Here is a 108,864-nt window from a genome sequence, read left to right on the forward strand (position 1 = left end):
TGACTTGCATTGCTTGGACCCTGCCACCATCATTTCCCCACCCCAGGGAAGTATGGGGCTTGCATGAGCAGCCTGCTACATCACTTGCAGGGTAACAGTTACCTCGGCCTGGGGCTTAGGGGGACCAGATATAAAGTGTGAAAAATTGGGACAGGGGTGGGGGGGTAATAGGTGCCTATATACAAAAAATTCCCAAATATTGGGACTGTCCCTACCAAAGCGGGACATCTGGTCACCCGACTGGGGCTTCAGGGAGGTTTGGCCCAGTCTGTACGGCCTTGTTGGCACAGGGGATTGTCTTGATCAAAGCAGAGGTAATATTAAGAGAGAGTGGGCAATGCTGTGGACCACCATTTAGAAACCGCTGGCCTCAATTGATCCAGCGATCTACTGGTGTTTTCCTCGCTCACAGCCATCGGTATAGCTGCATCAGCGCAACCCCTAGAGTTGGCAGGAAAAGCTGCTGTTTGCACCAATGAAACTTAACCACTGCTTGGCATCAAGGTAAAAGGTCATGAGTGCAAATAATGTTTTGCATGTTGACACTAGCAGTGTGCACAGGTGCAGCTATACTGGTGGCTATAATTGGCAGAAATTCCCATCTGGCTAGCAGAAGTTCCCAAACTGTGGTCCACCATGTCACCAACTCTCATGATTTTGTCATGAGTCTTGCTGTAATTACTGATTTTCTTAAAGGCCCAGCTCCAGGAAGCATGGCAATACATGAGAATCTCAGCTTTCATTTGAAAGAAAAAAAAAAATTTAGCCTTCATGGTTGCAGAGAAAGCTTGAAAATGTGACCTGACTGCATCCTAAAAGCTAAAACAAACAGAAGGCAATGAAATAATAAATATAATAATAATTCATGGAGATATCCCATCTCCTAGAACTGGAAGGGACCTTGAAAGCTCATTGAATCCAGCCCCCCTGCCTTCACTAGCAGGACCAAGTACTGATTTTTTTTGCTCCAGATCCCTAAGTGGCCCCCTCAAGGATTGAATTCACAATGCTAGGTTTAGGAGACCAGTGCTCAAACCACTGAGCTATCCCTCCCCCACTGAAAACTAACCCCGAAATATATTGTGTGAGTCATGATTTTTTTCAGCGAGACCAGGTGGGTGAGGTAATACCTTTTATTGGACTTACTTCTGTTGGTGAGAGAGACAAAGCTTTCAAGCTACATAGAGCTCTTCTTCAGGTAGTTCAAAAGCTTGTTGCTCTCACCAACAGAAGTTGGTCTAATAAAAGATATTTACTCACCCACCTTGTCTCTCTAATATCCTGGGACCAACATGGCTACCACACCACTCCCTACGTGATTTATTAGTAAACATTTAGGGTTGGCAATACTGGGTCCCACAGGCAACTAGTGGTCTGAAGAACATATGTTGGTGGTCCAAAGAAATCTGCCTCTCCTCCTTGTTCCAACTAAATAAAACAAAAACTTATGGGAAGAAATTAAGAGCAAAACTAGAGCATGTGTCTGGCATTTGTCTTGCTCATACTAAAGAAAAATACTTTACTACATTTTTCCATGTATGTAATTGCTATAGTTACCACGAGAGAGAGAGAAAGTGTGAGTGTGTGTGTGTACACACACACACACACACACAGGGCAGGGGGCCACCTCACAGCGCGCACACACACACACACACACACACACAGGGCACTGGGGGGCCCCTCACCTCACAGCACACCCTGTGGGATTGGTCCTGCTTTGAGCAGGGGGTTGGACTAGATGACCTCCTGAGGGCCCTTTCAACCCTGATATTCTATGATTCATCAAAGGGAAGGAGGGAGGGATAGCTCAGTGGTTTGAGCATTGGCCTGCTAAACCCAGGGTTATGAGCTTAATCTTTGAAGGGGCCACTTAGGGATCTCAAGCAAAATCAGTAGTTGGTCCTGCTAGTGAAGGCAGGGGGCTAGACTGGACTCAATGACCTTTTGGGGTCACTTCCAGCTCTAAGAGATAGGTATATCTCCATATATTAAAGGGGCTTGCTCCATATGGCAGGGGCATCCTCAAGACAATGTCTCCATTAAGAGGTGGTCCATACTACAGAAAACTTTGGGAACCCTTAACTTATTTCATTGATAGGTTCATTGTCAAACAAACAAAGGGCATATTTCCAGATAGGTCATTCAAAGGCCCCTCACATCTTCTGGGAATTATACACAAAAATCAAAAGGAGCCATTATTCAAAACAGAAACTGATATTTAACATTTATATATCATGTATATGGTGGACTTGGGTCCAGGGCTGCTGCTTGACCACAGCAGTGCCCTGGTTCACCTCGTTCTATCCAGAACTGTTCTGGAGTAAATACCTCATACAAGCACTGGCTCCATCACCCCTAGCAGCAGGGGCTTGGGTCCTGGGACAAACCTCTGGAGGTAGAAGAGGGAAGGGAAGAAGAGGAAATGGTTTTGTGGTTAATGGTGTGGCCATGTAAAAGGGGTGGGGGCAGGGCTACGGGGCAGGAGTTAAATACTATAGGTATGTGAGAGAGAGAGAGAGAAAGAACAAGGGGCTATTCAGTGAAAGGAGGCAGATTCCAAGGTGATAAAAGGAAATCCTTTTTCCGCACCGCATGTAATTGATCTGTGAAACTCAGTGCCACAGGATGTCGCTGCGGTCAAGAATTTAGCAAGATTCAAAGAGAGACTGGCTCTTTGGATAGATAACAAGAATATCCAGTCAATGCTAAACAAGTATTGAAATGGATAGGAAATCTCATGGTTGAGGTCTTAAACAAGAGGTGGGCAAACTACGGCCCGCAGGCCACATCCAGCCTGTGGGACCGTCCTGTCCAGCCCCCGAGCTGGAGGAAGGTAGAGACTGGGGCTAGAGCAGGACCATGCACAGGTTGGAGCAAGGTACAGGAAGCAGCCCTAGCACAGCTGTAAGTCTGGAATATATTGAGCAGCCTGTGTGCTACTGCTGCTGAAAAGTTTAAATGACGGTCTGCTGGCTCTTCTGTCCAGTCAGGGAGCACAGGCACCCAGTGAGAGTTTATTGGGCCCAGCCAGGGTCACTGGGTTGCCAGGTGACCACACCTGGAGCCAACTGAATTCCTGACACACCCTCCCTGAATCACACCCTTCTTTGCCAACCAGAGCTAGGATAAGGTGAGGTTGGATTCAGCTAAATTGCATGGTTCCCTCACTCACCTGTGCAGCAGACAGATTCACATGTTGGGAGAGAGAATTGTGAAACTGCCTTTTGGGGGATGCTGAGTGAGTTCCTATCTTGTGGGGGTGGGAGACCAACAGAAGCCAGGGACAGTGGGAGGGCGGCTTCTGGCTGTGGATTGATGGGGCGGGGAAGGGTAGTCCCTTGGGGAGCCTGGATTATAGATGGACTCTTAAATCTTTATCTGGCACTCAGGACCAGATTCTCTTCAATAGTCATCTGAGGATGGATGAGATGGCTGAAGAGAGTGGCCACATTTGACTATTATTTTTATTTATTATTTGTATTATCATAGCGCCAAGGAGCCCTAATCATAGACCAGGATACACTGTAACAGGTGCTGTACAAACGGAATAAAAACAGGATACAGGCTTTAAGGAGCTGAGAATCTAAGTATAAAACAAGAGACAACAGATGGATACAAATAGACGGGGGAGTACAAAGAAACAATGAGAAAATATTGGTTAGCATGACAGACAGTGGTTGTCACAGCCCACCAACAGCCTAATTGTTGTCAAGATTTTTGAAAGCCTCATAGCAAAGGAGCATTTTGAGAAGGGATTTGAAGCTGGTAGCTTTGTGAATGTTCTTGGGAAGCACCACCCATGTATGCTAGGGAGCAAGAGAGAAAACACAAATCTTGTTTAAAAATGTAACAACTGAGTGACGGAGGCTGGTGTCACGGGCCGATCGGAGGTGAGCATGGACAGCTTGATAGCAAATGGGAGATGATAGATAGGATGGGGATTGTCCATGAAAGACCTGGAAAGTGAAGACAAGCAGTTGATGTTTTATGCCATAGAGAAGTGGGAGCCAGTGGAGGGATTCAAAGAGGGGCAAGAGAGTCCAAGCGACGGGTTAGAAAAATGAGCTTTGCAACAGCATTCTGAATGGATGTGAGAGAGGCAAGACTGCCTTTGTCAAGGCCAGAGAGAAGGATGTTGCAGTGATAAGACACAAGATGATGAGAGCTTGTATGAGATTTTTAGCCGTGCGGCTGGATAAGAAATGCTGTATCTTAGAGATGTTATGCAGGAAGAATCAGAAAGATTTAGATATAGCCAGGGGTGTGCACAAGGCGGGCAAGCAGGGTCATCCCCCCTCCCCAATAATCAGCAGAGCCACAGAACTCCAGCCCCAGGCCCATGGCGGGGAGAGCGAGCTCCTTCGGCCCTCTGGGAAACTGACAGCTCCTCCAGCACCAGGACTGCAAGGGCGGGGAGCCGATGGATCATCATGATAGAGAGGGTAGTGGAATTTGTGTTTGCAGATGAGATTAGCCAGAGATACAGCCTAGCGGGACAAGAGGACCAAGGACAGAGGCCAGTGGAACTCCCACAGAAAAGCTGGCGGACAGGAATATGGAGGCCCAGGGTGGACAGTTGGCTGTGAAGGTTTGGGTCCCTCGATCCCTGTGGTAGTGGGCAGAAGAGAAGAAGGCAGGAAAGGATTAGGGGTCAAGTTTGTCCCTGAACCACCACTAATGCAGGTGGAGGGACTGAGAGCAGGCTATTTGTGCTTTCCCTATTCATCTGCTGCTGCAGGGCTAATTCCCGACCAGGCTTCTGCAGCAGTGGGGAATCAGTAGAAACTGAATCACTCCAGCCACATCTTCTTCCACCACTGATCCACCCCCCTCCTCCCCATGCCCCGCTCAGCCCCCTGCGCTCAGGGTGTTTTTTGCAGGTCTGACATTGGTGCCCAGCCCCAAAGGGCGGGGGGGAGGACTTGCAGCTGCTTTGAGGTTCTCAAATGTCCAATTTGTGGGACCGCCTCACGTCGCGCTCATAATCCTCCACAAGCTGCCATCTCACCCGCCAAAAATGGTGCCTCATCAAAACCGTGTGCTTGTAGTGAGCTACTACAGTGGTTCCTTTGAGCTAGAGAACATGAGAAACACAAACACTTCTGCAGTGACTGGCAAACATAAGAGCATCTTTGCACCACACAGAATCCCTCAGGAGTCAGTATCAGACACGAGTTCCCCTATACAATCCAGTAAAATTCCAACGTGGCGTGGGATCACCTGTCCAACAATTAATGAGCGGTCATGTTTGATTTTGCCTTCCATGGATCAGCAGTTAAAGCCCAAAGTTGTCATTCCAGCCAACGTTTAAGCCTAAACAGGTCCATTCAGGGACAGCGTTAGACTCGCTGGAGCCCCGGGCAGAAAGCCAAAGCCCGAGCTCTGCCACACGGGGCTGAAGTGGAAGCCTGAGGGATTCAGTCCTGGATGGCAGGGCTCAGGCTTCGGCTTCAGCCTCAGGTGGTAGGGCTTGGGCTTTCTGCCCTGGGCCCCAGTGAGTCTAACGCTGGTCCTGCGGAAGCCCAAGCCCCACCACCAGGAGCTGAAGCTGGAGCAATTTAGTTTTGCTGGGCCCCCTGTGGCATGTGGCCCTGGGTCCATTATTGTTACCTCCTAAACACGAGGCCTATATCCCGGTGAGATCCATACCTGTATTGTATTAGCACTGTGAATAAGCGAGATCGAAGTCTGGTGGAAATCGCAGTTGGAGCTAGAAGCCAAGTCTCCCATGTCCTTGAATGAATTCTCTGCTGTTAAGCTAAAGGAGCAGCTGCAGGAGGACAAACAAGAGGAGCGTCTGTTACCTTTCACCCAGGCTTCCCTGCATAGCCTTCCTCTAGGCCCCCACAAAACTTGAGTTCCTACTCAGAGGCTGACAGACAAGCCTCTCCCCTGGTCACAAGTTAATGGGTGTGAGTCTTTTCTCTCTGACACCAGTGCAACTCCAGTGGAGTTCTTCCTGATTTGCACTGATGAGAGCAATCATACTCAGGTGCAACATTTTCTGAACCATTTAAACTCCCTGATATACTTGCTCATGCACCTAATTACTGAACATGGTTACTGATGGGATTAAATCTGGGGTCACTGTCTTCCAAAGCATTTGCTCTGGCATTGACATAAAAGTGTTTGCAGTAGTAAGAGCCTTTCTTTAATCCAATTCTCAAACTCTTCATCCTCAGAGCCAGTGGCAGCCACCAAGCACACATGTACCCATAAGCTGTCAGCATGGTCTCCCTGCCATGCCTATGACAGACGCTGTACATTCTGCAGAGATTAGACTGGGCATTGAGGTGACAATAGATATTTCTGCCTATAAGTGTTCAGTTCCACATTATTACTTCTTTGTTTTTCAAATACATCCTTGGCCTCTCAATATAATACTTAGGTGCCCTGGACATAATATTCAATCCCTCAGAGTTCAAAGCGATTGGGAATACACTGTACTAGAACATGTACGATCTGCACTGGGTTCTGAAGAAGTCCCAGCTTCTTGGGCTTGCAGTCTATTCGGCTCTATGTAGGTTCTTATACTGTCCCCATCACTGTAATATCCAAGGCCAAGGCTGGAAGTGCTGCAGAACCAGGGCCCTCAGATCCTAAGAAAGAGAGAGCACTTCACATCTGTCTATAGTGATACCATCTGATGTAGTGAAAAAGGGCAACAGTCAGTGGTGCTATGATGACTGCGCCATTCTAATTGCCATTCCCAGCTGCCCATGGTTAACAATTATTCCCAGCTGTCATTCTACTCAAGTCTAACTGCTCCATTTAAACTGTTACTCCTAACTGCTCCAGTCTAATTTATTCTCCACTGTGATTTCCAACTGCCCAAGTCTAGCTATATATATAAAAATAAAATAGAGAGAGACCTATCTCATGGAACTGACCCTGAAAGGTCATGGAGTCCAGCCCCCTGCCTTCACTAGCAGGACCATGTACTGATTTTGCCCTAAATCACCCTCTCAAGGATTGAACTCACAACCCTGCTCAAACCACTGAGCTATCCCTCCCCCACAACTCCTTTTCCAACTACCATTCCCAATGGTCAGATCCTAATTTCCATTCACAACTGTTATTCCCAAAGGTCTAGTCCAAAGGGCCATGTTGCCTCCTGTGCCCTTGAGGTTGGGCTTTGATTACTTGCACATTTTGTCTAGTTAGTCTAGCTTTGTTTCCCATACTGCTGTATGGGAACAGATCAAAGAGCCTCATTTCTTCACTTGTGCCTTAGGGGAAATATTTAGCTGAACTGTCTAGAGTCTAGAGTGGTTCTTTCTGGCTTGAGCTGTCCCTATCTCTGCAATAATTGTGATGGGATCCCCAGGGTACAACCTGGAATTGGTGTACCCTGTGCCCCCTTAACTCTCCAGCCTGGGCTGTCTCTCACAATGCTTTGCCAGTGACAAGCAGCAAACCTCTCCAGGCACTATCATCACTCAGTAAAATAGTTTTTGGAGCCCCACACCCAGCTAAATTGCATGAACGCTTCCTGAGCGTCTCATGAATCGCACAGAGAAAGGCACCAGCAAATCTTCCAAGCCCCTAGCGCTGTACCCCAGAACTGTACCATCTTGTCTTGGTCAGAAGCCTGAACGGTGTAAGTTCAATACCCAGTCTGCCCCTCCCTTGATGAGGTGAGGACACACACTAGCTTTTGTAACCTGAGCTGAGATTTCCCAAGCACTTCAATCAAAACACACTGTTTTAGGTAAAATATAAAACAGATTTATTAACTACAGAAAGATAGATTTTAAGTGATTATAAGTGGTAGGCATAAAAGATCAGAGATAGTTACCAAAATAAAAATAAAAAGTAAACACGCAATCTAAATCCTGAACCTTATTAGACTAGACAGTATTTGAATGAAGCAGTTTTCTCACCCCGTTGTATGCTGTAGATAGGTTACAGTTCTAATACACAAGCTTTCACTTTAAGCCTGGGACCAGTCTCCTCAGTTCAAGTTTTTGTCTTCCCAGCATTCTTGTTGCTAGGTGGGGAAGGAGAAAGGCAAAAGCATGATGCCACTGTCCCCTATTTTATATCCTCAGTCCAGGTTCCTGGAACGCACTAGTCCAGACATGTGCTGGTGGACTTTGCTGAGTCACAGAGTTGAGCAATACCCCATTGTGTGATGCTTGCCCAGCCCTCTTATAGCATTGTAAATCTCTTGATTACAACTCCCCTGCTGATTAATGGTCATTTAACACCCTCCTGGGAGTGGGTCACCTCCTTTGTTGTCACTGGAGAACTAGAAGTGGAGACTCTCAAACTTACAACATAGTTCAGTAACAACCATACAGCAAAACCTCATAACTTCATACACACAAATGACTGTACACACTTTGACAGAACAATGGGTTTCAGAAGGTCATAACTTTTCATATGATATCTTACATGGCATGCTTTGTATGAAATATATCATAATTATATGAGAGGGGTGAATATGGGTGCTGCTTTGAGGTACAGAGTGCCACAATAATCAACACACCTTTCATTGCAGCCAGCCTCAAACAAAAGCTGACTGAACTAGCCTGTTTCTGGGATTGATTGATGGAAAAGTTGAGTTCATAGCTATTCATGAATTACCTGTGCCTACTGCCATTCTGGAATGTAGTAACAGAGTTACTTGTGTGAGGCAGAATATAAAGAGAGCTCTGGTATATTTAGAGGGCTGGCTAAAAATTTTCCATCAAAACTGCTTTTAGACAGAAAATTGGGGTTTTGACACAACAAGATCTTTCACAAAAAGTGTCTGCTTTCCACAGAAAATGTAGACTCTTCTCCAAGAAACCAAATACCCCAGTTTGTTTCGGGTTTTGGCCAAAAACTGAAAAGTTTCAATTCTGAATGGCTGCCACATGGGTGTTGTAGTTTGAGCGCCTGATGACCCCATTCTCCTTGTGGGCTGGGTTCCCTAGACAAACTACATCTCCCATGATGCACTGTGATGGCACAGCAAGAAGGGAAAGCAGGATGCATCACGGCAGATGTAGTCCAGCTAGGGAGCCTGGCCCATAGAGGAAAATGGGGACATGAGGCACCCAAACTACAACTCCCATTAGGTACTGTGATGACATTTTTCAAATTGAAATTTTCTATTTTCAACAGAAAATTTGTTAGTTTTAAATTTTTCACTGAAAAGTCAAAATTTTCTTTTGAAATTGTTAATGAAAACTTTGTATATGCATGTGTGTTAGTCAACATTTTCTATGAAAATTTTTTTTAGTCCAACCAGCACTAACATTTAGCTATTAAATGTATGCCCTTTCCCACCTTTATATATCTGAGGCTTCTATGTGCTGCAGAGACGGGCAGCCATATGGTGTCCAGTTACTGTGCAGATTGTTAGAAGAAATACACACACTCCAACACAAACACTGAGTGCCCTCTCATGGAGACCATACTTTAATTGTTTCTTGTTCTCAGTCTGACTTTGAGTCGCTCTGACAACGTTTCTGTTTGCTTTTTGTGTACTGAAAGTGTAACAAGAGCGCAGAAAATGGGAAAGACACTAAGGAGTGGAAAGAGAAAAATCTCTCACCAGGAAAGAAGAATCCTGGGTATATAAATAATTAATCTAAAATGAACAATCCAAGAACCTGTCACTATGTGCAGGCGGCAAGGCCAGGGTATGGGTGGCCAGATCTAGGAGTTAACATCGGGCACAGGCCAATGATCCAGGGGCCAGGAGCCAATTGCCAGGAACCAGGCCAGCTTGGAACGCCAGGAGATCAGAGTCCAGTGACAAACCATAGGCCCAGAACCAAGAGACAGGTGTCAGGAGGCAGGGAGAGTCAGGTCACCAGGAGGTCAGGATTAGATGGCAGAAACAAATAAACACCAGGGAAGTACTCTTTAGCAGAGTAGAACCCACTTGTGCCAACAACTTCCTGCTTCCTCTTCTGGCTTAAATAGGGGCAGCAGCCCAATCAGAAGTTTTGAAGCTCTCCCAATCACAGAGTAGGTGTGGTGCTGGTGTCCTTCATGGGGACCAGTCCCAGCTACTGTCCATGATTTTCTGGGTGGAGGATTGGAGTGTGCTGGCTGCAAGGATCCCATGCTAACCCAGCTTCAAGACCTGTCGGGCCTGACAATAAGAGTTGAAATTCTGCTGGCAACATTGTGTAGATCTAGTGCCACGCTTGTGAAAGATGCCAAACTGAGAATCAGATCTTCTGCTTAGCAACAGAACAGGTCCAGACCGAGCCGCTTTGAAAATGCAAAGTGCTACATCAGTGCTAAAGCATCTCTTTACTGCTCCATCAGTTAATAGAGTGATAGAAATTAGAAGTGGGAAAAATTGGTAAGGGGTCACAGCTTGTCTGTCCTTTGACCAGGGAATGATTGGCCTCTGCCTGCACCATATTCTTCAGAGCTTTGGCCAGTCCATTTTTTAAATAACTCAAATGATGAGGCATCTATTACTTCCTCTAGGAGACTAGAACCCTGCCTAATAGATGTCACCCCCAGAAAATTTTTCCAGTTATTTAGCTCACATTTTCATGTGTTCGGTTTCATCACATTACTCTGCTCTCCCCCAAACATTTGTCACCTTGATATTTATACCCTTCAAATATTTGTAGAATTGTCAACATCCTGTTCCCTGAAACTCCAAATGACAGTTTCCTCTCTCTCCATTATGTCCTCTCTTGCTTTTTTGGATGTTTGGTTGGGCTCCTGGTAACTATGCTGCATTTGCTCAAACTTTACACACTCAACCCTCCACCCCTCATCCCCCCAAGTGCCTCACCCATGTCAGGCAGAGGGTAGGGAACTCTGCTTAGTTCTGTAGATTCTCTGAGAGTCTCCTACAGGCCCCGGAGAAACTGTGTGAGACTCATATTGATGATTGGTCCAGAGATAATTGCTGCTCATCTGCCAAAGGTTGGCAAATTTTGAGGCTTTGCAGGTTGGTTTCCTATTGGAGGAGAAATCTGTGACATGTAGTCTGAGTGTTTTATTAATGCAACTTATTTTATTTACACTGTATACACCAGTCCTGGAGCAGAGGTGGTCACAAACAGCATACAGGCAAATCTTTCTTTCAGGAATCTCAGCCCACATACCCAAGCCTGGTGCACAGGGAACAATTCTGCTCCAAGAACTGACTCTAGTTAGAGAGATTAAAGCACAGAGTAAACTCTTTTGCAGTTTGCAACATGTTCCCCAGAAGAACCCTTTTCACAAAACTATCCACATTTCTTCAAAGATTGAACACTGCTCGCATGCTAAGAAAAAGGACTTTTAAGACGATGTTTAACAGCATCATCTGAGGACTTCCACCATAACTGTAGATTTTGTCATTAATAGGAGAGTTACTGTATTTGGGAGACAGATTTGTCTCGTGGTTAGTACCAGGGACTGAGACTCAGGAGACATGGGTCCTACTCTCAACTTATCTTTGGGCCTTAATTTCCTCTTTCATGAAACTAAGCTAATGATACCAAACCACCTTGCAAAGCGCTTTGCAATCTTTCTCAAACACAAGGAGGTCCTATAGAAATGCAAAAGCACTATGTTGTTATGACAAGTATTCAACTCTTATTCATGTTAATGGAAGTCACGTGCACCTATTGATACCAAAATGGGACCTTAAAGTCTGTGAGTTTGAGACAAATTGGTAGATAAAGCAGAAGAAAAAACTAGAACAACAATAACAAAAAATGGCTTTAATTTCTTCTTCCTTATTTTGATTTCTCCCTTTTCCTGCTTCTCTTAATTTGAATGGAATTATGTTATACATTTTCTTTCCTTTCAACTGTAGCTTTCTCTTTTAAAATTCATGAGGTACATTGGGGCGGGGGGGAGTGTGTGTGTGTGTGTAGGGGTTTCACAAAAGAGTGCTATGAAAAAGCCCTGCTCTTACTCATATTATTGTGATGATTAATAAATAAACACATTAGAATGCTCTTTTATCTGTGATTCCCAGTACCCTGCAATTTGGATGCTTATGTCCTGTTGTCTCTCCTGAAAGCCCTCAGACAATGGCTTGCATTTCCAAAAGTGTGTGTAACCCACTGTTCAGTGCATGTTCCATCCCAATGCCTGACCCACAGAAGAATATGTCTGCTATAGCTGACAACAAAGGGATTTAGGGTCAGATTTTCAAAGGTAATTAGGCCTCTAACTCCAACTGAAATCAATGGGAGTTAAGCATCTAAAAATGAGGCCTTCAGCTCAAGATGCAGAGGGTCATGCTCTTATCTATAGAAGTTCCTGCTTCAATCCCCAGTGCTGGCTAAAACATGATGATGGACACTGCATCTGCAAAGCAGGTATACCTGGGATATAACTGTTTATGAGCAGGAACACAGCTGAGACTGTGGACTGGCTCAGTTCTGATGGTGGTTTTGGTACTATGGGCCCCGGGCCCCTAGGAATAGGACTGAAACACACCAAACTAATTTCTCACGGGTCACTGAGCGACCATGGGATACTTACAACTTTTGGTAACTGGGGCTGCCTTCAAACCAGTGACCTAGAATGAAAGTCTCTGGAATCCCATCCCCAATCACAGAGCCTCCCACTCCCCTCTTTCTCTCTGGGGACAGGAGGTAGCTTGACAGCAGGTGTAGGGCAATGGGGGAAGAGAGGCAGGAGGGGTGTGATGGGGTGTGCCAATACCACACTGGGCCAGAATTGGTTAATGAGCGCCTGTGGTCTCAGTCAGCCCCAACCTGCTACATCTGTGCAAGGTGCCAAGGCTCCTTGCAGGTAGAGGGGCCTGTAACAAGGAATACAAGGCTGTGGGGAAGGAAAGCTGGAGGAAGTGAGTCTGCTCGGGGTTCTCTGTGCTGGCCAAGGGGCCTCCAGGGAGTAGGAAAACTCCTACTGGGTCAGAGACTGCCCTGCCTGAAGAGTGGAGAAAATGCCCCCTGCAGCAGAACCAGCTGGGGTAGAGAAAACGCTGAGAAGCTTTGCAGTGAGCCTGGGGGGAAGAGGCTTGCCGAGAGGGGCTGATACCCTGGCAGCCGGGGGAAGAGCCTGTGGAAAAGGCCTAAGAGAAGGCAAAATAGGAAAGGGACCAGGGAGGCACCAACGGATCTGTGTAGCCAGCCTTGGGTGCTTAGGCCCCTGGCCTGGAACCCAGAGGAAAGGGAAGGCCTGTTTTCACCCACCACCCACTGATCTCCCTAACGGAAAAAAGCAGCAGTAGCCTTTTGCAAAAAGAAAGAGGCGAGCAGAAGGAGCAAAGCAGACTGCATTGAAAGAGTTGCCTCGATGCCTTGGCCCCATGTGCTGCATATATACCAATACCACGGTCATCAGTGTGGATAGAGCCTCGTCTAGGACCTTTGATTTCGGAAACAACTGCCTCTGCCACCTGAGCTAAAGAACAATCCCCAGTGGCTGTTCCGCGGTGCGCCAGCCTCCAGAGGCCGTGTAACCAGACACTGCCTGTAAAGGCATCCAGCTAGGGTTCGCTATTCCAGAAGCTCAAATCCTTAGCAATGCTTTGAAAGCTGAATAGAAAGAGCTCCCCTCCAGCCATTAGGACGGAAATATCATTAGCAAGCCCAGTTCTATTGATTCCCTTGTCATTTTTAAGTAGGAGCACGGTGGACTCTAGACAAAACTGAGGCAATAGAGTTGGGCCCCCTTGCACCAGGGTTGAATTTGGCCCTTACAGGGCAGTTCCCAAAATAAATGTGAGCCGATCCATAGGAAAGAAACCACAGGGAAGGCTCAGCACTAAGCCCCACCCATCCAAGGGAGAACTAGCTTTATGGATCTAGTGTCAAGATTGCAAGAATTCTCTCAACCGCTATCCTTCTGCTGGCTTCCTCTTTATCAGATCCTAACTCAGTTACTTCCATTCACGTTCAACGCCCTTCATGGCCTATCCTCATCCTACCTCGTGACAGACTACAGAGCCAGTCAGCACCCTGCTCGCACCTTAGTGTCTACAGGGGCTGGTCCAGTGCAAACTGTGAAAGGACACATGGTCATACTCACTTCTCCCCCTCCCGGGTGACCAGATGTCCTGATTTTATAGGGACAGTCCCAATTTTTGGGTCTTTTTCTTATATAGGCTCCTATTACCCCCCACCCCCGTCCTGATTTTTCACACTTGCTGTCTGGTCACCCTACCCCCCTCCCAGCCTGAGATCTGTTTTTTCTTGCTCTCAATCTGAATTAAAGGTCTTTCTGACAAAGTATCCGTTTGCTCTTTTTGTGTATGGAAAAACACACCAAGAGCAAGGGTGCAGAATGGGAGAGGCACTGACCCCAGGAACGGAAAGATTTAATCCGTAACTTGAGACTCCTATGGATTGGTAAGGTGATTCTTATACCTTACGAAGAAGAGGCCAAGGACTTGCCAAGGATCTCAAAATGCTGCAAAGAATGAAAAACTCTGAAAATGCTTCTCTTGAAATACATCTAGATCCTCTCTTGGCATCTGTTTTTAACTTTTTTTTTTAATTTATCCTGGGTGCAACTCTAGTAAAAGATGCTAAAATGAGAGCCCTGGGAACTCAAGTCCTCCACATAGCAATGGAGCATATACAGTCTGGGCAGCTTTGGAAAGAACAGCTAGCTTTTATATAGTGCTTTCCATCAGTAGATCTCTGAGCACCTCACAAAATCCCAGGGAAGTGCTATCATCTCTGGGTTACAGATGGGGAACTTTGGCACAAAGAGGCTGGAGCCCAGATCCTCAGAGGTATTTGGGTGCCTAATTCCTGTTGATTTCAATAGGAGCTAAGTGCCTCAATATATCTGTGAGGATCCAGGCTTAAGTGACTTGTCCAAGGTCCCAGAGGAAGTCTGTGGCAGAGCAGAGCTACATCAGGCCTGAGCTGTATATTTACTGTCTTATCAGTAATTAGTGATAAAAATTAGTGATGGGAAAGATTAGTAATGTCCCAGTCTCTTCTGAGTGCAGGATTGTCCCCTCAAGAGCCTGCTCCAGGCCAGTTTTGAATGGCTCAATGTGGGGACTTGTAATACTTCCCTCGGGAGATTGGGACACAATCTCATCCTCAGGAAACTTGTCCTGATATTTAGCCTATGTTGTTGGTGCTTAACTTCATCCCATTGCTCCTCTTTATACTCTCTCTGCCCACCCTACCCATGTGCTGTCACACCTGGGTGTTTACACTTGTCAGTATCATATTTCCTTAGTGTTAGTTTGTGGCTCCTTGTACCTCCTTTTTTCTCCTCTCACTCTTTCTACTTTCTCTCCTGTTCTGGTTCCTTGGAGGTGATGGGTAAGATCCTGGTGTCTATGGTACATTTATCTCAGCACTTTGATTTGTCCTTGTATGTAACATAATTCCATTCAAATGAAGACAAGCAGAGACAATTTTTTTTTCTTTCAAATCTAGTTTGCTCTTTTAAAATTCATGCAGGACTCGGGGCGGCTCAGCGGCTGATGAAAGAGGGCTATGAAAATGCCCTGCTGTTAGTTTTATTATTCTGATGATTAATAAATAATAAACACATTAGAATAGTCTTTTATCTGAGACTGCCAGGACCATGCATTTGCAATGTTTATAAGCAGGTGGCCCTCCTGGAAATTCTCTCCCTGGGATGCGTATTTCCAAATGATTTGCTAAGCAGCTAAGCCTAGGAGTTATCATTTATTAACAGGAATTGGTGTCATAGCTCCTGTTCATCATATTGCGAATGTTTCTGTTTAATCCAGACGCATCTCTTACTGGGAAGGAAATGAGCGCATCCTATATTACCTGGACTCAGGACACCTGGGCTGGGTTCTATTACAATCTCTGACACTGGCCTGCTGTTTGGCCTTGCGTGAGTTGCTTCACCTCACTTTCCCCACCTGTGAAAGGGGGATTATGATACTTGCCTCCTCTGTAAAGTGCTTTGTGATATATATAGATATAAAGTGCTAAACAAGAGCACGGCCTCATTATTACTTATTAGGGCAGGGAAGATAATGGGATAATAGAACTTTTCACCTCCTAGGTACGGTCTTGAACGCTGCCCAAGTGATCAAAACTTGCAACTGGCCACTGGCTGTTCAGAAATTGGGTCATCTCGGTCCCGTTGCTACCAGTGCAGTACTTTCATCATCAAACTCACCATCAGCACTGACCCCACTGGAAATCTCAGTAGTGGCAGAGAGGCCAAAATAGGCCGTCTTGCCCTCTAGAACACTGGAATGCACGTGCTGCCCTAGCTGCTCAGTGCCTGTTTGATTTGGATCTTTTTCTTATATAGGCTCCTATTACCCCCCAACCCCTGTCCTGATTTTTCACATTTGCTGTCTGGTCACCCTACAAGAAAGTGAGGTGAGATTCTGAAGTGGTTTTCTCCTGGCCTCTGCGTGTCCCTTATCTTGTGGCCTTCAGACAAGGCTTCTCCCCTTCAGAGCAAGCAGCTGTTCCTTTATCAGGGTTTCACATTAGACTTATTCACCCTAACTTATCCTATCTCAAGGACTGGCTGGCCGAGTTAGTTCAGCCTGACGTTATCTTCTTACATCACTTGTCAAGTGCGGCTCCTTCCTCCGCCAGGCTCCATGCCCATGACAGACTTCTTGCATAGCAACACAATTGGAAACACTGCACCCACCCAGGCTGTCCTCCGCTATACCATGTCTACTCCTAGCGCCACCCCTGCCTGCATCTCGGCTCATTACGCTGGTGTATATCACTAACCAAGTCACTCTGGATTTACACCAGTGTAACTGAGCAGAATTTGGCCCCTCCTAGCTCTAGTCCTTCACTCTGCTCATTCCCCTTTCTGCTTAATATTCCATTTTTCTCCTCCAATTCTTTCCCTTTTATCATGCTGCCCCATCCCCTTGGAACAGCCTCCCTGTCCCTGAGCATCAAGCACCCTTCTCCCCCTCTTCCAGGTCTCTTTAAATCCATTGCTGATCAGACACCATTCTGTCTTTTCCAACCCTTGCCCCTCACCCTTTCAGTGTATTGCACCCATTCAATTCACAGCATAAGCTCCTTGGGGCTGGGAGCTAGTCTCAACAAATGGGCCCATTCCAGTCTTGGTGAAAATCCATTGGCTTCAGTGGAACTATGCCAAGGATGAACTTGACCCATTGGTATTTCCTTTGGGTTTTCAAGTTGGGGGTCATGACCGTGCCAGAAGGTCCCAGTTACTCTCCTGGCTAGAAAGTCTGAAAACTTTTTTCTGTTGTAAGATGTGGTCGCTGTATGGCAAAGATTGAGGACTGCTGTTGTGAAGCCCGTGGAATGACACCAGCCATGAACCTCTGTAGCGACAAACACCCACTGTTCCAAAAATTAAATCAAAATGAACCATCAAGAGACATGAACTAGCTTCCCCAGTGAGCTCACATTGTCCTATTACTCATGCTCCCTCTTCCCTGTCCCCTTTCCTCTGTTGTTGCTGTTATCCTCTTTACCTAGATTGCAAGGTCTTCTGGCCAGGAAGGCGGTCTCTATTGGTTCTCTAATGCAATGGTTCTCAACCAGAGGTACATCGACTCATCTAGATATTTGCCTAGTTTTACAACAGGCTACACAAAAAGCACTAGCAAAGTCAGTGCAAACTAAAATTTCATCCTGTGACGGGGTGTGGAGAAGAAAGGGTTAACCCCACACTCCGAGAGCCGCCATATTGACTCTAGCCATTAGGCTGTGCTGCCCTGTGTCTGAGGGCCGCCATATTGACTCTGCGGTCACCCTGAGGGTTACCAGGGGGATTAACCCCAGTGATATCACCACCCTGCCCTGCCCCAAATGGGGACGGAGTGTGCATAGACTGTGACACATACAATGACTTGTTTATACTGCTCTGTATACTGTACACTGACATGTAAGTACAATGGTTATATTCCAATTGATTTATTTTATAAATGATATGGTAGAAATGAGAAAGTCAGCAATCTTTCAGTAACAGTGTTCTGTGCCACTTTGTATTTTTATGTCTGATTTTGTAAGCAAGGAATTATTAAGTGAGCTGAAACTTGGGGGTGTGCAAGACAAATCAGACTCCTGAAAGGGGTACAGTAGTCTGGACAGGTTGAGAGCCATTGCTCTAATGTGCCATGCCCCTCCGTGATGTTACAGAAACCCGGGAGAAATATAATAAACTGTGGAACTCTCTGCTGCATATTGAGGCAACTGGCTGAGTAGGGGTGAAAGGAGGATTCGATGCATGCTTATTATTAATCTTCATTCAGGGCATAAACTAATCAATGGCTGGGATAAGGGTGACATTTCCCTCCTTGATTTAGTAAAGCACAGTCAGTGGCCTGATGGGGGTTTGTTCATCCAGCGAAGGATGTAAAGGGGTGCACACCGTTGTGCCTAGGCCCCCCTCAGGTGTGAATTACTGCTGATCTGGGCTCTGAAGATGCCACATGGATTGGTTCACAGGTCCCTAGCATGCTATAGTAGGGAACTCTTCTATGAGCATTCTCAAAGATTTCTGGACTTTGGCGGCACGGGCAGGTCAGACATATTCTGAGCCAACAGTCCCCTCTAGGACATTTCATTCCAGTTCCTTCTAACCTTGTTGAGCTAGGAACCTGCAGCCCTGGTCTGGCCTCTGCCACCCGTACAGATTTCAGCTTCACTTTGGATGTTGTTGTCGTATCTTTTGACCAGGGCTTAATTAGTAATGAAAGAGGTGCCGGGGCTCAAGCAATTTGTTGACTTTCATCACTGATGCGGCAAGCCCAGAGGTGCTGGAGCTATGAACTGCCAGGCCCAGAGGTGCTGGAGCTATGAACTGCCAAGCCCAGAGGTGCCAGGGCTCAGCCCTGGCACAAATTAAACCCTGCTTTTGATTGATTTGCCCTCTTCCCCTTTCGCTCCCAGGATCACCAAAAATGGCACCAATTTTTGGTAACAATATTCTTGTGGCATATTCTTCTCTGGCCAAGTCACTGGAAATCTGAACTGAATACAGAAGTCAGGCTCCGTGTTCATGTAAAGAACTAGCATGTAATAACGAGCGTTTATTGAAACAGTCGTCCAGCCAAACAGAGCTAACTAGAGCTCTCCAAGTGCCCTCTTTCTGCGTGCTCTGGGTGGCCTCTGCTTTATTTGTTCCGAAGTCCTAGCTTGGCCCTTAGAGGGGAACTTCCCAAGAGGTTGTCGGTGGCTGCAGTCAGAGAGGAAGAAGAAGTGAAATGTAGATACTGCTTCCAGCAAGGGAAGCAGCCCTCTCTGGGCAGTCCTTGCTGCGCTGCTCAGCACAAACAAACAACTAAATAAATAATAATGGCTCTTAACTCCTTACAAACAGGGGTGGATTTAGCCTCACAACAGCTGCTGGGACGTAGGTTGGTATTTTGGTCCCCATTTTACCCGAGAGGAAGATGGAAGTGCAGAGAGGTAAAGCTGTCACTTTCAAATCTGGATGCCTGAAGTCAGGCTCCTAAAACCATAACCTGGTGCCTCAGTGGTCTGAGGAGGAGAGGTGTTGAGCACTCGCAGTTTCCAGGGGGAGTTGCTAAGAACTGCCAGTGCTCAGTACCCCTGAAAATTAGATCTCTAATTTAGAGTTTCAGGCCAGAAGGGATCATCTTGGCTGATTGCCTGTATACCACAAGCCACCAACACCACCCAGCACCTGCCCACTACTTTGGGTCACCAGATGTCCTGTTTTTTTAGGGACAATCCTGATATTTGGGGCTTTTTCCTATATAGGAAAACCCCCCCACCCCTTGTCCCGATTTTTCACACTTGCTATCTGGTCACCCTACCACTACTAGAGTTTCAGATGCCTAAAGTTCAGCTGGCAAATTCTCTGTGACTTGCACACGGCCTCAGAGGAGGTCAAGGTCAGGCCTAGAACTCAGGCTGAAAATCCTCAGCTCTAGTCCCAAATTCAGCGCCCTGGACCACAGCGCCTCACTGAGCTGTGTGATTGGACCAAAGAGCCTACAGGCTCCCGCTGTGGGCTGTGTTTGTAGAGGGGCAGCGGTGCTGAGGGTGATATTAGTGGTACTGGGCGCTGTGTAGAGATGGCAGGCATCTGCCGGACGAAGGGCAGCTCAGCCCCTGATTGCACCAGGGCCTTCTGACTCATTCCCAGTATAGACTCGGGCCTGCTCCCGCTCCTGTCAAGTCCCTGGGAGGTTAGAGGCGGTATGATAACGTCAGCATTATCTTGTGGGGTGGGGGAAAGAGGGTTATTTCAATCTGAAGTCAAGATACTAATTTGTATCCCTCCTTTTCCTGGAGGGAGGCGCCCGTGGTATAAGCAACAAGACTGAGATTCTTGGACCATGAGTGTGAATCCCAGCAAGATTGACTCAACCCCCTCATCCCGCTAAGTTGAAGAAGCTGCTGTGCATTTCCCATGGGTGGATTCTACAGGGGAGATCTTCAGAGCTGAGCTTCTGTCCGTTCTGCAAAAGATAGATGCATCTTCATGCAAGCTCCTGTTCTGCCTTCCTGCATGACCTTGGGTAAGGCACTGACCCTCCCTTCCTCAGTTTCTCCATCTGCCAAACAGGAATAAATCACTCTCCTCCCTCAAAGGGGATTGGTGAGGATTCATTGTGAACGTTGGCAATGCATTTGGAAGATGAAAAGTGCTATATGTGCTAAGTATAAGATAACTGTATTATTTATCATTGTAAGGGTCTGTGGATGTCCCTCTCCATCAGTTTTGGTGGGGGGCCCAGGCCCCCTCACTGCCGCATGGCTATCCAACAAAGCTTAAGGGGGAATTAGCGCTTTCAGGGCTCTGACCTCCTTGGGCGAGGCAGAGCGACAAGCAGTTGATGAGGCTCAGGCCCTCAAGCATGGTAGAGCAACAAACAGTTTGAGGAGTTCAGGCCCTCGGGACAGGGCAGAGCAACAGGCAGTTTTCTCCTGGCCCAAGCAGACAGCAGACAAATGCAGGTCTCTCAGCCTAATGTGGGGAGGCTGCCACTCCAGGGGTGGGGTAGCTGCAGGGGATGGGGGGCCCGGGCCCACCCTACTCCACCAGGTCCCAGCCCAGGCCCTGATAGTGGCGGAGAGTTCCGCCACGGGGTCAGCAGGGATCACACTGAAACACACTGACCAGTATTCTGGCCACACAACTGGACTATTGTCTGATGTCCCTGGGTTACTTCCTACGACCCAGTTGCAGTCTGCCTCTGTCTTGTGGGTGTCTTCCATCTTCCCAGGGCACATGGCCAGCAGCAGTTCCAGTAGCTCCGCTGTGGTCCTGTCAGTTGTCCAACCCAGCAGTCCTTCTGGGTCCTCGCCACTGCAGGGCTCAACCTCAGATGTGGGGGCTCAGCAGCAGGTAGGACACCTTTGTCTCCTTCACCAACTCCCCCCCAACTGAGCTGCAGGACCTGCCTTTTAAGCTTCCTGTCCTGTCCCTCTGCTTCTTAAGGGGTGGGTGTGGCTGGCCTGGCTCCACCCATCAGGGTGGATGGTGCTTCCTCCCGCCCCAATCAGTTTTGGTGGGGGGCCATGCCCCCTTGCTACAATCATCCTCTCATGGCACTTTTAGTAGAAGCAGGGGGTTACCCTTAGTGCTTTTGCCCAAATTTCTCCCTCTATCCCTTGACTTTCATCTCTTGTTTGCTGCCACCCTCCTCCCCTTCCCCCCAGAAGTGGCTGCATTGCAGAGATGCTGCCTATATAGGCTTAGCAAAGGGCTCTGGGATCCTTTGGGAATGAAAGGGGCGTCAGGTTTCTATAGTGATGTAAATATTCTAGCACATTTATGCTGCTGGAGTTGGTTTTCAGGCTGCAGGTGGCAGAAAGTCAAGATTCCCTCTTCCTCACGGCTGCCAAGAGCGCAGTTAATATTTGGAAGAAGGAGGCACTGGGGCCGGGATGGCTTGTTGCACAACAAACATACACAGCACAGTTTCTCTACTGTTTCCATTATGTTTCAGCAAACAGCGGCAAAGCAGAGAGCAAAGAGCCAGCAATAAAGGCCTTCACTGTAGCAAGCAAATACGGTTCAGGTTTTGCCTGCAGAGAAGGGAGTGAGTCAGAGAGCAAGTGTACCCAGATTGCTGGCCAATTTGGCAGCAGCCGATTTAATGCATGAATAAATAAACACAGCATTTGCATTTTCTTGATTCTTCCCAAGAAAATCTAAATAGGAGTTGCACGTACCAATAAAAAGCCTGTTTTGGGGGGAAACAGAATGAGATTCTGATCTGCAGAGAATGTGGAGTTTTATTTGAGTGGAATCCTCACCCAAAGAGGTCAGAGGATCCTTTTAAAGGGATACCATGCACTTAGAAACCAAACAATTTCAGGAAATGGGTCAAAAGTAGATTCAGGTCCTACCCCTCCCTTTGAGTCCCCGATTGTGTTTTGGGCAGCTTTATGGTATTTTTTAAAATGTTTTGCTCTTCCCTGTTGGTGGGTAAGATAAGAGACCTGCCCCCACCAACAACAAGAAAAACAAACGGCCCATGCAGGAGAAAAGGTGAAAAGTCCTGTCACAAAGTAAACAACTCCAAAAAATAAAGGAAAAACCTCGCTAGCAAAATTCCCCGGAGGCATCTGTTAGCTCCCCTAGCCCCCCTTAATTCAGGTCAGATTGTTCTCTGAATGTAATTTTCAAGGTTGCTGACCCCAGACCTTCAAAATCCCACCTCAACCCTCCTGTCACACAAATCATGAGACTGGCTTAAAATTCACGAGACTTTAAAAAAAAAAAAAGATTTGGGGATTCTCTGTATTTGCCTTCAGATTTTTAAGGCTGTAGGGGTCATGTTTTCAAGCTTTACTCTGCAACCCTGAGGGCTAGAGACTTACTTCAAATTAAAAAAAAAAAAAAAAGCAGAGAGTTTCATAATCACTGAACACCAGGAAGTGTGGCTTGAAGGAAAACAAGAAATACGGTGAGACTTGTGATAAGAGCGTGAGATTTGGTGAGCCAGCATTGCTGTGGGTCAGCAGAGAAGAGAAAGGCTTCCTGTTGCTGGCTGTGTGAAACGGAGAGGGAAGACAAGACACCATAGGCCTGACTCCATGTGTGTGCGGGTGCTCTGAGGCTGGAGCATCCACAGGGAAAAATTAGTCGGTGCTCAGCGCCCACCAGTGCCCCCCCCCCATCAGCTCCTCCCTGCGCCTCCCACCTGCTGCAGTGAGCTGTTCAGCGGTGTGCAGGAGGCGCTGTGGGGGAGAGGAGGTGGGAAGGGAGGGGCTGGGGCTTTGGGGGAAGGGGTGGAGTGGGGGCATGGCCTGGGGTCGAGCACCCCCCCAGGAAATGACAAAGGCAGCGCCTGTTCAAGACACAATGGGCCAGGTTATCCGTTCTAGCCAAATGATGCACTGAGTCAGGAGGGCACGTGTTTAACTTGACATGAGTCATTTCATTGACTTCAGTAGAAATACTCCCATCTGTCTCAGGTACTTATCGAGCCCCGATTTCCTTAGCACCTCAATCTATAATATGCTTGTCTTCACAACACCCCTGGGAGTTAGAGCAGGACTATTATCCCCATTATACAGATGGGGAATTGAGGCACAGAAAGGCTAAATGACTTGCCTAAGGTCACACAGAAAGTCTGTGGCAGAGCAGGGATTTGAACCCAGGTCTCCTGAGTCCCAGTCTAGCACTGTCCTCTCTCTGTTACTTAAGTACCTTGCTGATGTGCAACCGAAGGCACTTAAGTGTTTTTGGTGACAGATTAGCTGGAACTGATTTTAAAAAATTAGTTTTTTATATATTTTTCCCCTCCATGGTGTCACTATAAGGCAAAGTTATAGTTGTCTGGGTGCCTCAGTTGTGCATTTACATGATGTAACACGTTTGGGGAATAATTACGGCATTCTCGTAATGTCTTCTTTCCCTTAAAATACTGCTAAATACTTTCCATTCCCAGAGTTGTGTGTCTGGGAATTATTAATCCTGTTGTCCAAGTGTATACTCTATACCTGTACAAAATGATTATTAACCATTCCAAGACAAAAAACTATCATCCTGAAGAATCCTAAAGCACTTTACAAACCTTAGAGGAATGGTTTATTCCAGAGTTAAATGCATCTTCTAGGCTGGGACCAACAGCAACACTACATGCCAGTTTAGGACAGGAAGTGAGAAACCATGCCATAGCCTACTGAAACTGCAGGGAGGAATTAGGTAGGCAGAATGTAAATACCCGAGCTAGAATTTGGCCAGGACACCTGTTGGGAAAAGTGCCATGGGCCCTTTAATGCCCATGAGTGGTCAGGACCTTGGTTTTATGTCTCATCCCAAACGGAGGAGTAATATTAGCACCTTACTCATGTTTCCACATGAGTTGCCAGGTCTTGGCACTTGCCTTTCGTGCCTTCTATTCCTGGTCCTGCATGCCATAGGACGGTTGTGATGTCGGGTCCGGTTTGACGGAGAAGACGTTTCTATTGTTGCACATACCGGGTGGAAATAGGGCAGTGATCAATAAGACTTTGGGGTGCAGTGCAAGCAACCCACATGTGCCTGTGTCGTAACCTGCCCCCTGGACTGGCTATGCATGTATTGAAGGAATCCCTTTTTCTAATCAATGGATGATGCTTGATTTTGGCTCTGAAATTGGGAGGGGGAAAGTGTTGGCATCTTCATGCCATGGGACTGTACTATGTAGCCAGTCTGATTGTTTTAAAGGGATGGCGTAAGGCAACACTAGATCCACCTCTCACCATCCATGAGCAACAGAAATATTTCCACGACCGCCGTGTTTGCAATCCAAGCGCAGAAAGTGAAACTGACACGGCTGGGCACAAGGGGCTATGTGCAAGCGTGTGTGCGTTTTCACAGGTGGAACTTGGCAAGGGGTGGGACGGTGCTTTGCATGTGATGGTTGATGGTGACGTACTGTCGGGGACAACAGAGCAGCCATTTCCATCTTGGGCTTCTTCCATCTTAATCGTAAGAGCTAGTGACTTGGCATATTAATGGACCACATTGGCAGCTGCTGATGGCTGGGATGCCAGCCGCTACTCCATCCTGCCTTTCGCAGCCTAGGGTGAGAATTATAACCACAGCTTTGAAGTGCAGAAGAGGAAAAGCTGAGGTATGCGGAGGTTTTTATAAACCCAAAACTACAGAAGAGACAAGATGTCACTGAGTTCACCCTCCACCCTTGAAAAGTGGCTCTGGTGTTTTCTGCTGAAATCATTGGTGCTCTGGCTGACATCCCCCCTCTGAACAAAACAGGTTCACAGGTCCAAGGCTGCAGGCAAGTGATTACCAAATGCAGGCTTCACGTGCTGCATTGCTGCTATCCAACTCCTTGTTTGTAAAGGGCTTTGGGATGCCTGGGGTCAGATTCTGATCTCAGTTACACCGGAGTAACTCCACTGAAGCCTGAGGATTTTACCCCATTACTCTGAACTTACCCCACTGCTAGTAAGATGAGACTCCGGTCTGGATATGAAAGGCGATATAGGGAATCGCATCCTATTCTATTTAGTTCACCTTTATTTACCTGGTTTGTATATCTGCTGGTTGGGAGCCAGGCCTTCACCACTGTAGAGAGCAGAGCAGGTGAATTCCTAATGTCACCCAACAGAGCCAGGGCCTTATGGACAATTTTCCAAAAGTCCAAGGGCTGCCCCTAATTTCCATAAAATGGAGCAGCAGACACTCTCCCAGTTAGAGGTGACCTGCCAAGGGAAAAGAAGGGGGCTTGTCCACCTGTAAAAGACACACAACTGCTAGGCCTTTTTTCTACATCATAATCATAAAAGATTGGGGGGATGGAGGGGGAGACAAACCTCTTCTCTTCCCCTTTGCAGTCCTCTTTAATAGGAGGCTACAGATCCCAGCATGCTGCGTGGCTGAGAACCTGAATGAAAGGGAAAAAATGGCCATGGTGCAGCTTGGTGACAGCAGGAATTCCTAGTCAAACAGCATCGGCCAACCACGTGAGAAACGGAAAGAAAGCAAAAAAGATCAAAGGGGGGAAATCCAGCTTGAGGTTGCAAAAAAGTCTCCTTCCCTTTATCAAACCTCCCAATTCCTTCGTCAAGTGAAATAGAACAAAAGCTTGTCGGCGCTTGGCAGCATTTAAGCGGGTGATGAAATAAGGGATGCTTTTAAAAACAGCACAAACAAGTGAGCAAAGGATAGAAGAAAATCAAAACTCAGGAAAAATGAGACATATTGGAGGGGGTGGGAGGGTTAGTGGTTAGAATGGAGCTGGGAGTCAGGACGCGTGCTCTGCCACGGGCTAGACTTGTCACTGCTCTGTGCCTCAGTTTCCCCACCTGTGAAGGGGGGATATTGACTTATGAAGGAGATTTGTGAAGTCAGTTAAATAAGTTGTAAATTGCTATGAGATCCTCAACTGAAAGGCACAGCAGAGCTGCAAAGAGGCACCATGGCCTAGTGGATAAGGCCTGCTCCTTGGACTCAGGAGATCTGGTGTGCCACTGACCTGCAGTGAGACCCTGGGTGGATCACTTCCCATCTCTGTTTCCACATCATGTTGGACTTTAAGCTCTATGGGGCAGAGGCTGTCTCTCACTCTACATTTACACAGTGCCTTGTGCAATAAAACTAATCTGGGTTGAGGTCTGTAAATGCTACACTAAAATGGAGACAATGGCACCGACCTCCTTTGTAAAGTGCTTTGAGATCTGCTGATGAAGAGCACTATAGAAGCACTTTATTATTATTATTAATACGAATAATTTATTAATGCAGGGCAGCATGTAATCAATGAGCAATTAAATGTGCTAGGCGGGTATTGGCACTCCTTTTTACTTGACAGATTGCAGGAAGCTCATCATTTTTGTTACGTTGCCTTTACTTTCATGCCCCTGATTTTTTACCCTTTGGAAGGTCATCTGGCTAAGCACATTATACCAGTGCTATCCAGGCAGCTCCAGGTTGCAGTCTTGCCCGTAGGCAGGCCTAGAGCAGTCCATAACCTAGAGCAGTCCATAACCTAGAGCAGTCTAAATTACATTGGGCCATTTTGGTCCTCTAACCAGTCCAGACTGTCAAGGGGGCAAAGGTAGCTTCTTCTGCCCTGTGGTCTGTAACTATGTGTGCAGCACCTCCTGGAGACAGGGTGCACAATGTCGTTCCACCTTGAAAAGCTAGCTCTGACAATATGAATTAGTATAAACCAAGCACTAGGGCTGAAAGGAGCAGGCAGCTACAGCCTGAGGCCGGGGGAAGATTCAGAATTCTCCCACTTTGAACAGCAAATGAGTCGACTGTGGGTTAGATTCTGATGCCCTTACTCATGCTGTGGAGGGCTTTACTCAACAAATTGTCCTATTAAAGTCTCACTGCTACTCAGTGAGGATAAGGGTATCAGAATCTGGCCTTGCATTAAAGATGTGTGATTGCAAAGAATCGCCTTGTTAACCCTCCTTAAAACCCCTGTGCATAGCCAGGTGATAGTGGTGGACAGGACTTGGTTACGTTAAGAGAGGGGAGCAGCAAAAAATGTTTTCACAGACCCTTCTGAAAGGGTTAGGACAGCTCTGTTTAAACCCGTGTCAATGAGAAGAGACTTGGGCCATTACATCTTTATACCTGTGTCTATGGTATAGGGAAATGTTGTCCAATGAATCTTGTTTTACGTGACCAGTTTCAAGCTGTCTGGAGGGGCTCAGGAATGTGAGTACAAACGTCAGGGCAGAACTGCCAAGAAGCGCGGCACTCCGCCCCAAACTGGTTGTGAGTTCTGAACTAAGATTTCACCAACCAAGTATCAAGACTCTGGGCTAGATGAATCTTTGGTCTGATCCAGCATGGTCGTTCTTATGTTTTCTTGTCATTTTGTGGGGCAGCAGCCTCGGCATGTGAGGTTCTGACCCCCATCTACCACAGTTTTCCCATGAGCAAAAGTCTACATCCTCTCACCCAGTCCCATAGCCTTATAAAAGCAAAGCAATGGGTTTTTTTTATGCTACCTCACTTTCCCTCTACTCTCTCACCAGTCCTTCAGACTATATTCTTTCATCTTGAGGCATCTCAGTTCTTCATAAAGCGTCTATGTAATTTTCCCTGCATTGCCACAGCAGATGCTCAACTGTTTCATGGCCTTCAAATGTGTCGTACAACCCGTCTTTGTACTTGTTTAGTAAATATAAATTCCCATTTGGGTCAGAGTGACCTGTTAGCACTCTAAATACAGTTACTTCACGTCTATCATAGCTATAAAGTGTGCCATTACCCTCAAGTTTAGGACAAATTTCATACAACCTTCATCTTTTTTTCTCTTTGGTCCACAGTTTTTGCCATTCCTTCTTAAGTTCTCTCTTTACCAAACTTTTGAAGTCCTCTTTACTCAGCGGGATCTTTATATCAGCCTAATTTTTTTACGCTTTATCTGCCATTTCATTGCCCGGTATCCTGACGTGCCAGCATCCACTCTATTACTATGTGTATATCTAATTGTACTAGCTCCATAGCTGAGAACAATATTTCATTGATGAAGTCATTCCTGCTTTTCGAGGCTCTCTTTCTAATTGATAAAGAGTCAGGATACCAGTCACGGTTGGTCATACATCCCTTATCCAGGTCAGTGCCAAAAGTGGGCTCGTCAGTTTGGCCATCACAATGACCACAAAATTGGATAGTCTAATAGATCTCTTAATTCTAAATTCAGGGATACAAAGGCCATTCCCCTCCCACTCTGCCTGTGATGTCATCTCTAGAGCGGTCAGTAGAGATTTGGCAATGCTGACTCCATTTCCCATGTATAAGCTCATAAATCTTGGTTTTCATATTTGATGGTCTTGCTCTTTGTTTTATTGTATAATTCCAAATCCACAACTGGAGAGACAACTGTCCAGATATAGTTTGATTTCCCATGACTAAAGATTTTAAATTTCTTTCAGACCCTCCTTTTCACCCATAAGAACAGTCATACTGGGTCAGACCAATGATCCATCTAACCAGTATCCTGTCTTCCGCAAGTGGCATACCAGGTGCTCCAGAGGGAATGAACAGACCAGCAATCATCAAGTGATCCATCCCCCTGTCACCCATTTCCAGCTTCTGGCAAACAGAGGCCAGAGACACTTCAGAGCATTGTTTTGCATCACTGCCCATCTTGGCCAATAGCCATTGATGGACCTATCCTCCATTAATATATCTAGTTCTTTTTTAACCTAGTTATACTTTTGGCCTTTACAACATCTCATGGCAATGAGTTCCATGCTGACTGTGCGCTGTGTGAAGAAGTACTTCCTTATGTTTCTTTTAAACCTGCTGCCTATTAATTTAATCGGGTGACCCCTGGTTCTTGTGTTATGTGAAAGAGTAAATAACGCTTCCTTACTCATTTATCCACACCAGTCATGATTTTATAGACCTCTATTATATCCCCTCTTAGCTGACTTTTTTCCAAGCTGAAAAGTCCCAGTCTTTTTAATTTGTCCTCATATGAAGGCTGTCCCATACCCTTAATCATTTATGTTGCCCTTCTCTTGATCTTTTCCAATTCTAATATATATCTTTTTTGAGATAGGGTGACCCAAACTGCACACAGTATTCAAGGTGTGGATGTACCATGGATTTATATACTTGGCTTGTTATATTTTCTGTCTTATTATCTATCCCTTTCCTAATGGTTCTTAACATCATTAGCTTTTTGGACTGCTGCTGCACACTGAATGGATGTTTTCAGAGAATTATCCACAATGGCTCCAAGATCTATTTCCTGAGTGATAACAGTTAAGTTAGACCCCATCATTTTGTATGTATAGTTGGGATTATGTTTTCCAATGTGCATTACTTTGCATTTATTAATACTGTATTTCATCTGCCATTTTGTCACCCAGTCTTATCAGATCCCTTTGAAATTCTTTGCAGTTAGCTTTGGACTTAATTATCTTGAGTAGTTTTATATTATCTGCAGGCTTTGCTACCTCACTGTTTACCCCTTTTTCCACATCATTTATGAATATGTTGAACCACACTAGCCCGTGCAGAGCTCAGCTATTTATCTCTCTCCACTGTGAAAACTGACCATTTATTCCTTCCCCTTGTTTCCCATCTTTTAGCCAGTTACTGATCCATGAAAGGACCTTTCCTCTTATTCCATGGCTGCTTATTTTGCTTAAGAGGGACCTTGTCAAATGCTTTCTGAAAGTCCAAGTGCACTATATCACCCTTATCCACATGCTTGTTGACCCCCTCAAAGCATTCTAATAGATTGGTAACGCATGATTTCCCTTTACAAAAGCCATGTTGACACTTGCCCAATAAATGGTGTTCATTTTTGTTTCTGATAATTCTGTTCTTTACAATAGTTTCAACCAATTTGCCTGGTACTGAAGTCAGGCTTGCTGGCCTATAATTGCCAGGATCACCTCTGGAGCCTTGTTTGAAAATTGGTGTCACATTAGCTATTCTCCAGTCATGTGATACAATGGCAAATTTAAATGGTAGGTTACATACCACAGTTAGTAGTTCTGCAATTTCATATTAGAATTCCTTCAGAACTCCTGGGTGAATCCCAGCTGGTCCTGGTGACTTATTGCTGTTTAATTTATCAATTAGTTCTAAAACCTCTTCTATGGACACCTCAATCGGGGACTGTTGATCTTAATATTGTTGTACCAATAGCTCTTTTCCCGCACTGGCATGCTCCTCTGTCTCCCCATTCCGCTGTGAATATCTTTTGGTAGTTTCTGCATAGGATATTTTGTAGGTAGTTTTAATTTTCTCTCTCTCTAGCTCATTCCGCTGTCACACACACTTGATATGCGGCACTGTGCTTATCTCCATGATTGCTGCATTTTAGTTTTGTTCCTTCCACACAGGGCTCAAACAAGCATTCCCCTCCACCTTTACCCAGGGGTGAAAGTAACTTAAAGGACTTACCGGTATGCCGGAGTCCTGAGCAGGGGTGTGGCCTCAACTGGAAGAGGCGGGGCCTTTCAAGATTTAAAGACCCTGGGGCTCCGGCTAGGGCTGGGAGCCCCAGGGCCTTTAAATCACCGCGGAGCTACCAGCTGCAGAGGTGGCTGGGAGCCCCGGGGCTCAGGGGCAAATTAAAGGGCCCAGGACTCCGGCCGCCGCAGAGCTCCAGGCCCTTTAAACCCCCGTGGGAGCCCGGCTGCCGGGGATTTAAGGGGCCTGGGGCTCCCCACAGCAGCAGGAGCATCAGGCCCTTTAAATCACCGCTGCGGAAGCTGGTCTAGTCCGGCACGGCATACTGGCTCTTGCCGGTACACCATACCGGACCAGCTTACTTTCACCTCTGCCTTTACCACATCTCCTTTTCCCCTTACAGACAGCCGCCACCTGCCTAAGCCTGAGACCTTTATAACATCTCCCAGGGGCCAGGATATATAGTTTAACCTAGAGGAGTTGATCTCTATTAGCCTTATCAGGTTGCATTGCACCTTTAAATGTTACTGAGAAGGCTGTGGATGGTTTTTGTATTCTTCTTGGCTTCTGCTAATTAATCACTCAAATAGCACTTGGTCCTCACTATACCACTTTTCATTTCATCTGCAGCCTGGGGAACCCCATACATTTTCCCTCTGGCTTCCATCATAAATGTAGGTAGTTGGAAAATTACTTTAATTTTCCCTAAGACTGTATGTTTAAGAAGTTTCTCAGTCTCTCCCTTATGTGCACATTCTACTAATAAATCTCCACCCTGCATTCTTTTAGCTCTTAATGGAGCGGATACTTCACCTAATTTACCCTGCTGTTTTCAGCTAACAATTAGATATATATAAGATGTCAGTCCCTTTTCTTCCTCTTTTTTCTACCCCTATCTGTCTGCTTTCTCTTCTTCAGGTACAGATCTTTCTATTCTTCCTCCCCCTCACCGCAATCTTCCTACTCTGAAGCCATTCCTCATCCCTTGCTTCTTCTCCTTCACTTTCCAACATAACTACCAGCCTTTCCCCTCTCAGTCTGTATTTCCAGCTCTGTTCAGCCACCCCAGAGTTCCAAGCCCCAGATCTCAACTAAAGTAGCCAGGGACCACGCCAGTCCCAGTCCCTCAAGCTCTCTTCTACCCTCAGCTTCCTGGCTTTCAGCAACCTTTCAGAAGTAATGTGCTGAGTCTTCATTTATTCACTCTGATTTAAGGTTTTGCGTGCCAGTAATACATTTTAACATTTTTAGAAGGTCTCTTTCTATAAGTCTATAATATATAACTGAACTATTGTTGTATGTAAAGTAAATAAGGTTTTTAAAATGTTTAAGAAGCTTTATTTAAAATTAAATTAAAATGCAGAGCCCCCCGGACCGGTGGCCAGGACCCGGGCAGTGAGAGTGCCACTGAAAATCAGCTTGCGTGCCACCTTCGGCACACGTGCCATAGGTTGCCTACCCCTGCTTTATACTAACCAGCCCACTCCTACCCTGCTGGGCTTCGTGATTAGTTAAATCTCGTTCTCCCTCCAGGTGCAGCCAGGTACCATAATTGGCCTCTTAGGCCCACATGAACACCTTCAGGGCCTGTGTGGGGTCAGTGGCAGATTAGCCACGAGGCCGATGGGGCCCATGCACAGGGGCCCCAACCAATTGGGGGGCCCTGGAAAAATGGGCACCCCTGTGCCCTGACTAACTCACCCGGCACTCCTGCTGGGGAGTGGGGTCAGGGTGCAGGGGCTTGCCCCGCTCCGCCTGGTGCTCCCTGACCCCATTTCCCCAGCAGGAGCGCCAGGGAGGACTTCAGGGGTGGGGAGGGGCCCCCACTTGCTCTGGCCCAAGGCCCCACAGAACCATAATCCGCCTCTGTGTGGGGTTCATACCCTATCGTGAACATAAATAATAAGTATTATTATAATATACATGAATATCATCATTCATCGCCCACTTCTGCCATCCTGCCAAACATTCCATATTGTCAGTGCTATGGCGCCATCTAAAGAATGGTGAAAGACAAAGGATATATAAGAGCAAAGTCCAGCCTTTCAAATCCTTTACCTCTTCTCCGGGAAGCAGGGAGGCTATGTCTACACAGTGTAGCTTACAATGGTGTGTTTTTTCACACCCCTGAGTGACAAAAGTGCCAGTGTAGACACAGCATAATTCTTGGCTCTTTGAATCCAGCTCTTCCTTTTCCACTAGTGCCTCTTTGATGAGGCTGAAAGAGGAGAACAAGGATAACTCCAAGACCTTGTCCTCACTAGAACATGACATCAAGTTAGAACGTGGACTCAAGGAGCTGTGTTAACTAACACGATGCTGACCACAACTTTGCAATCAGTATAGACAGGGGTATATGGTGTCCAGCACTGTGTCAGGGGGTCATGGTTAATGCTCGCACCACATGCGAGGTAGGCATTCTTATCTCCATTTTATAGATGGGTAAACTGAGGCACAGAGCAGTGACACAGCCCAAGGCTAGAATAGGGTGAAACACAGCAGCTTTTAAACAGCGCACCGCAATACTACACAAACGATCTGGCTAGGAAGCAATGAACACTTGGCATGAGATTTAAAACTACCAGGATCTCTTTTTAAGGTTAGAGAAAATAGAGTCGGAAACTGACTTACGTAAGACTAGCATCAAGGAGTGGTAAAAAAAAAATGCAGGTCAAAATATGCTGACTCAGAGCTGGAATATTAGCTTCCTTGTAAAGGTCAGTACACGTACAGAGTATAAACACTGGCACGGATCAAACAGATGCTTCCCAATCATTGAAGCATGTTTCCCTGTGTTAAGTTGTTAATTACTGCAGACCTGCTCCTGCCTTACTCAAACAGTTGCCATTGACCTGAAGACCCTGCTGAGCTAGACTGTAGACCAAGGTGATGTCAGTAGCCTCCCACTGCCATACACTGAGCTGATGTCCCCAAAAGACTCAGAAGGCTCTGTGACCAGGGGTTCCCTATCCTTAAAAGACAGCACTATGTGGCTGCAGTAGGGAATGTGAGTGAACGGGGATCTTTAGGGAAAATCATTGATAAACTTCCAACTCTAGTGCTCAGTTTACATCAGGTTATATTGCTTTGCATTTTCAACGCTCTTTACAAAGACAAGGACTAAAGACTGAGATTCTCCATGACATCCCCTCATGTGGACCGATGAGGCCTGGAGGCTGACTCTGATTCTGACAATGAGCCAAACCCCTGACCTGCTAATTTTTCTAACATAGTTCTGCTAATACAATTTCATCTTGTGCAGTCATTGCTTCCCAGGAGCCAGTTCCCCCATCCTGTAATGGATACATGTACATTTAGCTGTATTAAAACACACACAGTTTGCTTTGTGCCCAGCTTACCAAGTGAACCAGGTCGCTCTGTATCTGTGACTTGGCCTCGTCATTATTTACCCCTCCCCCAATTTTTGTGTCATCTTCAAACTTTCTCAGTGATGATTTTATATTTTCTTCCAGATCATTGATAAAAATGATCTTTCGGGGGGAGGGATAGCTCAGTGGTTTGAGCACTGGCCTGCTAAACCCAGGGTTGTGAGCTCAATCCTTGAGGGGGCCACTTAGGGATCTGGGGCAAAATCAGTACTTGGTCCTGCTAGTAAAGGCAGGGGGCTGGACTCAATGACCTTTCAGGGTCCCTTCCAGTTCTAGGAGATGGGATATCTCCATTAATTTATTTATTATGATAAACAGGGTAGGCCCAAGATCCACCCTGAAAACCTGTTTCAGTCTGTCTGCAGACTCATTTTGTACTCGTTTCGTATTTAGGAGGTTCCCTCTGCAGGAATGAGAACTAGAAACGTACTTTAAAAAAAATCTGAATGTGTCACGCAGGCCACATAGATATATCATACAGGCTAAGTCGGGCCTATGGGCCATACGTTGGACAAGCCTGACTTAGCACAATCTCATTTGGGGCCTGTAGGGTATTACTGTAATACAAATAAATAATAATTTTGTATGCAGAAAACTAGGTTCTCATCTCATGGTGCCTTATCATAGGTTGTGAATAGACCTGAATATTTTTCTGATTGGAGACACTTCCTCTAATATTTCCACAAATTGATTTTAGCAAAATCTAAGTGCAATATAGAAGGACTCATGCTTCAAAATGTGGATCTGGTTTGAAGACCTGGATTATAAACTCCCTGGAGTTTAGGTGGTGTTTGGCTCTAAGGACCTGGTTTGGTTCACTATACAGAGAGGAGGCCATCTGAAAAAAAAATCATATCTAATTAGCCTGCATGGAATGTTTGTCACCTCAAAATACCTGGCCAATGCTTATGTTATTAACAACCTAATTCTACAGTCAACCTGTGGAATTTGTTGCCATGGGATGTTGTGAAGGCCCAGTGTATAACTGGGTTAAAAAAAGAACTAGATGAGTTCATGGAGGACAGGTCCATCAACGGCTCTTAGCCAAAATAGCCTGGGATGCAAGCCCATGCTCCATGTGTCCCTAAACCTCCAACTGCCAGAACCTGGGACTGGATGACAGAAATTGTCCTGTTCTATTCATTTCCCCTGACGCTGAAGCATCTGGCACTAGCCCCTGTCAGAAGCCAGGATGCAGGGCTAGACAGACCATTGGCCTGATGCAATATGGCTGTTCTTATGGTATTATTTATTATTAGTGCCTAGAGCCTAGGTTGAGGCCCCATTGTGTTAGGGATTGTACAAACGCCTACTAATAATAATGCCTTGCTCTCACCTAATGCTTTTCATCAGTAGGTCTCAAAGCACTTTACAAAGGAGGTCAGTCTCATTATTTTACAGATGGGGAAACTGAGGCACAGAAAGCTGAAGTGACTTGCCCAAGGTCACCCAGCAGGCAAGTGGCAGAGCCAGGAATAGAACCCAGGTTCCCTGTCCAGTGTTCTGTACACACGGCAGTCCTGCCCCCCAAAAGGTTATAATCTAAATAACCAATGGGTGGGACAGAAAACAGCGATGTGACTTGGCCAAGCTTATGCAGCAGTTAATAGTAGAGATGGGCCTAGAACCAAGTTTTCTGACTCCCAGTCCTGGCTTCTATTCATCAGCACTCTAGAAGATGGCACCCAGGGCAAACATGCTGCTTGCCTGCCCCTGGAACTGGTCCCTCATATCTGGTAGTGCTGTTAGTGTCACAGCTCCAGTTTACAGATCCAAGCCATGGAGAAGTTAAATGAGATATCCAAGGTCACCCAAAAAGCCAGCTGAAGTGCTGTTACTAGAACCCAGAGTGTCTGACTCTTCGTTCTGTCCTCTATTCGCTGGAGCACAGGGCTTGGTTGGGCTCTTACGTCCGGGGGTGGTTAGATCTGGACTTTTATTTCAGTCTTTTCTCCAACCCAGAATGAATTCATTTTAACAGTGTATTTCCCCCCACTAAAAACCTATTGCGGGCAAACTGGATCCGATTGCACTGTGTGCTCCAGCCCTACTGGGACTTTGCCAACTCAAGTCAGGCGGCTGCTGCTGCGATCTTTCCTTTGTGCTCTCCGCAGGTTAGATATGGGATGTCTACCCACATTCAGCATGTAATGCCAGACTTTAATTCTGCTGAGTGGACTCTGCTCCTGAGTTCCAGCTACGCAGTATCAAATATGCAGTGATGGGCACGGTGTAACAACTGTATTTTTGTAAATCAAGCTTTGTATGCATTAGAAACAATTCTTTCCCCCCTAATTTTAAACTTTTTGTGTGTTTCTATCATAATTCGAGATGGCCCAGGCTCAATCCCCTCAACTCAGAAATCTTACCTGACTCCCAATCCTGTAGTATCTGAACACTTCACAATCGATAACTCATCTAGCTTCACAACACTCCTCTGAGAAAAGGCAGTGTATCCCCATGTCGCAGATGGGGAACTAAGTCGCAGAGGGTAACATACAGGGTATGTCTACACTGCAATAAAAAAAATGTGGCACCAGGTCTCGAGGCTGGGCCAATTGACTCGGGCTTGCAAATCTCAGGCTGCTGCGATAATAATTACAGCATAGTTGTTTGGGCTCCAGCTGGAGCCTGGACTGTGAGATCCACTCACCTCGCAGGGTTTCAGATCCCGGGCTCTGGACGAAGCCCGAATGTCTACCCTGCCACAGCCAGGAGTCTTTTATTGCAGTGTAGACATACCCAGAAAGGCTAAGGCTACATCTACACTACGGGGGGAGGGTGTTGATTTAAGATACGCAAATTCAGCTACGCGAATAGCGTAGCTGAATTCGACGTATCGCAGCCGACTTACCCCACTGTAGGGACGGCGGCAAAATTGACCTCTGCGGCTTCCCGTCAATGGCGCTTACTCCCACCTCCGCTGGTGGAGTAAGAGCGTCGATTCGGGGATCGATTGTCGCGTCCCGACGGGATGCGATAAATCGATCCCCGAGAGGTCGATTTCTACCCGCCGATTCAGGCGGGTAGTGTAGACCCAGCCTAAGTAACTTACCCTGGATCACACAGGAAGTTTCTGGTAGAGCAAAGAATTAAAGCCAGGTTGCCTAGGCTAGCACCCTAACAACTGAGCCATCCTTCCTCTCTGTGCTTGGAATTCTGGGAGGCATTTTGGATCTGAGTTGCCAAAATCAAACCCACTGCTATGGGGTCACATATAGCTTCTAGTCCAGTTTAGATGCAAAACCAGAAAAGTCCTGTTTCCTGGATCCAGTTTAGATATTGCCCAGAATGGTGAAAATCTTGCAAATTGCAGCTGATCTTGCAAGATTCCTATACAGTATATGGCCAAGATCTCATAAGACTTTCTGGTGAGAATTTGGCACCATCCACTATGAACCCAACCTGATGCCTTTGTTTAGCACCAAACCTGAACCTTACCTAACCTCTGGATACAAATGCCTCCCATATCACATAACAGATTATACTGGATTGAAAATCTGAGTCCAATACATTTGTTAGCCCATGTAGTAAACATTATTTTCTCTTGAAAATCTGATGAAAATGATTGAGGCCTATTATGTGTCTCATAAATCTTGTTTGCGGGATCTCATGTGGATTAAATTAGGGGACCCTGTGGGAAATTCCAGGTGGCAAGTGGCTCTCTGGATATGTCCACACAGCAAAAAAAACCCACAGCAGCAATTCTCAGAGCCCAGGTCAACTTACTTTGGCTCATGTTATGGGGCTAAAAGTGGCAGTGTAGCTGTTCCTACTTGGGCTCTGAAAACTTGGCAAGGCAGGTGGGTCTCAGAACCCGAGCAGAACATCTACATTGCTATTTTCAGTCCTGTAGTGTGAGCTCCATGAGCCCAAATCAGTTGACCAGGGCTCTGACACTTGCTGCCACGAGTGTTCTTTTGCAGTATAGACACACTCTTTCTGGTCCCAAATAACAACTAAATTTTAGCATGAAGGAAACAGGTTTGTGGGGCTATACGCAGGATCGCGCAACTCCAAGCATTAACAAATCATGTTGGGCTCCCAAAAATCACAATATGGATTTAAAAATCATGAGGTTCTTTTTCTTTGCCTTCTGAGCCTTTATTAGGGTGACTTGGTTCACATTTTCAGGCTTTTTTTGTGCAACTGTGAAGGCTAGGAACCTGCTTGCTTGCTTTTCTTAAATGAAAGCTGAGTCCCATGTAATCACTTGCCTCCAGGAGCAAGGGCTTCAAGGGCTGCAAATGTCATGAAGTGAATGATAAAATCATTCATCATGAGAGTTGACAACACTGCTAGCGGTGTCCGGGACTATAGTTCTTCGAGCAGGAGGTGAGGGATTCTAGCAGAGCCACTGCCATTTCCAGCTCTGCAGTTTCCAGCCCAGTGGGATGGGCGGCAACTCTCTGGCCCTACAGCACATATGTGGGCACTTGCAGGAGGTGAGGCGGAGGTATAGGGTGGCTGCTCACGCATTCCCAGAACACCGACACTCCGGTACTTCTGGGAAGGGTGAGACCTCACTCCCTGGGCACATGCCGGGTCATGCTGCAGGGGGGGCACCATTTTGAAGAACAGACCATCCTGTCCCCACCATCTTGACCGCACCCTCTTGGCGTAACCTTGCCCAGTCATGCCAATGGGGGCCAGGTGCTCTTCACTAGGGCTTCCCCACCCTACCCAGGCCCTGCTTTGTCTCAGGGCGGCCCGGCTCATAGGTGGACCAGGGGCCTGGCTTGGGGTGGCAGAAGGGGCTACAGGGATCTGGGGTGAGCCCTTGGAGGGCAGCCACAGGGGGCTCAAAGGGGACACAGAGCAGCCCACGAGCATCCCCCCCACCCCTAAACGGGGCTCAGCTGGGCCTGGCCACAGCCCCTCCCCAGCCAGGCCACCCTTCTGCCGTAAAGCGCCATAAAGTCCAGCGCCGCTGGCTGCTGAACTTCCCCCCAAGTCGCAAAATTGCCGTCAATCGGGGAAGGCTGTCTTCTCTCAGGCAAACGTGCTGATGGCTGTCGCCACCCGTGGGCGGGGCTAAGAGGAAAACAAAGCGCCGGGTGGCCAAATTAGCCAATCAGAGGAGATGAGTCATCCCTAGAGCCAATCGGCAGCGGCTAAGGGGGCGGGAATGGGCGTCAGCAGGAGTGGTTGAGTTCCACGTGGGCCTAGGCGGGCTGTCCACGTGAGGGCGGGCGCCGGAGATGAAGATGAAGCCGAGAGCGGCTGCGGGCGGCGGGGACCGGGTAAGGGGGGAGGGGACCGGGGTTCCACGTTTTACCCTGCCCGGGGAGGACGGGTCCAGCCCCCCATCTTCCCAGCCCGCCTTGGGGGCCCGTCGTTACCCCCCCCCTTGTGGGGAGACGTTTCCGGCTGGGTCTGTGGGGAGGTAGAGCGGGGTCTCGTCCCAGCCCGGGCGAGACACGGCCCTGGTGGTGGGGGCGGCAGATTAACGACCCCAGAGCGCCCGTCAGTGGGGGGTCCCAGAGCGCCCGTCAGTGGGCCGGGGGGTGGGGGGTCCCAGAGCGCCCGTCAGTGGGGTGGGGGGTCCCAGAGCGCCCGTCAGTGGGCCGGGGGGTGGGGGGTCGGCTGCCACTTCCTGCAACCTGGACCTTAAACGAGAAATGTTCGTTCTTTTAGCCACGCGATTGGGTGTGAGAGGCCCTGGCCGGCCAGGCGTGGGTTAGGGGTAACTGGGAGAGAATGAATCCCGGCACGGGGCAGAGAAATCCCCCAGCCCCCTGAACAGAGTAACCCCCTTCTCTCCCCGCACCCCGCTATTGGACGGCTGTGCTTAGTAACCCGTAAGGAAGTTGCGGGTTGGCGCTCAGGTGGGCTCAGGGTGTTTAACTAGAACTCCGGGAGTTTACCCAGCACTGTCGCAGTAGCTGTGCCAGGGCAAAGGAAACGAATCCTTGCCCAGAGGAGCTTGCCCTGAAAAGTCCCAGATCAAGCCCTGTGGTGAGGCTGCAATACCGCCTTGGTATGAACTGATACTGTGTGTATATTAGTTGTTAGACAAAGGAAGCTAGTCAAGTATCAGAGGGGTAGCCGTGTTAGTCTGAATCTGTAAAAAGCAACAAAGGGTCCTGTGGCACCTTTAAGACTAACAGAAGTATTGCAAGTCATCTGAAGAAGTGAGGTTCTTACCCACGAAAGCTTATGCTCCCAATACTTTTGTTAGTCTTAAAGGTGCCACAGGACCCTCTGTTGCTTTTTAAAGGAAGCTAGTGAATCATTGGCCTGGCAGGCAAAATTCTTCCCAGCACTGGATTTCTTGACTCTCCATTTAACACTCTGTGTTAAACATCCTGGTAAGTGAGTGCAATGGGTAGTAACTTACATTGCCTCTCTAGATGTGGGCCTACATATTACAAAGAGCTGGGGCTGGAAGGGATCTTGGGAGGTCATCTAGTCCATGCAAAATTACCGCTCATTCTGAAAGATCCCAAAGTACTTTTACAGAGGAAGGATGAGACAACCCGTTAGAGTGCTAGCCCCAGACCTGGAATTCCCTGCGCTGCTCCAGGCTTCCTGTGTGATCTTGGGCGGGTGATTTAGTCTCTCTGTGCCACAGTTCCCCATCTGTACTGTGGGGGTGACAACTCTATTCTACCTCGTCAGGGGTTGTGTGGATAAAGACACTAAAAATGTGTGAGGTTCTCAAGCACTGTGGTATCCAAACACAGGCACACAACACGCACAGCTGGTCAATGCAGAAAGAAAACCAGCTAAAACCTCTCCTTGCTGTTTTTGTCTAATGTGAGTAACCGGGATCGTAGTTGCTATATGTACAATAGAGCCTCAGCGTTTCAAACACCAGAGTTGTGAACTGACCGGTCAACCATACACCTGATTTGGAGCTGGAAGTGCGCCATCAGGCAACAGCAGAGAAACTCTCCCCTTTTCTCCCCCCCCCAAAAAGAAAATACAGTACAGTGTTAAATGTAAACTATTAAAAATATAAAAGGAAAGTTTAAATTAAAAAAAATGATTTGACAGGGTAAGGAAACTGTTTCTGTTTCATTTAAATTAAGATGGTTAAAAGCCGCATTTTTCTTCTGTGTAGCAAAATTTCAAAGCTGTGTTAAGTCAATGTTCAGTTGTAACTTTTGAAAGAACCACCATAACATTTTGTTCAGAGTTACGAACAACTTCCATTCCCAAGATGTTCGTAACTCTGAGGTTCTACTGTAGCAGTAATAGAGAAGACAATTTGAAGTGACTATTCTTTTAAATTCAGTGCCTCAGTTTCCCCCTCTTTAAATGGGGATAGCGTTTATTGACCTTTCAAGGGTGTTTTTGTTTGTAAAGCACTTTTCAGATGGCAAGGCTATGGGTAAGAAGTAAAAGACATTTGATAGTCTGATTGGGTATATAACTTACCTTCCCGGGGCAGTGCCAGCTTCCCCATCTCACGCTTCAACCCTCTTGTGTAAGGCAGAGAATTTCATTCAGTTTCGATGGCCCATTTAGTCCTTGTCTTTTCTGTTGAGACTACTATATAGGGGGTCTGTTGGTGCCAGTCCTGGAGGTGGCTTGGGTATTAAGGTCACTTACCCATTAGGAACTGGGCCGAGACCCACCCAACCTTGAGGTTTCTTACTGACTCTGCTTTGGTGACTCTCACTTTCTCCCAGTGGCGTTTGTGATCAGATCTGCACGGCTTCTAATCGGCTTGTTTATATCATCGCAGGCATTTGACGATGCAGAGGGAGACCTGGAGGCAAAGGAGGAGAATCAGGATCTCCCCAAGAAAGGCAAACCCCAGGGAAGGAAAAGGGCTTCAGTCCCAGATGGCGTTGTGAAACCGGTGAAACTCAGCCGGGCTGATTTGTACAAGCCGCCCACCAATGAGGAGCTGAACCAACTGAAGGAGACCGAGAATCTCTTCCATTCCAGCCTTCTCCGCCTGCAGGTCAGAAGAAGCCGGGGAATCAAATAGGACCCACTTTGTGCTGCATTCAACCTGGTAGCCTGATTCTTTCCAGCCTGGAGTGTATGTTGGAGACTGGGGAGGCTTGGGAAGCAGCAGATGCATTACTGCACGGGGAACTGACAAGCTCCAGTCCCAGTTTGGCCCTGACTCGTGCTGCCACCTTGAGCGAGTCCCTTGACCTCTCTCCAGTTTGTATAATGGGGATAACACCATTGAGCGCCTGGCAAGGGAGGAAATTTGATGGGTTTGTTCACCTGGGGCGACTTCATTTTCAGCGGGTGAACAAATGATTCTCTGATTCTTCACCCGCAGCGTGATGGGTGGACAGTGGCGCTGGCTGAAAAATGTATGAAAATTTTGGCCAAAAAAGCCTTAATTTTGGGGGATCAGAATTTTTGAAATAGATTTTGTGCCTGAGATGGTAGTTTTCACGGAGATATCGCAAGACTGTTCCTGCTAGAAGCACTGCTGCTGAGCTCTCTCTCTCTCTGCCTGTTTCTAGCATCGAGTGACGTGCGGGGTCCCGAGCTTTGGATTTTGCTTCTCCTTGTGGGGTTCCACAGTGTCACATGGGTCAGCGCGGGGGATCTAGTTGCAGGATCAGGGCCTCCATTTGGGGGAAGAAGGCGGTTGGGGAGGCCCTTGATTTTTGGCTGCTGTTTGGACATTGGCTTGACTTTGAGTGAGTGCTGTACGTGTGCCTGGAATTGTGGATAGTGCACTGGGATGCCTCGGGTGTGGGTGGGACACGTTTGCCTGTTGGGGGAGGGGAGGCATTGGACCTTTTATTTGGAAGTGTGGGAATGTGCATTTGCTGTAGAATTGTAGGTAGTCACAGAGCCAGATAAAATGGCCTAGCAGTTTGCCTGGTGTTTACCGTCTTGGAGACCTGGGGTTCAAACCCCACGTGAACCCTGGCTGGAAAACTGAAAAGTATACACGCTAGTTATTGGGCTCAGTATAGGAGTACGTGAGTGAAATTTACTGGTCTGCGATAGACAGGAGGTCAGGATAGATGCTCTGAGCTCTCTTCTGACCTTAAACGCTCTCAGTCGAAGAGGAGCAGTTCTGAGCCACGTTCTGTGCCAGCTTGATGCCTGGGGAGGCAAGCCCACACCTACCCCTAGCTCCTGGATGCTGCAGTGGCTTTTGCTGTAGCAGGGATTCTTTCCCTTCACCTTTCCCAGCCACAGTGAAATCGATGTCGGCTGCACCCGTTTGTTCTGGCTAGGCATCAGACAAGAGCCGAACTGACACTTCGAAGTTTCAGGGCTGCTTATGAATTAGCAGCAGCAGAGGGACCCACGTGAACCACCAGTGGAGGATCCCGCTTGGAGAGTAACAGTTGGTATTTGGTATCATGCAACCATATTCCCCGTATATCCAGGTGCTGGAGAAACCTCCCTGGCATAGAGGAGTCATTGAGAGGGACTGGGAGTTCCGCTGTCTCACCCTACGGAGAGCGTTGCCCTCTGGTCCAGGCTGGGAATGCCCCTCGGGGCAGGATAAAAGTCTGCAGTGATTTCTGTTGCTGAGGCTTCCCTTCCTGGTCTCCCCTTCTCTCTGCAGATCGAGGAGCTGCTGAAGGAGGTGAAGCTAAAGGAGAAGAAGAAGCAGAAGATTGATGCCTTCCTCCACGAAATCAATACCCTGTTGAGTGCTGTCCCAGAGACCCCGGAAACCGATGTATGTCCTGGGGCGGCCGGGGGAGGCAACGGGGCTGTCTTCTTAACAACGAGCGGTGCTGTCAGCGAGCCACTTCCGACTGGCTTTGCCCTTTGCGTTTCACGCCTTGTGTTTACGACTCAGCCGAGTGGTGCAGCCGTCCCAAACCCTGCTGGCCGTACTGCCACTCCCCCTCCGGAGCATGTTTCTGGGGTGCATAGATCCTGCCATCCCCACCCTGTAGCTGTAAGGTCCATGGATATCATGGCTGGGATGTGTAGACAGAGAATACAGGAGAGAGGACTGTGAAGCGGGGGGGATCCCTGCAGGACCCGTTTCCAGCCACTGAGTTACGGCCTTTGGTTCAGGGTCCTACACTCCCCCTTTGATGCTCTGAGCAGTATTTTGGGTGGCAGAGTCCCAGTTCGCTTGGCAGAGCCCTGCTAGTAGCTGGGTGAGCTCAGCCGCTGCTGGGAACTGGAGCATGGGCTGTCCTTCACCCCTCCCTGCCTTTCACAGCTCGCCGACCAGTCCTGGCTCCCGAAGGACGTGAAGGTTCCGTTCCTCCAGGTGCCTGTCAGCGTGAAGGGGAAGTTCCGCTTCCTGCCGCCAGCCGCGGTGACGGTGGTGGGGAGCTACCTGCTGGGCACATGCATCAAGCCGGAGATCAACGTGGACGTGGCAGTGACGATGCCCCGGGTGAGTCCAAGCATGCCTGGCAGGCGTGGGGTTGGTGTGGTGCCATGGCTGAGCCTGCGACCTCCCGTGCTCCACGGCCGGTGTCTTCTCCTGTAGAAGCTTAACACGCTGTGTGCTATCGCAGGGTAAAGATGCCCATGGGGACTCCATGGTCCCCGTTCCTCTCAATCTAACCAGATCCAAGCTTCCTGCTGCTTGATTTCCAGTGCGATTGAAGAAACAACGTGTCCCCTTCTCCTGTCTGCTCCCTCTGCCTGGGTAGGGACTGGGCCTTTTCTTTAACGTCAATGAGTTTAGATGCAGTCTGGCTTCCTTAGCCACCATGCGGCCTGCCCTTGGCCTGCTTCTGAGCCTGTGTCGAAGAGCAGGTGAAGCCTTGGCACCATTCACCTGCACTTGTAGTAGATTGTATGCCAAGAACTCGCATAAGAGCGCTTTCCGTGCCAGGACTTCCTGTCCCTCTTTTCAGCTCACTCCTCAGAACCACTCTGCCTTTTATGTGCCTGGCTTTCAGCTAAAGGGACCCACCCGGGCTGGCTGTCGGGGTGAGTCAGCAGAATAGCTCTGCACTTCCCTGCAGAAGGCATGCGGTCTGCTAATGCTTGGCCGGCTGGTTGCGATTTGCTGGCCCTGTTAGAGCTGGAGCGGATGGCTCTGCGTTCTGCAGTGCTGTTTCTCTGGCCGTCACCTTCTCGCCCCAGAGGTGGCTGCATGTCTGCAGGGGAGGGAAGGGCATGTGTGTTGGGCTGAACTGGGCTCTGGAAGCATCAGAGATGATTCCTCTGTCCCCCTTCTTGCTCAGGCAATCCTCCAGGACAAAGACAACCTGAACCAGCGATACCACCGGAAGAGAGCTCTGTACCTGGCCCATATTGCTCAGCACCTCTCCAAGGAAAAGCTGTTTGGCAACGTGAGATTCACGTACATGAACAGCAACCATCTCAAGCCGATCCTGCTCCTGAAGCCTCAAGGTAGCATGTCTGTGAACTCCCCACCCATCCCTCACTCCCCTGGGGCCTCCTGATCCCCGGGGCTCTTCTCACCTTGTCAGTGAAGTTGCATAGCGCGACCAGCGGGTGGCGCCATCACATCAAGCAATGCCAGGTCTGTGTGCATGCTGCAAACCCCCCCACATCACTGGCTGGGCTGAGCCCAAGGGTCTGACACTGGTATCTGTGTGCACAGGACATGGGGCTGGGGAGAAAACTGGTCTGGAGTCGCCATTGATGTGCATCGCTCTGGAAGCCGGGCTTGGACTCCCGGCCTCGCAGGCTAGGGCGATCAACAGGAACTGGCAGTGCAGAGACACTATTGGGAGCAGGTTTCTCTGGGGACTAAAGGCTTTGGAAGTAGCCCAGGCACCTGGGCAAAGCACTTGAGGGTGAGGAATGGGCCTTCCAACGTCATCCTGGGTCCTCCCGGAGATAGGAGTCTGTTTGGCTGCATTAACAAAGGGCTGGAGAACGGTAGGGACTCCAGTGAAATGCCACGCGTGCAGCACTGATGCACCCCTTCCGGTCCCGCTTATCTCAGTGTTTGTGCAGTGCCCTCTGTGCCCATAGCGCTTTCCAGGCCAGCTGGAAAAGGCCCAGGTTAATCCTAGGGGTGGGCTGTCGCTGCTGGATGTGGTGCTCGCTGCCGGGTGTCGTGTCGGCCATGGGTCGCGAGAGTCAGGCAAAGGGAGAGCAGGGGGCGATGGACGGAGCGTTGGGGGGCGGGGAGAGAGGATGCTAGGAAAGGAGGAATGGGAGACGCATTGTTCTGCAGTTTCCCTCGACCGCTCCCAGGGATGAGAGTTTGGGGTGGCTGGAGACATAGGCAGGGGCGACTAGGCAGGGTTATTGTCAGCTCTGTTGATTCATCGTCCTCATTACTGATGATGTCTCCGTCTCCTGCTGGGAGCTCTATGGAGTAAAAGGGAAAGTCTGGTGCTCTCGTCCCTCCAAGGAGAAGGGTGGTGGCCCCTTCCTGGGTTAATCCCCCCTCCTTGTGTCACTCTCTCTGACTTCACTTCCCCATGGTGCTTGCAGGTAAAGATGAGAAGCTGGTGACAGTCCGGCTCTACGTCTGTCCCGCCTCCGGTTTCTTTAAGCCCATCCGCTTGTACCCCAGCAAGAACAACGTCCGGACGGCCTGGTTCCTGGAGCAGGGCTCCCCCGGAGAAGGTAGGGCTGGGGCATGCAGAGCTGCGTTGTGGCTTGGGGTGTGCTGGGACGCCCAGACAGTTCAGAGGGAGCTGGGTGCGTGGCTGGTCCTGGGATAGAGGCCATCGCGGGAGGGGAGCAGGATTTCCTGCAGGGTGGGGTCATGGTGGAGCCGGCAGCAGAGAGAGGGAGTGTGTATGTGGGTTTCTCGCTCCCTGCAGGGTCTCTGCACCCATCAGCATTCCCTGCTGAATCCTGTCTGGGTCCTGCTCAGTGCATCCCATAGAGGGGCATCGAGTCACCGGAGGGTCTGCCCTTGCGTTGCACCGTTCCCTTTCCCTGCTTGCTGCAGTCTGGCTAAGACCTCCTCCTCCCCCCCCCCGATGGGGAAATAGCAATTTGCTGCTCCCACCCCACAAAGCTGGGAAGGCAGGTAGGGGAGCCTACAAGGCAGCACCAGCTACAGTCTGCAGCCAGCCCCCGCTGCAGTGCTCTGCTGCAAGGGGCGGCACGTTCTGCAGCCAGCCCCTCGCAGTGCTGGGAGCCTCTAACTGGGAAGGATGCAGAAGGTTGGATTGGGTTAAAAGTGCCGGTAACTCGACTGATTGGGTCGGGCTGCCTTGTTCCCTCCCCAGGAGCCGCCGAGCCCCCCACTCCTCACTACAACAACTCCATCCTCTGCGACATGGGGCTGGAATCCAACCTGCTCTTCCTTGCCGGCGCTGGCGCCGACTTCCCCGGCATGAGGGACGGAGTCGCCCTCCTCAAAGTCTGGCTGCACCAGCGGGAGCTCGACAAGGTAGCCTCGTCGGGGGTGCGCTGGCCTGCTCAGCTCTGCCCCGCCCCTTCGACCCCAGTGCGTGTGTGGGGCATGGTCTCTTTTATTCCCACATGAGGTGTGGGGAAGGGACGGGGGTGCATTGTCCCCGGCCCACTCTGCCTTTGGTTTGTGTGTGGGAGGCGTACCAGCCTGGTATGCTCCCTGCTGATCTCCAGTAGCTCCCTCCTGCCCCAGGGTCCTTGCTCTGTAGATAGGAATGGAGGGTGTGCAGGGTCACTGCTCCATTGAGGTTGAGCTGTCTGGTCTCTGGTCCCTCAAGATCCCCATGATGCTCGATTCAGACTAGTCCAAGCGATTGGTTCGCTCCCCTGGCTGGGGAAGTGTGAACTGCAGGGTGTTGCCCTGGGGCAGGCAGGGCCTCAGCCCGCCCTCTGTCTGCAGTCAGGGTCCAGTGGCAGTCTCTGGCGTCAGCGCCCGGCCCTGCCACGTTCCCTTGCTGGCTCCCTGGGGAAGGGGTTTTGGAGTCATGGGAGATGAAAGGCGCTTAGATCCCCGGAGCGGTCCAAGAGACAAGGGCACCCGTGCCGGCGCCGCTGGGCGAAGGGCAACAAAAGCTGGCGTCGTTACTCCGCTGAGCCCGGCCCTGCAGGGAATCATCAGGCTGCGTGCTCTCGGGCTCTGTGAGTTGCCTGTGACTCCAGGGCAGGCCTGAAGCTTGTCCTAGCTCTGTGTCTTGTCTCCCAACAGGGCTTGGGGTGTCTCAACGGCTTCATGGCCTCCATGCTGGTTGCCTACCTGCTGGCCAAGCACAAGATCAGCCAGGGGATGAGCGGCTACCAGGTGCTGAGGAGCGTTCTGCAGTTCCTGGGTGAGCTCCCCGGTGGCTCTCGGGGCAGGGAAGGTGGCGTTGGCAGCACCTTTGGCCTGGATCACAGCTGAGCCTAGAACCCAACGGTATAAGGCTGGTGCATAAACCTCTGTGCGCCACGCAGCCCTGGCTGGGCTTGGAGGGGCCCGGAGGACAGACATGCCTCTGTCCTTGTAGGATCCCCAGTTAAATGTCCTATGGCAGACAGGTAAATCCTGAGCAAGACCAGCCAGATCCTCTGTAGCCCCCACCCTGGGGTGAAGGCAGGATGATGCCCTGTGATTTGAGCTCGAGAGAGAGAGAAACCACGACAGTCCTGTTGATTTGATGGTCTGGAAGCTTGCAGCAAAATGCAGCCTAGAGCCTCGCCCTCAGAGTGAAATGGCTGTACAGGGAGAGTATTTTACAGCCCAGTCCCGGGGTGCGGTAGGATAGACTCCCCCCAGCACAGAGCACTGACCCTTTCTTTGTTCACAGCTACCACAGACCTGAGTGCAGCTGGGATCAGCCTGTTGAAGGACACAGATAGCTCACTGGTAAGGAGCAAGTGTGGCCCCTGGCAGCATGGTCTGGTGGCTAGGGCGGGGTAGGGACTCCTGGGTTCTGTTGTTGGCTCCGCTGTTGACTCAGTCACTTAACTGCCAGGCCTTCGTCTTCTCTGTCCAGTGATGCAAATACCCCCCTGCCCACTGCGCTGCGCGGGTGGATGGCCTGCGCGGCACCTGGGCTGTGCTCCGCGTTTGCAAGTCACTGTTACTCTAAGGGGCCGGGCAGCGCAGAGTTTGTTGCTGCATGTATCTCGGTGGGTGCTAAGCCGCATGCTCTCTCTTCCAGCCCACCCTGGCCGACTTCCACCAGGCGTTCGAAGTGGTCTTTGTGGACCCCTCGGGGTTGGTGAACCTCTGCGCTGACATGACCGCCAGCAAGTACAAGCAGGTACCGGCAGTGTTACTGATGGGCATCCACACAGTCCCGCCTCTCTCGGTTTCCTCCCCAAGGCTCCCGCTGCCCGCTGTTTCCAGGCTGGTCTTGCCACGTGGCTTTGTCCTGGGACAGGCCTGTTGTTTGGTACCAGGAGTCAATGTCCCCTTGCCTGGGACGCCCCTTCCCCTTTCAGAGTCAGAGGCTTTTGTATCCCAGCCATAGTGTATTACAGACAAGCAAGCGTAGGAAGGATGTAGCTTGTGCATTGGCCACTGGTGCTGTGTCCTGCCCAGCAAACTAAGCAGGGTAAGGCCCGGTGTGTGCTGGGATGGGAGACCTCAGAGGGACGGGGTTCCATAGGGGGTGCTCTTCCTATCAAGTGAGAGCTGAGCTAGTGTCCCAGCGGGTCTAGAGTTAGCACTTCAAGCTGCACCGCTGTCTTCAGAGACCGTGTAGAACTAGGCTCTCTGCCTGCTTGTGCTCACTGGAGACCTTGGGTACTTTTCACAGGAGCTGGGATCCGAGTATGAACATCTACCTTCTTATCCCTCCAGGGATGCAGGATTCTTCCTCCTAAACCGTTGTGTTCTCTCCTATTCTCCGTCGGTTTTCATATCGCCGTAGCAACTGAGAGCCTTCCAGTAGCGCACTAAGCAACGCGACTAGCACGTCGTGTGTTGGCTGGTCTCTTGCCCTCTCCCAAGAGGGAGGAATGTGTGTGGTGGAGTGTCTTGTTTTGGTGGTTGCTGCTGTGTGTGCCGAGGAGGGCGAGCTCGCTAACGGGGCTCTAGCCTGCTGTCCTTTGACCCTTAACCCCTTGACGAGGGAGTGGGGCTAACTCAGGGAGAACAGGGGGTTCAGAAGCTGGCTCCAAAGCGACCGGAGGAGCTAGCGGGCAGGGGTTTTGCGAGGGAGTTCTCCAGGTGAAGGAGGAGCGACTGTGTGACCCTTGGGGTGAGTTTGTGTGTGTGTGTGTGTGTGTGTGTGTGTGTGTGATTAAAAATGATAGCGTGGGCTGTACGCTGAGCCTAGCAGCCTGTGACGACAATGTAGGCAGAAGTCCAGTCCATTGTATCACATGCGGCAAGTACAGTTACCTGCTTGCATGTACATACACTGCAAGCAGCTCATGGCCCTCAGAGACACGGGACTGTCTCTTGAGGCCGGGGCGCTGGAACCGTGTGTATAGTGGGGATGCTGAGAGTGATTGAATCAAACTGTAAACCCGGCATGTAATGGAAACCACTTCAAGCCAGGAGGTGCGGCTGCACCCCTAGTTCCAGCACCTATGCCTGAGGCCAGACTGGCTGAACTGGACGGGCTAAGGGAGACAGAGAGGCACGTAGATGAAAAATCATGAATGGTGTGGAGATAATGAATAGGGCAGTGTTACTTACCGCTTCATGCTAATACAAGAACCAGGGGTCACCCAATGAAATTAACCAGCAGGAGGTTTAAAACCAACACAAGGAAGTATTTCTTCCCCCAACGCCGTCAACCTGTGGAACTCGTTACCGGGGAATGTTGTGAAGGCCAAAAGTAAAACTAGATTTAAAAAAAGAACTATCCAAGTTCAGGGAGGATAGGCCCGTCAGTGGCCATTAGTCAAGATGGTCAGGGATGCAACCCAATGCTCCGTGTGTCCCTAAACCTCCAACTGCCAGAAGTTGGGACTGGACGACAGGGAATGGATCACTCGAAATAGCCCTGTTCTGTTCATGGCATCTGGCATTGGCCACTGTCGGAAGACCGGATCCTGGGCTAGATGAACCATCGGTCTGATCCACTATGGCCGTTCTTACGTTCACATTGGAGAAGGCAGATCAAAGACTTGCTCCTTGCACTTGGAGTGGAAAGTGGTGAGGTTTGTGATAGTCCTTAGCTCCTGGGGCAGTTCATTCTGCAGTCTCCGATCATCCCGAGAGACGCTTCCGTCTCCCGCACAGACGAGCTTTACCCTTATTGGTGAGAGTTCCATTGTGCTGGAGGAGTGAAGTTGTCAGCCACGGTCTCCATCCTGGAGCTGTAAATGATCTTTTAGGTACCCTGGGTCCAGGCCATGGAGCACTGTGTGACAAGGACCGAGACTTTAAACTTGATTAGCAATTCTAGGGGAAGCCAGCGTAGAGAGCAGAGAATGGGGGTGATGTGCTCACCCTAGCATGTGTTGCTCAGGTGACATCTGGTAGCATTTTATGCAAGTTGGATTTCCCGAAGTGCTGAAGGTTTCGTGCCCAGGTATATTGCGTTGCTGTAGTCCAGTTAAACAGCTGCTTTGCTCCACCTCAGAGGTGGCTGCATTTCCGTGGTGTGGGTGAATCGACCCCTTTCTGTTACTAGTGTTTTGTGTAAGCTGCTTTGGGCTCCTAGGGCAAAGGGCCGTTATTTAAAATTCTCTCGGTAGGTTTTTAAAGCGTAGACAGGGCTGGTGAACATCTCTAGATTAACAGCCCTGAACTCCTCGAGGCACAGAACATACTGCTACCCTCCAGGGCGATGGGAGGTTAATGTCGGGGGCCCAAAATAACCAGCCACTGGGGAAGGGGAACTGCTGCTTTGAGCTGGCCATGCAGAGACCCCGCTGGACGGGCTGAGGGATCCGGGTTCCGCTCCCCAGGCACGGCTGTTCCTGGCTCTAGCCCCGGAACTGAGTCATGCTTCAGAGGTGGATCTGCGAGCTCAGCACTGGAGCCTTGTGCCTTCTTCTTACTAAGCTGAATTGGCTCCAACCTGGAGTCATTTTATTTAGGGTGCCTCGAGATCTGGGGCCGAGGATTGGCTGGGCTCAGAGCCAGGACTCCCTGTGGGCTCCCCCCCCCCCCCAGATCGGGATGGGGTGTGGGTTGCAGCTGGGCTGTAGATGACCGGGGAGCCAGGGTGCTCTCAGGCGCTGAAGGACCTACGCTCGGCCTGCCAGTGGAATGAAACTCTCCCCTACCCTCCGTTCACGACTGCCCCTCCCTCAGGTCCAGTTCGAAGCCAAGCGCTCGATGGAAGTTCTGGACGACAGAACAGTGGACGGATTCCAGCTGCTGCTCATGACCCCCAAGCCCCTGATCAGAACCTTCGACCATGTCTTCCAGTGAGTCTGGTCACCGTGGCTTGGGGACGGTGTGGGGGGGATCGGTCAGAGAGCAGCTGGCTGTCCCAGGCTCCGCGCGGGATCCTGGCAAAAGCGCAGCGCAGATGCGGCCCGGGTAACTCTGTGGTCGTCATCCACCCTCCCAGCTGCCTCCTACTCCCCCTGCAGATCAGGGTGGCACCCCCTGCTCCCCTGCCTCAGACAGGGTGTGCTGTGCACACATCCCAGCTGTTTGGTTGGGCTGGCCTAGGTGGCCATTTCAGGGTCTGATCTCTGCTGAGCCACGAGGGCTGGGAACTCCCAGTACACACTGGGGGAGAGCTGGGAATCCCAGCTTCGCTGGTCCATGCTGTGTCAGACTTTACCTGGATGATGCTGTGTGCACTCGATCCCGTGAGTGTAGCCCAGCTCCTGGCCTGTGCCCCCCTCCCAGCATCCCTCCTACCTTGGGAGCATCCTGCAGGCACCGCTGCCTTGAAGTGGCTTGGCAGAGGGAAGCCCAAGGGCATTTCCCAAGGTGACTGAGGCTCTCTCCTCCCTCGCCGCAGCCTGAAGCACGTCTCCAAGCTGCAGGGAGCCTGCAAGAAGATGCAGCTGTTGAATGAGCTGATGGATCGAGGCGGGAACTATATAGCTGCAGCCCTGCCCTTCGTCACCTCCCTGCTGGCGCGAGGGCTGGCCGAGAGGGTGCTGCTGCTGACGCACTCCCTGCCCCAGGCACCGCAGGTAACCCTCCCCCCCCTTCACAGAGCCTCCTGTGTAACGCAGCAGCTGCTTCTGTAATGTGCCCCCTCTCCTGCCCACTCGGGCCTCCTGTCTCCTTCCATTGCGGTGCTGCCCGGGGAAAGGTGGGAAGGGAGAGTCCTTGCCCTGTGCCCCTCCCAGAGGGCTCTGGTTATCTTCCAGACTGCTGGTTCAAATCCTGTCCAGGGTCAAAAGTTGAACCAAACTTGTCAAAAGTTGTAGCTGTTTGCTGACCGAGACAGGTGGAGCTCCGTCCAGTTCCCTGCTGTCCTGGCTTGGTGGTCTCAGCAGAGAGGCCATGGGGATTGCATCCCCCGCCTTTCCCCTCTTTCGGTGGGGTCCCTCCCAGACAGAGATTGAGACCCATTGGTGATGGGGGTAGTGAGAGAACTTGCATTGCTGGGCTGTAGCTGATCTGGATAACCAGGCCCCTGCCCGACAGCGCTACAGCAGAGGCTGGTGGGGGCCGGGGTAGGGCTCTTGCATGGGGGAGAGCTTTTGAGTACATAGCCACCCCGTCTGCCTGGCTCCAGAGGGCAGGGGTTCTGGGGAGCAGGACGGTGGGGTGGATCTACCCAGCAGAGGGGCAGTGGTGCCCGAGCAGATGTCGCTCTAGCAAAGGTGTCTCCGTTCACGCTGCATTCCCTGCTTCTCCCCAGTGGCCTATCAGCGCAGAGCCCCCGAAGCACAAGGACGCCGGACACCTGTCGTTCGGGCTCTTGCTCACCCCTGAGTTTGCCGCTAGCATTTTGGAGAAGGGACCAGAGGCAGATCGACCGGAGGTGAGGACGAGGCTGCTCCTACCCGGGGTTGGGGTGGCGCTTACATTGCAGGAGCCCCTGGAAGCCTTGCTCCGGGTCCTGTCATGCTGGGTTCTCTACAAAGGGCTAACAAAGCCCGTTCCCTGGCACAAGCAACTTACGATGCAAGTACCAGACACAGCAGGGAGATGCGGGTGGGGGAGCAGGTGATTGGCAGGCAATCCTTGCGCTCAGCAACGACCCCAGCACGTGGGCTGCCGAGCGTTGTGTCGGCATGGCAGCAGGGGCGAGTTAAAGAGGGGCCGGAAGGAGGACGGCGTGGCGGCTTTGCGGGTGTTTACAGGGAGCGCCGGCCCGGCGTCGGGGCAGGCCGGGAGGAAGCGCCACGGTGCCGGAAGAGAAATTGGACACCGCGACTGGCAGCTGTGGCAAAGCGGAGAGGGGAGCTGAGCCCTCGCTATTGGTTTGTGGGTGGTGATAGGAGAGGCGGAGCGAAGGCGCGGGGAGCAAGACGCAGTGTTGTGTTTGTGCTGGAGGAGGGGACGCCAGGGGAGGGTTGCAAAGGGGGGGGGCCACGCACTCAAAGGGATGAGTCCGGAAGAGGAGCGATGGAGCTGAACTGAGACCCTGCACCCGATCTCTTCCTCCGCTCCCGGGCGGATCAGGATCGGACCCAACTCTGACATAATAACAGGGAAAATCCTCAGGCCTTGGGGCAGTTCCATGGGCTGGGGGGGTCTCTGCTGTATCAGCTTTAGCCAGATCCTGGGCATACGGGGGCCTGGAGCATCACTGGAATAGAGCTGGGGGCTGTGGTCACTCCCTGGCAGGCTCTTTCTGCCTACCAAGCCCCTGTGTGCCCAACTCTGCTCAGTCCATGTTAGTGGCTGCTGGGCCCCAGGGCACGGTCTGAGCATCCCTCCCTCCCCGCCCCCAGCTGGCAGTTGCAATTGCTATGGGCTGCATTCGAACCTGCGGCCTGCTCCCCTAAGTGCTCTGACCCTTCTCTCCGCAGGCGGCCGAGTTCCGGAAGTTCTGGGGGGAGAAGTCCGAGCTGAGGCGGTTCCAGGACGGCGCTATCTGCGAGGCCGTGGTGTGGGGCGCAGAAACCATGTGCCAGAAGCGCCTCATCCCGGAGCAGATTGTCAAGCACCTGCTGTGGCTGTGAGTAGGGTACGGTGGCTCTGGAGCGACCGCCGCGCTGCCTGGTCAGGGGCACTGTGGAGCGGAGGGTCAGCTGGTGGGTTAGCCGCTGGCTGGAACCGGGTTCGCTCTGCGTTGCTGTCCCAGCTCTGGTGCGGATGGGGGTCACCCTGTGTCACATCAAGACTTATGCTGTTCTCAGACACAAGTCACCGGGCTCAGGACAGGGGTAACTGGTGAGGTTTGAGCCTCGAGGAGGATGCCGGCAATTAGCCGCCGTTACCCTGTCGATACAGCCAGGGCTGTTGGGAGGAGGGACTCCTGGATTCTATTCCTAGCTCTGCCACTGGCTCTGTGTGACCTTGGGGGGTGGGGGGCAAGTCGCCTCATCCTTCTGTGCCTCAGTTTCCTTATTTCTAAAAGGGGGATTTTACCCCCTTGTAAAGTTCTCCGAGACCTTAAGATGGCAGGTGCTGTATCCGTGCAGGATGTTCATCCACCCAGTGCTCTGAACATCTGCAATTGGCAGTTTAGGCCTAGTGCCCAAAAACGAGACCCTCACCCTGAACTAAAAGCTTCCCTTGGTTCTACTGGTCCCTTCCAGTCCTGCCCCGCGGAGATCCGAGAACAGCAGCTGCAGCGCCACCGGCAGGTTGGGAGCTTTGGCTGTGGACCCAGCAAGCCTGTCATTCTCTGAGCTCTTCTAGCAGTTCTGAACCCATGTTCCTTTGGGTGTGTTCCTGATAACTCCTTGCCCTGGGCAGGGGCGGAATGCGGTGACGTGTTAGATCCCTTCCATCTCGTAACCCTAACCTTCCTTGGAGGATGAATTCTCAGGGCTCCAGTGATGGGGGGGTATTTCTGCAGGAGGTTGGACCTCCAAGGGTGGGGCACCACGCATCTCACAGCTCCTCTTGCTTTTGTTTGTCTTTGTAGCCATGCAGATATTCCTGAATCCTCCATCTGCTACTCAGGAGCCGTGCTGGAGTCTGTGATCAGAGCTGGGCGAGAGGTGAGGTCTTGTCTAAAATCCCAGGGTTGGCGCAGGAGGTTTCTCTCTGGGGTTTGTGGAAGGAGGCAGGGTGTGAGGGGTGTAGCTCTGGGGCCTAGGGACTCCTGGCTTGCTACTTGTGAGGTGCTGAGGTTAACAAAAGGACAGGAAATGTACCTGTCTGAACGCTCAGTGAGGCCCTGAGCTGGTGCAGCAAATTCACTGGCTCTGTGACTGTCTCATAATCCTTTCCTGCAGTTCCTCTGCTATTCCAGCCCTGAGGCACCTCACGCAAACACCGCCTCCTGTCGCCCTCGATCCTGACCCAGAACCTTCCTGCTTTTCCAGCCGTGGGGCTCCCTGTCACCTCTTCCCCTTTCCTCTGTTCTCTCAGGGTCTGCGATTAGCTTGCCTTGCTCTGGTTCCTGTGACCTCCTTTCCTTCCCCTCCACAATCTCCAGGATTCTGCTGCTAACGTCCTCTCCAGCTGTTCAGTCCCCTCTCTCCCATCCTCCAACCTCCTGCTGGCTCCCTGTCTGTGCCCCCGTCCAAGCCAAGTGCCTCATCTTCACCTTTAAGGAGCTATGTAATCTCACCATGTCCCGGCTCCTTGTGCACCTCCCAGTCTCCCTATCTCTCCTCATCATGGGAGTCCTTGGGAGTTGTAGCCCGGCTGCGGAGCCCAGCCCTTAGAGGAGAAACGGGCACATGAGGAAACCAAACTACAACTCCCACGAGGCACCAAACTCTCTTGATGCAGGGTATCTAAATAGAAATATTTCAGGTTTTAGACAGAATAACTTGATTTTGGGGTGTTTGATTTTTGTTATCAGAATTTGAAATTTTCCACAGAAAGCAGATGCTTTCTGTGAAAAAACATCTTTTAATCAAAAATCAAATTTTCTGTTGAAAAACAGTTTAGAGGAAAACTTTCACCCAGCCCTACTGCTTGCCTTAAAAGCTATAAAAGCACCATCAGAAGCAGTCCTGCCATGACTCTGGGGGATGGATTTGATGGGACCCATCTCTAACTTCCATAATCCAAAGCAGATTTGCACAGAACTGTTTGTTTTATCGCTAAGGCTAAGATTATGTCATGGAGATGACAGATTCTGTGATTTCCAGAGACCTCCATGACATTTTCTGCTTCAGCCCCAGGGTGGTGGAGCTGGAGCTGTCAGCCGGTGGAGGCCCCACACCTCACAGTCGCCATGGGTGGCAGAGACCCCTGCGGCTCCATTTTGTCCTGGTTATTTTTAGTAAAAGTCAAGGATTGGTCACGGGCGTCCATGAATTTTTGTTTATTGCCCGTGACCTGTCCCTGACTTTTACTAAAAATAACCAGGACAAAATCTTAGCCTTACTCCTTGCCCGTGAGCTCATAATGCTGCCCAGGTCCTGCTGTGTCTTGTTCTGTGGCTTCCCTTAGATGCTGCCCATGGCCCACAGTCTTCTGCGAGAAAACATCTCCAGGTGGCTTTGGCGCTTTTCAGCGTAAGGAGCCGTAGCGCTGAGAGGGATCCGTATTACCCTTTCCATCCTCCTTGGGGGCGGCTCTCTGAGCGCTGCTAATGTTACCTCCGACCTAAGCTGTGTCCTGTGCGGGAAGGAGGCTTTTACAGTGTCCCACTTGGGATGGGAAACCACCGTAAAGTGGGTCAGTTTTGTCACCCAATAAACTGGACAGCGTATTCCTCTGCCTCGTCCAAAGACAACTTGGATCAGCGTTGGAGAGAAACCCAATCCATACCCTGAGCCAAGCCTCCAGACCTGTTCTGTGGCCTGATCTTTCTGTCCCCCGTCACTGGCAGGGAGCAGTTGGGATGGCAGGCTAGTGCCAGGATTGAGAATAGCTCTCGCACGCTGGGGCCTGGATTCGAGGAGCTGCGAGGGTTGTGCACAGATGCTCCAGTAACTTTCATCTACGAGTGCTGCCTCTGGGAGCTGAGCAGGAAGGAATCCAAAATGGGGCCTGGAAGCAAGGACAGGGTGAGGAGGGTCTTGAGGTGCAGGGTTTCCTAGCCAGTAAGGTCAGAAGGTACAGTTATAATCGTCTGCTCTGACCTGCTGCTTAACCCAGGCCAGTGATTCCCGTTTAGCATGGCCTTCAAGCCTGTTGCACTGCCTGGGATAAGAGACCCTCAGCACAGCCGTGGCTGGCCTGGATCAGCTGACTCGGGCTTTGCCTACAGAGCTAAAAATTGCCATTTAGACGTTTGGGCTTGGACTGCGAAGGGGGTGGGTCTCAGAGCCTGGCTCCAGCCTGAGCCCGAAAGTCTACACGGCAATTTTTAGCTCTATAGCTTGCTAGCCCAGCGCCATCTAACCTGGGCTCTGAGATTTGGTGCCGCAAGTGTTTTGTTACAGTGTAGACATATCCTCCGAGGCTATGGCTCTGTATTGCCTATTTGCATGTCCCCTGCTAGCCAGGCCAGGGGACTTTGGGAAGATTGGGCAATGAGAGTCAGACAGCGGAGAGAGGGTGAACAAACCGTCCTGCTACTCTTTGTTGGGGTAGCCTTTTAAAGACTTCAGTCGGCAATTACCAACTGGTCCTGCAGAGGGCACTGCTGTTCTCCCACAAAAATCAGGCATCCTATAGCTGTCGATCTGCACGGTCCCTCTGAGCTGCGTCCTTGAAATCTGTCTCTGTTCCTGTTGTTTTGTTTGGTCCAGGCCCTCTCCTGAGGGTGATGGATGGGAAATCCCTCTCTCCTCTATGCTGACTACGTGCCCATCACTGGGCTATCTAGGCACCCTCGACATTTCCTCTCCCTCCTCGGTGTTACACTCTGCAGATACCTGTCTCGTTAGTCGTTGCTTTGCCAAGCCGTGCAGGCTGGGCTCTTGTCCGTCCCACCTGTCAGCCCCCTCGTCGGATGCTGCTCTTCCCTGGGCAGCGCCCCCTTAGTGACTGTCTCGAGTGGTGTGGTACCCGGAATGGAACGCAACGGCCGAGCTGTGCAGCGGGAGGGACTGGTGCCTCCCTTCTCCATGATTCAGTGCCTCTCCCTGGCAGCTTTGCCCTTATTTGCACCTATGTTGCATTGCCCTGGACATTTTGTGTGTGTGTGTGTGTGCCTTGCTACTTCCTCAGCTTCTCCCTTAGCGTGTACAGTATAATTCTCTGTGCTTCCTTTAGTGCCTTTTATAGGGATCTCTTCCCCTGCCACTGAAAAAAGCCACTTCTGGGGTAGGACATGGCAACTGTTGGACAGCCCACAGCAGCGCTGCGCTTGGCTCCTTGTACTCCTTTCCCTCCCTGTGGTGGCAGAGAGCAGCTGCCGGTATGCAGACTGCTCCCGTTGTCCCTGGTGGTGTTGGCCTGGTGATTGCGCTTGGCAGGTTGCAGAGAAGTTGGTGGGGGAACGGGTCCGTTGGCAGAGCTGCGCAGTGGGAGAAGCAGCAGGAGGGTTGCAGCTCCCTGCTGCTGTGGTTGAGGGTGCCAGCCTGGTGGAGGGCAGGGGTCCCGGGTTGGTTCCGTTGCACCTGCACTTACAAAAGGGTGGCGGGGGACTGAGCACCGCCATCTGACCGTCTGGGGTGTTCTCAGCCCGCAGGGACTGGGGAGGAGGCCATGGTCAGCATCGTCCGCTCCTACGACGACTTGAGCCGCAAGCTCTGGAACCTGGAGGGGCTGCCGCTGACGGTGACGGCCGTGCAGGGGACCCACCCGGCCCTCAGATACACGGACGTGAGTCTAACGTGGGGGGGCGAGCATGAGGGATGGGAATGACTGTGCCCTTCACCCCCCAGCAGGCTCAGCATAGGGGAGCTGGGTAACATCCTACCCATGGTGAGGAGCTGTGTGTGATGGAGACAGGAGCTGGTAGTGGAAGACTGGGGGCAGGGAATGGCTGCTGTGAGGTACTGGAAGGGGCTTGAGGCTGCGGCTGTCGCTTCAGACCCAGCCTGGGCGGAGGAGCCAGCCTTGCTAGGGAGCAGCGCTTAGTCCCCTTCTCCCTTCCAGGGGCTGAGCCCCCGGCCTTCACAGCACTCCCCAGTCCCTGCCCCCAGTGAGCGGAAGAGCTGATTCAGGAGGCCAACCTAGGTCTTGCATGTGGCCATAGGGAGCACTAGGCCCCAAGCCAGCCCTGGGCGGCTGGAGTTTGGATGGTGGCACCGCAGGGGTGGGCAATCCAGCACCTTGGGAGCTCTGGGAATGGTGCCCTGACTGTACCGTGATAGGGAATTGTCTCCTCCTGGTTCTGTTATTTATACTGCAGTAATTCTCCTAGGCCCCGGTCGGGGAGAAGGCTCCACTGCGTTGGGCGCTGTACGTACGCTCGCTCACAAGCATCCTAGGAGCTGCCACGGAAGAGCAGACCCAGTGGCTTTTCTCCTCTGCTGTCCTGTCTCCTGTGCGGCTTCCCCAGCCAATGACCCACCTGTGCCCTGGAGCACGAGCCTTGACCGGTGTGGTGCTGGTGCCATGCACACGGCTGCTTGCGTGGCTGTGCTCTTGCTGGCTGCGATGGTCGGCACGAGTATGGCACCGTGTTTGGGAGGGACGTGCTGCCTCGCTGGGTGCACCCCGCTTTCTCCAATATCACCCCATTAAACTCCAGTCTGGCTGTGTCCTAGGTCTTCCCTCCAACCCCCATGAAACCGGATTATTCGTACCACATGAGGATCAAGGATAAGGAGTCGCTGCTTCCATTGGCTCAGAAGCCCTGCCCGGCGTATATAGCCCCAATGAAAGGTAGGATAGCAAGGAGGGGAAACTGAGGCACGGGGGGGGGGGGGCGGTTGAGGGGAATAACTTGCCCAAGATTACGTGTGAAGTCCTGCATCTGTGCTGGAGCTGGGAACCAAACCCAGGAGTCCTGGCTCCCAGTGCCTTGCTCTAGCCACTAAGCCGCCCAGCCCTCTGCATTGTGACCTGGTCTTTCACTGCTGCCCCGGGCTCACCGTGTTCCTGTGGCTGCTTTAATCCCTCAGTTGTGTGCCACATGGAAGGGAGTGGCCAGTGGCCGCAGGACAAAGAAGCCATCAAACGCGTCAAAGCCGCTTTCCACCTCCGCCTGGCCGAGCTCCTCAACCAGCAGCACCAACTCCTCTGCCGGCCTGCAGCCACTCACACAGACGTGTACAAGGTACAGACAAGGGAATCTGGGGCGGGGGCAGGCAGGGATCCTTCTCTGATGGGCTGGTCTCAGGAGTCAAGGATCTTTTGTGCCTGGCTTCCTGTGAGGGAGCCAAAGGGGCTGTGGGGTGTGTACAGCGGCTGACACTGCCAGCCACAGAGCTGGGATTCTGGCTGGCGGGTCGCAGGCACCACCAGGCATGAGGCTGGCGTGCTGGTCCCTGTGTGTGTTCCACTGTGGGTACGCGTGTGCCCGGAGCTGAAGAACGTTGAAAGCAGCATCTGTTGATTCGCACACGTGCCCTGACTCACCTTGTGCCTCTGACCAAGGAGATAAAGGGCGGGGTGGACCGACTGCCTCCCCAGTTTCTTCTTGTTGCCGCATGGTCCTGGTCATAACGTCCAGTGTCTGAAACTTCAGCTTTATTCCTTTATCGGTGCGCACAGAGAGTGAGATAGCTGTAAGTAGCTGTTAGAGGTTTGAGTTTTAAAGTTTTATCTGGTCATTTTTAGTGTTTTTTAGTTACTCTCTCCAGGCTTGGGGAGCTCTCCTTCCACTCACCCCACCCCCATTCCCTGTTTCTGGTAGTGGGCTATACGCAGGACTCTGGGCTGATCAGAGCCAGGCTGGGGCAGCCCCCCATACATAGACCTGACTCAGCAAGAGGCGCCTTCTGCCATGAGTTCTGAATCGGGAGTGAAGGACTCTACCCCTGAAGATCTCTTGTTGGGGTCTTCTCAGGAGAGCAGGGAGCATTCTCATAAGCATGAGACTAAGTCTTCCTCCAAATCCACTTTGAAGAAGGCAGTCTGATTCAGCCCTGGCTAAACTGAGCAAGTATCTAAGCCCAGCCCAAGAAAACGTTGCATGTCCTAAGTCTCAGCAGCATGACAAGAAAGCTCACAAGTCTAGGGCTCCCATGGCACCAGATGGCGATCCGGCAGCACTGGTACCTTGCAAACACAAGCCACCAACGGAAGACAGATCCCTGAGAGCATCGGTTACCTGTGGTACCATCCTTGTCTTCCATGGCAGTGGCACAGACAGTCTCTACTGCGACTCCGGTGGTTCGGGCAGATGGGAGCCCTCTTGCTACAGGAAGAGCCAAGACCTACCCTCTTCCAGAGAACAAATTCTTTCTCCCAGGCCGCGTCTCCCCTCCTTCAGGTCCCTCCCTCTCGAGAGAGGTTACGACTCCCCCAGGAGACCTGACCTTTGGGAGGAGTCGGTCTCCCATTCCATCTTCGGGCTATGATTTTCCTCCTGTGGCGCTGTTGGTACCGCTGTTGGACCCAGAATCAGCTTTCTTCTCATCAGGAGATTCTGAATTGCCCAATGAACTGTCAGTCCCTCCTCCAAGACACACCTTCCTGGTCACAAGGACCAATTCAGGACCAAACCTCCACCTCATCACCTGCTTGGAACTGTTGGTACCCCATGCCATGGGAACCTCCGCAACCCTCATTCGATCCATCCTATTGGTTATACTGGGGGCTATGGGACCAGTACCATTCTGCAGAGCCGGTCTGGTCTGCTAGGGAGTCTCCTCTTCCCTCCCCTTTGAGAGGGCAACCGGAACTGCCCCCGGCCCAGCTGAGGAGTATGCGCCTGATCTGGTGGCTCCATGGGAACTGATGAGATGGCCGTCAATGTCTCCATCTCCAGATGAGGTGGTGACTCCAGTGTCTCCAACCCCCATTTGATGACTATCAGCACTTCCAAGAGCTTCTTCGCAGAATTGCAGGGGAGCTGCAGATTCCTCTTAAGGTATTGAGGATCCCGAACCTCAAGTTCCTGGATGTCCTCCAGTCCTCTGGCTCCAGTCGAATAGCATTCCCTGTTAGCTGGAGCCAGCTAGAGCAGTCTGGCAAGAGGACAGAGAAATGGTACTATGTTTCCAGCCAAAGCGGCGAGATTTCTGTTCTCTCATCCTGCCCCGAACTCTCTTTAGTGGTTCAGGAGCGATCCAGGGAACAACACCTACGATCTCCCCTGACTGATACGGAGGGCAAGCGTCTTGACTTATTGGGAAGGAAGGTCTTTTCTTCTTCTAGCCTCCAGTTCAGAACAGCCGACTACCAAGCGCTAATGGCTAAGTACAACTTCCTGAACTACTCAAAAATCGTGGACTTTGCTGACAGGCTTCCGCAGCAGGACAGAGCTAGTTGGCAGGCCCTCATAGAAGAAGGCAAACTTGTTGCCAGGACTGGTCTCCAATCAGTGGTAGATGCAGCTGATACATCTCCCAGAGGAATGCTCAGGGAGTCATGGCTCCATGCTTTGAGGCTTCCCAGGGAGGTCTAGAACACTATAGAGGTTTGAGACTCATCTGTTTAATCACGAGACGCCTGAGTCCATACACACTTTAAAGGACTCCAGGGCCGCACTCCACTCCCTGGGAGTATATATACCTGCCCCAAAGAGAGAATTCCACTGGCAACCATACAAGCCTAGACCGTTGGTTCAACAGTTCTATCACCAGCGACCTTTTGACCCAACCCGTAAGAAGCAGGGGTTCAAAAGTCCTGCTTGGCCGCAGGTTCCTCATCCCAATCCAAGCCCTTGGCTATGCGCTGTTTTTTGATGGGGGCTGCAAACTACTTAAGTCCTACCCTTCCTGACCCCTATGCACGCTTTGGAGGTCGTTGTCTAGCTCTCTTTTTTTCAGTACGTGGAGTGCAATAACAATGGACAAGTGTGTGCGAACGTCATCCATTCTGGCTATATGATGGAGTGTACGTCCCTACCCCCTCCAAAGCCCCCGTCCCCACCTCCACCCGTGTGAGAATGTTCTCAAATGAGAAGTGGAGTCCCTCTTACAGTGCGGAGCGATAGTGAGTTCTTCAGTACCAAAGGAGGGGTTTTTGCTCGATGTATTTCCTAGGCAGTTGGAGACCCATTCTCGACCTGCCGTCTCAACCACTTTAGTGTCAAACTCAAGTTTTGCACGGTCACAGTGTCATCCTTAATTCCATCCTTGGAAAAGGACATGTGGTTTACTGCCCTTGACATGAAGGATGCCTATTTTCACATGGACATCAACCCCACTCACAGACGCTTTCTCAGACTCGTGGTGGGCTCTGACCACTTTCAATACAGAGTATTCCCTTTCGGCATTGCTGCCACCCCCAGGGTTTTTACCGAGGTGTTCTCTATAGTAGAGCCAGTATCAGACACCATGGTGTCACTGTTTTCCTCTACCTCGATGATTGGCTCCTTGTCACCAGGTCATGCCAAGAGGTTTTCACATCCATTTGACAATCCTGCAACTCTTTTCCTCTTTGGGGGTCAGCCTAAATGCCAAAAAAAAATCTGTCCTCACCCCAAGCAGACTTTAGACTTCATTGGGGCATCCTTAAATTCAGTCACAGCAAGGGCTTTCCTGCCGAGGGATAGGTTTCAGGCTATGACCAAATCTTCTTGATCAGGTCATAAGCAGCCCCCGAGTACCTGTCAAGATTTTTCTCTCTCCTAGGTCATATGGCTTCATGCAATTATGTCATGCCATTTTTAAGATGCCATCTCTGTTGCCTACAAGTGTGGCTTCAAACAGTATACTCGCCAAACCGGCAGTCCGTGAACACCAGAGGGACTGTTCCTGTCCAAGTGATACCATCCTTGTCATGGTGGAAGAATCCCCGCTGGGTATGTGTTGATGTTCCCTTCTTCGCCTCCACTCTGGACAGAAGGATGATTACCAGTACACCCCTGTTGGGTTGGGGAGCCCAGAAGGACAACTGTCTAGCGCTGGTGTGACAGATTTTCGTTATCAGTCTGCCTGGGCCACAGTTGATCAGGCTGGGGCCACAGGATCTTTTTGGGGAGGAGATGACGAGGCACACCAAGTGTCTAAATGTTAAAGCTTTACTGATTAAAATAATAAAATCACAGCAGAGAGTGCTGGGAATGCTCCCACATCTCTCAGGGGAAGAAAGAAAGCTTTAATGCCCCAGTCCCTAACCCACTTTCATATTCACACACACACACACACACACACGACCTAGACTGGCCAAGTCTGGGTGTAACGTCAGAAGAAGGGAGGTGGAGGAGGGGGAGTTGGGCCCAGGCCGTCCAAGGATCCGCTGTGCTCTCCGAGTTGCTTCGGCTCTCAGGAGGGTCCTTGGGGGGGTTTTCATTCAGGGAACTCTGCTCCTGGTGCTCTTTGTGACAGTCCAAACTGGTTTTCTGTGGTCTCTTCAACTTTCCCCAAAACACACCGGTTTCAGGGCCATGAGACAGTTCTGTTTGTTCCTGGCTGGCCTTCGCTGTCTTGTTTCTTTTCCCGGCCCCTGCATTTTGTTCAACAACTTTCCTTTCTCACGGTTGGACTTCTCCCTTTCTGTCTTGGCAGGTAGCAGCTGGCCTTGGGCTGGAGTCAGCTTCTTATCTTTGGATTGAGCTTGCTAGTTGCAGCGTTGAGTTAACCCATTCTCTGCTTTCTTCCCTCCCCCCCCCCCCCCCTCGGCCTCTCGTAAACTTGCAAAGGAATCTTCCACTCTCCATTCACACACCTTTAACCCTCCCCAAAATGCTTTGCGATGCTTGCAACAGCGTTAGCAATATACAGTGCTGATCTACCTTCCTAGGGGGAGGGGGCCATTGGGTTGTGACATTGGGCACCTGGACATCTAGAGAGTCCAGGGTGCACGTCAATGTTCTGGAGTTGCGGGCTGTTCGAAGGGCTTGCAAAGCTTTTCTCCCGCTCATTCAAGGTCACTGTGCCATTGTGGCGATGGACAACATCACAACAGTCCTTTATATCAACCAATGGGGAGGAGCGAGATCCATTCCCCTGCGCACAGAAGCGGTCAGTCTGTGGAGCAGGTGCATTGGCAGTCTGCCTCCCAGGAAACCAGAATGTGCCAGTGGATTCTCTCAGCAGACATTGTGCCGTTGATGGTGAGTGGGACCTACACGACTCTGGTGAACAATATTTTGACTCTGTGTGGGAACACCACCAGGGACCTGTTCATCTCTGTCATGAACCATTAGCTTCTTGCGCCTTGTCTCTCCTATCCATGAAGGTTGCATTCCTGGTTGCCATCACCTCAGCCAGGAGGGTTGGTGAGCTTGGGGCATTGTATTCCATAAGGACAAGGTTTCATTACATTTACACCCTGAATTCACCCCCCAAAGCAGTTTGCGTGTCACCTGAATCAGTCAGTTCGCTTACTTGTGTTCTTCCCAAAACCTCTCACGCCCTCAGAAGAAAGGAGGCTCCAATCCCTCGATGTTCAGCGAACCTGAGCCTTTTACCTGCAGAGAACAAAACCAATCAGAAGCTCTCCTAGACTGTTTGTCAGCATAGTGGGAAGGGTCAGGCTGTCTCCTCTTAAAGAATCTCCAAATGGATCTCAGCAGAGCAAAATACAGCCCACTGGCTGTTTAGTCTTCCCCCCGCCTCATGGGGTAAGAGCTCATTCCACAAGAGTGCAAGCAATGGCCATGGCATTGCTTCAGTAAGCGCCTTTACTTGATATCCGCAAGGCGGGTGGCTCGAGCGGCTTTCACACCTTTGTGAGATGCTACGTCTTGGTAGCGGATTCCTCCGTTTGGTGCATCTTCTGGAATGGTAGTCCTTGATTTGGCTCTGCTATCCACGACCTCACACTCTCCTCCTTTTGGGGTCCTGCTTGTCCGTCACCCACAGTGGAATACACAGAGGGACCAGCACTCAAAAAAGGAAAGAAAGTTATTTTACCTTGTAATAACTGGAGGTTTTTCGAGATACGTGGTCCCTCTCCGTGTTCCACTACCCACCTTCCTTCCCCTCTGCTTCGGATCTTCTGTGATTCGTGGTGGAGAAGGAACTGGAGAGGTGGTTGCCCCGCCTTTTATCTCCTTGGTTGGAGGCACCAGGTGAGCCAGGGTGCGTATGCAGACCAGTAGTCGCTGCTTTCAGTATTCTCCAGCTCCAGGCACATGGAGCGCGTGCGTACCCACAGTGGATAACGGAGAGGGATGACATATCTCCAAGAACCTCCAGATACGATAAGTAACTTTTCTGCATCCTTGCCTTGGGGATACAAGTTCAAGGCATAGGCTGTGTATGTTGCTCTGGGCTCCTGCCCCCATCTGCTGTGGCTCACTCTCCTGCCCTCCCTCTCTCAGGATGGCTACGTTTTCCGCCTCCAAGTGGCCTACCACAGGGAGCCCCAGATCCTGAAGGAGGTGGTCACTCCAGAGGGGATGCTGAAGTACCGGGACACAGAGGAGTCTCAGCAGCTGGAACTGGAGACGCTCCACCTGCCCTACCTGACCAGCTCTCTGCACGGGTAAGGAAGAGGGTATGCCCTGCAGGGAGAGAGGAGTGCATTATGGGTAGGTGTGACTGTTGGTGCCTGGAGGGGCCACACTGAGATTGCTTAATCAGGACAAACTGCAAAGAATGGGACAGACGATCCCCAAAACTAGTGGTGGTTATAATTAGGATCACCAAGTCAGCAACAAAACAGCTTCTACAATACACCTCTACCCTGATATAACGTGACCTAGTATAACACGAATTTGGATATAATGGGGTAAAGCAGTGCTCCGGGGGGTGGGGCTGCGTGCTCCAGTGGATCAAAGCAAGTTCGATATAACACGGTTTCACCTATAACGCGGTAGGATTTTTTGGCTCCCGAGGACAGCGTATATTGGGGTAGAGGTGTACCTTCCTGGCTACTCAGAAGTCAAAACCACAACTCCCTTAAAGCAACCCAGCCTTGGGCTCCCACCCAGACAAAGTCAAATATGATGAGGATTATGAAAAATCTTGTTCATCCTATAAAAAGTCCTACCAATCCCAAGCGATCAGACACAATACCCACCAGGTCAATGAATATCTCAGATCTTACCCAAATACGCGCTTACAGCCAATTCTTATTAACGAAACTAAGGTTTATTTTGAGAGAGAGAGAGTGTGTGAGTATTGTGGTTAAAAGATCATTTGTACATACAGATATGAATAAAGTTCTTAGGTCAGTTTCATAGTAGAGACGGTGAGCTGCTGAGTTGCAAAAACTTCTTTCCAGAATCAGTTCATCAGGTTATAGTCCGAATAGGCAGCCCATATAAAGAGTTTGTTCAAATTCTTCCATGGGAAATAGCAGGGCAATCCAGACGGGAGCTGAAGGCTTCTGTCTCGGGACACAAGTTTCCCCTGACCAAGCTTAAGCAGATCTGAGATACAGGATCAGGGCCCTAGAGTTCTTTTATAGATCTCTGGCAGGCTATCAATAGCCTCTTGACAGCAGGTATTCCTTGGGTGAAGCATTGCAGTTTTGAGGTAAAACCTTCTATTTCCTATGTACGCACAGGTACTTGGTTGCATTCATCAGCATAAGATAATTATCCATTAAGCAGTTCATAGATAGTTTGTCTATATTTCTCTTTGAAGTTTATAGTAATGGTATTATTACACTCAAGTTCCATCTGGTGTTAATCCCTTCTCATCTCTGAATCAATAGATATAGTAACAGACAGGAACCATCTGGTTACATGGTTAATCTCTAATAAGATATAAGTAAACACATACGAATACCTTTTAATATTTACCTCTAATTCTCTAACAATGTAGGTTTGCTCTAGGCTATCGGACATGGCTACGTTAGCTATTTATAAGGAATAGCCCTAATTACCATTTACATACGTTTCTAATATGTCTTTAAAGGTTGCATTTGGGTCATTTAGCCTGCTAGTTGCGTAACCCTTTCTGGCTCAGTGTCACAGTAGGGAACTGGTCCTCCAGCTCTCTGTCTATAAGGAACGGGCAAAGCATTGGGGGGGGGGGGGGGAAGGAGAGGGAGAGAGGAGTGCATTGTGGGTAGGGAACTGATTGGCAGCTTTCTGCTAGATCTGAGAGACCTTCCCCTCCAGTTATGGTGACCGGTGGGTCTGGGCAGTCGCTCAGTAGCAAAGTAATAGCAGTTGTAGCAGCAAGGGTATGGAGTGAATGAGACTGACCCATTCCCCCTTCCCTCTCCACAAAACCCCAGCAAATCCAGTGCTTGCAGCAAACGATCCATCCGTTCACAGCTCTGCAATCAGAGGCCATTGGGGTGGATTGGGTGACTGGGATAATGAGGTCACGTTGTTGCTTCTCTTCCTTCTCCCTGCAGGCTCCAGCAGCAACACCCCGCCTTCAGTGGCACCTCGCGGCTAGCCAAGCGCTGGGTCCGCGCCCAGCTGCTGAGTGACAGCCTCTCGGATGAGTGCGTGGATCTGCTGGCGGCGTCTCTGTTCCTGCACCCAGCACCTTTCACCCCGCCGAGGTGAGAACCGGGGAGCCCTGGCCTCACTGCTTTTTATGTTGGATTAACTCCCTCATGTTTTCTCGGGGTGGTTTGGGTGAGGGAACTGAGGGCAGGGCTGGGAGAGGAGGGGGGCGGGGCTGGGAGTCTGCCCCAGCACACTCACTGCGATTTTAATGGCTTATTAATGAAGTGCAGTTGGGGACTAGTTCAGTCCTGAGAAGCTGCATGGGTGACTGGTCCTGAGCCACCATGGGCGATGAGTAGGGACCTACCAAATTCACGGTCCATTCTGGTCAACTTCAGGGCCAGAGGGTTTTCAAATTTGGTCAATTTCACGATTTCAGGAGCCACTGGAGGAGGAAGCCCTGAGTTTGCGGAGCTGGGCGGGGACAGAAGTTGGAGACCCCAGCCCCTGGCTGCAGCAGTGGGCGGAAGCCCCGAGCCTGGGCTGCCCTGAACCCGGGCTACCCTGGCAGGGGGCGGAAGCCCCGAGCCTGGGTTGTCCGGCTACAGCTGCCAGGAAGGGAAGCCTGGGGAGGAATCCCCGAGCTTGGTGCCACCACAGGAGCCAAGGCTGCGGGGGGATAGAAGCCCAGAGCCCAGCTTCCAGGCTGCCGCAGCTGAGAAGTGAGGGTGTATCAGCAGACAGGGGCCTGGCTGCAGAAGGGCTGTGAGATAAAGGGGGATGTGTGCCCCAGGTTGGGGATGGGAGGCTCTGGAGATGCAGTCACACCAAGGGGCTATGGGAATAAACATCTGTGCAGTTCCCCTGGTACTAATCCTTCCTCTGGGGTTTAACCATCCTCAGTTAGGGTCACACTCGCGCTTTCCCGCAGCTGAATGTGAGGCTGGAACAGCGTGAACCCCAGTTACTCCCATCTGCTGTTCCTGTCCTGCTTCTAGATGGGCATGGGTGTCAGGACTCCTGGGTTTATGATGTTGATGAGATGGCTTCCATACATACGTTGGGAGCTTCCTGCTGGCAGCGGAAGCCTGGCTTGTTAGCCGGGGAAACTTGGCATGTTTAAAACTAGATGGAACAAAACACTAGTAAATGTACCATAGAGACCAATCCTGCACTGGCCCTGGGCAGGTGGACTCGACAGGACTCAGCAGAGTCCGATTTCTCCCCATAAGTTGTGCTGTTTATAATGCCACACACTGCTAGGGAGTCTTTTGTCTGAGGCTCTCAAAGCACTTCACAAGCATTAATTAAGCCTGTCCATTGCCTTGTGCTGGCATGTATAGTCCCCTGTTTTATGGGGAGGGAAACAGGCACAGAGGTGAAGCGACTTGCCCACTAAGAGAGTGGCTCACTCCAGCCCCCCTCCCCCGCTGTAACCACTAGACAAAACTGCCTCTCTGTGGAAGAGGCAGACACAGAAGATGGAGAGGACCGAGGAGAACGTTTTGCCCCATCCCTGGTTTCAGTCACAGGAATGTGACTGGGGGAGAGGCTCCCACCTGACTTCAATGAACGGTCCCTCCTCAATGGGCCAGAGAGGCCAAAATGCCCATGGTCCCTGGCCGTGAGGAGGTTCCTCCCTCGCTCCCCTAGCTGGGGTTCTGCAGTGCCTGGCTCGGAGCTCCTTTGTGTGCAGGTGGTGCATTCTCTCTCACCCCGTTACAGTGGTTTCTATCTTGCCTGCAGCTCCCCTCAGGTGGGCTTCCTTCGCTTCCTTCACCTGCTCACGGCCTTCGACTGGAAGAACAGCCCCCTCATTGTTAACCTGAACGCCGACCTCAAAGGTGAGTGGATGGGGCCCCGCGCAGCCCACGGCGCCGTGCCGCACGTCCTCTGGCTGCCCTTCGCTCAGGTGTGGCCGTGAGGAGATGGGTGACGCCGGCGGATCCTGGCCTGCCTTGTTCTCAGCGAGAGCCCTGCAGATGGTGCTGCTAATCGGTGGCGCTGTGTGGGGACTGGGCGGCTCGGGGTTGGTAATGGGGTATACGGAACCTTCCACCACAAGTTGTGGGGCTCACTGTGACCCAAGTGGCCTGAGTCTGTTGTGGCTGGTGGGCAGGCTCTGTGGAATAAGATTGATGGGCATCGCTTTCTTGTGGACAGGTTAGAGAAAAATCACTGTCCCTGTTGGCCCTAATAGCACTGTGGCTGCATGGAGACTTCTCCATTGGGAGATCTCTCCATAGCAGGAGACAGATGCATTGATTAGGCCATGTGAGGAAAGCCTTTGTACCGTCCTGTTTACCTCAGTTAAACCCTCTTGGACAATCCCTGTGGGTATGCTCAGGAAGAGGGGAAAGACCAGGGACTCGGCCTATTCAGAGGCTGGTTGGGTTGCCATTTTGGGGGTGAGAGCAGCTACCTTGCTCGGAACCAAATCGAGACCACTTGCCCTCGTTTCACTGCAGCCACTCAGGGGTTGTTGGGAGAAGCTGCTTTTCAGCTGCTGCTGACCTGGGCCAGTTTGGAGGCAGAAGCTGAAAGCCTCCATATCCTGTGACCAGTCACCAAAGCTCCCTCTGGCTGGGAACGCCTTCCTCGTTGGAGTGGTTAGCTGGGAACCCAAGCAGCAGATTATCTGGGACTCACAGCGCCTGGGATGTGGGCTGGTTTCTTGTTCTGTTTTTTCCTTGTAGGTTTTAATGTCTTAATCCCCCAGGTGTTTGGGGGTGGGGGAAAGTAGGTTCTTTGTGTTTTATTGCTTAGATCTCTTGGTGTAGCTGTCTCTAATTTCCAAGGAGTTTACCTCATTTCCTCCTGGACATAGTTTGCCTCCAGGCAATACCCACGCTCTAGTCTATTCATTGTGAGACATGTTTGCTAGCACCGCTACCAGGGATGCTGTGTGGACATGATAATATAGGACATTGAACTGGGACTTGGGAGACCTGGATTCAATTCGTGGCTTTGCCATTGGCCTGCTGGGTGACTTTGGGTTGGTCATCACCACTCCCTGTGCCTCAGTTTTTCCCATCTGTAAAATGGGGATGAGGATACTGACTTCCTTTGAGATCTGTGGATGGAAAGTGCTATGTAGGAGCTAGGTGTTGGTATTATTTTTAGGGCTGTTTGATTAATCGCGATTCAATTTTTTGAGTTAATTGTGATGAAAAAAATTAATCGCAGTTTTAATCATATTGTTAAACAATAGACTACCAATTGACATTTATTAAATTTTTTTGGATGATTTTCTACATTTTCAAATATATTGATTTCAATTACAACACAGAATACAAACTAGACAGTGCTCACTTCACATTATTTTTTATTACAAGTATTTGCACTGTAAAAATGGCAAACAAAAGAAATAGTATTTGTCAGTTCACCTTATACAAGTACTGTAGTGCAATGTCTTTATGGTGAAAGTGCAACTTACACATTTTTTTTATTTTTATTTTTTTATTACATAACTGCACTCAAAACCCAAACAGTGTAAAACTTTAGAGCCTACAAGTCCACTCAGTTCTACTTCTTGTTCAGCCAATCGCTAAGACAAACAAGTTTGCTTACATTTACGGGAGATGATAAGAAGCGGGCAGCATTTACAGTGTCACTTGAAAGTGAGAACAGGCATTCGCACGGCGCTTTTGTAGCTGGCATTGCAAGATATTTACGTGCCAGATGCGCTAAAGATTCATATGTTTCTTCATGCTTCGGCCACCATTCCAGAGGACACGCTTCCATGCTGATGATGCTCGTTTAAAAAAAAAAAAAAATGCATTAATTAAATTTTGTGACTGAACTCCTTGTGGGGAGAATTGTATGTCTCCTACTCTGGTTTACCTGCATTCTGTCATATATTTCATGTTATAGCAGTCTCGGATGATAACCCAGCAGATGCTGTTCGTTTTATGAAGACTTTCACTGCAGATCTGACAAAATGCAAAGAAGGTACAATGTGAGATTCCTAAAGGTAGCTACAGCACTCGACCCAAGGTTTAAGAATCTGAAGTGCCTTCCAAAATCTGAGAGGGACGAGGTGTGGAGCATGCTTTCAGAAGTCTTGAAAGAGCAACACTCCAATGTGGAAACTACAGAATCCAAACCACCAAAAAAGAAAATCAACCTTCTGCTGGTGGTATCTGACTCAGATGATGAAAATGAACGTGTGTCGGTTTGCACTGCTTTGGATGGTTATTGAGCGGAACCCGTTATCAGCATCAACGCATGTCCTCTGGAACGGTGGTTGAAGCATGAAGGGACACATGAATCTTGAGTGCATCTGGCACATAAAATGTCTTGCGATGCCGGCTACAACAGTGCCATGTGAATGCCTGTTCTCACTTTCAGGTGATATTGTAAACAAGAAGCCAGCAGCATTATCTCCTGCAAATGTACACAAACTTGTTTGTCTGAGCAATTGGCTGAACAAGAAGTAGGATTGAGGGGACTTGTAGTGTCTAAAGTTTTACATTGTTTTATTTTTGAATGCAGGTTTTTTTTGTACTTAATTCTATATGTGTAAGTTCAACTTTCATGATAAGAGATTGCACTACAGTACTTGTATTAGTGCTGATATTGGAAGTGATCATGACCTTGTGATGCTAAACTTTTGGCTGTGGCTAAGGAAAATCGTCAGGCCAAAGTTCACCAGAATCAGGTTTGACTCAGAAAGACTTAGACCGAAGCATTGCAGAGTCATTCCAAGCAATGATCAGTGGAAAATTTGCTCCGCTGCTTGCTCTAGAGGAAGACGTAGAAACGATGACCAACAATTTCAACGCTGTAATGAATGAGGCAGCAATGGACATTCTTGGGGAAACTCCGGAAGAAGACAAAACTTTGTGTCACAAATGAAATACTACAAATGTGAGACATTGGAAGAGAACTCGAGAGACAAGAACAGCACTGATCAGTACAGAGCGATTGGCAGAAAGATCAAGAAAGGAATGAAGGTGGCCAAAGAGATACGGATTGAAAAAGAGTGCTCTAAAATTGAAGAGTGTATCAATAATAAAAGTAGCAATAGAGCCTTCCAGATTGTAAAAGATCTGATGAAGGAAAGATGGACCAAAGCTAACACAATTCAAGACAAAGAAGGGAACAATCTTACAGAAGAAAAGGACATCATCAATAGGTGGACAAATTACTGCTCTGATCTATACAACCACCAGACAAATGGAGATCCTAGTGTCCTAGACAGCCTAGATTCAATAGAGGAGGATGACTTTCCAATACTCCGTGAAGAAATGGAGACAGCAGTGAAATAGCTCAAGAACGGAGAGGCTACAGGTATTGACAACATCCCAGCTGAACTGATGAAATTCAGGGGAGAAATAGTAATAGATATACTCAACAAGATTTGGCAGACCGGTGAGTGGCCCTGCATGTGGACACAGTCACTAATCATCACTCTGCCAAAGAAAGGCAACCTGGAATTGTGTCAAAATTGGTTAGCCAAAAATACTTCCTTTTTTTTGGAATGGGTTACCTAGGGAAGTGGTGGAATCTTCATCCTTAAAGATTTTTAAGACCCGGCTTGACAAAGCTCTGGCTTGGATAATTTAGTTGGTTTTGGTCCTGCTTTGAATAGGGGTTTGGACTAGATGACCTCCTGAGGTCTCTTCCAACCCTAATATTCTGTGATTTTTATGATCCCAGCAAAGTGTTGTTGAAAGTCCTATTGAAGAGATTGAAGCTGCAAATGGAGAATAATCGCTGAAGAACAGGCTGGCTTTCGTGCTGGAAGTACCACAGAACAGATTTTCAGTCTTCGTGTTCTATGTGAGAAGTATGTACAACATCAGCAGGACATCTACCACGTCTTTGTTGACTTCAAGAAGGAGTTTGACAGAGTATGGCACGAAGCTTTCTGGGCAACCACAAAGAAGTAAAATGTTGGTTGTAAGCTTATTCTTACCATTAAACAACCGTATGCCAAGGTCAGCAGTGCAGTTCTTGTCAATGGCACAATAGGAGAATGGTTTTGAACAATTGTTGGAGTCCGGCAAGGCTTCCTTCTTTCATCCACACTGTTCAACATCTACTTGGCGCGCATAGTGACCGATGCCCTAGAAGATCACAGATGCGCAGTCAACATTGGGGGGGGGCGAATAATCTCAAATCTTCGGTTTGCTGATGACATTTACGGCCTGGCAGGCAGCGAAGATGAACTTGCCAACCTTGTGAAACGAGTGGCTGAAACCTCTGCAAAATACAGCATGGAAATCAGTACAGAAGCCTGTGGAACCCCATAAGATTGGGTCCCTAATCCATGAACTATTGGAACTCATTTACAAAACGTTACTTAAACATGACATGAATATATTGTCTCGTACTATAGAATTTATAATCCCTATTCTATGGCGAGACATTATAGCTCAAAGATATATCTTATCTTTAGATTGGTTTTTTCCTCAAAAAGCATTTTATCAAAAAATCTGATTTTAAATAAACAAAAAAATACTTCACACAACACACAGGCAACCTTTGGGACTCATTGTCCGGGGATGTTGTGAAGGCCTAACATAAAACTTGGTTCGAAAGAGAATTAGATAAGTTCGTGAGGATAGGCTCGTCAATGGCTATTAGCCAAGATGGTCAGGGACGCAGCCCCATGCTCTGGGTGTCCCTAAACCTCCAAACGCCAGAAGCTGAGACTGGACGACAGGGGATGGATCTCTTGAAATTGCTTGGTTCTGTTCATTCCCTCGGAAGCATCTGGCATTGGCCTCTGTCAGGATACTGGGGTAGATGGGCCATTGGTCTGACCCGTTTGGCCATTCTTAGGCTCTGTATTATGCCTGCCCAAGAGAGGGACCTGTGGGCTGGGTTGGTAAAGAAGAAACTTCCTGAAGATCTTGTGCACCCCCGAAGTAGGACTGTGCGTGGTCACAAGAGCCCTGAGCATATGTCCACATGGCAGGTGCGATTGTAGTGCAAAGAGGCATACCTGCACAAGCTTTAGTCTAGCTAGCCTGGGTAACAGTAGTAGTGTGGACATGGCTTCATGGGCCAGCTGTCAGAGTACAAGCCTGCCCAGGACCCTACTCTGGTTGCTAGCCTGTGCTGAATTCCTGCCATCACATCTACGCTACTGTTATGTGAACTGGCTGACTTTGAGCTAGCGCAGACATTCCTACTCGTGCTCTAGTCGCAGACTTCCCTTTCAGCGTTGACGCACTTGATGGGAGCACCGGGGATCTCCCCTACTCCCAAGCCTCTGTGCCTAGGTAGCAATTCTGCAGTAGTTGAAAGACTCTCGACATTTCAGAGTTTAACGTCTGCTGTGGGGCTTGTTACGAGGTTGTTTTAATGTGTGTTGGGTTGAAACTTCTTATGCAAAGTCTGGTGAGCCTGGGAGGGGCAGGTTTGTCACCAGGTCCTTTTGCTGAGGAGAGTCGTTGGATGCAGAGAGGGGGAGCCAGTGGCACCCCCAGGCATCGGCACAGAGTGCTGGCTGGCTGTTATATTTCTTAAGCTATTTCAGCTGGCATCAGACACTGACTGTGGGGTCAGTGGTACCGGAGATTTCAGCGCTAGTGTGATAATGCTGTGAATATCCCTGACCTCAGATGGGCTGCGAGTGACCCTGGGGTCATGTCAGTGGAAACATCTTGGCCTGGATTGGTCTGTGGGCTTTATATTTAATTGGTGCTGCTCTATACATCACCACAATCTCCTCACTCTGCTTCCCCCCCTTCAGCTGTTGGCTTTGACCAACTTCAGAGTGTCAGAAAATGCAGACGAGAGCTGCCGCCCAAGTCCTAGACTGTTGTCTGCTCAGCCTTGTGTTTGGTGACCGGTTCTGAGCACCCATGTTCAAGAAAGATGAAGGGCCTGTCTTACGAGAGGAGGCTGAAGGAGCTTGGCTTATTTAGCTCAGCAAAACTAAGGCCGAGAGGGATCCGATTGCCCTCAGTAAATACATCAGGGAGGGAAAACTCCAGGGTGGGGGGGAGAGCTGTGTCAGCCAAAGGACAATGTTGGTCCAATCGCAAAGGGGGATAAACTGGCTTTGAGTAAATTTAGGCTGGAAATGAGAAGAAGGTTCCTAACGGACAGAGGAGGGAGGTTCTGGAACCTAGATTTAAAATGAAGCTTGGTAAGTTTATCCAGGGGAAGGTGAAACTGGGTTGCCCGTGATAGCACTAGACTGGATTCTGTGACCTTGGAGGTCCACGCCAGTCCTGTGTTCCTATGGTGAGAGCGCAGAGTGGTGGCTTCCCATGCTGCGTGTGCTGGGCAGGGCTGCTGGGGGCGAAGAGGGATGTGGCAGGCACCCAGGCAGGGCCGATGGACAGGGTTTCGGATGTTGCTTTTGGGTGTGTTCCCCAGATGCGGATTACACCGAGATCAGGAACGAGTTTGTGGCTGCCCGGCCTCACCTCCCCGTCATGTTCATCGCCACCCCCAGAGACAAGCGGAGCTCAGTGTGGACCAAAGAGCGGCCTTCTGCGCAGGTGAGCCAGGCATCATCCTGCCCACCCATTCCTGCTCCGCTGGGGTGCCTGCCTGCAACCAGCCCAGGGTAACTTCTGCTCTCCTTGCACTGGAGTGCTCCGATTCCCATCCCCTTTCTCTGTCAGGGTTATTCCAGATGCGCCTCTTTGCTGGGCCTGCTGCAGAGCTGCCACTACCCAGGGGCCAGGTGTTGTGCAGGCTCTGTTTACCCCCTGCACCTGAGCAATGCTCCCAGCACCTGGGCCCTTGTCCTTCCCTTCCTCATGGCCCTCACTGTAGAAGTGTTGTCCGGCTGAGGACAGTGTCTTCCCTGCCCCCATTGGAGCTGGGTACCTGCCCCTGCAGCTAGCGAGGTGTCCCTATTGCAGTGCGGGGGCTGTGTGATGTCTGGGGTCTTCCTTGGTTCTACCCTCCAACTCTCTGCCCCTCCTCAGATCCTGCAGCGCCTTCTCGTGCTGGCGCTGGAATCGCTTCGGGCGTTGGAGGAGCAGCTCACGGACCCGCTTGGGAGCCAGGATGTGAAGGTAATTCCTTAGCGCGCCTGAGCTTTACCCCTGCCCTGGAGGGGCTGCGCAGGGGTGAGTGGCCGCTAGCTGTTTCTGCAGCGGGGGTTATTGCCCAGATCCTTTCCCCATGCCAGCGGTTCTCAAACGTCATTGCACCGCGATTCCCTTCTGACAGCTAAAATTACTACATGACCCCAGAGTGGCGGGGGGACGGGACCAAAGCCTGAGCCCACCCGAGCCCTGTCACCCCAGGCAGGGGGCCTGTAACCTGAGCCCCGCTGCCCAAGGCTGAAGCCGAAGCCTGAGTCTCGCTGCCCAGGGATTTAGCCCTCGGGCTTCAGCTTTGAGCCTGGGCGGTGGAGCTCGGGCGTTGGCTTTGGCCCCAGCCATGGCGACTCCATTAAAACGGGGTCGCGATCCACAGTTTGAGAACCCCCGCCCTGAGCTTTATAAGAATGGCCATGCTGGGTCAGACCAATGGTCCATCTAGCCCAGGATCCTGTCTTCTCACAGTGGCCAGTGCCAGATGCTTCAGAGGGAACGAACAGAACAGGGCAATTTATCGAGCGAGCCATCCCCTGTCATCCTAGCTTCTGGCAGTCAGCGGTTTAGGGAAACTCAGAGCCTGGGGTTGCACCCGGACCATCTTGGCTAATAGCCCTTAATGGAGGCCCCTGGCAATGAGTTCCACAGGTTGACTGTGCTTTTTGTGTGAAGGAGTACTTTAAACTTGTTTCCTGTTCATTTCATCGGGTGACGTGATGTTTTGTGGGCAGGAGGGAGGAAAACCCCTAAAAAAGTTGTCAGCGTTTAGCCAAAATATTGGAAAAAGTCCATTTTTGTATGAAAATCTGTCTCGGTTGAAAAATGTCCGCCTGCTGTTAAACCCAGGACAAGGGTAGATGTTGTTGAGAGAAGAGAGAGCCAAGTCTGATCCCTGTGGGGCTCTGTAGAGTTTCCCCGTAGAGGTGCTGGGCCTCTTGTCAGTGCAATCAATGCCAAATGGTAGCCTCTTAGCTCACTCTCCTGGCTTTCCTCGTCCTCATTATGCTGCAGTCTGAGTTACTTAGCATCATGGAGCGGGGGCTGTATTTTGAAAACTAACTGCTGTGGAAGTGGCCGTTCTCCAAAGAGCCCAGAAGAGGGTGCGCTTGCTTCAGGCGGCTGATCCTCTTCCGAGACAAGCATTTGGGAAAGTGAGGATGATGACATGTACCGTACAGCTGTTCTGTAAATGAAAAACTCTTCACGTTAGGCCAGAGCCATGTGGGGTCAGTAACGATCTTCCGTAGCTGTTCCCTGCTGTGTTTGACGTGCTTAATATTGCTCAGAGGAGTCTGAAGCGCCTCAGGTGAGGATTAAGCCACCAGCATTCCTGTGTGGTAGGCAGGGGATGTATGGAATTGCTTCCTCCACCATTGAAATAAAACCACCTCTGGGGTACGTCGTTCGAGCACAGCAGGGCTACACCGCTGTTCAGAACGGGAAGGGAAGGATGGCGCATCTAACTGAAAGGGCAGGTGGAATTCTGGGGGGCAGAATGTAATGACTGGAGTGACAGTGTGGTCCGGACTTTGGGGCTCATGCCCTGATTCTTGCAAAAGGATCTCAGGTTTAACCTGTCGGCAGAAAAATAGCACCCCCTAAAACCAGGCTTGGGCATTTGTCTGGGAATGACTCGGCAAGAGGAGCACCCCTCGCTCAATGGCCAGTGTCGCTTCCTGCAGAAATCAAATGTTCCTAAACATAGGCTAAGCATATTTTCCAGAGGGAAAATGGGACACTGCGTGGGGTTACCTTGAGCCTCCCCTCCCCGGCATGGGTCTGAGTCCTCCTCTCCCCCTACCCCTGCAGAGGGCTGGCCTGAGCCACTCGCCTGAGCCTTCCCTGCCCCCCACATGAGGCTGGAGCTGGCATTGCTGCTCACTCGTGCCCTGCCCTCCCCCACCCAAGCCCTGCCTCTGCGCGGAGCTGGCATCACCGTCACCACCCCCTCCCATGTTCCTCCGCACCCCACTTCTTTGACAAAAGTGGGCATTTGTCCCCTTTACTCTTGGCAAGAGCAAACGGGACAAGTGCCTACTTTTGTCAACAAAGTCAGGACGGCCGGGGCGGAGCTTAAAATAGGGACTGTCCTGGCCAAAACGGGATCCACGGTTACCCTACCTAAACAGGTACCTGTCTCGCTTAGCCTGTAAGACTGGAGTACAACGCACCATGCTGTAGGTACAGATTGAGATCAGTACAGCGGCGTGCAGCAAGAGAAGTCCAAGGGAGATCTGAGCGTTGGGTTGTATCCATGTACGTGTGGGAAGCGGCGAGACTGTGCCCTAAGCTCGGCCCACAGTCCTGAACTCCTCCTACAAGCCCAGAGGAGCTGTCTGTTTCTGCTAAAACGATCAGCAGCAAAATTAGTTAACAGTGATATTAAAGTCTTGTCTACACTAAGAAATTGAACAGTTGCTGAGAACAGATTAGACCTAGATGATAGTAATAGCCAGAGTCACACTTTCTCTCTCCTGAAGGTCTGTTCGGAGTCTCCTTTTTTCTGTTTTTATGCTGCCACCGTCCATAGTTCCTTGTCTCCTCAAATATCACCGTCCCTGGTGCAGTACGTTTGTTTGCTCATTCTCTGAGGGCGCACGTCACAGATTGGCTCAGATCCTCTTATCTACTCACTGTTAAGCACTATGGCCCCAATCCTGCTGGTTTCCCTGTGTGGCGAGATCCCTGTTGAAGTCAGTGGGGTCTGTGCAGGCACATGGGTCCGCCCATCCAGAATGTCCTGGCAAATAGGAGCTATTTTTTAATAAGGACTCCCTGCTTGTGTTAGCGACGTCATTTTGTTCCTTGGCATAGATTGAAAATGTGCATCAGTGTCTTCACCAACTTGAATTGTTAATTCCATTCTCTTCATCATTTATCCACACGTATTTTCTCCCCAGCACCTCTTTCCGCTGAGGTACGTCTAAACCCTCTGGTTTGTTCCACATCATAGCCTGCTTGGATTAGCATTAAACACATGATGCTCCCTTGGCTGCCCTTATCTTTACCCTACAGTCCTTTACTGACGCTGTGAGTTCTCGTTTGGTCCCCTCTCCCTACTTTCCATTTCCAGAGCAGGTCTGTTTTAAACCTCCGGTCTCGGAGCAGCCCCCTTGTGGGGAAGCCCCATTAGTTGCTGCTTATTCCTTGAATTCTTGTTTTCAAAGGAAATTGATTTGTTGGTTGCCAGTGCTTTACCTAGAGCCTTACCCAGGAGAATTACCTGCACTTTGGATACTGTGGCATAAAGGGAGAACGTGAATTGAGCCTGCAAGTTGTTGTTGAGGAGGAAAATATTGGGCGTCTGATCCTGAGCAGCCTTTAATGACTTCTAACGAGACTGGTCACAGCACTAAGAATAGGCCCAGATTCTTAATTCTTGCAGTGCTGGGTATTGCAAGCCCCAAGCCTCATTTTCAAAATTGGCATCGTCACGGGGATTCAGTGGGACTTCGGTTTGTTGGTGTCGCAGCCCCGAGTGGAGCAATCCCTGAGGACCTCTGAAAACCCGAGCCCGTGCCTGTGAGCAGGATCTGGCCCCAAACATTTTCTATTTTTTTCCCTCATTAATGTTGTGTGCCTGCTGGAGCACAAGCTTCCAGGGCTTGGTGCTAGGAGGTGCTGAGCACCCCCAGCTCTCATTGAAGCTAGTAGGGCTTAAGAAGAAGGTTAAGACAGCTAGATTGGCGTTCAGGAAATCTGGGTTCAATTTCCAGCTCTGCCACAGATCCTGGGTGGCCTTGGGCCCAGCTTTGTAAAGTTATTTAGGCGTCATTAAAATCAGCATCGCGTTAAGTGCCGCAACTCCTGAACAGCTTTAAAAACCTGGACCGTAATCTCTAGCTGGGCTCAGTAGAATGGGCACGGCAGCGCTTTCTTTCTCCAGCACTTCGCCCGTCCCATCACTTTGCATTGTCAGCTTTTCAGCGCAGGGAGTGTCTGTCTGCTACTGTGTGTCTGTACAGCTCCTAGCTTGATCAGAGATGGAACCTCTGCGCACTACTGCAGTCCAAACAAGGAGTCATTAATGGCCCTAAACACCTTGTAGGGTTGGGCTCTACGGGTTTATTTTGGCAAAACACTCGCAGACTTGCATTGGTAGACCATAGACACCAAGCTTTTTAAATATGAGAGCAAAAATAAATGATTCTTCTGTGGCCGAAGATGCCCATGGTGGTCAGGGACTTCAGCCCAGAGTCTGTGAACTGAGTCTCACTGGGAGGCAAAAAGTTTTACATAGACACAGGTGTCTGCATGGATCTGATTGCAGGATTGGGGCTTAATTTTACGTAAGAATAACAAATGTCTCTTGTTTTTCTAGACTGCGTTATTGTAGCCGCCACGTGAGGCTTGGGGAATCCTCTTCCTGAGTCCAAGTTGATCTTGGATTTTAATAAGCTGTGGTAAAGCTTTAATTAAAATGTTTATTTTTTGAACCAGGTCAGGGACAACGTGTAGTTCCAAGGATTCTCTCTCAAACAGTGGCTTTTGTTCAATCCTGCCTGCTCCTCTTACTCATCTAAATGGCAGCGTGGGAGCTGGCAGCCAACTTCTGCAGAGAATAGGACACCAAGATGGGTGAGGGAAAGAGACTTTAAGTGCAAAAGAATAACGTTAATGACAGCAGAATGGAGATGTAAAGCATAGGAATTGGTTGCTGTGACAACTGCAACTCCAGCAGCCTGGAGCATGTGTGTTGTTATTGTCTGTGCTCTCAAGTTGTTCATAAGCGTATCCCAGTTATTTCTGACTTCACTGCTCGGAAGGACTGCCAGTTTTGTGTGTGCGCGCAAGGGGGCATCTGTGATCCCATAGACTTTTTGTATGGGGTTATGTTAACTTGTGGCATCAATGTCTGTGAATTTCCGACTCTTATACGTTTCCTACATCAGTCCCTGGTGTTTTGTGGACACTGTGCATTTTTCAAGGGGTCTGCTAATTTGGGGCCCTTTCATTTTGGGTGCCCAACTTGAGATGTACAAGGCCAGGTATTTCCGAGGTTCTGAGCACCGATGGCTCTTGTTGAAGGTGTAATGCTCTGAATCTCTGAAACTGGGCCTCTGGAGATGCCCAAACTTAGAGGCTGCTTTTAAAATGTTTTTGTTTTAGGTTTACACTTAACTTCCTTGTTGGTTTGGGTGAGGGGGAGGGAGTGTAGGGAAAAAAATGGCTGAAGGTGCTGAGACACTTTACTGGACTGCTCACCACCAGGTCGGAGCCAGCCTTTTCTGGATCGCTGAAGGGCCTTCTGCGTGAGGGCTGTCCGTATCCCTCCCATGGTTTGTCTTTGTGCTCCCCATCTACTTTGATGTTAGAGCTGGTGGGGGTGAGAATTAATTAAAAGGGACTAAAAACCAATTTTTTTATTTTTTTTTTTATACTGGGGAATTTGTAATCCCCTTTGCCCACGAGAAATGGCTGGAGTATGCTTGTTGAAATTTACTTACACACACACACACACACACACTCACTCTCACTCTCACTCTCACTCTCACTCTCACTCTCACACTCTCACTCTCACTCTCACTCTCACTCTCACTCTCACTCTCTCTCTCTCTCTCTTTTCCGTGGGGCAGAAACCAAGCCTGGAACGCTCCACCCTGCGCAATGGAAACTTCAGAAACTCATGAGTAATTCGCACTGATGTTTATGTGGGATGGCTCGGGCAGCTGGGACTCCAGCTATCACTAGTGCTCCATCTGTAATCCCCTTGTGCACACAACCCTTATTCCCCCCTCCCCCCCAACGGCTGGTTGTGTTACTCCATCGGCCCGTGTTGCTGCAAAGGCAGGTGGAGGTGTTCTATGGAGCCAGCCCTTGGCAGGGCTCCCGGCAGCTTGGGCGAGGCCTTGCATTCCACTGGGTCAGGGATTGACAGCTGCTGTTGGGTATTTGTGTAGCTTTCTTCCCTGGTTAGCCTGGGCCCCTCTCACGGGGGAGTTTGGTTCTTCGTGTGTCTTGACGTCGCTCCCTGTCGAGCTTGGTGGAAAGCTGCCTAGAATAACTCTCAGGAGCCACTGCTCCTTTGTTGGCTGCTGTTTTGTTTCCAAACAGGAGGTTGCCTCTGGCTTGGGCTGGCTTTTCTATTCAATTACTCAGCTGGAAAGAAGAGGCATCGTGGGAAAGGAGGTGGGCATGGGCAGCGCCCGCGAAGCTTGCCTTGTCTTTCCAGGGTAGGACTCAGGCGCTGCCGAGAGAAGCGTGCGTGGTAGGGATGTGTGGCTCTTGAGCTCCTCCGGCCTGGCACGAGGGCAGAGCTTTTTGTAAACTCGTAAGTCTGTGTCTGAAAGTGGTGTGGTTTCCAGAATAGCTGCCCAAGGGACGCGCCCAGCTCTGACATGCTGGGCTGTACAGGCGTGGTCCTAGGGCCCTACCAAGAGGGACTCCAGCTGAGATAAAGCGCCAGCCATTGTCTTGCCCCCTCTCCGCTTCCTCACCCGCTTTCTCTCATGTAACCCCTCTTCCCCCTTGCCTCCTTCCTCTGTGTAGGCTCCCTGCCATCCTCACCCTCTTTGGTTGCTGCTGGCTCCATGTCAGATCTGCTCCGGCCTCTGCTTCTGAGGCTGGTTCCCTGAGTGAGGCTTGTGATGACAGGAGTCAGGACAAGCCCCACGCGTGGGCTAGCGAGGAGGCAGGGCAAACCGTTTGTATTAAGCCCATAGGAGTGGTTGGAAGTGGGGACAAGGATAGAGAGAGGGGGAGGCTGTGCTGCCGTCACCACAGAGATGTCATCACCCTGTCTTATTCAGCAACTGTTAAGTGATGCTTTTTGCATGTCACCCGTTCACTCCGGGCACTGGGGAGATGTTCGTGACACCAGTTCTGTCACTTCCTTTCTGTGTGACGCTGAGCAAGTCGCTTCCCCTCTGTGTGACGCTGTTTCCCTTCCTGCTCTTTGCCTGTCTTGCCTACGTAGATTGTAATGAATAATAACAAAGCAACGTGTAAACAGGAATTAAGTCTTTCAAAACCTGAAAGAGGTTTTGTTACAGGTGGTTAAACAGAGGCACAGAAAGATGCACTCATTCGCCTAGTGGGTCGTTGGCAGAGCTGGACCCTTCAATTCTCGGCTCTAACCAATGGGCCGTATCAACCTGTGAAGGTCAACAGGCAGGAACTACAAAGCCTTGAGAGCAGAGAAGTTTTTCATAGTAGCTAGAGAAAAAACAAATTCCTGACCCCACAAATCTGTCATGATACAGTTGCGCTGACCTGGTTTATATTCTTGGGTGGGTTGGCAGTGCCTAGCAAATCAAACTGGGATATGAAATCCAGACTTCCAGAGGTGCTGGGAAGTGTATTCTTTTTAAAATAAAGAAATTGAGCAGCTGCCATTAGAATGGAGCTAACAGCAACTCTGAAAGTCTGTGTCTTTCCCAGACTCTGCAATGCTGGTACCTCCATTCATTTCCCAGCAGTTTCAGTGTGATGAATGATCAATAAAATATTAACGTCCGTGGTGGGAAATGCCTGCACCGTTCATGGGTACAGAGAGTAGGAATGGGGGCATATATTTTGAAACCCCCCGTTTTGCTTAACAGGCCTCAGCCAGATTAAAAATCTACAGCTGAGATTTTCAAAAGTAATTTAGGGAATGTAGAGAAACTCACCATAAATATCAGTTAAAGAAATGTGTCTGAAGCCCTGAGACGGCTTTGAAAATCTCAATCTATGTATTTTGGGGCCAGTTGGACGTGGCAGCTTCCTTCTAATATATAGTCTAGTCTTATTTAGTCAGTCTTTATCTAGCTGCCAGTTCAGCTTTCTTTTCACTATAGCAGTGACATGGAAATTCTTTCTGATTCTGGGAATAAGTATATCCGCGGTACAAAGACTTGAGCAAAATGACCCCCATTAAGCAATGTTTGCGGCTTAGCAAAGCCAAGCACCAGATGACTGGGGATGTCTGGAAGGTGCTATAAAAGAAGTTGCAAATAAACATGTTGGGAAGAAGTGACTTGCTAATAAAAAAAAAAAAAAAAAATGGATAACAGATTAAATTATTGCTGTGATGGTCGAAAGAGGGGAAGTAAAGGCACAAGGATCGACAACAGGAAAAGAATACTGAAGATTTAATACAGTGATAAAGGATAAATGCAGATTAGCAAAGTTTGAATGGCTGAATGAGAAATGCAAAGAAATTGAACAATTGGATGAAGATAAAGTAAGATGCATCAGAAGATAAGAGCCTTTAATTACAGAAGGAAGGTGATCAATATGATCCTTAAGGACATAAACGGACAATGTGTGACAGACCCTAAAGATAAGAACGGTAGATGGTGAGAATATATCAAGGAATTATATAGTGGCGATAGGCCTGAAAAACCTCAAGTAGAAATCAATCAAGTCCACCAGTAATGGATAAAGAAATCATGGAAGCAGTAAAAAGACTTCAGAATGGAAAAATGCTAGGATGTGATGGAATATTGGCTGAATTATTAAAAACCATAGGCAATGAAGGCTTGAAAGCCCTGCCAGAGGTTATGAAAGATGTTTGAGATGGGGGAAACTGCCAGAAGATTTTACAACCTCATTGTGTATCCACATCCCCTAAAAGAACAATGCTATGGACTGTAAAGACTACAGAACAATCAGCATGGTATCACAGGCCTCTAAGATACTCCTGTGAATTGTTCAAGACTGAATACAAAGAAAGAGTGATTAAGTCAGTGAACAACAATACAGCTTCAAACATGGAAAGGACACGATAAACACCATTATGAACTTGAAGCTCGTATTAGAAAGATCAGCTGAAATGGTGAAACTGGTATACTTGTGTTCCATTGAGTTCCCAAAAACATTTTGACAGAATCTGCCACTACGAATAGCTCAGTATATTAAGAGCTGTTAGGGATTGATCGAAATGAATGCTGAGTAATAAAACAGTGATACTGGAGTCAGAAGGTGTTTGTAATGGGAGATGGTAATGGAGATTGAGAGAAGGCTGTATAATGTCACCAACTTTATTCAACATTTATAGCGAGTGTTTTATGAAATTAATTGAGAAACAGGAAAGGGTATTAAGATGAATGGAAGATAGGTCGTTAATATTTGCTATGCAGATTGACACAGTGCTGTTGGGGATTCAGAATATCTGGTGAAGTTAGTGGAGCTGATAAATGAATATAGCAGGGGAGTATAGTCTAGATCAGGGGTTCTCAATCTGTTTTTCTTTCTGAGGCCCTCCTCCAACATGCTATAAAAACTCCACGGCCCACCTGTGTCACGGTAACTGGTTTTCTGCATGTCAAAGCCAGGGCAGGCGTTAGGGGATAGCAAGCAGGGCAATTGCCTGGGGCCTCATGCCACAGTGGCCCCCGCAGAGCTATATTGGTCAGGCTTCGGCTTCAGCTTCGGATGGCAGATCTCAGGGCCCGGGCGTCAGCCCCGTGCTGCAGGGCTTTGTCTTTCTGTCCTGGGCCCCAGCGATCTAATGCTGGCCCTGCTTGGTGGCCCCCCTGAAACCTGCTCACGGCCCCCCAGGGGGCCTTAGACCCATGGTTGAGAACCACTGGTCTAGAGTTTAGTGTGGACAACATAAGAACAGCCACACTGGGTCAGACCAAAGGTCCATCTAGCCCAGTATCCCGTCTTCTGACAGTGGCCAATGCCAGGTGCCCCAGAGGGAATGAATAAAACAGGTAATCATCAAGTGATCCATCCCCTGTCGCCCATTCACAGCTTCTGTCAAACAGAGGATAGGGACACCATCCCTGCCCATCCCGGCTAATATCCATTGATGGACCTAACCTCCATGAATTTATCTAGTTCTTTTTTGAACCCTGTTATAGTTTTGGCCTTCTTCACAACATCCTCTGGCAAGGAGTTCCACAGATTGACTGTGCATTGTGTGAAGAAATACTTGCTTTTGTTTCTTTAAAACCTGCTGCCTATTAATTTCATTGGGTGACCCTTAGTTCTTGTGTTATGAGAAGGAGTAAATAACATTTCCTCATTTACTTTCTCTACACCAGTCATGATTTTATAGACCTCTATCATATCCCCTCTTAGTCGTCTTTCTTCCAGAATGAAAATTCCCAGTCTTCTTAATCTCTCCTCATATGGCAGACGCAGCATACCCCGAATAATTTTTGTTGCCCTTTTCTGAACCTTTTCCAATTCCAATATATCTTTTTTGAGATGGGGTGACCACATTTGCACGCAGTATTCAAGATGTGGGCGCACCATGGATTTATATAGAGGCAATATGATATTTTCTGTCTTATTATCTATCCCTTTCTTAATGATTCGCAACATTTTGCTAGCTTTTTTGACTGCCACTGCGCATTGAGTGGATGTTTTCAGAGAGCTATCCACAACGACTCCAAGATCTTTCTTGAGTGATAACTGCTAATTTAGCCCCATCATTTTATATGTATAGTTGGGATTGTTTTCCACTGTGCATTACTTTGCATTTATCAACATTGAATTTCATCTGCTATTTTGTTGCCCAGTCACCCAGTTTTGTGAGATCCTTTTGTAGCGCTTTGCAGTCTGCCTGGGACTTAACTATCTTGAGTAGTTTTGTACCATCTGCAAATTTTGCCACCTCACTGTTTATCCCTTGTTCCAGATCATTTATGAATATGTTGAATAGGACTGGGCCCAGTACAGACCTCTGGGAGACATCATTATTTACCTCTCTCCATTCTGAAAACTGACCATTTATTCCTACCCTTTATTTCCTATCTTTTAACCAGTTACCAATCCATGACCTTTCCTCTTATCCCATGACAACTTACTTTGCTTAATAGCGTTTGAGAGGGACCTTGTTGAATGCATTCTGAAAATCTAAATACACTATATCTACTGGTTCCCCCTTGTCCATATGCTTATTGACCCCCTCAAACAATTCTAGGTCAGACATAAACTATCGTGATATGCAAGGATCCTGGGAAAACATGCAATGGGTTCCAATGAATGACAGAGCCATTCAGCAAGTGAGAAACTATTACTACTTAGGAACCATTATTACAGAAGATGGAAGATTGGATACTGAAGTTAGCACAAGCATAGCAAGAGAAAAAGAGACATCCTGGAAGAATAAACATCTGATGAGAAGAGACATAAATCTGAAGACTAAAGTCTGACTCTTAAACTTACTTTTGGTCTGTGTTAAATTATGACTGTGAAACATGGAACTTCAAACAATCAAGAATAAAGAAGATACAATCCTTTGACTTATGGTGTTATAGAAAAATTCTAAAAATATCATGGATAGACTGCACAACCAGTGAAAAAGTATTGGAGATGGTTGGAAATCAGGAAACACTAGTTAAAGATCTTATGGAAAAAGAGATTTGATGTGCAGGGCACATGTTTAAGAGGTTCAGCGGGTGATGCATATTTATGGGCACTGGAAGGAAAGTTAATGGCAGAGGAACGTGAGGCAGAAAAAGAGAAGATCGTTGATGGATGATGTGGTCTTCTGGGTGGATCAAAAGGACTATTCATCCACAAAGAGATTAGCAGAACAGGCTACTATAGTTGCAAACTTCCAGTAATGGAGAAGCCAAGCAACAGGCGCAGGGCAGCCGTACCAAAAGGCAGAGCCAGAGTACGGCTAATCCCTTTCATCAGGCTAATGGCTTGTCTGCCCACCAGAGTTGAAGCTGTTTCAACTAAAGGTGTGATGTTGTATGATGTTCAACTAGTGCAACTTTGTGTGTAGACTGGCCTAAATTAGCTTCCTTTTACTTTGGACAGTGGCTTGGAGGGGTCTGGCAGTACCCGAAAATTAGCTCTATATGGTTGATATGACTCTCAGACCAAACCTTCAGCTGCATGTTCGAGGACAGAGCAGAGAGGTAACCGAAGCTGTGGCTAGTGAAAGGAGCTGGTGGGACTGAGTTCCCTGTGTATGGGCGTTAACTTCACAATGCCCCAGCCAGAGGGCTTGGCATTAGTTGGTTCCTTTATTGGCAGTTTCAACAGGGAAGTTGAGGATCTAATGGGCTATGAAAATGGAACTCGCGCCTCTGTCTTAGAGGTGGTCCCTCCAGACCTAAGTCACCTTAGCAGGGCAGCACGGGCGATGCTTGCTCGTCTACCCTCGGAGCTGTAACGTTCTCTGGGGAGATCAGAGGACGCGGTTTCCAGGGCCGTGGGGGAAAAATGCCTTGTAAAATGCAGCTGCGAGCTGCACCCTCCTCCGTTGAATCAGAAGGGATGGAATGCGGAGCAGGGAGTGGCTGCCGTAACCAGGCCATGCTGCACCCTGACCTTTCTCATGTTTTGAGACACTTGGGGCTGCGGTTCAGACTGGTCCGTGGGGCTGAGCACCACCCCCTCTGTCTATGCCCCAGAACTCTGCCAGGGCAGCGAGACCCCTGCTTTTCTCCATCAGCATCCTAGCTGTTCAGGCTCCTTTGGGAGGTAGCACTGAACAAAATCTCCCGCCCATCCAATCTCTTCTCCTGCGGAAGCCAAAACTTCCCAGGGCCCTGTCCTCTAGACAGGACCACCCGCCAAGCTCTTTCTCTCTTACCTTCCTTCTCCCTAAGGGAAGAGCAGGCCAAATGGAGCAAGCCAAAGGCCCGCAGGCCCTCCACCTGCAAAGGGACCTTGGCAGGTGCTCTGTGGCAGCTTCTTGCTGGGGGAGGTTCAGTCTGAATAACTTTTGCCCGGCCCTGCCGGCTAGGCCACAGAGCTGCTAAGAATTCCAGGCTGTCCGATTGTTACCCTCCACAAAGCCTGGCTGCTGACCAGCCTCCAGGCCTTCCTGGGTGGCGTTCCCCAACCCGTGAGTTTCTGTGCTGATGGGGCAGTGGTTGGCGACCTCATTTATTCCACAGATGAGCTGCTTTTTCCATTTTAACGCAGCGGCGGCCAAATCCCCACATCTCCTCTCTGTCCAAATATTGATCTGTCCGGCATCGCTCCGCTCTGTTAATAATAAACCCGTCCCCTCCTCCGCCTGTGCGTGGTTGAAGACTCAGCTGTCCTCTGAGGGACCAGCTGCAGCACTGGGGCGGTGGAAGGCCGGAGATGAAATCCCCACGTCCCTGGCACAGGGGCTAGGGGGTTCTGAGGGAGGGGGCCGTCTCATTGTGTTACATAGCCCTAGAGATGCCCTTCAGCTTAGTTCAGCTCCACATGCCCTCGGCAGGGAGCCTGTTATTGCTGGGAGTCCACGCCACTCTACATCCTCTTTGTCTCCCTAGCCAACGTCACCCTTGACCTCTGTGATCTTTAGGTGCCTCCTTACTGCACCCCTGAGGGTCCCTGACGTTGTCCCTCTCCCAATGAGTTTTCTGTCTCCTGGGCCTTACCCTCGTTTCACACATGAAGGAAGCCCGTGGGTCCACCCGCCTCGTAGCCAGGATGAGAGAGAGCATATGCTTGGTCCCTAAAAAGGCTACTGTCAGATCTTCTGGCCAGGGCTGCCTGAGGGTCTGGGGCTCCCGTGCTCCTCTCCTCTGAGCTAGTGGTATTGCTGGTCAGCATTGCTCCCAGCTTCAGTGGGCCGGGGAGTGAGAAGCAGAGCCCAGTTGGCCCCTCCCCACCGCCTGGCCAGAACACAGTGGTTCGGTCTCTCCGCAGGCCTGGGAGCCCAGATTGGCGTGGAAAGCAGCCGCCCTCTCCCCTGCCCCGATCATCCGACGTGACCAGATTGCGACTGGCTCTTCTCAAACTGTGGGTGGGTGAGAGAGTTCAGACTGCACGACAGCAGCTAGGCAGTGCATTTTATTCCCTTCCTTATGGCTGGCTTCAAGTGGCCTTGCAGCAGAGAGAAAATCCCAGGCCGATGAGAGGAGGGAGGCAACACTGAGCATGGCTCCAGGAATCCTGGTTTTCAATTGTTTCCTGCTCCCTCTGTTTGAACTTGGCACAAACCTCTGGTTCCCTTTTCAGAGAGGAAGCTGCAGCATGCAGCCCACCAGAAATGAATGCATTTAGGGGTGCTGGGGTTTCTTCCCTGGCCTGCTGACGAATAATCTAACATCCTTTCCATTCCCTCTCCCTTTAATCTGTCATGACTCTCACAGACGTGCCCTGAGCAAGTAGTGCAGCAGGTGTCCTACACCGAGAGAGACCCTGACTTAGCTTCCCATGCTGTTTGAGACACGGGATTTAAATCCTGCCATCAGCGTATCCACATGTTGCTTGACTCTGCGGGAGGGTTTTCCTGTTGCACTCATTAGTGAGGCTGCTCTGTTCCCCCCCCACGTAGTGTGAATCTGATTCATCGTTTGCCGTGACATGCACGTAGTTACTGTCTTGCATGCCACTGATCCGGGCGGTGTAACCATAATATGTTGCTCTTAGGATCTTTTGTTCTGAGGCTGTCAAAATGCTTTATGGGGTAGATACAATTAACTCTACTACCCAGATGGGGAAGCCAAGGCAAGAAGAGATTAAGGGTGCGTCTACACCCGCTGCTAGCCCATGCTGACTCAGGCTCATGGGGCTGTTTCATTGCAGTGTAGATTTCCGGGCTCGGGCGGGAGCCTGGGCTCTAGGACCCTGTGAGATGGGAAGGTCCCAGAGCTCGGCTCGGCTACACAGCAATGAAACAGCCCCCGGAGCCCGAGTCGGCTGACACAGGCCAGCCGCGGGTTCTTCGCTGTGGAGACTTGTCCGTGGTCTCGTAGCAAGTCAGTGGCTGGGCTGCGAGTCGGGCCCAGAAGTCCTGACTCCTCCTTTCTGCTTCAGTCACTAGACCACACTCCCAGTCTCCTACTCTAACTAGGGATGTAAAATGTTCATTCACCGGTTAACTGATAAGCCTCCGTTTTATTGGTAATGTATTCAATTAACGTTTAAACTCGGCTGCAGGCCCTACGCCCAGGACTCCTGGCAGCCGGGACCCGGGGCACACCTGGGGCTGGCAGGGGAGCCCCACGTAAAACATGGGGATTCTGCAGCAAACCCCCCTCCCAACTGCACTCCGAGTTCCCCACCTCTGTTGTGAACTCCTGAATGGTTAAACGTTTAACCGATACAATTTGAATAGTTTAAGTGGTTACTTTTTTTTAAATGCTATTTGCATCCCTAACTGGGTTGATTGAAAAGCCCTTTCAGCAAAGGTACTGAAACAGATGCTGGCCTGGAATGGGACATTGAAGAGTTAATGATGCCGGGAACTTGGTGGGGTATCGTTCCCTCCTCTAGGATACCTGGGCATGAGATCCAAGGCTCCTATACTCTATCTTGCACATTGCAAGCAGTGTTACCCCTGTCTCCCTCTCCTCCCCTTCTGCAGATGGTCTTCCGCCCACCGCTGGATTTCTATGACATCCTTATCCACCTGAATGCCAAGCAGCTCCCCAGGCACCTGGAGGGCGTGGACCGACCGGCGAAGTCTTTCAGCCGGGGAATGCTGAAGAGCGATGCTCCGGTCAAGACCCTCGCTTTCCCAGTGGTGGGTTATGATCCAGTACAGTGCTACCTCCAGGAGCTGAGGGTAAGCGTGGCTGTGGGCCTCAGGGGTGGGTATGCACACATGTTCAGCTGCTCTGTGTGGGTATCTTGTGTGCAGATTGCTTTCACTGCAGGAATTGGTTACTGGAACCTCTCCATCTCCTGCATATAGTGACTGCATCCCTATTCCACGGGAGTGGGGATGTCAGCCGGTAAAAGAATCGCCATAGCAGAGGATAGCTCAGGGGTTTGAGCATTGGCCTGCTAAACCCAGGGTTGTGAGTTCAATCCTTGAGGGGGCCACTAGGGATCTGGGGCAAAATCAGTACTTGGTCCTGCTAGTGAAGGCAGGGGGCTGGACTCAATGACCTTTCAGGGTCCTTTCCAGTTCTAGGAGATAGCACCTGGAGCCCTGCGTAGGGGCCTCACAATCCCAGTGCAAATGATGGGCCTAACAGTGTCTTCGTGGTTTAGTTAATTTAATGTTTCTGGCCCCCTAACCTGGCCGTGGCGGGTGCTGGAGCAGTGGGATCACTGCAGAGAGCTCTCTGAGTGCCTGATAAAAAAGAGGAGTACAGAGTGCGGGGGGGATGAGTGGCTCACAGGACTGATCATGGGAGATGGCTGTGTCCACATCTAGGTGATGCTGCACATGATGGTTGTTGGGTAGCCTACGTGTCATGAGTCTGGATGCCGCAGGTATCCACAAGGTGGAAACCACTGCAGCTGGCACTAATTGGCTCCTTAGTAGTCTCTGCAGGGAAGCTAAGGATTGAACCAGCCATGGGAACTGAAGTCCTTATTCGCTCATGGAGAATGGTCTCTCCAGGGTTGGTTTCAGGCACGTTAGCGAGGGGAAGCCTGCTCTGTGGATAAACAGAGAACATCAATGTAGCATGTTTCACCAGTGCACGCTGGCAAAGCCCTTATCCCCTCACCTGTGTCAGCCACCCAGTGGGCACGTGGCAGCAGCCTTAGGGTACATCTACACTACAGCGGGGAGTCGATTTAAGATACGCAAATTCAGCTACGTGAATAGCGTAGCTGAATTCGACGTATTGCAGCCGACTTACCCCGTTGTGAGGATGGTGGCAAAATCGACTTCTGCGGCTTTTTGTCGGCGGCGCTTACTACCACCTCCGCTGGTGGAGTTAGAGCGCCGATTCGGGGATCGATTGTCGCGTCCCGATGGGACGCGATAAATCGATCCCCGAGAGGTCGATTTCTACCCGCCGATTCAGGCGGGTAGTATAGACCAGACCTAAGTAGCATTCAATCTGGGCAGCAGATGCTTTGCGGGCATGCAACCCTGTCTCATCAGCTGCTGTGCGAGAAGCACTCTGGTTTGGGAAGGGCGTGTGAATGGCTCCCAGCTTTGCATGGAAGATCATGGTGCGGAATGCGACTAGGAGGTGTGACACCAGTCTCCTGGCAATGGGGACTGGCCCAGAGGCACAATAATGTTCATAGAGCCATCCCTAGTACAGGACATGGTGATCCCAGCTGAGCGTGATTTTCCTCCTCAAAGAACAGACGGCTGGGAAGATGGATCCCCGTAAGGGGGGACTTTGAAGCCTCTTCTGTGTATCCAGGGGGTAGACTCTTTTTGGGGAAATCCCTCTCCTGGTGTCTGGAAGTCAAGAGACTCATAGGTCCCCAAGATTTCGGAGCTGTGACCGCAGTTCTCTCCAGTCGATGTCTGTCTCAGAGAAAGTGGAGCTCATTCAAAGAACAGATTCATACAACGGCACGGATGGAGAAGGAGCTTTGACGTAGTATTAACTGGCTTGAGCTCAGAGCAGTTAGCTATCCATGAGAGCACTAGCTGCAGAGTTGAGCAACGGAGATGTTCTAACAATGTCTGAGCACAAGCTACAGTAGCTTTTGTCAGCAAACATGGAGGCACCAGGTCCACAGCCATGTTACGAGAAACCAACCTGCTATGTTCATGGGCAGAAAAGAACCCTCTGTCCCTTCTGGGCTCTCGGCATAAGAGGAGAGTTATACACCCGGGCAGAGTGGTTGAACAGACAGAGGAGAGAGCCAGAGAAGTGGAGTCTTCACCCAGAGGTCTTCGACTCAATACTCGGAGCCCTCGGTCACCCATTTGCTTCCCAATTCAGTGCAGAGATTCCCACTTTCTGCCCCAGGTGAAGGGTTCACTGACCTGTAGCCATGGATGCACACTTTCCGTGGCTGGAAGGGCTGCTGCTGTCTGCATTTCCACAATTTGCAGCACTCCCCAACGCAGTTCAGGGACTACAAAGCAGACAGCAGAGGTAATTCTGGTGGCCCTGCGTTGTACGTGGAGAGCCTGGGCTTTAGACTTGGTGCAGCAGGCAGAATACCCTTTGTTTCTCCCACGCTGATGGGATCTTCTATGATGAGGACCGATCCTCCACCCCAACCCATGGAAGTTGAATCTAGTTTCTTGGTATTTGTGAGATTCCAGCTAAAACAAAAAAGGATATTCAGTGGCCCTAAGAAGCATGCTGTTAGCATCCAGAAAAGGCTCAACAAATAAGGCATAAGAAGGATTTGGTCCAGTTTTGAGACAGAATGTAAAGACTTGCAGATAGATCCTATCAAGGCTAAGGTGAAATTCCTGCACCAAGGTCTCACATTGCTCTTTAAACCTCAAACATTAACATTTCAAGTGGCTGCAACCTCCGTATCTTCCAGACAACAGGAAAACACAGGATCATGTCCCACCCAGATTTTTTTAGAGCAGCGTCTCGTGTCAACCCTACTCCAGTTTGCAGGATTCCCCCTTGGTACCTAAACTTAGTGCTAAATGGCTTACTAAGAACCCTTTGAACCTCTGTGATAAATGCTCTTATTTCCTTAAAAGTGGTTTTCCTCGTAGCACTCAGCTCTCACTTCTGCAAGAAGAGTTTCAGAACTGGGAGTGTCATCAGTAGAACCACAGCGCTGCACCTTCCATCAGGACAAAGTTTTAAGAAGCAATGCAGCTTTCATGTCCAAGTTAAATTCAGTATTCCAGAGGGTCCTTCCTGTCTTTTTGTCCACATCCTACTGAAAACCTTTGGCATACCCTGGATGTTAGGAGAGAGTTGAAGATCTACTTCAAAGATACAAAAGAGTTTAGAAAATCACTGACTCCTTTTTGTTTTATTCCATCTGTTGGCGAAAGGTCATTGTTTTATTCCATTCATTCATGTCCAGGTGGATACAATGGTGCAAAATAGAAGTTTACAAGGCCAGAAACACAGAGCTCCCCCAGTGGCTACCTCCTGGACTGAAAGATTTTATGGACTCTCTTCGTAGCGTGCATATGTTTACAAAGTATTACAAGCTTCTCAAAAGCAGTATTTGAGCAAAGGATTCTGCTTGCTGTGGTTCCACAGATTAAGAGTCTATTTACTCAGCTGCATAGAGTTTTGTTCTATCAAACCCTCCCTGACTGCAGACTGTTCCTGGACAGCCCACTTGTAAGGGGTCTGTGGATCTTCTGTGTGCAGAAGATCAAGAAAAACCTTTCTTCTGGTGGGCAGGTCCACAGACCCCGGACAGTGCGTCTTCTCCTGTAACGGTTTGCCGAGTGGCAGAACCAGAAGTCTCAGGGCAGGATGGGAGTGGCCAGCTCTTTGAAGATCCTGGTAGGTTTGAGATGCTTCCACGCACTGAATTCTCTAAGGATTAACTAGCAGTTATTGAACATAGTGAAATTTCTGAATTTCACTCCGAATATTTCCTATGGTGAAACAACTTTTATTTCTGCCTTAAAGCAATGGTGGGCAAATATATATGCTCATCCATTGTGAGAGGAGGAAAAAGGTTTTTGTCCTGGATATGATGGAATCTGGACTCTTCACTCTAGAAGAAAGGAAATGTTTCTGTTCTGAATAAAGGCCTCTCTGATGGGTTCATCTGGCAAGTGGCTTTGGGAAATTCTCTGTTGTCACATTGCAAAACAAGTCCATGACTCGTAGTATAGAGGCAGATGTGTTGGTGGGTGCGTGTATGCATGTACACATACTCACCCATATATAGTTCCAATATTTCTCCCACATTCTCTCTGAGGTTAACCTCAGCTAAGAGGATATGTATTAGTCACTTGTTGTACTCTTTATTCTCCACCGTTTGCAACACCCTCCTAGAAATTGCAGAACAATGGTCTGTCTCCCTACAGAGTCTGTGGAGCAGTCTTCCAAAGAAAGGAGTGAAAATTCTGTCATGCAAGACCAAACAGTGCACCAGTAAACAATACTAGATAGAACAGCTCTCCCTTTGTCAGGGAGATGGCCCAATGGGGCTCTTCCACCTCTATCTTGTGCGATTCGCTGACTCATTTTGTTATGCTCATACAAAGTACATGAGATTTTTTTTTTATATGGGAGAAGGCAATATGCCGCATTTATTGAGAATATAGCAGTTAGCATATGCATTTTAGTTACATATACACGTACACAGTATTCACACAGTCCCGCCAGTCAGTGTTTATAGTTACCAGTCCAGAGTCTGCATTAATTTAGTGGCCAGCGAGATTGGTCGCAATGGGGAGCCGGGATCTGTCGGTTGCGATCCGATGCTTTTGGAGTTGTGGCAAGACGAACCCAAAGCCCTATGGCAAAGCATCCTGTTTTTAATAGTCTTTTGTGTGTGTGTGTGTGTGTGTGTGTGTGTGTGTGTGTGTGTGTGTTGAAGTCTATGGATTTTGCTGTTAGTTTATGACTGGTTACTTTTTAATTGGTGGTATTTTTTGAGGTTACGTTTTAAAGTACCTTTGAGAGGGCCATTTTGATGTAATTAATTGTTTTGTTTTTTGGGGTGCCAGCCTTTACCTTGGGTTGTTAATTTGCCTTCCCTTAGTTATGGATGTGCGTTGATGGTTCTTTGGCGTTGATAAGTTTGTTAAATGACTCCCCCCTCCCCCCCCCTTTTTTTGGGACTATTTGGCTCCGACAGCGGCCTTTACGCTTTTTTTTTTATGAATACACTTTTTATTTACACAAACAGTTTTTTACAGAGACCTTCAAAGATATACAAGCAGCAGTGTTTTATATTGAGCAAGAAAGGCACTAGAAATTAAACCTCACTAAATTTTGTGATTTAAAATAGTTTACACTGTGGTTTCGGCCTTCAGCATTTCTTTAATGTAATTAACATAAACACAATTTAAAATCCTATTTTTTACTTACTAGATCTTAAAACAAAAAGAATGACTAGAGGGTCTAGTTTGTAATGCCTATTGGAAACGAGGCCCCATTTTTTTATAATACAGGTTATTCTAAAACAAAAGGTGACCATAATCAGTCATAAGGACTGTTCTGGTCTATCTCTGCCTTAATCAGTACAGACACTGGCAGTCTGTCAGATGCGTTTCTACCAATGCCCCAGAGGGTCATTTCTTTTTGCTTTTTAAAATGGACGGCTGGCAGGATGAACTTAAAACATACATTAATACATTTGATATATACTATATTTAATACAAATGTAACATCCTACCCCTACAATTTGGCAACCTTTTATTTAATGCAGCCTAAAGAACACGGCTGCTTTCCTTCTGTGGTTGGCACACGCAGAACAGTATGTCGGCAGGCCCACGCAAATCTCTGGGGACCCAGCCATTGGTTTTTAGTGTGTTGCACAAAAATGGTAGCTCTTCTGTTTGTCCTTTTTTCAAATTTCTTGGTGACTTTCAATCTCTATGGGCAAATTCCAGTCCCGGTGTCATTTTCCTTCTGTAATGCCATTGGACACTGAAACAAACCTCCGGCTGGCTGCCTAGACGTTGTCACTGGCTCTTCCCACTGACCTTGGGAAAACAAGTTCCTGATGCGCTCCTGAGCCTCAGAGTGCCAGTCAAGATAGTGATGACCCCGACAGCAAGGCCTGCAGTGTGCAAATGGCCAGTGCTTTTAGGAAAGATCTTAAGCAAATAGCTACAGTTTAATTTTCATTCGGATTTATAGGCAGGTTTTTAACGAGAGCACTTAGCGTGTTCAAAGGCCCGAACAAACCTTAATTAGTGTATTTATTATTTGTGCTGTAGTAGCGTGATGTGCTGGGCCCTTTCCAAAGACCGAGTGAGAGACCAGACCCTTCTCCAGCAAGCTCCCGGTCTGAAGGCAGGCATGACGCAATCAATGAGCGAGGGCAGCAGCAGGGAAGTAAGAGGCGGAGGGAGGGAACGAGGGTTAGAAAAACAAGGTGACACGGTTTAAATCATCCTTCGTGCACTACATGCCCTTTCTCCAGAAAATCCGCCCCCTCCCTTCAGCAGTCCGGCCACTCCGCCCCGTTCCTGAGATCAGAAGCTCTCGGGTCATGGAAGACCAACACTTTTGGTTCCCTAAAATCATTTAACGGAGAGCTTCTCATGGACTTCTAAAGCCAAACTGCAGGGGCGCGCACACACACGCATGCGTGCATACACACGCGCCCACCTCCCTCCCTCCCTCCACCCCAATATAACGCTGTCCTCGGGAGCCAAAAAATCTTACCGTGTTATAGGTGAAACCACGTTATATCGAACTTGCTTTGCGCCGCTGGAGTGCGCAGCCCCGGAGCACTGCTTTACCGGGTTATATCCGAATTCATGTTATATTGGGGTAGAGGGGTGTATGCGTGTGTGTGTGTGTGTGTATATGTACACACACACACACACACACACACACACACACACACACACACACACACACACACACACACAGAACATGAAAAAATGGGTGTTGCCATACCAACTCTAATGAGACTAATCGAATAAGGTGGGCTATTAGCAGGAGAAAAAAGTTTGTAGTGATAATCAGGATGGCCCATTTCAAACAGTTGACAAGAAGGTGTGAGTAACAGTAGAGGGGAAATGAGCAGGGGGAAATAGCTTAATTTGTGTAATGACTCATCCATTCCTAGTCTTTATTCAAGCCTAATTTAATGGTGTCCATCTTGCAAATTAATTCCAGTTCTGCAGTTTCTCGTTGGAGTCTGTTTTTGAAGTTTTTTGTTGAATAATTGTGACTTTTAGGTCTGTAATAGAGTGACCAGGGAGGTTGAAGTGTTCTCTGACTGGTTTTTGAATGTTATAATTCTTGACGTCTGATTTGTGTCCATTTATTCTTTTTCCTAGAGACTGTCCATTTTGGCCAATGTACATGGCAGAGGGGCATTGCTGGCACATGATGGCATATATCACATTGGTAGATGTGCAGGTGAACGAGCCTTTAATAGTGTGGCTGATGTGATTAGGTCCTATGATGGTGTCCCCTGAATAGATATATGGACAGAGTTGGCAACAGGCTTTGTTGCAAGGATACGTTCCTGGGTTAGTGTTTTTGTTGTGTGATGTGCGGTTGCTGGTGAGTATTTGCTTCAGGTTTGGGGGCTGTCTGTAAGTGAGGACTGGCCTGTCTCCCAAGATCTGTGAGAGTGAGTGATCGTTCCTCAGAATAGGTTGTAGATCCTTGATGCACTGGAGAAGTTTTAGTTGGGGGTGAAGGTGACAGCTAGTGGTGTTCTGTTACTTTCTTTGTTGGGCCTGTCCTGTAGTAGGTGATTTCTGGGTACTCGTCTGGCTCTGTCAATCTGTTTCTTCACTTCGGCAGGTGGGTATTGTAGTTGTAAGAACACTTGACAGAGATCTTGTAGGTGTTTATCTCTGTCTGAGGGGTTGGAGCAAATGCAGTTGTATCTTAGATCTTGGCTGTAGACAATGGATCGTGTGATGTGGTCTGGATGGAAGCTGGAGGCATGTAGGTAAGTGTAGCGGTCAGTAGGTTTCCAGTATAGGGTGGTGTTTATGTGACCATTGCTTATTAGCACTGTAGTGTCCAGAAAGTGGATCTCTTGTGTGGACTGGTCCAGGCTGAGGTTGATGGTGGGATGGAAATTGTTGAAATCATGGTGGAATTCCTCAAGGGCTTCTTTTCCATGGGTCCAGATGATGATGTCATCAATGTAGTGCAAGAAGAGTAGGGGCATTAGGGGATGAGAGCTGAGGAAGTGTTGTTCTAAGTCAGCCATAAAAATGTTGGCATACTGTGAGGCCACGTGGGTACCCATAGCAGTGCCGCTGACTTGAAGGTATACATTGTCCCCAAATGTGAAATAGTTGTGGGTGAGGACAACGTCACAAAGTTCAGCCACCAGGTTTGCCGTGACAGTATCGGGGATACTGGTCCTGACGGCTTGTAGTCCATCTTTGTGTGGCATGTTGGTGTAGAGAGCTTCTACATCCATAGTGGCCAGGATGGTGCTTTCTGGAAGATCGCCAATGGATTGTAGTTTCCTCAGGAAGTCAGTGGTGTCTCGAAGATAGAGCTAGGAGTGCTGGTAGTGTAGGGCCTGAGGAGAGAGTCTACATAGCCAGAGACTCTCAGGTTTTTCTGCAGTTTCATACTGGAGCTCTGAGCAGTCATACTGCTCTTACATACAATGCAACTCCCCCACCTTTTCTGCCCTGCCTGTCCTTCCTGAGCAGTTTATATCCATACATGACAGTGCTCCAGTCATGTGAGTTATCCCACCAAGTCTCTGTTGTTCCACTCACATCATAATTCCGTGACTGGGCCAGGACTTCCAGTTCTCCCTGCTTGTTTCCCAGGCTTCTTGCATTTGTGTACAGGCACTTCAGTGAGTTATCTTCTCATCCTGCTTTCTCAGTATATTCTATGATTCCTCCCGTCGCTGTCCCTGTGTCCGAGATCTGATCCCTGTTCCCCACATGTCTGGTGGCATGTGTTCAGGTAGCTCAGTCATCGACCCTCCCCCCTCACGCCTGCTGCACTGGAGTTGGGTCGTGTGGGCCCAGGGCGACCAAGCTGGGGCTTTTATCATCGTTTGCGAGCGTTCCTTCTGAACCCTTGTTCCAGGCAGCCACCTGAGGAGACTGGGGGAGGATGGGCTTGATGGGTCATTCACGTTGTTGAAGTATTCATGCCATGAGAGCAAGTCCCTGCAGAGCCCCACAGCGTATTACAGCAGTTCTAGTGGCAAACGTTTAAAAGGAAACTGAATTGTCTAGTTACTGTGAGCCAAGGTGCTGTATTGCTGGGAACGAGTCTTTCCTTGTGATTATTTTGCCAGTTCAGTGTGGTATTGGCAGCGCACCGGGAGCATTGGTGTGGGAGTTCGGCTGTGGGAGGAGAGGAACTGCAGGAAGGAGCTTCATTAGCTTTAGTGCACCGATCTAGTGATTACAGCGAGGAGTCCTTGTGGCACCTTAGAGACTAACACATTTATTTGGGCATAAGCTTTCGTGGGCTAAAACCCACTTCATCGGATGCATGGAGTGGAAAATACACTAGGCAGGTATGAATACACTGCATGTGAAAAGATGGAGATGGCTTACCAAGTGGGGGGGTCAGTGCCAACGAGCCAATTCAACTAAGATGGAAGTGGGCTATTCTCAACAGTTGACAAGAAGGGGTGAATACCAAGGGAGGGGGGGGAAATCACTTTTGTAGTGCTAATCAGGCCAATGTAATCAAGGTGGCCCATTTCCAACAGTTGACAAGAAGGTGTGAGTGTCAGCAGGGGGGAATTAGTTTTTGTAGTGACCTGTCAACTCCCAGTCTTTATTCAGGCCTAATTTGATGGTGTCCAGTTTGCAAATTAATTCCAGTTTGGCAGTTTCTCGTTGGAGTCTGTTTTTGAAGTTTTTTTTGGTTGAAGAATTGCCACTTTTCAGTCTGTTATTGAGTGTCCAAGGAGATTGAAGTGTTCTCCTATTGGTTTTTGAGTGTTCTAATTCTTGATGTCTGATTTGTGTCCATCGATGAGCTGGCTTCCCCACCCCACTTTCAAGAGCGACCTGCAGCAGAAAGAAGTTTCTCACCCTGAAGGAGTTAGCCTCACTAGAGCAGAAACTGGGTAGCAAGGAAGGGCCAGTGCATGGCACGCAGGCTACTTGCAAACCATATGGTTCTGCAATATAGTCCTCCCTCCGATCCAGGGGAGCACGGCCTGCTGGGAACTGTACTATCTGTGGACTGCACCTCTCTATTAAATGTGCAGTCTGCTCCATTTATGTCCAGCCCAGAGAGTGGGAGATAGGACTTAGTTTAGAGGGGAGATTCTGGGACAGGTTGAAGTCTCTTATTGATCTTTCACTGTGGCTCTAAGCACCTCTTATATTGTCCTTATGCTGCTGTGGGATGCAAAAGGAAAACCCTGATCATTGCGGGCTGCTTGCTGGATGCAGTCCCCTCTTCCTTCCCTACGCTGCAGGGAGCTGTTACCTATTGTAGTGGTTTCCCTGGTGTTGCTGCCTCGGAGTGACATTTATTACGGCAGAGTTGGTGGCTGACAGAGCTCGCCCCCCTCCTGCATGACAAGTTCCAGTGCATTGGAGTTGGTATGGTTCTGTTGCGGGACAGGTGGGGGGAGCCCAGTGGCCAGCCCTTGGAGAGCAGGTCATTTTAATTGAAGTTGGGATGTGGCGATCCATGGAACAGTTGTAGAATCTGCACTTCCAAGAATCTTTCACCGGATCCTACTTGGCTGTGAGCCAGTGTCCTTGGTGTCTCTCCCTCCTGGGGAGCATTACAGAGGATTTGTGACGTGTGATTTGTGACGCCTGACATGACTCCCTTTCAAATCCTCTTCCAGGAGGCCTTTGGAGACCTGGCCTTGTTCTTCTATGACTCGCACGGCGGGGAGGTGATTGGAGTTTTGTGGAAACCTTCCAGTTTCGAGCCCCAGCCTTTCAAGGTGAGTTTTTGACCCTCTGCTTTTAGTTTCTTGTTGTTCGTTGCGGTGCTGTGGGAAGTTTGGAGGGGATTGTAATAACAATAGCGTCACCTAATGTCTCAGAACAGATCTCAAAACGCTTTACAAAGGCAGTCAGTATCCTCTCATCTCACACTCAGGGAAACTGAGGCACGGAGAGGTGAAGTGACTTGCCCAAGGCCATCCAGCCAATGGCCGAATCGGGAACAGACTCCAGGTCTCCCCAGTTCCAGTCCAGAGGTCTATCCACTAGGCAATAATACCCCCCAATACATACATCCTTTGACCAACACTAACACACACACACACACACACCCTCCTTAGCCCTCCTGGAGAGTAGGTGAGTGCTGTCTCCATTGACAGGGAAACTGAGGCAAAGAGCCCCATTTTCAAAGGAAGCCTGTGTTTTTTGGCTGCCCAGTTTGACACCCCCCGGGCCTGATTTTTCAGAAGTGCCAAGTGTCTGTCGCTTCCACTGACCAGTAGGTGTCCAGGACGGCAGCACATGCTGAGTTTGTGCCACGCAGTTTAACGTGCAGAGCTATTTGGGAGCGAAGGTGTGGCTTGGAGAGTCCCTGGGGGATGGTAAAGGTGGGTCTGATGCACAGGCGTGGATGTGATTCATGCTGCTTTATGCGAGGAACTCATCAAAGACGCAAAGAAACTTGTGATTAATGGCCCAGAGTTCTTCTGGCAACCCTGCCTGTTCTGCCGGACCACGTGTAGCTCCTCTCTCTGCGCCTGGGGCACTTGCTGGCCTGCAGTGCTGCTGCTTTGAAATCTAGTCATTCATTGCCATGAAATGAGATGATGCCCCCAAGCCCATGCCTAGCTTTACACGTCTGAATAGTTCTATTGACTTCAGTGAGAGAATTCCATGCTTACAGTAGCTTGCTGGATCGGGTTCTTATCTGCCAGTAACAGATCAAAGCAAAGGCAGATCAGACACGTTGTCTTTGACCCGTTGACCTTTAAGACACCCTCTATGCATCGGTTGCCTGCGTCTGTCCCCACCTCCTAAGATGGTCAGTGAGTAATTTTTCCAGTGTTCCGCACGCACATATAAGGGGTAATTGTGATTGGAAATTGCTATATCGTTGCTCTGTTGACGGGCTGCTTGGTTGTGTATGCTCGGAACGGGGTGCTTTCGCAGCCTTCTGATTTACACGGTGTATTTTGAAGCTCACTTGACTGTAACAGGAGCTGTTAAAAGTGAACGTAGTGCTAGCAAAAGGGGACAGGATTGGAAGAGAAGTGGTGAGACCGGACAGTGGCAGCATTTACTTGTCATGTTGGGCTCACTGCGGAAGGGTAGGAGTGGGTAGGGGTTGCGTTAGAGATTTAACTTCCGCAGAAGAATACAGCATTGCTAGGCACAAAATGTAGATGTCAGTTAGCCCAACGCATATGCATGTGTATTACAGGCATCCAACATGAAAGGAAGAATGATGGCATCTCTAAGCTGTGAGGAGCTAGTCACCGTTCCCAATGTGGAAGCCATCCTAGAAGACTTTGAGATCCTGGGAGAAGGTCTGGTCAGATCAGTGGAGGCACGTACAGAGAAATGGACTATCTAAGACCATCAAGAGCTCTTGTTAGGCCTCCTGTACCATATCTGTAACCCTTTCTGTTTATAAAGCTGTTCAGGGGAAGAAAATTCTTGAGCAATATCTCAAATCCTGTTAATCTGGTACACATTCATAGAAGCATTGCAGCCCTTGAAAAGGGATAATATTTTCTATAGACATAGACACCCCCTCTTTATGCCTTCTCCAAAATCATCTCAAGGTGAGATGAATTGTTCATAAATGTTCCTATTTGTTCATCATGGTGAATGTTTATATAAAATTTCCATATCTCAAATATCTGCTGGGATGTAAAACAGGAAGGGCATTTCCTAGTATAATAAAGAGATATTTATAATAACTGCTTTTATTTTTGTCACCAATAGCATTTCTCTGATAAGAGCACTTCACATACACTCCCTCTCCCCCCGATCCCCCAAAGTGTGCATTTATATAGAGAGCAAGATTATCCAGAGTTATAGTATTGAAAAGCGAGAAAATCGGGGACACGATAAAAGTATATAAAACAATGAATGGACTAGAGAAGGTAGACTGGGAGAATCTGTTCTCCCTGTCTTACAGTGCAAGAACAAAGGGACATTTAGTGAAGTTAAAGGGTGAAATATTCAAAATTGGTAAAAAGAAATACTTTTTTTCATGCATTGCGTAATTAGACTGTGGAACTCCCTGCCACAGGATGTCGTTGAGGCCAAAAACTTAGCAAGATTCAAAAAGTGATTGGACACCTAACTTTGAATATTCTCAATACCCATTTAGTTCCTGCTAACAAGCATTCTGGAGGGGATATTAAACCTAATGGTTCAGGGCTTAAGCCAACCTCTAACTACTAGAGATCAGGATGAGACTTAATATGGAGGCAGTTTATCCCACATCTGCTATTGCAGGGTTCTTGCACCTTCATCTGAAGCAGCTGGTGCTGGCCACTGTCAGAGGCAGGATACTGAGCTAAATGGACCATGGGTCCGATGCCGCATGGCAGTGCCTGTGTTCCTGTCTCACTGAAATTGCTCTCAGAAGTCCCAACGTGTCTCCTGAGACACAGACACGATTTTTAAATGTTGGGTATGTTAATATTGTTGAGGACTTAGACATGCCAGGAGTTAAGCCACCCCAAGGGGTTAAATTGCCTGTAAATACCCTTTCTTGTAGCACTCTTTCTCCCCCCTCACCCCCCCCAACCCCAGCACTGTTTGCACCAGGGGGGGTTTAGTGCAATTTAGCTATAATGTCAAATATAATTAGTGGGTGAAACACGTGTCAAATCCGAGAGCAGATTTATGCCTCTGCTGTGACTTCGGAAACTGGGGGGCGATGCTGACAGGCCCACGTAGAGTTCCATTAGCAAACAGCTTGAGCAGCGATAAAACAGGTTGGAAAGCTTTTACTTCTCAGGTTTAACTTTTAAGGCCCTTCACAACGTATCTTTGCCCTGGCTACTCATCTCTTAGAGTCCTCCAACCCGGCCTTACTTGTTCATTGTCACAGTTACCCAGAAGCCCCTTCACACTTACGCATGGGAGATGCTCCCTGTAAACTGAAATTTGCGGGTTTTACAATTGGCTGCTCCAGATTCCCCCTTAAAACTTGCCTGTGCCATGATGCCTTGGAAAACTTGGACCATGGCAAGGCAGCTGGTGTGCTGGAACCTTGGCTTTTCACACTGGTCTCATGAGCTCCCTGCCTGGTTTGTTTGTATCCACCTGTTACCCACTTTGATTGTGGGAGGGACCGTCATCCTGCTAATTGTGGCCTTGTCCTCCCTTAGGGCAAGCAGGGCTTTTCTAATGTGTTAAAATCCTAGTGCAGACAAGGCAGCTGTAGTTCTCATCCTGGGTACCTGGTCCAGGTAAACCCTAGGTTCTGCTATAGGGGGTGAGCTCCGCTTTCCGGTCCAGGTCCAGGCTAAGGTCCAGTTGCAGGGTGGGCATGGAGGGAGCTCAGCCCGGCCACAGCCTGTACTCTACCTCAGTACGTTAAAAACTGTCCCCGTTTTCCTTCCTAAATATCCCTCATTCTAGCCATGGCCAGATGTTGGCCCATCGGGATGTGGGCTCATCACTCATTGCTTTCACCCCAGCACCTGTTGCCAGCACTGAATTCCCTTTAGAAACATAAAGGCAAATCAAAGCTCCATGGTAGCTGTGACCGTAAGGTGTAGTAGACCTGCCCTGCCCTGCAGTGATGCTGCAGCATTCCTCCTCCTCAACTTTCCTGGCTTCTGCCTAGGGTAAGGCACAAAAGTTTGGAGAACGTCCAGGCTGGTCTTTGCAAATGCGTTAACTCCCTTGAGTTAACTGACAATCCGTTATCCCAAATGTAGACAAGCCCTTGTGCAGTACCCAAGTGCGGTGCAAGCCAGACGCTGTGTCTACACTGCAAACTTTTGCTGTCACAGCTGTGTCAGTCAGCGATGGGAGGAGGTGTGATCCCTGACCGAGTTGGGCCAGCAAAAAACCCTAGTATAGATACAGGGTTGGGGGTAGAGCATATTTTGCTTGAGGGGGGGAACTGAAATACGCGCAGTGTGGCCGGTGTAAGCGGTGCCAAGAGGAAGGATACTTTGCCCCTGTAGCATGTTGGTATAGCTGTACTTCCCAAACCTACTAAATGCACACCTTGCCTTGTAGTGATCCATTTGGCTGCAATTAGTCTGTGTGAGATGGTCTACCAAGGTGCGGTAGACACAAGCTGTGATGCAGCTGTACCTCACCCCTGGGTATTTCCCCCTCTCGCTGTACTGGGGGGAGAATTATATCACACCACCACAAAGCTTCAAGCATCCCCTTGCAGCCATAAAAGGGAAGCCAAGACAAAAGCTCAAAGGCTTCTACTGAAGGTTGTGCTGGATCCAGCCACTAAACACTTAATTAAAGGGAGAGGGTCAGCCTTTATAGGTGCCCCAGCTTACCTTCCCTAGAAATATTTTGGGTTTATGTAATGTAATTTACCTTCTACTGCACTTTCACTCCAGGGATCTGGCTTCCTCCTCTCTTATCTTTGTAAAAAGAAGAACAGGAGTACTTGTGGCACCTTAGAGACTAACAAATTTATTAGAGCATAAGCTTTCGTCCATGAAAGCTTATGCTCTAATAAATTTGTTAGTCTCTAAGGTGCCACAAGTACTCCTGTTCTTCTTTTT

General features: G+C 49.5%; 1 protein-coding gene across 1 annotated transcript; it reads left to right on the forward strand.

Moving 5' to 3' along the window:
• The first annotated feature begins 39,244 nt into the window (after nucleotides 1-39,244).
• Nucleotides 39,245-106,069, forward strand: NOL6 (nucleolar protein 6). The gene is made up of 26 exons (XM_034774424.1): nucleotides 39,245-39,349; nucleotides 41,800-42,021; nucleotides 43,612-43,728; nucleotides 44,227-44,406; nucleotides 45,209-45,377; nucleotides 46,437-46,571; nucleotides 47,186-47,349; nucleotides 48,079-48,199; nucleotides 48,677-48,735; nucleotides 49,034-49,135; nucleotides 52,090-52,205; nucleotides 52,754-52,931; nucleotides 53,609-53,731; nucleotides 54,726-54,874; nucleotides 55,790-55,865; nucleotides 59,398-59,538; nucleotides 60,429-60,546; nucleotides 60,786-60,940; nucleotides 67,043-67,206; nucleotides 69,034-69,186; nucleotides 70,820-70,917; nucleotides 77,411-77,535; nucleotides 77,971-78,060; nucleotides 93,293-93,493; nucleotides 104,020-104,121; nucleotides 105,564-106,069. Exons 1-26 carry the CDS (start codon nucleotides 39,308-39,310, stop codon nucleotides 105,714-105,716), a joined length of 3,453 nt encoding a protein of 1,150 aa, XP_034630315.1. The 5' UTR covers nucleotides 39,245-39,307; the 3' UTR covers nucleotides 105,717-106,069.
• The last annotated feature ends 2,795 nt before the right edge of the window (nucleotides 106,070-108,864 follow it).

The sequence above is a fragment of the Trachemys scripta genome, chromosome 6, assembly GCF_013100865.1.
Source record: "Trachemys scripta elegans isolate TJP31775 chromosome 6, CAS_Tse_1.0, whole genome shotgun sequence".
In the NCBI taxonomy this organism is placed as follows: domain Eukaryota; kingdom Metazoa; phylum Chordata; order Testudines; family Emydidae; genus Trachemys; species Trachemys scripta.

Bases quoted from the DNA above. Each gene is read 5' to 3' on its own strand.
- NOL6 (XM_034774424.1), top strand. From the start codon at position 39,308: ATGAAGATGAAGCCGAGAGCGGCTGCGGGCGGCGGGGACCGG. The intron at 48,736-49,033 runs GTAAGGAGCAAG...TCTCTCTTCCAG, and splicing joins AGGACACAGATAGCTCACTG to CCCACCCTGGCCGACTTCCA. The intron at 60,941-67,042 runs GTACAGACAAGG...TCCCTCTCTCAG, and splicing joins CTCACACAGACGTGTACAAG to GATGGCTACGTTTTCCGCCT.